The sequence below is a fragment of the Cygnus atratus genome, chromosome 25 (assembly GCF_013377495.2).
Source record: "Cygnus atratus isolate AKBS03 ecotype Queensland, Australia chromosome 25, CAtr_DNAZoo_HiC_assembly, whole genome shotgun sequence".
Classification (NCBI taxonomy): Eukaryota; Metazoa; Chordata; class Aves; order Anseriformes; family Anatidae; genus Cygnus; species Cygnus atratus.
The window spans coordinates 4,010,446-4,137,967 of NC_066386.1; the positions used below are offsets into that span (position 1 = coordinate 4,010,446).

At 44.4% G+C, this 127,522-nt stretch overlaps 10 protein-coding genes and 1 pseudogene across 12 annotated transcripts; 9 read left to right on the plus strand and 2 right to left on the minus strand.

Annotated features, from left to right (window-relative positions):
* Window positions 1-32,704: 32,704 nt before the first annotated feature.
* LOC118258928 (olfactory receptor 14C36-like) lies at window positions 32,705-33,670 on the minus strand. The gene has a single exon (XM_035568030.1). The coding sequence runs from the start codon at window positions 33,668-33,670 to the stop codon at window positions 32,705-32,707; it is 966 nt and encodes a 321-aa protein (XP_035423923.1).
* A 6,822-nt stretch (window positions 33,671-40,492) lies between these two features.
* LOC118258936 (olfactory receptor 14C36-like) lies at window positions 40,493-41,419 on the plus strand. Its single transcript, XM_035568037.1, has one exon. The coding sequence runs from the start codon at window positions 40,493-40,495 to the stop codon at window positions 41,417-41,419; it is 927 nt and encodes a 308-aa protein (XP_035423930.1).
* Window positions 41,420-51,858: 10,439 nt separating this feature from the next.
* Window positions 51,859-53,641, plus strand: LOC118258890 (olfactory receptor 4S2-like). The gene is made up of 2 exons (XM_035567994.1): window positions 51,859-52,754; window positions 53,608-53,641. The coding sequence occupies exons 1-2, from the start codon at window positions 51,859-51,861 to the stop codon at window positions 53,639-53,641; spliced, it is 930 nt and encodes a 309-aa protein (XP_035423887.1).
* An 8,195-nt stretch (window positions 53,642-61,836) lies between these two features.
* On the plus strand, window positions 61,837-62,772 carry LOC118258927 (olfactory receptor 1020-like). Its single transcript, XM_035568029.1, has one exon. It carries the CDS (start codon window positions 61,837-61,839, stop codon window positions 62,770-62,772), a length of 936 nt encoding a protein of 311 aa, XP_035423922.1.
* Window positions 62,773-70,460: 7,688 nt separating this feature from the next.
* Window positions 70,461-71,396, plus strand: LOC118258925 (olfactory receptor 6B1-like). Its single transcript, XM_035568028.1, has one exon. It carries the CDS (start codon window positions 70,461-70,463, stop codon window positions 71,394-71,396), a length of 936 nt encoding a protein of 311 aa, XP_035423921.1.
* A 3,002-nt stretch (window positions 71,397-74,398) lies between these two features.
* LOC118258924 (olfactory receptor 6P1-like) lies at window positions 74,399-82,384 on the plus strand (annotated as a pseudogene).
* Window positions 82,385-85,687: 3,303 nt separating this feature from the next.
* On the plus strand, window positions 85,688-90,126 carry LOC118258923 (olfactory receptor 6-like). Its single transcript, XM_035568027.1, has 2 exons — window positions 85,688-86,615; window positions 90,080-90,126. The coding sequence occupies exons 1-2, from the start codon at window positions 85,688-85,690 to the stop codon at window positions 90,124-90,126; spliced, it is 975 nt and encodes a 324-aa protein (XP_035423920.1).
* A 3,589-nt stretch (window positions 90,127-93,715) lies between these two features.
* Window positions 93,716-101,028, plus strand: SDR39U1 (short chain dehydrogenase/reductase family 39U member 1). 2 transcript variants are annotated; one of them, XM_035567966.1, is made up of 6 exons: window positions 93,716-93,815; window positions 94,703-94,809; window positions 95,147-95,229; window positions 95,893-96,014; window positions 96,609-96,752; window positions 96,952-101,028. In XM_035567966.1, exons 1-6 carry the CDS (start codon window positions 93,782-93,784, stop codon window positions 97,365-97,367), a joined length of 906 nt encoding a protein of 301 aa, XP_035423859.1. In that variant the 5' UTR covers window positions 93,716-93,781; the 3' UTR covers window positions 97,368-101,028. The 2 variants fall into 2 exon arrangements, with proteins under 2 accessions (XP_035423859.1, XP_035423860.1); XM_035567967.2 differs by lacking the exon at window positions 93,716-93,815 and adding an exon at window positions 94,287-94,487.
* On the minus strand, window positions 101,023-102,126 carry LOC118258859 (olfactory receptor 4N5-like). The gene has a single exon (XM_050715489.1). It carries the CDS (start codon window positions 101,983-101,985, stop codon window positions 101,023-101,025), a length of 963 nt encoding a protein of 320 aa, XP_050571446.1. The 5' UTR covers window positions 101,986-102,126.
* Window positions 102,127-111,312: 9,186 nt separating this feature from the next.
* LOC118258860 (olfactory receptor 4D1-like) lies at window positions 111,313-113,915 on the plus strand. 2 transcript variants are annotated; one of them, XM_035567963.1, is made up of 3 exons: window positions 111,313-111,526; window positions 112,558-112,769; window positions 112,879-113,915. In XM_035567963.1, exon 3 carries the CDS (start codon window positions 112,886-112,888, stop codon window positions 113,843-113,845), a length of 960 nt encoding a protein of 319 aa, XP_035423856.1. In that variant the 5' UTR covers window positions 111,313-111,526; window positions 112,558-112,769; window positions 112,879-112,885; the 3' UTR covers window positions 113,846-113,915. The 2 variants fall into 2 exon arrangements, with proteins under 2 accessions (XP_035423856.1, XP_050571447.1); XM_050715490.1 differs by having other exon boundaries at window positions 112,558-113,915.
* Window positions 113,916-123,820: 9,905 nt separating this feature from the next.
* LOC118258861 (olfactory receptor 10A7-like) lies at window positions 123,821-124,771 on the plus strand. The gene has a single exon (XM_035567964.1). It carries the CDS (start codon window positions 123,821-123,823, stop codon window positions 124,769-124,771), a length of 951 nt encoding a protein of 316 aa, XP_035423857.1.
* Window positions 124,772-127,522: the final 2,751 nt, after the last annotated feature.

Here is a 127,522-nt window from a genome sequence, read left to right on the forward strand (position 1 = left end):
TTCATTTTTATTGTGTGTGTCTTTGGGAACGTTGGCACATTTTTTTCCTTATAATAATGTCACAGGCAATCTCCTGATATTTGATGAAGCCCAGGTTTCCACATCCTCTGGTTCTCCAGCCATGGCTTGCATATGAATGAGGTGGATGATCTGAGAAGTGATGGGATAGCTATCTTGCCTACTAGTTGTGATAAAATGGTTTGGCCACATAGGTAAAAATCCTAATTCTATCAGACGTTTTTCTCCAGGAACATGATAACTGTGATCCTGTAGATTCTTGCTGCTTCACCTGGGGAAATATAAGAAAGGTTAGTCATGGGTGTTTCTTTTGGTCTGCTCTCCTGCTTTATGAAGACCATCAGGAGCATAGAGAGGACCAATGCTCAATTCCATAGAGTTTAAGAACTTGGCAGTTTGTTAACTATGTTCCTCGTGAATGTTTTACTCCATCAAGCAGGAGTTTGCCTTCATTAAGTAAAATTAACTGCTGACTGAGGGTCAACCAAAGTTTGTTAAAGAGGAAGGAAATCACAAAACTGGTCTGTAGAAAGGAATCCAGTTTGGATGGGGGATGTGTTTCCCTCTTTGACATATGCTTTTGAATGTCTTTGTGGTGGACATCGTGTGTGAATGGGAAGGCCGTGCATGGCAGCCCACTCCTACCTCCATGCACACGGAACATCACTGTAGCAACTGCAGCGATTGCTTCTGCAGAGCAGTTAATAACAGGGTAGAGCGGCCTTTGGAGAAGTGCATTGACATTTTCTGGCTGAAGAAGAATGAAGGAAGAATAGAATAGAATAGAATAGAATAGAATAGAATAGAATAGAATAGAATAGAATAGAATAGAATAATAGAATGAGAGGAAGAGATTGAAGAAAGAGGAGGGGATGGGAGGGGAGGGGAGGGGAGGGGAGGGGAGGGGAGAGGAGAGGAGAGGAGAGGAGAGGAGAGGAGAGGAGAGGAGAGGAGAGGAGAGGAGAGGAGAGGAGAGGAGAGGAGAGGAGAGGAGAGGAGAGGAGAGAAGGAAAAAGTGAATTACATGTTCCACTTCTCCTCCTTTCCCACCCCTCTGCAAAGCAGCAGACACCACTTGCAGAAGATTTCTGTTGCTCACAGTCTGACTCCCTACCTCCTCTGTGCACATCCCAGGATGTCTAGGATGGGACCACTTATGAAGCCGGGGGCATCTTTCACACCCAGTCTTCTGCACGGGGAGTTTTTGACCTTGGGTATCCAGGGGTACCCTCTGGCAGGAAGAACGTTCTCTGGGTCAGGCTCCATCTGCACTGATGCTGGGCTGCAGAAAAACCCAGTCCCCCTATTCACTGTGCTCAGCCCAGGCAGTGCAAGGTCACCAGTCTGCGTTGTGGTTTGGAGGTGCCCAGGGGGAGAGCAAGTCCTCCCTTGCCACATCCTCACCCCCAGCTGCTCGACACTGGGTATGCTGCCCTGAGAAAGGACACTGTCCCCTAACCTCTCCACGCTGCAGTTCCACGGGGCTGAATCTATCAGCAGAGCCTCGCAGAGGCATTAGCAGATATCTGCTACAGCTCGTTCCTCTCTCCCTGTCCATCTTCCCTACTTTTTGATGCTCACTGAGGCGATTACAGTCTCCAGGGTGCTGGGACATGCAGCTAGCAGCCTCAGAATCTAATTCCATTCTCCGATCAATCTTGCTGCTTGTGCTTTGTCAATTATCAAGAGAAGCAGCTCAGAAACCAGCTGTGATGGCAGCACAGAGAGCAGCAGGTTTAGATCTTCTGTGCAGGAAGGAAATGGGCAGCAGCTGGAGCTGCTTCTGTTTGTGTGCCAGCAGAAGGTGTGCTGGCATCACTATGACCTATGAGCAGAAGAAAACCGCGCTCAGCTCCACCAGACACAGTCCATCTTCCCCACGCGTGAGCTTCATCCACTTTACAGAACGGCAATCACACCCACTCCAGGCAGGGATGTGGTCTCCTGGGTCTTTTTCTAATTGTGATTTTGCTGCACCACAGGATGACTCAACACAAGTCTCCGCATTCCCATTAGCTTGAGCATATGCATTGGAATTAACTCATTTTTGCAAGTTTTGGCTCCAGCTTGGCACTTCAGTGCACTGGTCTGCTCAAAGCTACCTCCTGCTGGAAGGTGAGCCTAGCAAGGTGCAAGATGCAATTTTTGCCACATTCAAGGTTGGGAGCATGGCCATGAGAGGGAACAAGTTTCATTTGATTTCAAGGTTGGGAGCATGGCCATGAGAGGGAACAAGTTTCATTTGCTTTCAGGGCAGAGCTGTTCATATTGCTCAGGTTTATTGGGAGCCCCAGCATATTGGTCTGTGTTCAGGCTCCAGCTCCTGAACTTTCAGGACTAGTCTCCTAGTCTCCTTCTGTTCAAACAGGAAAAATAGGAAATGAAAGCTAGGAAACATGATCCAAAGGAACCAAACCTGGGAGGATAAGAAGCCCAGAGTGGATTTTTTTTTTTTTTTTTGTATAAAGCACCTGGAAATTTAGGTTGTTTAATAGCTGGGGCCTTCTAGGCAGTTGGGATGCATTCTCCAGCATTAAATGAGAGTCTTCCCTAAAGGTGAAGGGGCCAAAACAGGCACAGTGATGCCCAGAAATGGTCCTCAAGAAGTTCTGATCCAGGAGATATTTTTCCCAGGCTATTCCAAGGCAGGAGCTGTGGCTGCTTTGCAGCAAGCTGTCACTTCTGCCGCCCTCAAAACCTCTTGAATATTTTTCCCTCTGGAAAGCCACGGGGAGCAGGCTGGGTTCTTACAGAGTGCCTGGAGCACGCTGGAGGCTCGGTAGCTGATAAAGTTCCTTTAACCTAAAATTAGCCAAGGAGCAGCAGGCAGGGGGGTGGCAGGGAGAAGCTTGTCAGGACGTGGATGCAGTGGCTGCTCGGGCTGCTCACCCAGGCCTCCAGTGTGGTTATTCTCCATTCCTGGGATTTCTAGCACTGGTTAATCTTTCTTACATCTAATGCCAGCCCAGAAATGCACTGGCTCTCTCAGCATCACCTGCTCTGTCTCCTCAGCCTGGTCACAGGACTGGTAATTCATCATGTGGTGGTCTTGCCAAGAGGTATCCTCCCTCCCTCCTGCACAAGCAGTGCAGGTCAGGGTGTCCCCCACAGACTCGTTTTGCTCCTATGGACATGGCCATGGTCACAGGGACCCTCAGGGACCTCTCTGGGCTGCTGGGATGAGGAGCACGCTGCAGCCGAGGCTCTGCAAGAGGATGGGAGCCTGGTCCAGCCCCAGAGAGATGCTCTCAGGTCTTGGTGCCCTTAGAAACCCCATAACAAGAAATAAGAAATGCCTTAGCAAGATAAAATTTCTAAAAGAGCAGGGATGTGTCCTCGTCCTTGGCCAATTCATGTCCCAGTGGATTCTGCTGTGGCTGAATCCCCAGCTCCTGAGCAGTGCCATGTGCAAGGAGGTCAGAGCTAAACGCGTTGCTGATTTGTCACTGCCTCCTGGCAGAGATCAGACATTTGTTACCCTGTGTGGAGCACCTATAGGGAACATGCATCCCGCACACTCAGTGGATGGAGCGGTGGTGGTGATTTATGTCACGCTCCAAGCTGCTGAGCCAGTGCTGCAGCTTGCTGCACCCCATTCCTTTGTGAGCAGCATGCTTCTCCCCAGCAAATTCACACGTGTGCTCGATAAGCAGGATGTCCAGGACAACCTCCTGCCCTCCTGTAAGTAGATGTAGGTCACAGCGTAGCCTCTCTGAGGCACCTTCTTCCTTTTGACCAGGGAAGGATGAGCTGGCTTGTTGGAGTTTGCTCCCAGACACAGGTGCACAGGAGCGCAGTGGCTGCTGTGTTCCCGGACCGTGACCCCAAACCACTCTGCTTACCACCCACTATCCTCTAGGGGGGAGATGTCAAAGTCCAGGATTATTCCATCGGGTCCTGCAATGTGATATTTGTGAGCTTAATCCAGCAGATGTTTGTTTGAAGGGGTCTGTGTTTGCTTGTTTTTTCCTTAGCACCTGCATTTCAGAGCTGGGATTTCCCAGCAGTTTCACTTTCCCATTCCCGGTTTGGGCAGAGCACACAGGGGCAGTTGCCTCCAGCCTGGCTGCACTGAGTTGTGACGGTCCCCGGAGGGGTGTTGGGAAGGAGGGAAGCGGTGACAGCTGCAGAAATGCAGACCCCAGGCAGACGGGAACCTTTTCAGAAGTTAGCCTGAAAACTGGGTGAAAACAAACTGGAGGCCCAAAGGCCAATCCCCACATCACAAGAGGGATCTGGACCAGCATCACCCCATGCAATTTCCTCCACATCTGCTGTGGATCAGGGGCAGTGAGGGAAATCAGGCTTTTTTCCAGGATTTTTCATTCGTATGAGCAATCTGCTCGGCTCCATGGCTTTGGGCATATTAGGGCTCCTCTGTGCTTTCATTTCCCATATTGCAAACTAAGCTTAACTCCCAGCTTGTAAAGAACATTATAGAGGCAAAGCAGAGCCTCTATAACATATATAAATGCTTTTAACAGGGTGAATTGCAGAGCAGGATCCCAACGTGGTATTCAAGCAGGAATTTCACAGGGTGAATCCATCAGGAGATATGAGCATCAGGGGAGGGGTGAAATTCAGCTGGAGCCAGTGGAGATGTTACTAACCCAGAAGATGTGGCCAGGGAGGGCTGGTGGCTTTTCAGCCCCTTGGCTGCAAACACGAGCAGTCAACATCGAGCCCGGTGGGAAGAGCCGCGCCGAGTTTCAGAAAGCAGGGTACCCCCGAGGAAACGCTGGGACCGTCATGGCACAGTCTATAGATGCCACCTAGGGGACACAAGCAAGACCTGACTCCACTGCCTTCTGGTTTGCATGAGAACTGCAAACAAAACCACAGATGCCCCAAAATAAGGGGGAGCAGAAACAACCGGCAGTCTTCACCTGCCACTGCCCCAGTGCTTGGCTGGTGGATAAGAGCTATTTGCTGCTGCATGGGTCTTTTGGTGAATTTTCTGTATTTCAGGCTATACCTGCTGCTGAGCAGGTCTCATCAGGGTTCAGTTTTACCGTGGCTGGCAGGACTGGCCAATTCTATGATTCTATGGTGCCGTGATGGGGATGTCCTGCTGCAGTCAGAGGGTGAAGGAGCACTGAGAGACTGACAGGTAAATAGCCCCCCAGCTGCTGAGATGGAGCTCTGCCCTCTGTACACCTCCCTTTTTTTTTTAGCAAGGAAAGAAGAAAAACATGCACAAATGTAACTAATGCACACAGCCATTATGCTCATGCCAGGCTGAGGTATCACCATCAATCCAATCTTGTCTGTCCTGAAGTGACCCAGTAACTTTGCCAGCTTTTATAAGCTCAGGGGGTTGCAGAGGCAAATTGCTCCTTGGTGGCAGACATCAGGGTGGAGGTTTTTTCTCAGAGCAAAGGGAGGTTTTTTCTCAGAGCAAAGGTCCACTACCGCAAACCAAAAAACCTTTGGCTTGACCTCTGCCAGGGCCCTTGGATGCACAGAAAAATGTTAAAATGCTCAAATTCTTCCTGAGATTGTCCAGGTCAGAGAGATCTTGATGAGCTCTGTTGTTTGTTTTTTCCCAGCCTTTGATGTATTTCTGTCCCTTTGCTCACTGTTGCCATCATTTAGCATGTTCAGCTGGCCAGGGACCAGAAGTGCTTGGCTTAGTTTGGTGGAAAGAAGGAACCTGTGCATCTTGTCTGGGATCAGCCCTTCTTCCCTGTGACCCCATCAGATTCTGGGCTTGCTCTGGTCCCTTCAAATTAAAGTACATTTTACAAGAGCTTATTTGTGCCTTAGGTTTTATTCTAACACAAGATTTGTAGGGCTGCAGGTCCCATCAGGGGAAGCAAAACCCTGCTGATGTGCCCCAGGGTCTGGCCGTGGAATGCTGGGTCTCTGGCAGTGGCTCAGCTATGTTTCCATCCCTAAATCCAGTGTCTGCAAGCTGAGATCATCCCCAGCTACTTGTGGTCCTGTTTCCTAACAGTGGGGTGAGCCCAGAGCCTGGATCCCCATTTAGGGGTCTCTCTTTGAAGAGGCTTCATCCCAAACCCCAGGAAGACGGCAGTGAATTACAGATGATTTCTGTTCCTCAATGTCATTCCCATGGTCTCTATGCTGTGTTCATGCTGTTATGATGAAGATGCGTGGGGAGCTTGAGCCACAAAAATAATTGTCGAGAAACAAGTTTGTGTGATTAACCTTGTTATTCCAGCCAAAGGACCTGGATCAGCCCCCAGTCAGCTTAATGGCTGCACTGCGAATCTTACCCAGCCAATACATCTTCCATGTAATCATCGTGCTGTAGGATGAGGCAGGCTGATCTGTATCCATTTGCTTGCCATTTAACCAGACCCGTGATGGCAACTGGGATTATTTAATTCTAAATGAGTTGGTGGCTGGGAAATGATGTTCAGTGGGAAAAGGCCTAAGTGCATCCTGGTGTCAGGCTTGGGAGATTTTTTTAAGACACGGAAATATTTGGTAAAGCAAAACCACTTATTTCACCTTTGTCCTTTCTGTTCATTCATTCCAACTTTTATTTTTCTAGCTGGGGGAAGGTGGTCATCTCTCTGTGGAGGTCTCTGCACAGGGGCTGCTCACGTCAAGCTCCTTTCTTCCCACCCCATACAAGACATCGGCATTAAGTCAGATGAATGAAGGCTTCAGCAAGACAAAGGTAGAAGGGGAAGAAAGTCATCAGATATGGGGAAAAAATCAGTTCAAGGCATACATCAAAATCAGCAGGTGAAGGACCAGCCAGGCTGCTCTGCAGTCCTGCAAAGCAAGTCACAGCTATTTGCTGAGCTTTGTACAACACATAAAAAAAAATAATCTTAAAATCTTCCCAGAAAGTGAGATGTAGTTCAGCTGACGGAAGGGAATTATCCAGAGATACCCTGCTAATATGTTGTGACAAGCTACCTGCTGCAATGCATTAGGTCTCCACTTAAATGTGGTGGCACAGAGAGAGCATGAACGAGTGAGAGCTAGAGAGAGGTTCCCTGTGTTCAGCTGTGATGCCAAGAAACCTCACAGAAGGAATAAAACCAACCAGAGTCGCTGGCACTGACCCGTGGCCATGTTGACAAATACTTTGGATCGCCTGCTCTGGACTGGAGGGTTTCAAGCTTTGACGTTTTACTAATATTGGAGATGAAGGAAATCAGACTCTGGTCTGGGGGATGCTGGTGAGCTGCAGCACATCGTGAGCTCCTTGGTATAACCTGTAAGCCAATAAAGTTACATCCTACAAGGAAAAGAGCTGGTCCTAAAAAAGTAGAGTAATTAGATGTCTCTCTCTCTGCCTGTGTATATCTTGGTGTGGATGCACTTATTTCCCCAGCTCCTCTATTTCAATAATGGCTGTTCCCAGGGGATGTAAGTGTTGGTACCAGCAGGAGAAAAAAGGCTCACAAATTGCACAGTGTGATGCATTAACTGGAAAAAAAGCGGGCTTGTGCTCCACCATGATTTGTAGAGGTTTGCTGTTTGTATTTGTGAGGGTTTGAAGGACCACGGTGTGCTCAGAGAGAAGAGCAGCTCCTTGGAACCAACAGGGCGAGGAGTGGACATCCTTCATCCACCTGGACTGGACGGATTCTGCTGAAATAACTCAGAGGGCCCAAGGAATGACTGAAGGTGGCTCCAGTCACGACTATGATCACCTGCAAGCAGAGTCCAGCCCACCTCTGAAAGCAGAGATGGACAAGGCTGAGTTTGTCCTCTACTACTCCACAGTAGAAGCGCTGCTGGTGCAGGGAGCGAGGACCAGGCAGGTGCTCAACAGCATTTTCAGCATTTTCATCTCAGCCAGGCTGACAGCACAGCAGCCATGCAGAGGGAATTGCCGGAGGCAAAGAGCAAATCCAAAGGATCAGCTGGGAAACAGTGAGCGGTGCCAAGCTGCAGGCAGGGTGCCTGGTCCAGCAACAGTGCCTGGGGGAGGCAGATCCACAGAGAGCTCTGCCTGTCTGTGGCTCTGATAACTGCTCTGCTCCAGCGGGGACTGCCTGGAGGAACCTTTGCTAGATCAGAAAGCGGAATGTTTCTGCACCTAATTGCCTTGACAAAAACACGCAGTGCCAGAGGACATGAGACAGGTCCCAGGTGTGGGCAGAGTGAATGCCATCACCCGTGTCTTGGCTGCTGAGGCTGCCCCAGCCCCCCTGGCTCTGGGTAGCATTTTCAGCCAAGTAATTTCTGATGTCAGCGTATGCATGGTCAATCAGTTCTCACATGGTCTCTTTCCAATACTCTCATTATGTTTTTGAGTATGTGGGTTAGCTCAGTGCCAGAGCTGAGGCCAGTGTGTTCAAGCGTGTGGGGAGAGAAGCAAAGTCCTGTTCACTGCACTCTGCTGGCACCACCATCCATGGACTGGTCAGGCATCACCACTCTGATTTAGGATGCTCTCTGCTGAAAACAAGGGATCTTGTGAAAGCCAATGGAGCAGGTTCATAATCCAGCTCTCATTACAGGTGGAGTGGAAAGCTTTACTTTTATTCATAGCAGACCCCTACAAAGCGAAGGGTCGGGGTTTATTCACACTGAAGTTCTCCTCCAGCACCAGTATACTCACTTCTGGGCAAGGGTGAGCTGGTAAAACACTCAGCTGCTTAATAAGTCACTCCTGTAAGAAACTGGATAAAAGCATTAAGCTAGTGGTATCACAGTTTAAGTCATAAAGGAAGTCTGGGGGCTTCTAGAGCACATTTTGTCCTGTCCTAGGGCTGGAGCCTCAGACAAGGAAAAGGATGCCCGCAAGGGTATCCAAGGTAGTGTCTGGGGACACCCACACTGCCCCCTCCTCAGTTCAGACACAGCTGGATTTGGCTGCACCAGCTCAGTGCATGTCATGTCACTGGGGACCTGAGCAAGGAGGAGGTGGCCCCGATGTCCCCTGTGGAAGAGCCACCTCACCTGCAACCACCTGGTCCCCAGCCAAAGACAGCCCTGCAGGACCTTTGCCTCTGGCTGTCTTCTCCATCCAAAGAGTCAATGTTTCTCCTGCTGCCTTCGATTTCCTTTTTCTTTTCTTTCCTTATTATATTTCATCTTCACAATCTTTAGAAATTGTATTCAGAAGCATTTTGTATCTCCAACCCTCTCTTTTTCATAGCAGTCTGGTCATTTGCTATTCACACTTTGTGAAGATTTAATCTCATTGTCTCCTGACAACTTCCATTTTCACTTGCACGGGTATAGAGCTCCGGTGAGGCTCATGCTTCAGCTTGAGACATGTTTCTGAAAAGCTCTTTCAATTGGAGGCAGGTTCCTGGCTTTGCTGAAATTTGAAAAGTATTTGGATATGAAATAAAAAAGGCTTATTTTCAGGGAGAAGTGCCAAAGGGCTGCAACTCGTTAGAGCCAACTCCTGGAAGTTGGGAGCATGTGTGCTGGGGGAAGGAAGAAAGAAAAAGGTGTGCTGGGAAGTGGGAATAGAGAAAAAATGAAAAATTAGGGCGGAAAAAAGATAGAGATTTGTATTTCTCCTGCAAGGGATGGAAGGGAAGAAGGGGACTGCAGCACACGGCTCTCTCCCTGCTATCTCTATACAGGAGGGAAGAAAGACAAATTACAAGGTTGTCCTCCAAGCCTTCACCTGTGGTGGGCCTGGGGTGTGTCTGAAGACTCTCAAGGCTCTTGTGCTCTGCTGGCATGCAATAAAATAACTAATAACCTCTTCAAAATCCCATGCTTTTGCATGGGAGTGGATCCAGCCACATTGCAATCAGGGTGAACCCCATACGTTCCAGAGCAGCGGTGAAGGGCTGCTTCTCAGAGCTTCCAATTTATTATTCTTTTAAACAGCATCTTCCAAATCCGAGTTGATTGCAATAAACTGGAAAGGAACAGAAACAAAAATAACCCTGGTTGTGACATTCCTTGGAAGTCTCTTTGCCCCCACAAAGCTGCCAGCCGTAATTTGCTCTTCAGAGGGAGGCTCTGATCTCCTGTGCTCTAATGACTGCGTGCAGGGCCGCGTGGCTAATTGCTGCTTTTGTCTTCTCCACTTTTCATGTTCTTTTCCAAAGCGAACTAGGTTTGTAGAGCAGGCAGGAGCAGCTGCAAAGTTAAAAAAAAATAATAAAGGGAAAAATGGAAGTGCTAGAGGCAATCTCAGCACTGTCAAAGCCCCACTGGCCTACTTGTAGGAATTAATTATAAAATTCACAGGTATATGTGTATGTATGTGTCAGGCCTGGGATGAAGCAGAAGGGCACTGCTGAGCTGGATGAGCACATCTGGAAGTTTGACCATAAAAACACATGTTTTGGGCCATGCACACCAGAGCCAAGAACAAAGCACATCTTATTGCCACTGACCATGGCCTTACCCCCTCTTTTTTTTTCCAGCGGTGAAGGTAGGTCCCAGCCTGGGTTGTGTCCCCCAGTTCTCTGCCCATTCCCTTCACTCATCCCCCAAGTGCCCCCTCCTGCTTGCAGCACGTCCCCCCTCCCTCGTCTCCCAGCCCTGGGCTGCCACGGAGCTGTGCAGATGCAGGTCACTTCTGTCTTTCCTTGAGTCTCCCAGCTCCTGTTGAACATACAAAGGCTTTCAGATGTCATTTGCAGAATAGATAAACAGCTATTCTATGTTCTAGCCAGATCCTTCATAATGATTCCACAACCTCAGTGAAATCAATACAATTTTCTTCAGCTTTCCAAGCTGAGTGTCATTCAAATAATAAAAGTTCTTCCTTCTGCTTCTTCCAAAGTGTCAGGCTGAAGTCGGAACTGTGTCTCCTTCCCATGGGAATCTATTAAATCCTAATGTTACAAGCAACATTTTGTTAATAATGTTCCTACTTTCTCATTATGCTATATATGCATGGAGGAGCAAAAAGCCAGTGAAAACTTTTGTTAATGCAACAGAAATGTATCGTCTCTTCTCCTTTCTGAGAGTGCACCGTGTGTTGTATCTGTGAGAGCAGGATGCATGCAGTGCACGAAGGGGGATGGGGAGAGAAGCCACAAGCTTTCTCAGAGAGATTGTAATTGAAATTAAATTGGATTTGATGTACCATGATTAGCAATTCCAGAGTGACTGTGAGGGAGGCAAAGTGATAGTGTTCATGTGAAATGCCTCGATCAATCACTTGTCCACATTATTAAAGTCATTTGGAGGCATCATTCTTTGCCATGTACATGCCTGGCCCAAGAAACAGGGACGCTGAAGGCATCATTCATGGGTCAAGAAGCTAAGCAGGTGGGAAATGCCAGGCTGTGGAGTGTGCCTGTCCCTCGCCACGTGTGAGGACCTTTCCCTGAGTTGAAGGCCTCGGTGCATCTGTTGATGGGTCAAGACCTACCGAAGGGGTCACAAAAAGGAATAGGGGTGGATTTTGAAGCGGATTTTGAAAGGCTGTGCTAGCAGGAAGTTTAATTGTAGGTAAAGATATGGCATAGGCTGTAACTGTAGAAGCTCCTTTCCCCTGTGGCATCTCTGCCCAGCAGAGCACGCTGCGAGGTACCAGTGGAAGCGAAGGTACCAACATCACCAGGCCTGCTTGGACTCCGGGCCTCCTGACCAGGCCTGCCGGGGGCTTCAGCCAGCCCCGACAGTGCTCGTTGTCCTGATGTGTCCAGCTGCCGCCTACAGATGGCTGAAATTCTGCTGGAGCTGCAGAAGAGAACAACTTGGGAGTCTGCTGGGGCAGTTTAGCAGAGGCCCCTCTGTTAAGCTGTGCAGTTATATCCCGCAAGTCCCCTGAGCCATTTGGCCATGATGCCGCAGTTGTTTTCTGTGGTGACAGGGCCTAATTAAGCAGCTCCTGCCTCCTCCTCATCCTCTTCCTCCAGCCCAATCACATGTGAACCTCTTGGTTGTGCTGGAGGTGTAATTTCTGGGTCTGCTCTGCCAAGTGAGTGAGGAACTGATTGAAGCCTTGAGTTGCTCCCTTGTCTCACCCTTTCCCATGCTTCTGCAAGCACGAGGGCAGCAGAGGTGTCCCTGAAGTCTTTGCCTTATTGGTTTCCTGGACCAGTGGCAGGTTTCACCGAAGGAAGTTGTCTAAATGCAGAGCAACAGCATCTCTGTATTGGTTTATTATACAAATGAAGTTCCTTAGAGGCCAAAAGGTTTCTCACCACACTGAACTTCCAGCAATGCAACACTAAAACAATCATCTGGAATCCTGAGGGAACAGACTCTTAAATAATTCAGTCAGAGAGAAAAACGATTCCAGGATGTTTATGAGATGGATGAAGGGATTTTAATTAGTCAGCAAGCTTTCATTTAAACTGCACGGCACTCCAGAAGGGGGTATATTAGCTCCTTTGTGAAGGTTTGTGCTGCTGCTAGCGTGAATCTGATGAACTTTCTTTCACTGCAGGAGGGGCAATCTTTCCTTAGGAGTCCTCAGGATGAGGCAAGGTTGCTGGGTGGTCCCTGGTGTTCAGGGGCAGTGCTAGGGGAGTGATGGTTCCCCAAAACTGCGGGAGGCTGTTGCTGCCCGGGCTGTCCTGGTTGGAGGCTGCTGGAATTTCCCTATCACCATAGATGCCACTTGCAAAGAAGTGGAGTCAGTCCTGCCCAGAGAGGGTTTCCATTTCCAGCTATTTCCAATCTGGCCTACTTTTCCTTTTCATTAACGGATGAGAAAGGTGTAAAGTTGTGCTTGATTCATATCATCCTCCAGCACCAGGGACTTCACATTCCTTTGCTGCCTTTGGACCTGCAAACCCCTGTTCCTGTGCTGTGAGTCATCCCCCCCCATGCCTCGTACTCAGCACATTCTCCCACTCAGGCTGAGTCACTGACACTGCGCTGTATTCCCCACCAGGATGGCACTCACTCATCAGGAATTAACCTGGCATGGGCATTATTTGAGGGTAAATCTGGGGATAAAACAGTGCTTCAGATGAGAGGAAGCTAAAGACTCCTTCTGCTCTCTGCAGAGGCAGTTTCTCAGCAGTTTTTGGAGTAGTTGTGCACATCTATGTCCTGTCCCCGATACCTGGACCATTGCAGCTCAGGTCAAAGGCCTGATGTGTCCCACCAGAGCAAAAAATAAAAAGCAGACTTTTTGTGTTTAAATATTTTCAGTTTTCTGCAGAAATCCTAGATTTGGATAAAAAGCATGTATTGAGGACCCTGCCTTTCTCCTGGACAAACCCTAGCTCCAGGCTGCTCCAGCCATGGGCTCGTACACATAGCTGAACCCATGATTTCCAGCCTCTCTGCTGCTGCAGAGCCTGGACTGGACTGCAAAGTCACTATTCAATTTTCACATCATTTGCTCTTGAGCCTGATCATTTTCACTGGACATGGCCGGGCTGCTAGAAAGGCATCCAGATTCACTGTTGGAATGACAGAAGAATGGCTAGTGCCTTGTTGCATGCATTAGTCATGCTCGTTGCAGAAAAATCTTGTGCCTCATTTCCAATGCAAAGCTGCCTTGGTTCAGATCCTCACCACTGATTCCTTCTCTTCTATATTCAAGAGCGCTTGAGTAGCTTCTATTTTCTCTGCAGGGAGACACTTATTCCTTGTGATCAAATCATCTCTCAGTCTGTTCCCCCCCCCCCCCCCCCCCCCTTTTTTTTGAACAGCTAACCAGACGGAGCTCTTTAAATCTCCCACAGTATCGTATTTTCGCTGTCTCCACTCACACCTGACCCCTGCTCTCAGTCCCTTCTGATTTTTCACCTTCTCTTACAGATGGGAGATGCCAACAGCACCCGAGCTGCTCATGTTGGCTCTCTGGCAAAGCCAGGGTAGCACACATTTATTGGTAGACCATTTCTGGCTGTAATGCACGCATGCACTGCCTCTGGCCCTTTCAGCTAGACTGGTGTTCAGTGCTTATGTAGCCTGGTTCATTTTCTGCTAAGTTCCAGGATACAGCCTGCTGTGGGTAAACCTGGTTTGTCCTTCGATGCAGAGCTTTGTTTCTGGGGAGAGCTGAATGGAAGAAAGCTGTACAAATGCATGGATAAGAACAGGCTTGTTGTACGGGAGTGTTGTGATCTTGTTCTGTCTTCACTGCTTTGCTATTCACCAGTTTACAAAGCTTTGCACATGCCTTTATTGCATGGTGGTGATGAAATGGGAGGGAAGCATCTGGCAGCAGTTCTGCATCGCTCCCCCAGAAGCATCCCATCCAAAGGTGATTTCCCCGACAGCTCTTTATTCATGTGCTTCATTGACACTGGCAAGCCAGGCTCTGGCCCGAGAGGTGATACCTTTTCTTAGTCCAGCCAGGCAGACCAAGCCATCTTTGGGCTTAATATTAACCTTTTAATCAGTGCTAAGCCAACAGCCTTTCAGAAGTTGAAATCAATTGCACAAGAGCAGGTACTTTTATCAAACATAAGTGTAAGACTGAAAATTTACTTGACCAGAGACAGCCTCAAACAACCCATGGCAAGACATTCCCAGCCTTTTGTTCTCAATTAACTGAATCCCATGATCAACTTCCCCATTATTTTGCTCTTGAGTGACATCTGCTTTATGAATGTGTTGTGGTCTGTGACACCTTGCTTGTTCTCTCTGCACAATGCTCCATTAACTTCTGCAAGCTCCCCCATAAGGAGAAGGACTCATCACTCATTAACATTTAATATTAGCATGCTTGAGAGCTCCTTGGGCAGCTTTTGGAAGATTTCTGAATGAAAATTATCTGGGATTATCAGTTTGAAATTATATAAATATAGTTTTGGTCCTATTAGATGCTGGTTAACAATCTCCTTACTTCCTAATGGACTGGAAGGTATTTTATTTTTCTCATGTCATACAAGCATATTTTTCTGCTTCTTTACTAATATTAACAAAACAAAAACAAAACAAAAACAAAAACAAACAAAAAACACAATCACCCCCCCCACCCCTCCCCAAATATTATTGGAGATCTTTTCAAGACTGCCAGTATCTGTTCCTCAGAGATGTCGATGTACAGAGGAATGAAGCCTCATCAAAGAACAAGTCTGGAAACAACCCAGTTAATGTTCTTAGGGGAAAAAAATGACCACTGTTTTTGTAAGAGAGGAAGCTATTTCTTAAAAGACTTCAAAAGAAAAACCAAAGGCAACCTCTGACTTCTGTTCTGGAAATAATACAATTATACAAAGCACATTAAAGCCCCAAGTGATCATTTATAGCACATGATGTGAGAAACTGAAGCCTCCAGGAAAAGGTAAATGAAAAGGAAGAAAGAAGAAGAAGGAAGCAGAAGTGATGGAGTAAGTGTCCCACCGCTCACTCATTTCTGTTCAGAGACACTGCGCATCTCAGACACCTACCAGCAGCAAGCAGCTGTATCGGTGGATGGGGTGAGCATTCCTCACATCCAAGGCTGCCAAAATAATTCCTGTGCCCTGGGTTGTGGCTCTCACTTCATCTCTCAAACACTTTTCAGCCAACAATGCTGTTTGAAATATGAATCTGAGCTTCCCCAGACACCTCCAAGGCTTTCTCTCTGCCTTTGCTGTGAACTCGAGCCAAATTTAAGGGCTAAGGGAATGAGTACAGCAACACTGCTGGTGCTCCTGGGCATCTCAGTATCTCTCGGTGGGAGTGTTTTGCTGAGAGTCAGCAGAGCTGTGTGAACAGGAGCTTGGACTCCTGCACTGTAGTAGCTATGCAGCTGATTTACTGGCAAAAAACTTATTCTCTTTTCCTTCTACTGACAGTGTCTTCATGATCAACAAAACAGAGACTTGCAGGAGAGGGTACAAATACTTTTCCTCCTCCCTGGCCCTTCTGCTGTCTTTTTCTCCCCTCCACTGCCATTGCTGACATCCCATCCCTCTGCCCTCTTCGCCCTCCCCACCTCTCCAACCTGAGCCAGTGTTTCTGTAGCAAGCACTTGCCTTGAAGCCCAGTTCAAGGAAGGAGGGGTGCTGGATGTGAAAAACAGAGTGGGAGATAGGATGGAGCAGGGCACCTTGCACAGAGCATGGGTTCAGGTACACAGAAAGAGGGAGGGCAGAGACCTAAACCAAACACATACCTTGGCACAGGAACAAAACAGCTCCAAAATAAAATCGAATTTTACTCCCTCAAAAGTGAAGTTTAGTGGTTGGATGGCCCAGGTGTCCCCTTCCAGCTCTAGAAGTTCAGATTGATTTCCAGGTTTGAACAAAAAAGGACTTTTCTCTCCCTGTCCACTATCTGCAAATGCTGCCACAGGAAGCAAGGTGCTCCTTAGAAACCCTGGGTGAGGGGCACAGGAATACCCTAACCCTGGAGCTGTGAGCCCCCAGCCTCAACTATTGTTCTGTCATTGCTGTCTTTCTTGTAAGACTCCTCTGACACTTCAGACTGCAGCACTGGGAATAGACGATAAAATGAAATCCATGCTACTTCCTTTCACAATTCTCCATGGTCCCATCAAAAAAAAAAAAATATCTGGGATGGTGCTGGAAATCCAATTACTGTATAAAACATGGGTCTAGGATTAGTGCTTGCAGTTTAGTTTGAAATCTTTACTTTTCCAGGCTCAGAAAATCAAGTAGTAGCTTGAAAAGACATCCAGAGTCAATTATCCTTTCTAAAATATTGTGACTTAAATCAGTCACCTCAATTTGATGGAGCAGGTGGAGAGGGGAAGGATGAATCCTGATTTCTCATTTGGATGGGGGAAGGAAGGGTTCTCCTGTGTTTAAGAAAACCAAAAAGAGACAAGAAGGAGGTTGCATCATTGTGAGACGCTGAGCTCAGCCAATCTCCGAGTGATCTGCATACATGCAAAGTCCTCATTACATATTCCACAAACAACTTCCACTCCAATTCCAGACAGCCACCCACCAGCCATGGAGCAAGATGGTGTTGCGTGCATGACAAGCACCGAGTGCAGCGGCTCAGAAACTGGGGAGCACAAACCAAGAAGGCAACACTCCCTTCTGCTGGCATCTCACCTGAGGCACAGAGGAGATGAGAGCGAGGTCAGGGCACTGCTGGAAAGTAGGAATATGCACCCAGGGCCAGGGCAATAGGTTTTCCTGTGCCACATTTTGATGTTGGGAGAGTGCCAGTTGTAGAATTAGAGCATCTGGCAGAAAATAGAAGTATTTCAGCAAGAGCTCCAACCATTTTGGGTCAGGAATGCTGTCTTGGTGCCACATGGTTTCAATAGAGGTTGCCTAAAATAGACACCTTGAGCAGTTCAGCTGTCCAAACACTGATACCTATTGCTGAGTTGCTGCAAGCTATCTGGAGATCCCTGAGGCTGGAAGATATGACTTGGGACAGTGGGAATAATGGACCCATCAAAAGAGATGGCCAAAGGCTGAGGAACACCTTGTTGCATCCGACATGGGGCTAGACATCTCCATTTAGGCAACCACAAGCCCTTATAGCTGGTAAGCTGCCTTATTCCTTTTGCTCCATTCACTGTCCTGCAGCTGAAGCTGCAACACCAGCCCCATGGGCTGGCATAGCAGCAGCCACCCCGCGTCAGCTGCCAGTGTTGAACCTGCAGTGAACGCAGCCCCTAAGAAGGCTGCCAGAGAAGAAAACATCACCAGGAGCTTATAGGAGAAACAACTGGACAAAATCCCTCGGCTTGAGTCTGGGAGCCAGGAGGAGGATGACTCAGTCTTTCAAGTGCCTGAATTTGTGACACGAGCAAATGCAGCAAAACACGATGGGATTCAGGTCCTGTTCCTGAGTGTTCTCATATTTATTCCTATACGTGGAGGCAGGTCTGAATGCCACAGAGCTCTCCTGTTGAAAGCTGCTGAATGTGCTATGAAAGCGAGGGTGGGTTTTCAGGTGGAATAAATACTACTTCAACAGCAGCTCCTCATCAGGGCTGTCTTTGCCAGACTCATTGGGATGGGGGTACTTTCCTCCGCTGATGTATTGTTTAAGCCGTGGTGGTGGTGGCAGTCTGGCAGCTGGGGGAGGTGATAGAAATTGTGCAAATTAGCAAGGTGTGAGTGAGGAAAAGGCTGTTCTGGTAGGATTGTGCCTGAAACTGAGGTCTGGAGCAAAGGCCTGAGGTGGTCTGTGGTTGGAGAACAGATAGCACTTTTCATCTGATGAACTCCAAACATTTGGCAATGGTACTCCCCACTGCAGGAAAACACCTGTTGCCTCATCTCCTCTCCTAAATCAGGCATCTGCAAGTGAAAGAAATAGAAAAGAAACCCTGCTTGTCAGACCAGGACATTTTCTCATCATAAATATTTGCCCTTCTAAAGCAAAAAGAGGAAACCGTAAACATTTCAAGCATGGAGAGATTTGCCTGTACTGAGACGGCAGGTTACACGTGTGTGCCTAGGTGGTACTCAGGATTTGCATTTTATCAAGAAGTTCAAAAAGCAGCTTCCATAGGGCTGAGCTCCTGCCCACAGATCAGTGTTTGTGGATTTAAATACAATTAAAGTCTATTTGGCTGCTAAACTTTGCTGGGTTTTCTACTGTAGAGGGAGAATAACTTGTTGGGCTGTCAGAACAGCAGCCTTCAAACTGGGTTGGATCTGCACTGCATCTTCCCATGTCTTGGTTTGGAGCAGATCCTCATGCTGGACATTCAGTTCAGGCTGGGCTGGTACTTCCGTCTTAGGCATTCAAGATCTCTGGCTGGGATTCTCAGCAAACTTAGTGACAAAACCCAAACCAGGTAATTTTTCCTCTGGATTCTATCTCTGGTATTTCCCACTGGTGCCCCCCAGACTAATATCAGACTAGTTCTTTATGCTCCTCATGTCTTTCAGCATTAATCGAAACCTGAGCAAAAGATCAGAGGACGCATGTTAGCTCTTGTTTATTGAGATCTGAGAAAGAGCCTTTCATATCTTGGAGTGGGCCAAAGAAATAAAGCAAGGGCAATAAATATTTGTTCTTTGCCTGCAAAGGAATTTCCCTGTAAGCCTTCATGAGTTTCCAAAAATACCCTGATATGTTATTCCCTCCTTTCTCCTATTGATTCTCCAAGCTGTCACTGTGACAGACTGTGGAAAGTGCTCTGCAAACACCCCTCTCCACAGAGAAAGCTTTCAGCTGCTGTTTAATTTTGTGTTTAATTTTCATTTTCATACCTTCAATGTTTTTTTCAGTACCACTTCTTCAATTGGGGGGGGGTGGGGGGGGGGTGGGGGGGAGGATCATTTATTTAAAGCCTAAGTCACCACTGTCTGATTTTCTCATTATTGTGCCTTTCATAATTCCTCCCTCATATTACTCTTGAAGCAGTTTTCGACCTGAGGATTAGGTGCCGAAAGCTAGTAATGTGCTAGTTAGAAATTAATTGTCCTCCTTTGCAAAGAAAAATAAATAAATAAATGAAGACTTGCAGCTGTGCTACTGAAACACACACCTTACTAGTATCTGCCTGAAAGCCTGCTTGGTGAGGTAGATAGATGTTCTTGTGAGCTGCTTGTGTGGACTGTGGAGATAATTTGTTAGATGGATTTGCTCCGTACCTCTGTCTTCACACAATAGCAGAGCGTGTTTCCTATGCATCAGCCATCTGCAACTGGGTAAATATATTTATGAACCAATTTCAGTTCAGGCATTACTGGCAGACTACACCTTGTTTTTATCTTTTGGCTCTGAAAAGCTGCCTGATGCCTCAAAGTCTGAGAAATAGATATTATGAAGCGTTCCAGAGATGGTTCTGATCTGCGGTGCTTCACTTCAAGCCCAGAACAACAGCCTTTGAATACAAGAAGTGAGGAGCAGAGCAAAGAGGAGGGGTGAGACTGAGTGGTGGGGCTTGGCAATATGACATGGTGCTGATTTCTTGTCTGTGTGGCTGTAGCTGTTGAACGGAGCTGGAGAAACTCACAAGAAAATGAATAAATGAATGAATATCAGAGATGTCCTGGATGCTCCATTTAACAGCTTGTGTCCTGTGGACTTGATCCAATGTGTGCTACAAATGAGCTGGTTTTCATTCTGGGAATAGTTGCAGTCTCAGTTTGATAAATTAGCAGCTTTCCTCCTTTTCTTAAGTCATAGCAATCAACTATTTCTCCCCTCTTGACCCGCCCAGAAAAGAAATAGGGCAGGTCCATTTAACCCATCTTCATGACTGCACATGACAGGGTGCATGACTGCACCCTGGCTCTGCTGATGGGTGGTAACATCCTAATTCAGCCTAAGTCAGCCCTTGTGAAAGGCTATTCCCCTGCCTAAGCCTCAGCCCTTATTCTTCTGGAGATGGAATGAAAAGGCAGAGAGGAATGGCATGGGAAGAGGAACTAGTCAGCCTTTTTCTTTTCTACTCCCCCAAAATACATTTGATGCAGAGTTGCAGGGACTGAAGTTGTGTCAAGGTGGATGGGCAGGACCAGGAGAGCATCTGGCCATGAGATGCCCATGGGCATTCTTGTGGGAACCAAGCCACAAACTGAGGCTTTACCCTAGCATCTCTCTTTTTTTACTGCAGAACCACACTGAATGAAGATTTTGAGGGACAGAAAAAAAAAAAAAAAAGTAATTTTGGAGATGTCAAAATATTTTAACAGTCTCCCGAGGGAAGTAGTCACTGCACCAAGCCTGTTGGAGTTTAAGAAGTGTTTGGACTGTGCACTTAGTCACACAGTCTGAATTTCTGAGTAGACCTGTGTGGTGCTAGGAGTTGGACTTGATGATCCTTATGGGTCTCTTCCAACTCAGGATATTCTATGATTCTATGAATGCAGCTTATTTCTACAAGTGCGATAAAGGGAACAGAAGATTTTGAGGGACAGAAAAAAAAAAAGTAATTTTGGAGATGTCAAAATATTTTAACAGTTTTTGATTGACATGAAATATGTGTGTGTTGTCAGAATGGAAACTTCTCTTCTGTGTTCATTGCAAGACCATAAAATGTTGTCGCACCTTGATTTAAATGAGTAAGAACTATGAGATGGCAGGTCCAGAAAGGATATTAAAGAAGAGAAATGGCTTATTTCATGGGATTCAGGAATCATATGGATTGTAATAGAGGAATGTAACAAGGTGTTAAAGGAATTGTGCAATTGTAGGAGCCTTTTGGATCCTGCATCTTTTCAACAGGTTGGTCAAAGTGACCTCCAGATTAGCAGCTATCCAACTTATTTTACCTCCCACGATTGTGCAAGGCTTCAGGAATTGTGCCTCCGGTCTTCCTGAAGCTCATTTAGTATTTGCAGAGCAGCCTAAAGTGCTTATCCATGAACTAATGGCGAGAGCATCTGCTGAGATTTTCTGGGTGGGTTTCTTGCAGCAGATGCTGTCACGGAGTTGAGAAACGGTGGCAGCAAGACTGCAAGGAGATTGAGATGCCCTCCCTGCTGTCGTGCCTGTCTCTGAGAGTGGCTTTGAAATGTAATAACCAACAAATTACAATGCAGTGTCTTGGGCAGCATAGATGTGAAGTGCTGGCACTGGCTCATGTGCTCAGTCCTGGTGTCAGCCCAGGAGAGAGCCTTGGAGTGTTAGAGAAAAGAACCAGGAAAAATGTTGCTGCTAGCAGAGTATGCCTATTGCTTGCAAATAAAACCAGGCAGATGGCCTGCTGAATTTCAGTCCTTAATTAAAAGTTCTTTATTCTTTAAGCTAATTATAGAATAATCCCTGCTGTGGGAGGGGCTCCTTTGGCATGGAGAAGGTGGTAATGAACATTTCAGTACGCCTCCTTGTCGGCAGGCTCAGCCCTTCATCTGCTGCCTTGCAGCTAAAGATACCCTCAGTGTTAGTTCTGAAGTAGACCCCGCGAAGGGAAATTAAAGATACGAGGTTTCAGATAGCCCTGGTATGATGATAGAGGATCTCATTTCCATGTCTGTCACAGCACAGACAACCCAGGGAGCTCCCATGGGAATCTGTACCCCAGACTATGTTGTCACTATTAGTGAAAGTTCTGCTAAAGCAGATACATTTCTTACAAGTGTTCTCCCTGGGGTAAAACTAGTCTGTGGGTAGTATTTGACATGACTAGAAGAGGTTTCAGCCAGTGCTGTGGTTCTTTTCTTCAGGATTTGCACTTTAAACTAACTCCAGCCTCCCCATGTCTGATGGGGCTGGAAGTGCAACCTCACCACATGCCCCACTGCTTCCCCCACAAGATCTTGGCAATCCTCCGTGCATGCCATGCTGGGGAGAAAAGCTCAAAACACAGATGCTAAATTAACTGATAAAGGACCACTAGTGCAAGGTGGAAAAATTTAACAGCTTGAGCAACATCAAGCCCTTGTGGACACCAGGATCCCAGTGTGACAGAATTGCAGAACCACAGAATAGAGCTGCTTACTCAAATCCACATCCGGGAGGCTTTTGAAGAACTCCCAGGAGGAGACTCCACAACCTCTCTGGGCGGCCTATGCCAGCGCTGTCAGCTGCACAGTGAAGAAACGTTTCCTGGTGTTCAGAGAGTGTGCTCCAGTCTGTGCCCAGTGCCTCCTGTAAACTTCTTGTGACTTCACTGTCCCAATGAAATAGCTTCTGCCAGTGCTTCCTGTCTCCCAAACTCATCATCCATCACTTTGATGGCTCTGCTAAGCATTGAAATATACGGCAGCCTTTTGCCCTCCTTCTTCTTCTGTCTCCTGTGACCCTTTCTAGATTAAAAGACTGAGAAGTTTGTCCCATCCCCTCCTGACCTTTGCTGAACACTGATTCTCCTGGACAGCCTTTGTGATTTCCCCAGGACCCCAGGTTTATTGTCCTATCTCCAGCCTGGCTTTGCAATTAGAGAAAGAGAAAAAGCCTACAATGCTGTGCTCGACCCCAAGTGAGTGGCTTGGACTGGCCTTGCCTTATTGCAGCACAAGTGGGTCTTATCAGGGAGTGTCAGCAGCACTGTGCCTTTCAGGCAGGATTCAGGGAATGGAAATGCTGCTGATCTCTATCTGCCTGGCATTTCTCTCTCTTTCTCCTTCCAAATCAATGTGAGGGATCTTTTTCAGACCTTCTCCAGGTTAGAGGAGGTGGGGGTAGTGGCGGGGGGTGGATGGAAAAATACTCAGCAGATGAGAAAGTTTTTCAGGCAATTGTTCCTGCCTGTAGCTGCTATATATAGGTTTAATTAGAACATGAAAGACGCCTCAGGATTATGCCATGAGATTTGTTTCCTTAGCCTGTAACTAATGCCCTGTGGTTTCAATAACACTGCCTGGACTTCATTAGCCTCCAGGCAAATATCTACCTTCGGAAACTGCAGAATTATCCCTGGGCTGTCCTGGCTCAGAGCGCCACATGAGCTCAGGAGTGTCGGAGGCACTACTTTAAATGTTCTCTAATTATCTCAAGCCTAGATTATGGAGGAAGTGGTTTGGCACCTGTGAATTGATTTTTGGGAGAGAGCCCCTTGAAATGAGCTTCTTCACCTGACACTGGAAAGTTTTGTCTCTTGCTCCCCACAACCCTTCATGGTGGAGGCAGGTTAGCTCTTTCTCACCTGCCTGGAAAAAGCGCAAGCCATTTCTGATGAGTGTGTGGAGGGGATGCCAAATTATCCAGCTTCATTCTGGCTGCCTTGCTTGTTTTTCCCTTTTGTATTTGAATTATCCTGGAAAAGGGACGTGGCCACGCAGCTCACAGCTGCTGCTTGGAGGAGAGCTATTTAAGCCTGCCCAGGAGGGTTTCCAGTTCGCAGGATACGGCCATAGTGCACTTGTTGTGGTTCTGGAGACCTGAATGTGGCTGCTTCTGTGCAGAATGGCTAAATCCTTTTAAAGGAGCTAAATGTCACCAAGGCTTTCTGCTCTGTGTATCACCAGACTGAAGCCAAAGAGTGTGGTGCTTGCAGGGGATGCTTGGGGGCTGAGCTCCCTGCCCAGACCCAGACAGTGTGCACCATGTTGGCTCCCACGGGATGCGGTGGCATCCCTGGTCCTGCCAGAGCTGGCTGTGTGGCCTTGGAAATACTTCCTATCATCTGCTCCAGCACCATGGGTGTAGCTGGATGTTAGACCTAAAAGCAGGACAGTGTGGGGCTTAAAAACCATGGCTGGGTGATTATATGGGAAGCTCAAGGAAGATAAATACAACTCTCAGTGTCCAAGAAGACCTTCTAGAACTTAGGTCTTTCAAGCTAAAACTGAATTATACTATTTTTCCTTTTTTTTTTTTTTTTGTTTTCAAACTGAAAATGGATCAAAATACAAGCATCATGCAATTTTAGCAAGCCTTTCTGCAGTGCACATTTGGGAGACACAGTCAGGCTTTGCACATATTGCCAAGGAACTCTCAGAGTCTCAAGAATCGCTTTCCTACCTGAACCCTTTCTCAATTACTGTCATCAAAACAGCACTTCTGCAGCAAGCAGTGCAGGAGAAAGGCACAAGGCTCACCCGGGGCTGCTCCGTCCATCAGCAGAGATGCACTTAGAAAAGCTTTTTGTGGAGCAGACAAGTGCATACCCGCATTTCTTCTATTCCCCACCATTTTCTATTTACGCAAGTTAGCTGACAAAACTGCTGCAGCAGCTTTTTCTCCTGTCTCCTAGGATTATTAGTTTGTTTTTACTGCCATTATTATTAAGGGCACAAAAAGATTTATTTTCTGTAAAACAAACCATGTTATTGTCCAGACAGATTTAAAGGACTGGATTAGGAAGCGGCATTACAATACATTTTGTATGAAAATGAAATATCATGAGCAGTTTCTTGGCAGACCTAATGCCTTTCAGGGCTGTTCTTTGGGAACAGCAATTCCAGGCAGGGGCTCTGGAAAAAATACACTGGGGTGGTATAATGAGACACTGTATCAGAATGGATACACATGATCCAGGCAGATTAATATTTAACGAACACTGAAGTCTGCTATCCCCTAAACCATCGAGTGCCTGGGATTTGCAAAGTGGCTAATTTTAAAGTATTTTGTATGGAATTATTCATGCATTAAAAAGTACATGACTCTCTTGCAGTCTAAGTCACTGAAATGGAATTAAACTGAAAGAAATTTAGTCATCAAAACATCAGGTCGAGACGACAGCAGTGCAACGAGGGTATATTTTTCATTAAAGGACCCACTGAACACTGAAAAGACCAGGCTTTGAGCACACAGCCTTCTGTAGGGCAGTGATGGCCTGATCCCAACAGGTTCCTTGGGAACCCAAGGGGGAGTAGATCCCTTTTTTGGCTTTTTAAAGCAGGGAAGAACGAGCAGCAGTAGCAGGGCCAGCAAGAGCTATAGAGCTGGAAAATCACTTGCAGGGATGAAAACAGAACTATGGTACTGGAGCAGGAATAGAGCTGGGTTGAGACCAATGGCCTCACTGGAGTGATGGTTATGACACCACTGTCGTCATCTTTATTTTCATTTACATTTTGCATAGAAGGAATAATTAAAACCTACTTGTTGATGAAGTCTAATGAGACTTTACTTTGGCTTCCACAAGTGTTTTTTGGACCTCATTTCAGACAATTCTTCTGGCCTCTCTTCTAGTCTTTTCCCCAATAGTTTCTGATAAAAGAAGAATGTTCCAAAGAAAATGTTGTTTTCACTCAGAAAATTATTTTTTAATTAGAGAACGGAGTGGAAAAGTTTTCTTCCCTGGCATTTTCTCCATTTTGTTTAAAAGGTTTCCACTCTACCTTGATAGACAGCAGTTTGCTGAAGTCAGTTCACCTTCTTGGAAGTCATCGCTTGGCCTGAGCTTGTGTTTTGTGCAAAAAGTGCGAGGCATAGGTGAATGGTTCTTTGCCTCACAATCTATGAATGCATTAAGCTCATTGACTTAATGAGAGAAGATAAAATAAACCAAATTAAAAGTGTTTACAGCTATTTGAATGCTACTAATTATGCCAAAGAGCATTGCAGGAGAACAGGGAGAAAAAAGTATGGCAATAGATGAAAGGGAAGGGCAGAACAAGTTGAAGATTCATTTTCTTTTTGTGTGCCTGCACGGTTCAGTACAAACAATAATTATGATACTGGCTCATTAGGAAGATACAGTAGGTAAATACTGCAGTCAGGAATGGGAAAGTCACACCCTCTGTCTTAGCCGTGCTACTTGAAGCAAAATGACTTTTGTTAATAACAAAGGAGGAAAACAGGACGTTCATGCACATGTATCTGCAGCCTCTCTCTGGATCTGCATGGAAGCAGTTGGAGCATTCATTTTGTTATTTTTGGAAAAAAAATGCTCATTTCGAAATCAATTTATTTTAATTCATCCAGAAAAAAAGATAAATGGTGAGCCTGAAAATGAGGAGAAAATGTTTCACGTCAGCTCAAGGAAAATGCTTTAATCAGCCCACAGTAAGCAGTTTTTTTGTTCCTGTCTTGTGAACTGAACAAGGGTTTGGCACTGGACCTGCCCAAAGTGTATTTCTTCTTTCCTCATCTTTTTTTTATTTACCCCGAAAAGACCCATTAAATCCCTATTTGAATATTAAACATAATTAAAAGACTTTTCTACATTGTGAATTGTTGTCTCATCTGCATGCCCATCAACATCTGTGTAATAATGGGCACAATGTCTCAGAGGTAAGAATTAGCCTTTTCTTCCCCTTGTTTTTTTTAGGCTGTGGGGAAACAAACACAACAGGCGATACCCACACTGCCATGCTATAAAGTTTCCAATACAGTTTTGCTTCATTTTCAATCAAAAAGCCATTCCCTTCTTGCCAGCTGATTATATCTGCTCTTGAATGTGCTCTTTAAACCAAGCAATGCTATCTAGAGACAAAAACGTGGAGGGGTGTATTTTAAAAGACTTTAATTTATTAAACTCCAAGCCAGAAGAAAACTGGAAAAGTTAATAACTCAGAGTGTGATTAATCAGAAGTTTTTTTTCTTTTCTTTTCTTTTTTTCTTTTTTTTCATTTGGACAGCTGGAGGGATGGGGAAGTGGAAATACCCCACTTTCTAATGACAAGAAGGAAAGGTTAATGTGAGTGTTCACTGCCAGATTCTTTCATTGCCCTTGACAAAAGCTTTTGAATACACCACCAACCCCTCTTCCCCCAATAAAGGCTCTCTACCTCAGGGGACTCTTGCTCCCTGTGATTAACTTCCATGGACTTTGTGCATCACTATCAGGCTAATGGCCATTACTTACTTATTTACTTGATTTGATTTAAAATCTGTCTCTGGCTCCGGGTGACTACATTTCTGTTAGCAGCCGCATAAAGGGCTGGAAACAACACACACACACATTCAGTGTCTGCAACTTGGTGGATTTGGGGGGAAAGGTGCTTCAAGAAGATAAACACATGCATGAACACTGGAAATAAAAGTAATAAAGACTGAAAGTTGGAGACCTAAAAAAAGGAAAAGAAAAAGAAGAAGAACATGCAATATTTCCCTCCCTTGATGAGAAAAAAGATGGTCTAGGGACAACTGATAATCAATGTTTTTGGGAAAAATTGGGACAAAATGCACAAATGTTGGACCTTAATATTGCTGTGAACCAGCCAGGGAACAGTGAACCTGTGCAATTTGGTTGAGTGAGACATGTCCAAACTTGCCAGGTACGAAAAAGACAGCCTTCTTCTGCTTTCCAAAGGAGCTTCTTCTTAATTTATACTCGTGGCCAAAAGTCCACCACAGGTTCAGTTTTTCAGCTGAAAGTATGGATTTAAAGAAGCTAGAATGTGTCACAAAATGGACTGATTTTGTGAAGACAAATAAAGAAGTGAGAATTGAAGCATATTTTACTGCTTATACAAAATTCATGGAGGGAAACAAATGGCTGTGGCTGGAATGGACCCTGTGGACCATATCTAAGTAAAGATCATTGACTCTGCGCTTCTGCACTGTCCAAGCCAAAACACTAACCTTAACCCTAACCCTAAATATAAATATGACCCTCACCCAACACCTGGATGTGTTGGTGTGATGGAATGAGAATGGGCTTCAATGTGTGATGATCCAACATCACACACCATCTCTTCTGCCCTGAAAGACTGCTGTGACAGATGGAGCCCGAAGTCAGTCATGGACTATGGAAACTCAGTGGACATTCTATATACATAAATGAAAATGGTGATTAAGTTGAATGTATTGGAAAGGGTGTAACCTGAGCATGACATAAATGGTATGGAATAAGGGGTGGATATATGTCCTGGTTTCAGATAGGATAGAGTTAATTTTCCTCCTAGTAGCTGGTAGGGTGCTATGTTTTGGATTAGGATGAGAAGAGTGTTGGTAACATGCTGATATTTTAATTGTTGCAGAGCAGTGCTTACACTAAGCCAAGGACTTTTCAGCTTCTCGCTCTGTCCTGCCAGCGGGCAGGCTGTGGGTACAGCAGGAGCTGGGAGGGGACAGACCCAGGACAGCTGACCCAAACTGGCCAAAGGGGCATTCCATACCATCTGACATCATGCTGAATAATATATAGGGGTGGCTGGCTTGGGTGGGGGGACTGGCTGCTTGGGGATAGGCTGGGCATTGGTCAGCAGGTGGTGAGCAATTGCATTGTGCATCACTTGTTTTGCACACATTATTGTTAGTAGTACTATTATTATTATTATTTTTCTTTTCTTTTCTGTCCTAATAAACTGTCTTTATCTCAGCCCACAGGCTTCATTTTCCCGATTCTCTCCCCCATCCCAGAGAGGGAGGGGGGAAGGTGAGTGAACAGCTGTGTGGTGCTTAGCTGCCTCTGGGTTAAACCACAACAATGATTCAGGGAGTTCAAGCTTGCCCATCTTACAGCTGTCTGTCCAATCTTGTCCTTACCTAGCTCCTCAACTCTGTTTGCATCTAGCTGTCTAAAATATTTTATCTGAAAAATCTTTCTCACTTCTTATCAATCTAACTTCTACACTTATCCCTTGTGAAAAGTGAAGCTGTCTAGAGGCAGTCTGGACTTGGCACACAGCTGAGGTGTTTGTTCTATATTTCAGTGAATTGTATCATGGTTTACTGTTGTTTGCTTCAAAATAAGGAAAAACACTTCTGTGTCTCTGTGCAGCCTAAGGTGGGAGCTGGTGCAAGGGGGCAGTGACATCCAGCTGCTGATTTCAGTGGAGAATTCTGGTGTAAGGAAAACCAATGCAAGGCTCAGGTGGTCAGTGAGAGAAATGGCAGAGCTGGAAGGTGAGGAGCAAAGTTTTCTATACGGTGTCCAGCCTCAACAGACTGAGAGACTTAGGAGAAAACTTGGATCAACATCAATTGGGGAATGTTGCTATCACTATTTGCCTCAACTCAAGGGCAATGAAAAATATCTGTAAATACGAAAAATCCTTCTTTATAAAGGCCTCATTCAAGTCTTCCTTTTACTGCACTCCTTAAACTTGACTAATTAGCTGTAGAAGTTTTGAACAATTGAACTATATTGTCAAAATAGACATATCTTGTTAAGGCTTTCTTCATTTTAATGACCCCCATGGTGTATTTGGTGCTCAGGTACCTCAGGTAAAACAAGGAGATAGAAGAAATCTCTCAAGGACCTAAAGTCAGAGGCAAACACCAAAGTTTCCTGGAGCATTTAATTGGCCCCATGGAGGGCCTTTACTACCAAAGCCTCCCAAAGGACTTGTTAGAGAAGATTAACTGCAGGCCATGATTGCAGGTAGTCAGGGGCATTGTGCAGGTGGCTCTGATGCTGAGAAAAGCCTTGGTTTTGGTGAAGCAGAAAGGTCAAGCCCTGAGCTCAGCCCTGGGAAGAGAGGTCCAGTCCCTCACATATGGGGCAGTGGGATGTGGGCTGTGTGATGCTGAGTGCAGGACAAAGGTATGACAGCACAGCGCCTGTCTGCAGGGTGGCAAGAAGGCAGCAAGGCCTCAGTGTCATGAGGACAACGTGTCTCCTCACAGGCCTCAGTGGCAGAGACATCACCCATATCCAAGGGGACAAAGACCTCCATCTCACTGGGCCCTTCAGCCTTGGCAGGGCCCTCAGCCATCTCCACTGCAGGCTGTCCTGCACTGTCCCACACCTGCCCCTTTCCCTGCAGGCTGCAGACACTCCTCTCCCTTCTTCTTGCTCTCAACAGGGCATTTCCATGGATGTCTCTCCACCCTCACATGGGAGTTCTTTGAAACACATCAACATGCTCTGATGATGGACTTCATCTAGGTGACCACTGGCACCACAGTATTATCCTTTGAGGGACATTTCTTCCTCCTCAAGCTCACTGCACACCTTCCAAGTTGCATTTTCTGACAGCTGATCTTTTTCCTGTTCTTTCCTGCTAACAAGCAAAGTTTTGTCATCTCAGAAACCACTCCTCAAGCAGGACTCCCAACCCAACAGACTTCCTGTGGTCTCTCAGCTGACCAGACACAAGTTGCCTCACCATCATCTCTCAAGCCATAGGCTTGCTGCTCATTTCAAACTCCTTGGCTAGACACGACCAAGTCATGGGCCTCCTACTTTCTATTCCTATCCTCTTGCAGAAGGGACAGAACAACCCCATCTCCAGGCCTTCTTTCTGGATGGGGCCTACCAGGCACTTAAGCAGAGGAGATCCCACAGTCAACATGCCAACTGGGCACCTTCTGCTGGCCTCTCAGGGACGCTGGCAGATGAGAGCCTAAAAGTACACATCCCAGCCAGGAGACAAGGGCCGACCTGTCGGCTAGTTCACAATCCCTTTCCAATTCACTTTCTTGCTACTTGCTCTGGAGCTGATGCTCCAGAGACAGAAGTGACTTCACAGTCATCTTTACAACCATGTTCCTCCTGTGGGCCTATGAAAACCTCGAGGCACATTTGAGCTCATCATAGCATTCCCACCCATCTACTCCTTGTGGCCTACAAGCTGATCTCAATCACTCGTCACACATCACCTCACATTCATCTCTGAACGATGTATGAAGCTCAGCAACTTCATGATTCCTGCCAAGAGGGCCAACTTCGTAAGTTAGAGGTAGGAGAGGAGATGAAGGTCAGGGTTTTAGATCCCAGGAACCAGGATATTGGGCTTTAGTACTCCAGGTTAGAGCTTTCCCACATTAGGCATTACACAGGCATAGGTGGAGGGTTTGGTGATCAGCTTTGGGTGTCAGGTCAGTGTTTAGGGTATGGGCAAGTTTTGTGGGATAGGGTTTTGTTTAGGGATGGCCTGAGGGCTAGGGTTAAATAGAACATTTCTATCCTAGTGATAAAGGCAGAGATTAGGGTGAGTGAAAATTTAATAGGCTTACGGGTTTGAGCTTTGGCTTCAAGGGAAGGTTTGAGGTTAAGTGGGAGAGTAGTGAATTACAGTCAAGGTGAGGAGTAGCAGTTATGGGTTTAGAAACACAGTAAGTGCCTAACAGAAATGTTTTCAGAGTCAGTGTTACAGCAGAATCAACACTACCTGAACCCTCATACCTCTTCAAAATTGTTCATTTTTGCTTGCCAAGCCCCTCTTTCATCCCCCAAATCACATACCTCTCCTGTCCAGGCTTCTCCTGACCTCCCCATATCAGTCATCTTCTTAGGAGCAGCTTTATGATGGCTTTCATAATCTTAGAATATCTGTCTCATCTCTGTTGGCTACTCCATTCCTGAGACAGAAGTGCCGTTGTAGTCAGGAGGGAAAAGGGCGCAAAGTTCCACAGGAGCACCCTGCACAACATGACCAGCAGCTCTGCACCACCACAAAAGGGCACTTCCTTCTTACAAGTTTTGGTTCCAGAATGGCTCCTATGGATCCAGGGTAACTTTATGCAGCCTGTCATGCAGGCTTCCTCTCCCCCAGGGCATCTTGGAGGCCGTGGCCACCTCAGTGTAGAAAACAAAAAGCAGCCCTGAAGGATGAGTTTAGTCAAAAGTTGAAACCTCTGACCTGACAAACGTTATCTAAGAACTCTTCCTCTATGGGGCCTACCAGGTACTTAGAAAGAGTGGATCTCCCAGACTATTTGCAAACCATGTGCCTTCTGCTGGCCTATCAGGGACACTTGCAGTTGTGAGCCTAAAGGCATGGACCTCAACCAGGAGACAAGGGATGACCTGTCAGCTACTTCAGAAAAAAGTCAGTTCACAATTGACTTTACAGACCTTTTCTTAGGAGTGGATGATGAATTTCTGAGGCACCACTGACATTGTCATACCATACCTACAAAACACCCTGTATCTGGCCTTGGACAAGCAAAGGTAGAAGTGAGCTGGTTGTGTTTCTTCAAGCCCATGGCACTGCTGCTGGACTCCCAGCCTCTGTGACACACAAGAACCAGTTACGTGCCAGTCCTGTGAGGTGCTAGGGCAGGAGTGCCCTTACAGTCAATGTTCAAGCCCCATGCCTGTTGGTGGTCTCTCAGCTCCTGGTGCACAGTGAAGAAGATCACACTCACTTCCACAAGCCACGTGCCTCAAGCTGGCCTAGAAGACACTCAGGGGAAGCACCCTCCCAGCCCCAGCCTCAGCCCCAGCCCCAGCTGGCAGTGCTGCTCTGCAGAGTGAGGGGGCTGTGGTGCCCAGGGCACGGGGGCACTCTGCAGGGCCATGCTGGGCAGGCTGTGAGACAGACCCAGCTCATGGGGTCACTGCCATTGCCCCAGGGCTGCAATGAATCACTTGACAGACTCCTTGGCTGAGGCTGCTGCATGCCCTGGGGCTGCAGAGCTCTCCTCTGCCTGTTTACACCAGATTTAGCACATTAGCTCTGGTCAGTCCACCTTGGACAGGCTCACATTCTGGGGGCTCAGAACAGGTCTCACAGGAAGGACGTCAGACAAAAAAAGGCAGTGCAGGGCTTATTTATTTTGTTCAAATTCACAGAGAGCCTGGCTCCTCATGCACAGAGTTTCTGACCTATATTCAACAGGTACATACTGAAATGCAAATGGGGTGAATCATCTCATTTTAATTGGAAACATTAGCCGAATTAAAACAAAGAAAATCCTCTAATAAAAATACGCACAAAGACACACACAGAAAATAGAATATTGGCTATTCCTGTAATTATTGACATTATGAGTCATCTGCAGAAGCAGATTGGAAATTTGCTGCATCTGAAACACACCTAGTCATCAATTTCCATAAGGCATCCTTGAGCTCTTGATTTCTCATGCTGTAGATGAGGGGGTTCACTGCTGGAGGCACCACCGAGTACAGAACAGCTGCCATCAGGTCCAGAGATGGGGAAGAAATGGAAGGGCGCTTCAGGTAGGCAAACATGACAGTGCTGACAAACAGAGAGACCACAACCATGTGAGGGAGGCACATGGAAAAGGCTTTGTGTCGGCCTTGCTCAGAGGGCATCCTCAGCACAGCCCTGAAGACCTGCACGTAGGACAGCACAATGAAGACAAAACAACCAAATACTAACGAAACACTAACCACAAGTACTCCAGCTTCCCTGAGGTAGGAATCTGAGCATGAGAGCTTGAGGATCTGGGGAATTTCACAGAAGAACTGGTCCACAGCATTGCCTTGGCAGAGGGGCAGTGAAAATGTGTTGGCAGTGTGCAGGACAGCATGGACAAAGCCACTGCCCCAGGCAGCTGCTGCCATCTTGGCACAAGCTCTGCTGCCCACGAGGCTCCCGTAGTGCAGGGGCTTGCAGATGGCAACGTAGCGGTCGTAGGCCATGACAGTGAGAAGGGAATACTCTGCTCCAGCCAAGAAGAATACAAAGAGGACCTGGGCAGCACATCCTTCATAGGAGATGGTCCTGGTGTCCCAGAGGGTATTGGCCATGGCTTTGGGGAGAGTGGTGGAGATGCAGCCCAGGTCAAGGATGGCGAGGTTGAGGAGGAAGAAGTACATGGGGGTGTGGAGGCGGTGGTCGCAGGCTACGGCGGTGAGGATGAGGCCGTTGCCCAGGAGAGCAGCCAGGTAGATGCCCAGGAAGAGCCCGAAGTGCAGGAGCTGCAGTTCCCGTGTGTCTGCGAATGCCAGCAGGAGGAACTCGCTCACAGAGCTGCTGTTGGGCATTTGCTGATTCTGGATATGGACACTGCCAAAGGAGAAAAAAACATTCAAAGATAGGGTAGGTTTCTTGGAGCAAAACTCAATTCATTCTTTGTTAAAGATTTCATGTTACCTTTTTTTCCTACAAGTCCTTAGTGCATCGCCCTTGCTGTAGGCCTGCCTTGTGCTTGCTGATGTCCTATACACAGCAGCTGGCTCTGCCCAGAATTTCTTGACGGACCATATTTACTGCACAGCAGTGGTACATGTGGTACAGCGCTGTGATTTTGGAGGGAGGGCACCTGGGAAGGGGATCCCTGTGTTCAATGAGGGTATTTCATTGTGTGGATCACTGCCTGCAGCAGTTTCATCTTGGGGATGGCTGCACTCAGAGGTTGTGCTGAAAAATCATCTGGGCTGTGCTGGGAGAAGATGGCACCAGCTCCAAGTGCAGGTGGAAAAGACACTTTCAGCACAGCTGTGCAGAATGCAAGTAAGAAGACTTGAAAAGGATTCTGATTCAGAAGAGTAAGCAAGGCAACTTGGACAGTGCAAAGATATTATTTTTTTTTTTTTTCTGCAGGAGCTCTGGCAGCACAGGAGGCAGCTCCTGCCCTGGACAATATAGAGTTGAAGACTGAGGACAGAGATTCTCCCAGATTATCTGTGCCATGACACAAGCTGTGCTTGTGAGGGGTTATAGGAGACCAAGGGCTGCTGCAATGAAGGCACCTGTGCTTCAGGGGATGGCAGGGAGGGAGCAGCTCCCTTTCACTGCCTGTCCATGCCACTGCTGCCTGCAGCTGTGCCTGCCAGCAGCTGTTTCTCTGTCCCCACATCTCCTCCTGTACATGCTCACAGACCCCATCCCAACTGCTGTGTGTTCAGCTTTGCCCTGCAGACACCTCCCGGGGATAGGGACAGCTCTGGGGACATCTCCCTGTCTGCAAGTCCTAAAGAACATCCTGGCAATTCCCTGAGAAAAAAAAATGTAGATGCTGGCAAAGTGTGTAAGCAGAGACGAATGAAGGGACTTTCAAAGGTTCATCAGCAACTTATTTATACCTCAGAGTAATGCTGTAGGAGCCTCAGTCCCTTTAGAAATCTAGTCATTCCATTATCACACAGCCTGCTTTTTCATCACAGCAGGAAAATGCAGGCAGAGACTGCAGAAAGTGCCTTCACTTGCAGGCAGCCCCTGCCCTGCCCTTCCACTGCCCAAGCCCCTGGGGCAATGCCCTGGGGGTGCTGTGTAGCTGTGAGCAGCCTGCCCCAGGCAGCAGCCTCTGGGCAGCAGCAGGACCCTGCCCTGCCGCGGGGTTCCTTCCACCCACAGTTTCTCCCCGCAGCCCTTGGGCAGCTCCCCGGGCAGGCTGAGTGCTGAGCCTGGCAGGTGGCAGAGGCCCTGCCCCGGCACACAGCCCCTGGGGCACAGCAGGGATCCTGCTCTGCACCACAGCCCTGGGCACCCCTGCCTGTACCCCAGCTGCAGCCGGCCCTGTCAGAAGGCAACTCTGGGGTCCTGGCCTCTGGACATGGGGCAGGGAAGCCCTTCTCTACAGTATGTCCCCCTCCTCTGCACCAGAGACTTACACCATGAAAGTCATTCTTGTAAGTCCCACAAGCTGTGGGATGTGCTTAATTTAGGAGATCCCTGCAGGAACCACAGCTGCATTGCCCTGCACTCAGGGACTTACCATGCCAGGAGCTGTGAAGGTTCCTGCCTCAGTCAGGTCTCCTCTGCCCACTTACTGCAGGCTGCCTTACACCTCCCGTGTTTTCTGTCCCCCTTCAGCACTGCCCAGGAGTTCCCTCCCTCCTTCCCTCCCTCCCAGGAGCCTGGCCCAGCTCAGCAGCACAGGCCCAGCCCAAGGCATCACTTCCTTTGCTCTCCCCCCCCCCACAATGGGCTCCCTGGAGATGTCCCTGGGGCTCCCCAGGCGCCTCCTTGAAAGAGGCACTGACCTTCCCTCACTCAGCTGACAGCAACATTTCTTTCCAGCACTGTTCTGTGTGCTCTCAGAGGCAGAGTTGGGTGGGAGAACCACCTTGCCTTGTCCTGACATAAGGCAGCAGAGCTAGACCAGGACAGGCAGGGAGATCCTTTCCCCTTGCTGAGGGAAGGGATGCAGCCGAGGCAATCGAGGCATCTCTTTTGGGGTTTTGCAGTCCTGCGGCTGGAAGGGAACTCAGCCTCCTCCTATGCACACCACAAACCTGTCGGAGGTGGGGTTCCTCTTGCCTTGATTCAGGCGTGCACCAAACAGGCACCTGCATATGAGCTCCTTTTCTAACTCCTGTGCTAGGCAATGGAGGAGGTGGCCATGGGTGAGGTGTTCAGATGCAAACTCCTGACTCCATTTCAAGTGCCAGACACAGGCCAAGATACATGTGTGTATCTGCAATATGTAATGGAGCAATTTTTGGAGAAAGAGCAGCAACTGGAGTCACCATCTGGGAGGCTGATGGGGAAATCCTGTGACCAACTGAAATGGCAGCAAATGCCCACATGTAAGACACTTGATCCTTCTCTTACTCCTTGGGTTCAAGGCATTCCCTAGAGGTGTAGGGTGATCAAATGGGGTCATGTACCACAGGAACAGCCAAGCCTCTCTTTTTCTCTTCTCCATCTGTTCTATTTCCGACATGTCTGCTGATTTTATAATCAGAAGTTTTCTCATGGGCATCCACACATTGTGCAGCCTAATTCAGGGCAGCCGCTCCCTTTAACAGCCAGTTACAGGCCTGTAGTTCTACATGACATGACATGATTCTCCAAAATGATTTAAAGCAGCATTGAATCACACCATGAATGTCTTCCATCATGCAAGAGAGACCTTAACAGACTGAAGCCAGTTCAGTGGAGGCCACCAAGATGGTCGGGGCTGGAGGATGGGAACCCTGGCCTTGTTCAGCATGGGGAAGGGATGGCTTTGAGGGGAACACACAGTAGCTCTGCACTGCCTGTGCAGAGGTTTCCAAGAGGACAGATTCAGGATCATCACTGCCATGCAAGACATCAGTAGAGGCAGCGGGCTGAAACAAGAGACGTTCATGCTACATGTGTACAGAAACTTTTCCAACAAGAGAACAGCTCTGGAAGCTATGTCTCAGAAAATGTGAGCCAGCCCCACACCTGGAAATTTTCAAGAGCCATCTGCATAAGGCCTTGAGTAAGTTTCTGTGATCCTGCGTGGAGCGGGAGGTTGCCTATTGAGGTCCCTCCTAGCCTGGTGATGCTGTTGTGCCTTCTCTTCCAGATGGCTAGGTTCAGAAAAGCACTCAGGTTCTCTCTGACCACAGAGGAATCACACTAGGTGCAGGGGATCTTCCCTGGTACTGCAGACAGCCCTGATCTCATCCTTGGCTTGTCCCATCCTCTGCCTTTCTCTTCTCTGTCTCTTTCACCAGTTTCATACCTCTCAGAAAGAATGGTCTGCTCTAATACATTTCCTACTGCACAGTGGCTTTCCTTTTTGTACCCCCGTGTGGTGTTTATCAGATGGGCACTCTGATAGTGAATGGAGTAAGTCTTAATATGTCTGACCATGAAAATTAACATATAGGGCTCCTGTGTGAGAAGCACATGTTGTCTTCTTGCTTTCCAGTTAATAATCACCATGAAAGTAGTTTGGATTTTGATGTTTTGATGGAACAAACTGGCACCTGCCAGAAAGCATGCGATACTTCAGCTCCAATGCCAACACCTGTAGAAACTGGGAATTTACAGTACATGTACTCTGAACTGCCCCTGCACTCCCTGATTTGAAAATTACTGTTGTACCCCAGTGTCTGATTACTGTTGCACCTCAAAATGGAATTTCTGATTTAAGAGCAGAGTCAGAAAAATGGCACATTATATCTAGACCCCACTCCCCATACCATTCACCAGTCTGGAAGCCAGGTGGGAGATGGTGCCTGACAGTTGAGTATCAATACCTAAATGACAACTGACAACATGGAATTAACACATGATGGGTTTATCCATCTTATTACTGAAAAGAGGTTGGCCATATCCCTTTTTCTCCCACACTTCATAAACATTTATTTATATTTATAGGCATTTATTTTATTTATAAATATTAATAAGATCCCCTCTCAGTCTTCTTTTCTCAAGGCTGAACAGACCCAGGTCTCTCAGCCTTTCTTCAAAGGGGAGATGCTTCGGGCCCTGTATCATCTTTGTGGCTCTCCGCTGGACTCTTTCCAGGAGATCCCTGTCTTTATTTTTGTACTGGGGAGCCCAGAACTGGATACAGTACTCCAGGTGAGGCCTGACCAAGGCAGAAATACTGCTATCTTCTCAGAGACAGCACCATCAGGGTGAGCCATCTGCCTGCAGACATTAACAGCTGACAGACTGGAGCATCTATAAAAGGGAACCTTGAGAGACTCCAGGATTTTGCCTAGAGAAACATCTTGACAAGCAGAAGAGCCTAGACCTGCACCATCAGAAGAGTAACCTCCTACATCAGGGTGAACTGGGACCCTGCTGACTGAGCAGTGCCCAGGAGGAGGAGGGTCTGGGCACTACGAGGGATGCCATATGAGCAGTGGTGCCTGCTCACCAGGAACAAGGCCAGCTTCATAAAGAGCTGCCTTACGAGGAGCATGGCCACCAGGAAAATCTGCATTATCATACTCAGCTTAGATCTGGTGTGACACCACATGGACAAGGGTCAACAGCCAGAAGGGAAAGAAGTGCAAGTCTGGGAGTCCCTAGGACAGCAGTGTGGAGAGGAGCAAGGACTGTGGCAAGACTGAAAGTTCCAATAGAACCGAGGTCTTTGTGTCCATGGCTATTTCTGTTCTCTCTGCCTCTGAGGCCTATGAGAAGACAGATTATTGTTTAAGCACCAGGGCCTCAATGCCTCCTTGCCGCCACCCATGAACCAGGCAGGGGACAGACCATTCTGCTGCACTTGGCCATGGACATCCCCATCTCCTACGCCCTTCCCAGGGGCCAGGAGTCAAGGCCTGGCCCTTGTGTTTGGTGAAACACGAGCAGTAGTTTTTCTGTGCATCAGTGTCACTTTCACATTGCCTTTGTCTACTTGTCTTCACTACCTCCAATACTATGCTCTAACGAGCTCCAAGGGAGGCTATGTCAGTGCTGGCCCTCAGGGGGGCATGCCAGGAAAGTTGCATTTGACTTGGACTTCTTGAGAGATTTCTTCAATTTCCTCTTAGTGCCAGCATTTCATGGGCTCATCACCAAACCCACCAGAGGGGTCATTACAATGCCTTGGGCTGGGCCTCTGCTGTTGAGCTGGGCTGGGCTCCTGGGACAGAGAGAGCTCCTGGCAAGAGGAACATGGTGCAGAGAGACAGCTCTGTCCATGAGCAGCTCCTCCACACAGCGCAGAAGGGCTGGAGGTGTGCAAAAACAGAGGACAGTGTGAGGCAGGACAGTTCTGCAGACTCTTGACACTGTGAGTCTCTGGCTGCAAAGTAATGTAGATTCAGTTGCCAAAGGGTTCTTCTACAACTGGCACATCTGATGACTGATAGCATCTGTCAGGATGCCTCTCTCTGTTTCTCCAGCACAGAGTAGAAGATGTTTTAGAGAATGGCATTTATGACTGGATTTTTCAAGAGGAAGACCAAGACAGGGTCTACCTGAAGGGTAAGACTTTTTCTGGAGTCTGTGCTTTCAGATTTCTGCAGTGGAGGGGAGGCAGATTTCATGGTAATTGGTTGTTAGGATTGTACAGGAGACTGAGACTCCTAGAGCATTGCACTGAGAGATCAATATGATAGTGATGAACTTAAAGTCCCTTCAGCCACCACAGCTTAAAGACTGCAACATTATATTTGTGACCTTTCTCGGGGCTTACTGGAGATGATCTTTAAGCGCTGCAACCCCTGCGATGCCTATGGACAGTGCCCTGTCTTTGGGAGGTGTCTGCAGGCCAGACCTGAGCACACAGCATTTGCAATAAGCATGAGCTGCCTTCCCTGCAGCTGGAGCTGCAGCAGAGGAGGGGCTCCTGAGTGTCTGTATGTCCCTCCCTGGCCTTGCCTCCCATGGCAAGCATGGTGACATTCCTTCTGGCTTCTCCATCTGGACATACTGCTGCTATTCTTGTTTCCAGGCTGGCTAGGAATGGGGGATTCAGATGTATATGGAGTGAGCCCTTGGTGTGCTTGGCTGGAAGTGGAGTACAGGGACAGGGTGAGGGGGCTGGAGATGTGCACTTTGAGCCTTGATTCTTCTGATCTCAGCAGTGTCCAGGTGAACCTCTGAGTATAATTGTCCTGAAGCTCAAAGAGATGCCAGCACAGGGCAACTGAGACTAGGACTGACTGACAGCCTGGCTGTCCTCTCTACAGGACAATCTGCACTTAAGGGACTGTCCCTTTGCCTCTGATGATCCACAGGTTTTCACTTGGAGTGCAGCAGAAATGCCGAGGATTTCTGCCTTAGAAACACCCCTCAGATGCGGTGGGGCAGCTGGAACAAAACAATAACAACAAAAAATACAAAAAAGAAAGCCCCACAACCCTGCTCTGCAGTTGGGTGAACTGGGAGCAACAATGTGCACAATCTCCAGATATCAGGAGTGAATTGAATCTGGGATTACTCCATGTTCCTCTTCACCTCTTGCTGTAAGGCAGAACTGACTCCTGCATTGCCCACAGCAGAGCCCCCTGCTCCCAAGGACATTCTCAGGCAGCATTAATCAGAACTCTTGAAAGTGACCTGCCAAATGTCTGCCTGGAAGTGGGCAAGTGAGTTAGGGGGTTTTAATGAGAAATTAAAATAGTTTATTCTCAGATAACTCTGTGGTAAATTATCACCATCTTTCTATTCCTTGGGCAGGGCCCCATGCCCAGAACCAGCAAATGCCCAACAGCAGCTCTGTGAGCGAGTTCCTCCTGCTGGCATTCGCAGACACACGGGAGCTGCAGCTCCTGCACTTCGGGCTCTTCCTGGGCATCTACCTGGCTGCCCTCCTGGGCAATGGCCTCATCCTCACTGCCGTAGCCTGCGACCACCGCCTCCACACCCCCATGTACTTCTTCCTCCTCAACCTTGCCCTCCTCGACCTGGGATCCATCTCCACCACTCTCCCCAAAGCCATGGCCAATACCCTTTGGGACACCAGGACCATCTTCTACACAGGATGTGCTGCCCAGGTCTTCTTTTCAGTCTTCTTGGTTGGAGCAGAGTATTCCCTTCTCACTGTCATGGCCTATGACCGCTACATTGCCATCTGCAAGCCCCTGCACTACGGGAGCCTCGTGGGCAGCAGAGCTTGTGCCAAGATGGCAGCAGCTGCCTGGGGCAGTGGCTTTGTCCATGCTGTCCTGCACACTGCCAACACATTTTCACTGCCCCTCTGCCAAGGCAATGCTGTGGACCAGTTCTTCTGTGAAATTCCTCAGATCCTCAGTCTCTCCTGCTCAGATTCTTACCTCACAGAGATAGTGCTCATCATGTTTTCTGCCTGTTTAGGTGTTGGTTGTTTTGTTTTCATTGTGCTGTCCTACGTGCAGATCTTCAGGGCTGTGCTGAGGATGCCCTCTGAACATAGCCGGCACAAAGCGTTTTCCATGTGTCTCCCTCACCTGGCCGTAGTTTCCCTGTTTCTAAGCACCATCATGTTTGCCTACATAAAGCCCCCTTCCATTTCCTCCTCATTCCTAAATGTGATGGTGGCAGTTCTGTACTTGGTAGTGCCTCCAGCGGTGAACCCCCTCATCTACAGCATGAGGAACCAGGAGCTCAAGAATGCAGTGAGGAAACTCTTTGGATACCTGCTTCTTTAGCATCAACAGTGTGCCTATAATACTAATGGGACACCCAGGTTATTGGAAAAATCTCTTAATACAATATCTTGTAATTATTTTTTTTATTATCATTGTTTCCTAAAAAAATGTGATTTTGATTTTATGTTATTCTTAGCATCTTGCCTCTTAATTAATTTATTTACTTTTCCCAATCATCTCATGTATGTATAGGAGTGGCTTCTTGTGTAGATAAAGACAATAAAGAAGCCTTGAGAACTCAAATGGTCTCAGCTGCTGTTTCTTCCCCTTTCCTCTGCAGCTGGGGGAGAAGCCCCAGCATGCAGGAGTGGCTCAGGGCCAAGAGCCCAGCTACCACATGGAGGAGCAGCCCCAGTGGCCCTTTGGGCTGCCCCTCAATGCCTGGTAGGCTTTTTCCTGGCTGGAAGGGGACAATTTCCCAAACTGGGGCAAGCTGATGGGTACCACCATGGCCACTTGAAGGGACCTGCCTTTGAGTCTTTCAGCCTAAGTTTGCCACAGATGACCCAAGATGGTTCATGGATGTTCAGGTGTCTACAAAGAATCAGCCAGAGTTTCTTACATTCCAAATGACCATTTCGTCTATGGGTCAGTCCCAAGAACCCCCTCACTTCTCTTTGGAGGGGTTTCATGTGCTGGACTGGGCTGCAGTTACAGGGACAAAGACCTCTACTGCTGGCAGTAGAGGTGCCTTAGGAAATCCACTCAGCTCTGTCTGAATTTCCCAAAGGGCTCTGGTCTCCTTCAGGTCCTTTCTGACAGCTGCCAGACTCAGGAAAATACTCATATAACAGAGCTCTGCAGGTGTCACTGCTTGAGTGAAGAGAAGGTTCACTTAATAATGGAAGGTTCTCTTCACCTGCCAGGTGAAGAGAAGGTTTGTCCAGAGAGTGTCCTGCTTCAGTAGTCTGCTTTTACTACCTGCCCAGACCTCCTAAGAAGACACCATGGATCAACGTAAATGGGAGAATGTTGCTATCACTTTTTGCCTAATCTCAAGAGCTACGAAAAATATCTATAATCATGAAAAAATCCGTCTTTATCAAGTGCTCATAGCAGTCTTCCTCTTTAACTACATTTCTGAAACTTCACTAATTAGTTGTGCAAGTCTTGAAGACTTAAGGAAATTGCCAGAACAGACATGGCTTGTTAGGGCGTTCGGCATTTTAATGACCCCAATGGTGTATTTGGTGCTCAGGTACTGTGAGGAGACTGAAGAACCAGAAGGTAAAGACAGAGCAAATAACAAAGATTCTTGGAGCAATAAACTGGCCCAGCTGAGGGTCAAAACTGACAAAGTCTCCCAATGGACATATCTGACCAGATAATTGGAGACCATGATTTTAGATCGGCTAAGAGCATTTTGCAGATGGCTCTGATGCTGAGAAAAGCCTTGGCTTTTATGAAGCAGAAAGGCCAAGCCCTGAGCTCAGCCCTGGGAAGAGAGGTCCTGTCCCTCATCTATGCGGCAGTGGGATGTGGGCCGTGTGATGCTGAGTGCAGGACAAAGGTATGACACCACAGGGCCTGTCTGCGGGGTGGCAAGAAGGCAGCAAGGCCTCAGTGTCATGAGGACAATGTGTCTCCTCATAGGCCTCAGTGGCAGAGACATCACCCATATCCAAGGGGACAAATACCCTCATCTTGATGGACTCTCCAGCCTCTAGCTGTCTCTCTGCTCAATGGCCCTCTTCCCAGGAGCTTTATCTGTCCCAGGAGCCTGGCCCCATTTAGCAGCACAGCACCTGACCATAATATTACTTGCTCTGTCCCATTGGGCTCCCTTGAAGTGTCCCCAGGGCCTCAGGGCTGACAAACTCTCCTGGGGTATGGTGTTTGAAAGCAGACTGAAATTTTCACCAACTGCTCCTCTCTGAGCAGGAAAGACAGATTTTAGAAGCGTGGTTTAGAATTAAAGAATTATATAATCATTAAGGTTTGAAAAGACCTTGAAGATCATCTGCTTCAACCACCCCCCTACCACCAATATTATATACTAGATCATGTCCCTAAGCACCACAACCAAACTTCCCTTATACACCCCAGGGACGGTGAAGGTGAAGTGTACGGTAGATGAAAGTAGCGCACCTGTCAATAGAATGTGCCTAGCAAGCGACACGCAAGGCAGTAGCTTGCCAGGCGCTGAGCGATGGCCATCAAGTCATGTTAGCAGTGAAGGGGAAGCGTATGGTAGGCGAAAGCAGCGCAGTGGGATAGGCGCATTGGGGAGGTTGTGTTGGGTGTTGGCCTCCCCCTGCAGTGATGTGGGCATGGGTGGGTGTAGGGGGTTAGTGAGTGTAGCATAGTGAGGTGCAGAGTGTGTGCGAAAGCATGGAGGTGGTGGCGGTGGTGGAGGAAAAAAAAGGTGGTGGGGTGTGGGGTCTGTGGAAGGCGTGCAAGGCGTGGAGGGCGTGTCAGGGTCAGGCAGGTGTAAAAAGAGGGGGTTGAGGGACCAGGCATCTTGGTAGGGTGGGTGGAAAAAGGATGCTCGCGGAGCGTCCTGGGTCTGGGCTCAAACCCGCAACCTCAGCCTTTGCCCTGGGCCGGGTGAGAGGTAAGCATCACAACTGCAGTGCTACGGTTGGCCCCTGGTAAGGGGGGGCACCTGTCAGTTGATATACAACATAATCCCTGCCTCAGTCCTGTCCTTGTGGTTGATATACAACATACTCCGTGTGTTAGCTAAAACCTGCAAAACCAACATGCTTTCCCTTGTTCCCTGTCTGAAGTCCCCCCTTTTCTTTATCCTAAGCAAATTCTTTGCTTATAACACTCCTTCTTGATTCAAAGTTTTCATAAAATTCTTACCAGTTTTTATTTGGTGCTTGATTTGGTTACACTTCCAGGTTTCATATTCATCTAGTGCTTTTATACAGCACCAAAATGCACACTGTACTAATACACAGGTTAAGAATACTAGTAAAAGCAAGATCTATATTCCTATAAACAATTGCTTAAGCCAAGAAAAGTTGGGTAACCAAGAGGTCAATTTATTCTGTAATTCTCGAAAACCCCACAAGGTGTCATCTTGGACTACCTTATGTAAGGTATTGGTCTTTTCCCAAATATTTTTGAGATCAGTCTCAATTTGCCCTGCCTCATTTACATACATACAGCAACTAATATTTATTAATGTGCATACTCCCCCTTGGGAGGCTAATAAAAGGTCTAGTGCCTAAAACATTCTTATCGATTTGTTCTAGTTGCTTGCCCAAAACTATAATATGTTGTCATAAATATTGGTTTCCTACTTGTGTTAGATCTTCTCCTTTGTATGGCATTTGGTAAGGCATGCCATATGCTGGTTTTGGAGACACACACCATTTCCTGCCTAATGTCTGGTAGCTGTATGAGACTCCCATTTGCTCTAGTACCTGCCTCTACAGGCCAGGGGAATTTACACCCCCAGTCTGGTCCCTAATCTATTCACACCTGTGAAGCAGTAGCTAGTGTTACCATAAAAACTGGTCAAAGAAACTCTCTAAGACTCAATTTGGAGTTTTAGAAAGCGGGCATTCTTTGATTGTGTGCCAAATACACAGGGCATCAATTCACCTACTGTGTGTGCGGAATTGTTCAAGCTACAAGAGTTGCATACAATCAAAATGTATATATTCATTGGATTTCCTAGAAATAATCAACATATTCATACTATTTCCAATATCTCATTAAAATATTCAAAAGTCCCTGACACATGCACAATTGTTTCTACTGGTCTTTCGGGAGTCTCTGGTGGTTGTCAATAGTCTTCCTCACTATGTTTGCTGCTTGAACCAGTTCTTGTGCATGCTCAGACCATCACTTTCTTTTTTATCTTCTTGTTTTAATTTAGGCATGCATACTAAGCTAAGTCACTTACACATCCAAAGACATGGGCATACAATGATTTCCTAACCTATTCTTTTCAGACACATCCTCCAGGCCTAGGTTATGTTGCCCCCTGCCCTGTCTTGGGATACAGTTCTGTATGGTCTTATAGGTAAGGATGACTAATTAGTGAGTAAGGTAACACCAGAGATACAAAATTTCTAAACTTCCTCCTATCTAACTAAACATAGTAAAGGTTTGGCCTATCCGTTCATAAATCATTTTGGATTTGGCTCTATTATTCTGTCATGGAGAGAAACGTATGTCCTGATTCAATATCACTAGCCTCTAGACGTTGCAGCCATCTCGCATGCACATACCAACACTCACCCTAGTATCTGGTTTTTGGGACACACACTGTTCCCATCCCAGTGGTTGGTGGGGATAATCTTACTGAAATAAACATTCCGACATTCCATTCTGACATTCCATGCCCACTTATCAATTAGGATCATTGACTGGTTTGTTTCTCGTTACTGCTGTGGGGGCCCAGAGAGGACAGTCCTGGATGACCCACTTAGAGGTCACTGATGTTCAAAGTACCCTTGGGCTATATTAAGGTGACATAACACCAAACAATCTATTGAAAAAATTTATTGATGACAGAAACTATTCTGGCAGAAACTGATTAAACCTAGTTTTTAACTGGAGCTATTTAAACCTTGTTATTTAAAAAAAAAAAAAAAAAAAAAAAAAAAAGGCTGATCAGCCCATAACATACATTGAGAGAGAGAGAGAGAGAGTTAAAAAGGCAGAAGTAGAGGAAAGGCCCAGATAACCACCCTGGGTTCCAGCAACATCTCTGCTCCAGTTGTTGTGTCTGTGATGTTGGTGGGGGCACATGTGGCCCTCTGAGTTGTGTTATTTTTGAATTAGTCCCCACCTCCAGCTCTTGCTTCATACGCTAATTATTCCAAGACTGTGTCCCAAGACCTTCTTGAGAGAGTGTTGGTGTGGGGGGAGGGCGTTGCTGATGCCTTTCTCCCCCAGCTACAGAACCACTCGTGCCAAGGTGTCTCAGATGCTTACCCGAGAAAAGGAAATAGGCCCCAGAAAAGTGGTATCCCACCACCACAGGATCCTCTTTTCTGACAGTATCTTACCTTGTTAGCATTATAACACTTTTCTCTGACAAGTTGACAAGTGTTTTGAGGTTTGTTTTTTTTTTTTTTTTTTGGCTTTTCAGTCTCTTGCAACTGCCCTTGTCATTTGTTAATAAGGTATGTATCTCTCTGTGGTTTTGTTTATGTCTTCCTCCTTTTCTCATCATTCATTTTGTTTTATTGAAAAGACCCTTGACCGCATACTCTTAAAGGAACAGAAGATTTCTCCTTCCATATAACTTTAGAGTATTTACTGTATATCAGATCTTACTCTGGTTCTGGTCCAAATGAGCTGAATAGATCTGGCATTTGTCTTCAACCCTGTGATATGAAACATAAGATTATGTCAATGTAGGGCTAACAGACACAGTATTGTTACAGCAAGGCTGGTGGAAGTTGCAGTTCTTTCACATACAACTTCAGTCAGTTATGAATAACTGGTCTGGATAGGTTTGGATAACTCTTTTTTGGTAATAGCCAATATTCCAATATGATTTTGAAAAAACAAACAAACAACAACAACAAAAAAACCCACCACAAAACCACATTATTATGATTTAAACAAACATATGTATTCCTCCACCAAGATCCTTATATCAGAGCAGAATAGTTTTCTGATGTGTTGGGTTTAGTCATCAAAGCGCTCCCATGTATAGGAAGGATCCATTCACACACAAAAGCAACCCTGTAACAGATTATTCCTTGAAAAACAATAAACTTGCAGACCATGAGCAGTCAGGTGATGACTGAGCCAGCAAATAAAACTGTCTTAGTGGTCTTACTCATCTATACTGCCAGAAGGAAGTGTGTTTTTCCCCATTACACTCTAACCTGTATCTCCGCAACCTACCGACTGACCTAACAGTGTACAAAACAGTTTGTTCCTCAAACGTCTTTCACCTCTTTGTTCCTCAAACATTTGATCCGAGGATCCAACACTGGATCAAGCACAGCACAAAAAAATGAACACAATTGCAGTGGAAAGCACTCCACCTAGTGTGTGTGCTGAATTGTTCAAGCTACAGGGGTTATATACAACCAAAACATACATATTCATTTGATTTCCAGAAATAACTAACATATCCACACTTTTTCCCAGAACTCATTAAAGTATGTAAATATCCCTGACATAAGGAAATAGGCCCCAGGAAATTGGTATCCCGCCTCCACAGGATCCTCTTTTTTTTTTTTTTTTAATGCACTTTTTTTTTTCTACTGGTGGTCTTTTGGGTTCTTCCAATGTTATTCCATAGACAACTTAGGCATGCATACTAAGCTAAGTCATTTACATGTCCAAGGATGTATGAGCTTGGACCATGAGGACCATGGTTTGGGCCAGAAAGACCATGAGTTCCTCTACTAATCTTTTCAGACACATCCTCCAGGCCTGGTTCATCATTTACACATACAAAGTTTCTAAACTTCCTTCTGTCTAACTAAACCTAATAAAAGTTTGGCCTATCTGTTCATAAAATATTTCAGATTTGGCTCTATTATTCTATCATGGAGACAACCTTATGTCCTTCTGATTTGGTATCATTAGGTACTCCCCCAGAGGATGCTGCCTCTCTCCTTACTACTTAGAAATCTCTCTCTCTCTTTTTATTTTATTTATTTATTTATTTTATTGAGGAATTGCTTTTGTTTGTTTGTTTGTTTTGGGTGTATGTGTGTGTGTGTATGGAGTTATTTTAAATTTTTAAATTTAAATTTTAAGTTTTAAAAGCACTATTTTAGTGTTCACAATGCTAGAAAGCCAAAGCAGTGGACCTAATGGCCCTCTGCTCTCGGGGAAACCATAAGGTTATCAGCCTGGTTTAATGAAGGATTCTGGAGAGAGTTAACTGGATGAGTTTGCTTGTCCCATTTAATATTCGACTAATGCATCTGCTGTTATTTCTAGTGGAAAAATCCTGAAATTTCTCCATTTGATTATGATGGATCATAGTATAAAGCCACGGATCAATGGCTACTAATCTAAAATACATTTGCTTAAACTTTTCAGTTAAGACAGAATTCATTTCTCCTCCTTTGCCCCTTCCTTTCAGGCTTTTCCTTCACTACATCTCCATGACTCCCAGCTATATCCTCAAGAGATCTTCATGTGGTGGATTCCCTGGGAGAGGGTTTAAAGAGTGGTACTTCAACAGTTTTGTTCTCCACCCTTCTTGCTGCTGCTGGGTTATGAAAACATCATTCAGTGCACACAGGCCACATAATTGAGACAGACCATGAACACTGTTGTCACAAAAGCAGGAAATGTCAAGAAACACTTGTGATACAAGAAAGCAAGAAAATAAATTAGATGGGATTATGCAATATAAGATATTCTAAGCAATTTTTGGAAGCTTTTAAGATTCAATTCTATATTCTTTAAAGAGTCTGTGTTCTGACACATTCATACCAGGGACGGCAGACACTGAGGAGATAAAATTGTATAGCAGTTTCAGAAAAACTTAGATCTCTAAATACAGAGAAGGTAAGTTTTCCAGTTTGTGTTTTTTTTTTTCCCCCCTTCCCTTCCCTTCCCTTCCCTTCCCTTCCCTTCCCTTCCCTTCCCTTCCCTTCCCTTCCCTTCCCTTCCCTTCCCTTCCCTTCCCTTCCCTTCCCTTCCCTTCCCTTCCCTTCCCTTCCCTTCCCTTCCCTTCCCTTCCCTTCCCTTCCCTTCCCTTCCCTTCCCTTCCCTTCCCTTCCCTTCCCTTCCCTTCCCTTCCCTTCCCTTCCCTTCCCTTCCCTTCCCTTCCCTTCCCTTCCCTCAGTCAGATATATATTTTGTAAAAGGAATTTGGTGGTTCTGGCAGGGACCTTACCAAGAGGGATATGCAGTAAATCTGTATTGTTAACAGGTTGTATCTTCACTATCCTTTCAAAAAAACATACACCTTGTTTTTAGCTTAGGAATTTCCTATCTGCCGTTGTTCAAGAATTCAGTTTTCTTTGATCATTTATCTCTTGGTCATTCCTTTCTGAACAGCTGATTACCTACACATGACACAAGGACTAGTGTTGCTTGCTTCCAGTTCTGCTATTGCGTGGATTGAGCCCAGATATTTATTTTCCACTGGGTAACTGTACTGCCATAACGGTGTGGTTATTTAATCTCTTTATGTTATTTTCTGGAGAAATCCGGGCTATTGCTAAATGAAAGGAGGGATGGAAAGGATCAAAGGTTTCTATTAACAGGTAGAAATAGAAATTGATATCCTGTTGTTCTTATTGATCCTTTTTTTTCTTGGAGAGATATCAGAAGAAGAATATCTTTTACATAATGCAAGCACAGGAAAAGTCACTAACTTTCTCCACTCCCTTTCTAGACTTTACTTTGTGGGTTTGAGAGTAATCATGGGCTTTCTCCATTTCTGTTTCTGTTGTATGACTGATCAGTTTTTGCCTGCAGCAGAGTTTGTGATGTAAGTTTAAATTGTGACCAGAAAATTTCAAGTAGTTTTAAATTGTGACCAGATAATTTAAACTGACTGATTCATTCTACAAGTCTGCTTAGAGATGACTGACACAAACTAGGGGAACTGATTGCAATTTCACTGAGCAGAACTTGCAATAGTGATTTTTAACACCAATTGACAGGGAATATTTTGATACTAGAATGAACCCAAGCATCTGGTGATTCTTTTCTAAGAGTGCCTATTTTTAGTTAATTTCTGTGGAGAGTTTAATCTAGTTGTTCCCAGACTCCTTTGAAAAATGGGACACTGATCGTCAGGGTTTGAAAGATTGAAATGTTAAGGACTACATATCTTTTTAAGATGAGATTACTTATTTGCCAGTGACATGTACTGCTCTGATAGCCATAGCAGGAATGGGCAGAGCCAAAGAAGCCTGATGTCCATGCTGGAATATGACCACATCTGGAAAGAGCAACTGTACAGATGTAAAATGCTTAGGAGTAAGGAGTTCAGCCATAGTATAAAAAAGGGTATGGCACTGTGGATGCATCTGAACTATTTTCAGGGGAAAAAAATGAGTATCCTCTAAAGTTAACTTTACCATTCTCTAATGTTAACTTTACCATAGTAATATAAATTTACTTAAGTTCCTCATGGCAAATGTTCTGTAAAGAGCAGTATTTTGGCCATTGTGCCTTTAGTGAGACTTAGACTGACCACCTGCTAGATCAGTTTCACTAAGTGGAAGTTAACCCTTGAGAACACTCCCCAAAGCATATCAAAAATCAGTGCTATGTGAAATATGAACTGTGCTGGGGCAGAAGCTATCATAAGATTATTTTGTTTTTCTTCCCTCTGAAACAGAGATGAGATGTAAAGCAATGCTAAACACTAAATTATCAGTGAATTTCTTTGCTTTTTTCTCCATGATATGCAACTTCCCCAGAACTCACTTTTCAGCCCATTAAATTATAAATTTATATTTCAAAATATATATACACAATAGTGTTTTTTTTTTTTTTCCTCTGTGTGGTTTCATTCCCCCAATAAATAATGCAAAGATCATTATTACTTATAAAATAAATCAACATCCAAAAGCATATTTCTGGCTATTTTTCTATCATTGTTATCTTGGACTTTGTCTACACTGAGTGTAAACATGTTGCATGATCTGCCCTGTAGCACTCTGGTGTTATCCTTAGTCCATGGAAGAACACCAGTGTTGGGGAATTTTTATTGTACCCCTTGAGGTAAATTAAACACACATTTTGGCTCATTTATAAAAAGATTTAGTGAACAATGCATTGGATAGAGTCCTACCATCATAAGTGGTACTACAAGGAGTCTGCAAATATGTGGCACAACTCTACCCCTATAGAATCATAGAATTAGTAAGGTTAGAAAAGATCTCCAAGATCATCTGGTTCAACCACCCCCCTACCATCAATATCACCCATGAAAACATGTTCCTAATATCTCCCCTTATATATGCTTGCCCCAGCATCAGTCCTGGGAGCATCTGCATTAGTCCCCTTAGCCCAGTGAGCGGTTCATCTCCCAGCACCAGTTCTGTTGCCCAAAGGTGGCATTTGAGTTCTCTCATTCTAAGACAACTCTGCATCTCTTTTTTAGCTCTTCAGCAGGGGAAACTTCACTCCTTTACAAGAAGTCATTCTTTTCCTGACATTCCTGCTTCCAGCCAATTTTTAACCTTTTCTGTAGTCAGGCTTTCTTGCCCTCCATGTCAGATCATTCCTTGGTCACAAATTAAAATCGCTGAGCAGTAACAATCTGAATTTCCCTTTCACCAGCCATAGAGCCAGTTCTTCAAAATCCTGAAGTCACAGATATGTCTGAATTTGTATGTGTGTAGAATTAAACATCTACTAAAATAATATGTAAATTAATTAGTTTGTAAGCTTAATAATAATCCTATATATTTCTTAGTCTGTATATGATTCTGATACGAAGTCATTATTAATAATGAAAAAAGTGAAGAATAACACGTCCTTTTCTTTCCAGGTGTATAGGCTGTATATTGTATATTGCCAATCAAATGATTAACATGGAGAATGCAAGCAGCGTGAAGGAATTCATTCTTCTTGGACTCTCAGAAAATCAAGTAATTCAGAAAACATGTTTTGTTGTGTTTTTATTCTTCTATATGATTATCATGTCAGGAAATCTGCTCATTGTTGTCACTGTAATGAGCAGTCAACATCTGAAATCGCCCATGTATTTCTTCCTTTCCTACCTATCCTTTGTAGATATCTGTTACTCTTCTGTCACAGCTCCCAAAATGATTGCTGACTTTCTCATTGAAAATAAAACCATCTCCTTTGTGGGTTGCATAGCACAGCTGTTCGGGGTACATTTCTTTGGCTGCACCGAGATCTTCATCCTCACAGTGATGGCCTATGATCGTTATACTGCTATCTGCAGACCTCTCCACTACACCACTCTCATGACCAGGCGTGCTTGTGACCGGATGTTGATCTGCTCATGGGTGGGAGGCTTTGTGCATTCCATGGTGCAAACGCTCCTAACCTCTTTTCTACCCTTTTGCGGCCCCAACAAAATCGACCACTTCTTCTGTGATGTCCACCCCCTACTACAACTGGCTTGTACTGACACCTATGCTGTGGGCATCATTGTTGTTGCCAACAGCGGAATGATAGCTCTGAGCTGTTTCTTCATCCTGGTCGTGTCCTACATTGTCATCCTGGTTTCCTTGAAAAGACAAACATCCGAAGGGCGACACAAGGCCCTCTCTACTTGTGGGTCCCACATCACTGTAGTGATTCTGTTCTTCGGGCCATGCACGTTCTCCTACATACGCCCATCCAGCAATCTGTCAGAGGACAAGAGTGTGGCAGTGTTTTACACTGTCATCACACCCATGCTGAACCCACTCATCTATACACTCAGAAATGAGGAAGTGAAGAGTGCCATAAAAAAACTGTGGAGTAAAGAATCAGGACATGAAAAGGGAGAGGTGTAGAACAGTAACTTTTCAAAAGTGTCAGAGATCAAGTATCGCTCATGATAGTTCTTCTGAAAATTTCCCAAGAACTCCCTCTGAAAGACAAGCTGTCTTTTAGCTCCTATTGTAATTAGGAAGATCTGAAGGTGTATCTTCTGATTTGAAGAACAATATAAACTGTAACAAGAAAGGATCCCCTTTCTATTCTCTTTGACTGTCACAGACCCAGGCCTAGGGTTCCTGAGCACTACCGAAACACTAGTGAATAAATAAATACTATCAAAAGTATCAAAAATGTCATCTAGACCATTACTTGGAGTTCTCCCATATGTAAACTTTCAGATAAACTTCATCTGCTCTGTAACCCTGCTAAGAGAAGACTATCCTTACCTGCTGCTGGAAGCAATAACATCAAAGTAGGCCCCTTTCTGCTAGCTGTAAATTCCTTTTTCTGAGAACAACATTCTGCTATTTTGAATCCATACATTAGCAAATAAAAAACTGGTATTAGGTGCTAGTTATGTTATTTGCTGATGCAGGTAACAAGAGGGGAATCTTCTCCTTTCCAATTTGAAGGCATCAAGTCCTTTTTGCAGTATTTCAGCTGTCATTGACACCACCCTGTGGTGGTTTTACCTTGAGAGGGCAGCTGAACACCAAACTGCTTTCTTGCTCCCTCTCCTCAGAAGAAGAGGAGAAGAAGAAATTATGCTGGAAAGAAAAAAAAAAAAGGCTAGGCTAGGCTCGTAGGTTGAGGTAAGGATAATTTAATTAAAGGAAAAAGGAAGAGGAAAAAAGCAAGCAAAGGCCGTGCTGAAGCACAGAGAGTAGAAAAAAAAAATTGCTCTCTACTTCCCATCAATGAGCAAAGTTTGGCCACGACCCGGAAACCAGGGCCACAATACGCATAGAGGTAATTTGGGAAGACAGATGTCTGTAGTGGGTATACATGACAAGGTTTTGGTAGCGAAGGGCTGCAGTGGTGGCTTCTGTGAGAAGAATCCTGAACCTGCCACATATTAGGTAAGGGCCAGTTTCAACCAGCTCCAAAGGGACCTGCCACTGCCCAGAGCTGAGCCAGTAAGTGATGTTGATTGTGTCTCTGTGATAGCATATTCAAGAAAGGGAAAAACCTGCCATGCAACAGCATCTGGGAGAGTGAGGAGTGAGAAACAGACCTGCAAGCACCAAGGTCAGTGAAGAAGGAGGGGAAGGAGGTGCTCCAGGCACTGGAGCTGAAGTTCCCCTGTTGCCTGTGGAAAGGACCATGGTGGAGCAGGCTGTCCCCCTGCAGCCCATAGTGTATCACGGTGGAGCAGGTTTCCACTCTGCAGCCTGTGGAGAACCCCTGCTAGAGCAGATTCTGGGCCAGACCTGTGGCCCATGGAGAGGAGCCCACGCAGGAGCAGGTGATCTGTCAAGAGCTGCTGCCCATGGGGGACCCAGGTTGGAGCAGTGTGCTCCTGACGGATGGACCCTGTGGTACGGACCCATATTTGGAATGGTTGTTTAAGACCTGCTGCCTGTGGGAAGCCCACACAGGATCAGTTCGTGAAGGATGGCATCCTGTGGGAAGGACCCCACATTGGAGCAGGGGAAGAGAGGGACTGAGAAGGAGCAGCGGAGGCCAAGTACTATAGACTGACCGCAAACCCCATTCCCCTGTTCCCCTGTGCCACTCAGGGGGAGGAGGTGGAAAAGGGTGGATGGTTTTTTTGTTTTTTTGTTTTTTTTAAAATTAATTAATTAATGTATTTATTTATTTTTATTTCTCACTTCTCTAGCTTGTTAATAATAGGTAATAAATTTCTTTAATTTCCCTACGTTGAGTCTGTTTTGCCAATCACGGTAATTGTTGAATGATCTTCCTGTCCTTATCTCAACCCTTGAGCCCTTTTCGTTGTATTTTCTCCCCCTTTCCCTTTGAGGAGGGGGAGTGAGAAAGTGGTTGTGGTGGAGCTTGGTTGCCCACCTGAATAAAACCACTACAACATCTTCAGAGCCCCTCCTCCCCCCTCCCACTCACCTTACCCTTTCCCACCTTTTTTTGCTGAGTGTGACCTCATACGGTATGGAATATCCCTTTGGTTGGTTTATGTCAGCTGCCCTGCCTATGTCCCCTCCTCACCTCTTGCCCACCCCCAGCCTGCTGGCTCTTGGGGAGTTTTGGAGGAAGTCCTGTTGCTGTGCCAGCCTTGCTCAGCAACAAACAAAACGCTGGTGTGATACCAATGCTGTTCTAGCTACAAGTGCAGAGCACAACAATATATGGGCCACTGCATGGAAAGTTAATTCCATCCCATGGAATTAAAACTGCAAAAACCCATGGATGTAGAAAAGGAGAGTTTAATAATAAGAAACAAAAGAAAACAACAAACAAACAACAAAACAACAACAGAAACAAAAACAAACAAGATTTGTTTAGTTTTTAGTTGTTTACCAAACTGAACAATGCCCAGCCAGTCCCTGAGCAATGTCAGGCCCCCTCAGCCACCTCCACCTAGTTTTATTGTTGAGTATGAGATCATATGGTATGGAATATTCTTTTGGTCAGTTCGAGTCAGCTGTCCTGGTTCTGTCCCCTCCCAGTTTCTCGTGCATCCTCAGCCTCCTTGCTGGCAGGGCAGTATGAGAAGCTAAAAAGTCCTTGACTGAGTATAAGAACTGCTCTGCAACAAATAAAACTTCATTATGTTATCAGCAATATTCTCATCCTAAATCCAAAACACAGCACCAAACCAGCTACTAGAGAAAATTAATTTCCAGAGGAAACCAGGACAATCACCCTTCAGTGACTATCCCAAAAGTCATCCAAAGTACAATTTTTAACTCCTCACTGGTGATTTTTGACAAAGAAGTCTTCATATACTTCTGGGATGTTGTTATTCCTGATAGTGCTGTGTTTCTCTTGTATGATATACTTTAAATCTTTCTGCCTCAGCTTGTGAAAGAGAGTTGTTCCTGCAGATGCTCTTGAAAGTTATTTTTTTTTGCAGAATGAGAAATGGGAATAGACACTCAGGCCATCCATTTCAGCCTCTGGGTTTCAGAATTGGCATAGATGTGGAATGCTGTCATGACATCTAAGTAGCAACTTGCATCTGAGACATGGCCATGAGACCACGTAAAGTGGTCAGAGAAGGGCATCCGGAGCAGCAATAACAAGCCAACTCTTGGAGACTTGCTGTGTAGGTTTTTTGTTATTGTCCCTTTGCATTGTTCAAGCTTGACTGTGAAATCCTACCTTTGAAAACAGGCATTTCTTTTGAGTGACTTTTGTTAGGCTGATTTTATGAAAAAGAACAATCTCATTCACAAATTTTTTAGACTTTGTTTAAGTTGGTGTATTAGTTGCTTCCCCCCACACCCCTCCAGTTATATGCTCTTTCCAGGAGGATTTATCAAAAGGATGTTGTCAGTGTTACAGAGTACTCAGGAGCTGGTAACAGCACTTCCCATATGTTCAGTACCACATTCTCACATTGTCCCCCAAGCTTTTCACATACCCCAAAATGGTCTTAACACACACACACTTTGCTCATCCCCACATTGCTTTCCCTCTGCACGTGAAGAGGCATGGATACAGAGATGGAGACACAAAACAGCATTTTCCTGCTGCCCGGGTTGGGGAATAGCTGGTTGGTGAGGCAGATTGCTGAGGGGAAAGAACTGAGTGACCTGTGACTATTGAACAGGATTCAGAAGCCAAGACTCACCAGTATAATAGACAAGGTTGTGTCTTTTCTCTCTTCATATACAAATTGTGCATTATTGACACCCATTTACCACATGGATATGCCACAAAAGTGAATTCATGGGGGTTTGTGAGTAGAGAGGTACCAGTGGTACATTTATTACCCCAGTGTCACTACATACGTATACCTGACAGCTTCCATTCTCAATATGGTATTTGAGTGAGGTATACAAAACCCAGCTAACACATCATTTGTGCAAATTAATTCATCTATGTACTGCCAGAAAGGTGCTCCAAGAAAACTTGTGATAGGTCTTTCTGTGGCTGAGCTTATTCAGGTCTATCACAATCATAGGGATAATAAGGAGGGCTGCTGCTTTTCCTTAGAGGTTTAAAAAGGAAAGTTATTGATGAGCAGGGACCTTCCTCAGGCCATAGCTGAAGTGTTGAGATTTGAGTTAGAGCTACACTGTTCCTTTGGGTCAGCTTCTTGTTTCCAAATCAACAACCTAGCGTAAAAGTGGGTCAATAGGGGACCTTATTATTAGTCTTCTTTTTCAGAAGAGGCAAAGGTGATAACTAGGATTCTTGAGGATATTTATGCCATCCTTCTCAAATAAATTGAGATTGCTGTTACACGCTTTGATCATATGCCCTGACATATCTAATCCTTGGATATCAGCCATTATTCCTTGAGGGTAACATTGGCTTTAAACGGAGACTGTCTCAAAAAGACATGAAAGGAAATGTACTTGATATTTAACATACCAGTGATCAATATGTATGTGTAATGATAAAGTTCTGTTTCTATTTTCCTGGTAGGTGTTTTTGTTTGTTTGTTTGTTTGTTTTTTCCCTGTGCTTTAGGTCCTGTCACCCAGAGAACTACAGGTCAGTCAGTCTCACCTCTGTGCTCAGCAAGATCATAAAGTAGATCCTACTGGAAACTATGCTAAGGTATATTGAAATTAAGGAGGTGATTGGTGACAGCCAACATGGCTTCACTAAGGGCAGATCGTGCCTGACAAATCTGGTGGCCTTCTCTGATGGGTTACAGCATTGGTGGGTAGGGAGAGAGCAATTGACATCATCTACCTGGACTTGTGCACAGCATTTGACACTGTCCTCCATGACAGACTAGTCTCTAAATTGGAGAGACACGGTTTTGATGGATGGATCACTCAGTGGGTAAGGAATTGGCTGGATGGTCACACTCAAAGAGTTGTGGTCAATGTCTCAATGTCCAAGAGGAGGTCAGTAATGAGTGGTGTTCCTCAGGGGTCAGTATTAGGACTGGCACTATTTAACATCGTTATTGGTGACATCGACAGTGAGATTGAGTGCACCCTCAGCAAGTTTGCTGACAAGACCAAGCTATGTGGTGCGGTCAACACGGTAGAGGGAAGGGATGCCATCCAGAGGGACCTGGGCAACCTTGAGAGGTGGGCCCGTGCAAACCTCATGAGGTTCAACAAGGCCAAGTGCAAGGTCCTGCATCTTGGCCAGAGCAATCCTAAGCACAAATACAGGTTGGGTGGAGAATGGACTGAAAGAAACCGTGATGAGAAGGACCTAAGGGTGCTGGCTGACAAGAAGCTTGACATGAGCTGGCAATGTGCACTTGTAGCACAAAAAGCCAACCATATCCTGGGCTGCATCAAAAGAAGAATGGCCAGAAGGTGGGTGGTGGGTGATTCTCTGACTCTACTCTGTTCTCATGAGACCCCACCTGCAGTACTGTGTTCAGATCCACTCAGTCCAGTAAATCTGGTTGTCCCTTTCCTCTTACCTATTGTCCTATTACCGTTTGATAGGCATAGGCTGGACCCCAGCACAGTGCAGCAAGCTGGAGTTCTCTGGCATTTCCAGGATCAGGGCACATGTCTTTCAAGCATTCTATCTGTTTTCCAGGATTTCGCATTTGTTCAGGGGTGAAGTTCAAAATCATCAGAAGAGACAACCATGACAGGTACCTAGCCATATCCTCCCACACACCTCGCTGCCCACCACCACCCTGTTTTGGGGTAGATTCCAGCATGGCATTCTTAAATAATTGTTTAATCTTAGGAAAAAAAAAAAAAAAGCAAAAAAGCATTCTTGAGATCTAGCAATAGGAGTATTTTGGTTATACATACATGCTAGAAAAACTCAAAAGATTCTTTAATTACCCCACAGGGAAAGAAGGATGTACCATACCTGATATCATCTACAAACTGACTTCCCCTCTTCCCCCTACCTTTCCCCTTTCCCTTTTCCCACCTTTTATTGCTGAGTGTGTCATGATATAGTATGTATATCATGTATAGTATAGTATATAGTATGTATATCATGTAGAGTAAAGTAGAGTAGAGTAGAGTACAGTACAGTATAGTAGAGTATATAGTAATATCTCTTTGGTCAGTTTAGGTCAATTGCCCTGGTGACGTCCCCTCTTCACCTTTGCCCACCCCTAGCCTACTGGCTTTCGGGGGAGTCAGAGAGAGTCTTGTTGCTGTGCCAACATTGCTCCACAACAGACAAAACATTGTTGTGATATGAGGGCTGTTCTAGCTCCAAGTGAAGAGCACAGCACTATATGGGCCGCTATAGGGAAAGTTAACTCCATCTCAGCCAGACCCAGTAAGGAATCATATGGGAAAGGAAATCAAGAAGGACAGGAAAGGACAAGGGAACTGCTTGAGAGAGTCCAGCACAGAGCCACAAGGATGATTAAGGGAGTGGAGCATCTCCCTTATGAGGAAAGGCTGAGGGAGCTGGGTCTCTTTAGCTTGGAGAAGAGGAGACTGAGGGGTGACCTTATTAATGTTTATAAATATGCAAAGGGTGAGTGTCAGGAGGACAGAGCCAGGCTCTTCTCAGTGACATCTAATGATAGGACAAGGGGCAATGGGTGCAAGCTGGAATATAGGAAGCTTAAAATATGAGAAGAAACTTTTTCATGGTGAGGGTGACAGAACACTGGAACAGGCTGCCCAGGGTGGGTTGTGGAGTCTCCTTCTCTGGAGCCATTCAAAACCCGCCTGGATGCATTCCTTTGTGACCTGATCTAGGTGTTCCTGTTCCAGTAGGGGGATTGGACTAGATGATCTTTCAAGGTCCCTTCCAATCCCCAACATTCTGTGATTCTGAAAAAAAAAAAAAAAGAAAAAAAAAATGGAAAGAAAATTATTTTCCTTAAAACTGAGGTGAATAACGTGCATATGTCTAATTGCAGGAAAGGTGGCTCCACGGGGAGCCCAAAGAACATTTTAATGGTCCCGTTGTGCCTTGTCTACGTTGTCTTGGATTCAGAGACTCTGTGGCCAACCAGAAATTCAACAACCAAACAGAGCACAAGTATATGAATGTGCACGTAAGCTGCTAAAATACCTCCTTTTTGATAAGGAACAAGAGATTTTCCTCTCCTGCAGGTACACTTTCTCTCTGTATTTGTACAGATACAGTATAATTTCCATTCTAGTTTGAGAGAATATAAATCCCATAGTGTCAGGAGCCAATAAAGACTGTGAATCTTGCATTCAAATCTGCATTAGCTGAATGTTAACCTCTTTCCTTTTTCTTTTACAGGACAGTCCACTGACATGAGAAGAAACACCAGTACGCCCAAGCATGCTAAAGTGTGTATGGTAAGGTAAGAACAGGCTTGGAAATTAGAGTTTTGTGATGAACACAAATGCCTAAACATATTTTATACTTCTTTATTTTATTTTATTTTTGGTGGGTTGATTCCCCTTATAGCATAGCAATATGGGTATTCATGAAAATAATCTCTGTTTTTATTTATTTATTTATTTTTTCAAATTGTGGGAGCTGAGTTTACTAGCTTTCTTAGCAGTAGCTTTCTCATTTTGATGAGTTTCTCTTTGACATGCTTGCCATGAGAGCACACTCTTTAATTCAAGACAACAATTTGGGGGCAGGGGGCAAGATAGAGCAAATCATTTTCATTTTAATTGCAATGGGAAAATTTAGGTTAATCTCATGTAGAATACTAACTATCATATACTTTTTGCGAAGAAAGGCTGAGAGAGCAGAGGATGTTCAGCCTGAAGAAGAGAAGACTGTGGGGTAACCTTATTGCAGCTTTTCAGTGCTTCAATGGGGCTTATAAAAAGATGAGAGAACTCTTTGCTCAGGCAGACAATGAGAGGACAAAGGGAAATGGTTTTGAACCAGAAGAGGGGAGATTTAGATTAGATGTTAGGAGGAATAGCCCCACTCAGAGGGTGATGAGACGCTGGAACAAGTTACCCAGAGAGGTTGTGGATGGAGGTGTTCAAGACCAGGTTGGATGGGCAACTCTGGGCAACCTGATCTAGTGGGTGGCATTCCTGCCATGGCAAGGGGATGGGAACTGGATGATCTTTAAGATCTCTTCCAAGCCAAGCCGTTCTATGATATGATTCTATAAAGAAGCAAAGTTAGTAGGGAACATGGGCAATCTATTGGAGAGTTTAAAGAACAAATCAGACAAATATTTTCATAAGTTACATCAACAGAGTTCATTCTTCCTTGGAAAAGTGAAATGGACAAGATCAGTTCTTCCAAGGTCTCTTCAAAATTTTTTATTTCTGAGCATATAAGGCTTATTTCTAGCCTTCAGAAACAGAATGTACTCAAGAAGTCAACTGATTATAATTCTCATGTTATTCTTGATTTTTTGAAAATAATAGCAGAGCGGAAGTTCTGCTCCCTTTCAAGCTGAAATGCCATTAATATTTATAGGTGAGCTATTCCAAATCCCTAGCTTTGGCTTTCTGCTTACCATAGTTGACCTGAAATATAATTTTGAAATAGTCATAAGGTACATATGTCTGACCCCATTTCTTTTCTTTGATAGATTTTCCTAGCTTAGCATGTGTTTGACTTATATTATATATTATATATTATATTATATATATTATAAAAGCTATTTATATATAACTTTGTACATCGTTATGTACAAAGTTAATTATCCAGATGGGAAAAATGAGCATTTCAAGAGTGTCCTGCAAATCATGTTTGAGTAGACATCTAAATTATATGAGGTGAAACAAATATTATGGGGTTAATGTTAGCTGTGCAGGTTACTCATTTACACATTAAACTAAGCATTTGGGGAGGAAGGGGTAGTGAGATCTGCAGTAGTAAGTGTGATTTGTTAACTTGTGCTCATTCAGAGTACACAGAAATAATACAAGGCTTTGAAATGCAGGAAATGACAATGAGATAATTTGAGTTCTGAACTTAAAAAACGTAAATAGGATGATTGGCAAAATTATATCTTTATCCTACATCAGCCTGACTCTAGCCAGTTTGATGTATTGATGGGCATTTGCCTTTTTTTTTTTTTTTCAACATAACTCTGTTTTTTCCTACCAATGATAGATGGCAGAAGGGAATCACACCGTGGTGACTAAGTTTATCTTATTGGGATTCACCAACAACCTGAAGTTACAGGTCCTTCTCTTCACAGTGTTTCTACTTATCTATCTGTTGACCCTAGTGGGAAATCTGGGGCTGATCGTGCTCATCCAAATCAACTCCAAGCTCCACACCCCCATGTACTTCTTCATCAGCAACCTTTCTTTCTTAGATGTCAGCTACTCCACCATCATTATACCCAGCACACTCATGACCCTTGTGGCTGAGACAAAAGTCATGTCATACACAACATGCACAGCTCAGCTCTTCCTGTTCTGCATCGCAGTGACAGGTGAGTGCTACCTCCTGGCGGTGATGGCATATGACCGATTTATAGCCATCTGCAACCCCTTGCTCTACCCTGTCATTATGTCTAGGAGGTTCTGTATCCTCCTTGTGTGTGGGTCCTACTTCATGAGTTGTGTGAATGCAACCATTCAGACTTTATTTATATTCCACCTGTCCTTCTGCAATTCCACCATCGATCATTTCTTCTGTGATGTGCCCCCCATCCTGAAGCTCTCCTGCTCTGATACTTACATCACTGACCTGGTCCATTTCACCTGTGCTACTGTGCTTATCATCTCAACGATCCTCCTTATTCTCATCTCCTATATCTGCATTGGGGTTACAATCTACAAGTTGAAATCTGCCAAAGGCAGATGCAAAGCCTTCTCCACATGTGCTTCCCATCTGACTGTTGTTGCCATCTTCTATGGGACAGGCTCCTTCATGTACTTACGACCCAGTTCAAAATACTCTATGGAGTATGACAAGATCATCTCTGTGTTTTATACACTGGCAATACCCATGCTGAACCCTATAATTTACAGCTTGAGGAACAAGGAGGTCAAAGAAGCCCTTCGAAGGACAGTAACAAGTCTGTATTGCTCTCTGTGAGTACTACAGAGATTCAGGAGTCCAAGCGGGAGTGAGAGAACCTGAGAACTGTCAAAACAGAATAATTAAATATGAAATAGTTTGGTTCCTGCCTGACAAAGAGAAAGGAAAAGGGAATAGTATCTTAGACATTTTGTTGCCATATCTGCATGATGTGAGAGAGTAGGCAGGTCCCCTTTGCCATTGCAGGGCTTCTTATTTGCTCCGTCCTTCCCCCCTGCCCCGCCCTCCCCCCCCCCCCCCACCCCAGAGGGATGTGTCACTGAGTAGTCTGAAGGAACTAACTTTTCAGATGGTGACAGTCACTATCTCAATAGCAGTAGGCTCTGTAACATAGTAGTGCCCTACATCTGATCTCATGTTGTGACCTCTGCAACTACAGACAGTGTAAGACAAGTCTACTGGGTATATTCGTAGGCATTTTTATTCTCTGCTCCCCACCCCCCACCCCCATTTGGAAGACAAAGATAATAGAATAGATCTCTCAGCAAACTTGCTAAGGATGCATTCAACTCCTGCATTCTGATCATTGATAACAATGTTGAACAGGACAGACCCTAGAATTGAGCCCTGAGGAACACTGTTAATGACTGCCCACCAGCCAGATGTAGCCCCCATTCACTATGACCCTTTGAGGTCATAGTGAATGGTCATCTACTGATGAGCCAGTTCATTATCCAGTGTAGCCTGAACCTCTTCCACTCACATTTGGACAACTTGTCCAGAAGGATCCTGTGAGGAATGGTATTTAAGGCCTTACTAAAACCCAGAAATATTATATCCATTTTCTTCCCTTCACTCACACAGAGAGTGACCTTATCATACAAGGAGACTGAGTTATTAAGGCAGGACTTTCCCTTCATAAATCCATGTTGACTATGCCTGGTAATTGCTTTGTTCATTAACTGCCTTTCCGTATACCCCATCAGAATCTTCTCAATTTATTTTCTAGGTACTGAGGTTGGACTGACAAGTCTGTAGTTTTCTAGGTCTTCTCTCATGCCCTTTCTGTAAATGGGTGTAACATTGACTACCTTCCAGTCAGCAGGAACCACCCCAACACTAGTCAACACTATTCAGCACCCTCAAGGGGAAGAGAAGGTCTCCGGATCTCATCCCACCTCCAAAACAGGCTCTGTAGGTAATCCGACTCTGGATACAGACATTGTGGCTAAATCAGAGAGCCAGCCATTGATGCTCAGTTGTCCCTGTAGTCAAAAAGAAACATAGAATCACAGAATCATAGAATGGTTTGGGTTAGAAGGGACCATAAAGATCATCTAATTCCAACCCCCTGCAACAGGCAGAGACACATTCCACTAGACCAGGTTGCTCAAAGTCCCATACAATCTGCCCTTTGATTGTATCTGTGCCCTGTGGTGTGACTATTTGACACAAGTGCTAAGGAGAGGGAGACTGCGCAACCTGATTCCTTATTATATTGGCAAAGATCTGAATCCTGGAAAATTAGTGACTAAAAGACAATGGCCATGCAATCCTATAAACAGTGATCCCAAACAAGAACTCTTTGAGCTCCCAGGGTCCGCAGCAGGTTGCACCCTTGATCTGGGCTGCTTGTCAGGGTATCCCTGAGGGGATGTACATCTCAGGGCTGACTCTTTGACGAACAAGCTCATCTGCCAACAAAGGAGTAGTGTGAATAATTCACACTAGCAGGTATTTTGGAAGCACATGACTTCCATTCCCCTTACCCCTGGTCTTGGGTGAACCTTGCCATTCATGAATCTTTAAATAAATTGCTGTTTCTATTGTAGCAAATTTCTTTAGATCATTCTGTTAATTGACTAATACTTAGATACTGATTAAGTGCTGTTAAAATCATATAGTTTTGTTATCTGCTATAAAGGTATAGAATAAATCCTTAATTGCTGCTACATTAGAGTTGCATAAATTTAATTCTGTGATACTCATGTATGGTGGCAAATGCCCTTTGGGGATGGTTACAGCAATGGAAGTAGAGCAACTGTCAGTGCTGAGGCAAACCCATCTGGGCTGCCACATTGTGGCAAAACATTGCTGCCCAGGTAGAAAAGCTGGTTGCAGAAGTATGCCATCTAAATGCTAGTATACCCAAGAGTAGTGTCACTGAAGAACACCAAAACAACCAGCAGGTGAATCAGGCTGCTAAGATTGAAGAAGCTCAGGTGGATCTGTCCTGGACCCTGAAACGCAAGTCCTATGACAACATGGAATCCCAGAAAGAAGTTAATCAGACAACAGGACTGATTTCTGAATCAGCCTTACAGACGCCTAGGCCAAAGAGCATGCCCTTGAGTAGTATGTCCCACCCTCTCATGAGTGGTGTTCCCCAGGGGTCTGTATTGGGGCCCATTCTCTTTAATATCTTTATTGATGATTTGGATGAGGGAATTGAGTGCATCCTCAGTAAGTCTGCAGATGACAACAAGTTGAGGGGGAAGTATCATTCTGCCAGAGGGTAGGAAGGCTCTGCAGAGGGACCTGGACGGGATGGGTCAATAGGCAGAGGCCAATGGGATGAGGTTCAGCATGGCTTAGTGACAGGTCCTACACTTTGGCCACAACAACCCCAAGCAACGCTACAGGCTTGGGGGAGAGTGGCTTAAAAGCTGTGCAGTGGAAAAGGGGTGTTGCTCAATGCTCACCTGAACACGAGCCAGCAGTGTGCCCAGGTGGCCAAGAAGGCTTGTATCAGGAATAGTGTAGCCAGCAGGACCAGGGAGGTGATTGTTCCCCTGTACTTTGCTCTGATGACGCCGCACCTTGAGTACTGTGATCAGTTTTGGGCCCCATAGTACAGAAAGGACATTGAAGCCCTGGAACATGTTCAAAGAAGGGCTACTAAACTGGTGTAAAGGGTCTGAAGCACAAGTCCCATGCAGAGCGGCTGAGGGAACTGGGGTTGTTTAATCTGGAGAAGAGGAGGCTCAGGGGGAGACCTTATTGCTGTCTACGACTCCTGAAAGGAACTTGTGGGGAGCTGGGGGTCAGCCTCTTCTCATAGGTAACTAGTGATAGGACTACAGGGAATGGCCTCAAGTTGAGCCAGGGGAGGTTTAGGTTAGAAATTAGGAGACATTTCTTCTCAGAAAGAGTGGTCAGGCATTGGAACGTGTTGTCCAGGGAAGTGGTGGCATCACTGTCCTTGGGGGTGCTCAAGGAAAGGCTGGACCTGGTACTGAGGGGCATGGTTTAGTGGGTGACATTGGTAGTAGGGTGATGGTTGGATGAGATGATCTGGAAGGCCTTTTCCAACCTTAATGATTCTGTGACCCTATGATTCTATGCACCAACCTCTGCAATAATAGAACAATACAATGGACTATTAAAGACTACACTGAGAGCAGTTGGATCTGGGGCATTAGGATACACATATAGCTAAAACCATCTGGTTAGTTAACACTAGGGGATCTGCCAATTAAGCTGGCCCTGCCCAATCAAAACTCTTCTCTACTATAGAAGGGGAAGTTGTGTAAATCTAATTCTGTGACACCTTGTTGTTTTGGATTCCAAGATACCCCAGAGTACCCTTTGGTGTTTGGCTAGGATAGAGTTAATTTTCTTCCTAGTAGCTGGTATGGTGTTGTGTTTTGGATTTTTGATGAAACTAATGGTGATAACACACCGATGTTTGCATTATTCATCACTTGTTCTGTTTATTCTTTTTTTTTGTTATTGCATTTTGCCTTGCCTTGCCCTGCCCTGCCTTGGCCTGCCTTGCCTTACCTTGCCTTGCCTTGCCATTTCTTTCCTTTCCTTTCTGTTCCATTCCTTTTTTTTTTTTCTTTATTTTTATTAAACTGCCCTCATCTCAACCCACACCTTCTTTCACACTTCTTTTCAATTTTCTCCCCCATCCCACTGAGGGGGTGGAGGAGTGAGCGAACAGCTATATGGCGTTTAGCTGTCTGCTGGAATAAAACACAATTGGGCAGGATATTGACCTGAGGACAATCCCTCAGGGAGCCTGTGTCAGAAGTCTATGCCCTGGCTAAGGTTTGGGCTTTTCATGCCTTGTATCCTCCTAAGCCAGGTCCGTAGGAGGGTGTGAGGACACACATTGGATGAGTTGATGCAGAATGCTGTTAGGTTTATCCCATCAAAGGAGAAAATATTCTGTAAATGTTATGTCTTCACTAGCCATAGTTGCTGTTGTTGGGAGAAGTAATGAATCTGCTCAGCAGACAAAGCTGTGGTGGCTTTACCTTGCTAGGCATCTGAACTCCACCACAACTGCTCTCTCACTCCCATTCCTTAGAAGAAGAGGGGAAGAAGAAAGTATGCTGGAAAAAAAAATAATAAAAAAATCTCAGGAGTTGAGATAAGGATAATTTAATTAAATGGAAAAGGAAGAGGGGAAAAACAAACAAACAAACAAAAAACAAGCAAACGCCACATGGAAGTACAGAGAGAGAGGAAAGAAATTACTCTCTACTTCCCATCAATAAGCTGTGCTTGGCCATGTTCCTGAAGTCAGGCCTCAATACATGTAGCCGTTGTTTGGAAGGACAGACATTTTCATAATGAGAGCCCCCCCTCTCCTTCCCCTTTCCCATCTTTTATTGCTGAGTGTGACATCATATGGTCATCCCTTTGGTTGGTTTATGTCAGCTGCCCTGGGGACGTCCCCTCACCACCTCTTGCCCACTTCCAGCTTGCTGGCTCTTGGGGGAGGTGGGGGTTGGAGCAAGTCCTGATGCTGTGCCAGTATTGCTCAGCAATAGACAAAACACTGGTGTGATACCAATGCTGTTCTAGCTACAAGTGCAGAGCACAGCACTGTATGGGCTGCTGCAGGGAAAGTTAGTGCCATCCCAGCCAGACTCAGTATAAAAGCTCAGCTCCATCAAGCCTTCCAATACTATATTTTCATCTTCTTTCTTGGGCCGGTCCTGACAATTAGCTTTCTTTTCAGCCTTCAGCTGATGCACTGTAGGTGTTCTTGCTACTTCAGGTTGTTGGACAGGTGAATACTGGCCCTGCATTTGATTAACTGAATCGATGTCCAGATTCCACTCACTTTTTTATCTAATTCGTCTTTGCCATAAGGAAAGTTTGGGTGGTCAGTGCCTACAAATATTTTTTAGGTGTCTGACTGAATGACACTCTTAAATATTGTTGTTTTTATCTGCAAACTGAATCACCTAATTTTTCAATAGCTACAGTAAAGCCAATTAGTTCCAGCCATCCATGTTTGTCTACACAATCACTTCAGTTCTATGCATCTGGAAAACACTGAAGGTAGGGTTGTCAAATTTTCATCTCTGGGAGTTTGTGTCTGCTAGGAATCAGACTGCAAGTAAATGTAAGCCTAGGTAAGCAGGAGTTTTGTTTTGAGTAACAGCTAAAGTTCAAACTTACCATAAACAAGTTCTTTTAGAGATCAAAATTCTTAGTTTAACTGAAAGATTTCAAAATGTGGAGAAATAAAAGTAAGAAAGGAACAGTGAATCACCCCAGAAAGACTAACTAAGTTATTTGGTGGATATAAATCTGTATCAACACATAGATTTCTTCTTTTGTCAATTCAAGGATGTTTGTTTGGTCCATTTAATGTACTCATATGCCCTCATGCAGACCCCCAGGACATGCAATTTTGTATTGGGTTTACACGGCAAAAGTTTGTTAGCAGGAAGGCTGCAGTGGTGGCCTTTGTCAGAAGAGTCCAGAATTTCCCCGTGATAGGTAAAAGCCAGCTCCAGACAGCTCCAAAAGGGGCCCACCACTGGCTACAGCTGAGCCAATGAGTGACATTGGTTGCACCTCTGAGAGCACTTCAAGAAACATAAAAAAACCCGCTGTGCAATAGCAGCTAGAGGAGAGAGGACTGAGAACCCACCCTGCAGACACTAAGGGCAGTGAAAAAGGAGGAGGAGGTTCTTGGACACTGGAGCAGAATTTCCCGTGGCCTGGGGAGAGGCCCATGGTAGAGCAGGTTATCTCCCTGCAGCCCATGGTGTGCCACAACAAAGCAGAGTATTCTGGAGATAATTATTGAAGATAATTAGAGATAATAAGCTTCTACACCCTCCATTACTTTAATTGGTAAAAGACTTTACTAGCTCAGCCCTTTTTGCTGCAAGGGAAGCTTTCCCATAAAAGAAGAAAAAAAAAAGAGGGAGAGAAAGAGAAGAAAAACAACCAACCAACAAAAAAAAAATCACTGACTCCTTTAAAGGACAACCCTTCAGGTAGTTCAGAAAAACTCTATCTGATACCTCTGCTTGTTGCAAGAGTTTAATGGCCAAATGCATACTTGGGAATCCTGAATTGGTAAGCAAGTCTTAATGCTTTCTTGTAGTAACAGATAACACAAGAAATCACAGATCCATTCTGGTGTAAGTTATTGATCTGAATGCTTCAAAAACAATTTATTCTTTGTTATGCCATGCACTTCATGTAAACCGACAGTCGTATGATAAGCGAAAATACCTGTAAATTAAGAGTAATAGCAAAATGTATTGTCTTTTCGCTGGATTTTCCCTCTTAATGAAAGTGCAAGATTTTGAAACTGCTGAATGCGAGTACTCCTTGTCTCCAGTTCTGTTTGTCATCCCTTAATCAAAGGACTGTACATATTCAGGTAGGTAATGAAAGAAAATAGCTAAAGAGTATGTTTCTGTTCTCAGTACGTAAGTACATCTCTTGTGTTGACATCTTTCTTTCTTAGCTATCCACAAACTTGCTTGTATTAATGAGCTGTAAATTCTGAAAGCAAGTAGATTGGGATGAGGTATGTTTGTGAGTTAATTATATGCTCGTTTCCCTTAAAAGCAGTAAGAACAAACCTTATCTCCTCTATTTTAAATCATCTACAGCTCTACTGTAAACAGTGGCATCTACTTAAAGGTTAATCAAGGGTCACTGAAATCTCTATGAAGAGAAATAGGCATTTCTAGAGTGCAAATACATTATATGTTTTAGCATAAGTTATATCTGAAGACTGTTATACTCTAGGTTATAAATGCTCAAGTAATACCTATTATCCAGATATCCATTGATTATAAATGGAATCTAGAGCAAAACAGTTCATAGAAACATGTAATATCTACTTTAAGTTATTGAAATTAAAACATCCATTAGATAGATGTCTAGAGCTAAGACGAAGAGATCTAAGTGGAAGAGAGAATTACTCTTCTCTTTCTAAGATGTGTTTCAGTTAGATGAATTGTGGGCTGAAGGAGCCAGTCTTGCCATTCATGGCAAATCTCTTTTGACTTGCTTAAACATAAACTACTAAAATCTGTAATATTTTCAAAATGATCTGTTCAATTTATATTATTTTTCTTAAACATTTTTGTCTGCATACTATCTGAGCTTTTGTGGTGCTTTTTTTCAGCAACGTGTTAGCCTTTTTTTTTTTTTTTTTTCATTCTCTGTCCTACAGGAAAATAGTGAACTTTAAGAAGGTCTTCTGGTGCTTTTTTGTTCATTTTTGGTTTATTTTGCTTTTTCCAGTGTTGCTATTAAAAGCGAGATAACAAGTCAAGGGAAACAATGACAGGTGTAACTCTCACTTCATTCTGGTCAGAAATTTTGGTTCTACTTTGTGAAAAACAGTTTCCATGGGAAACAGTTTACTAAATGACCTAATTCTTCACACAGTCTTACTTTTGTGGAACTCTTAACATTTTTCTATTTCTTCTGTTTTGATATCTGCAGGGATAGCTGTGTGCACCCAATATGGTATGAAGAACCAAACCGCTATCAATGAGTTCATTCTTCTGGGATTTTCCTATGGGGTGCAGGTCCAGACCTTACTTTATCTGGTCTTTCTTGTCACCTATATGGTGACAATCACTGAGAATGCAATCATCATCTTTGTGGTGAAAAGGAACCATCATCTACAGAAGCCCATGTATTATTTCTTGGGGAACTTGTCCTTCCTGGAGATTTGGTATGTCTCAGTAACGTTGCCCAAGCTTTTGTTTGGGTTCTGGTCACAGAACAAGACCATCTCATTCTCCAGCTGCATGACCCAGTTATACTTCTTTATCTCCCTCATGTGCACTGAATGCGTCCTCCTGGCTGTAATGGCCTATGACCGCTACTTGGCTGTCTGTCATCCTCTGCGCTACCCAGCCATCATGACCCACAAGTTGTGCTTTCAGCTGTCAATTCTCTCATGGACAGGAGGCTTTTCTATTTCCTTGGTCAAGGTATCTTTTATTTCACACCTCACATTCTGTGGCCCACAAGTCATAAACCACTTCTTTTGTGACATTTCTCCAGTCTTGAACCTTTCGTGCACTGACATGTCCCTTGCAGAAACAGTGGACTTTGCACTGGCTTTGGTGATCCTTCTGGTACCTCTCCTGACCATTATTTTCTCCTACTGCTGTATCTTGTCAACCATTTTGAGTATGCCTTCAACCCAGGGAAGGAGAAAAGCCTTTTCCACTTGCACATCCCATTTCACTGTTGTCATCATCTTCTTTTCAGCCACTCTCTTCATGTATGCCAGGCCCAGAAGGATCCATCCATTCAGCCTCAACAAGCTAGTGTCCATCTTTTACGCTGTATTCACTCCAGCACTAAACCCTCTAATCTATTGTCTCAGGAACAAGGAAGTGAAAGAGGTTCTGAGAAAGATCATAGTCACAAGCTGCTCTGCACATTGCTAAGTGCCTAGGATAAGGATACTGATGAGCAAGGACACTACTGAGAAGCTTCCTTCTTGAAATGCATTTGAGTAGGACCACTACAACTTACTTCTTCATTGTTGCCTCAGTCATCAACGACTTGTTGCACTGAAGTCTGGTAAGGAAGAATTTGTATCATTGTTTCTATGTGGAAATGTCTCCTTCCTATTTGTGAGGATGCTTCCATGAATAAACTCACCTGGCTGTAAATTATTGTGCTACAATAATAATGTAATGATTCCTACCACGCTCTTGGTAACAGATAATTTTCTTTTAGAAAACCTAATAATAAGATTTATTGTTTTCAAAACCATGTAGGAAGGTTGGATATCAATGAAAATCAGTTAGCCAAATCCCTATGGACAGAGTTACAGAGAGCTAAGTACATGTCAAAGAAATTGTCTGACTTTCTTATATTATCACAATCTTGCTGTATACAGCAAATGTCACCCTTGCTGTATGTATACTATTTGTGTTAGCCATACCTTCACATGACCTCATGTTTGGCATATAGTAAACCTGACTGGAAGACAATTGTACATTGAGGAGTTAGTAATCCATGTAATTTTTAACCTGAGCTGGCACAAGTTTGTGCCATGCTGCACATACAGCTCAGTCTTCAGGCCTGTATTGTGATGTGTGCATCCATTGGCAACAGGAAAAACTTTGCCATTTGATTTTTAACAGTAGAGCCTGCAGTACCTGTGACCATGCCACTCATATCCTTGCCTTTATCTAAAAGTGCAGCAAGAAATTCTCATGTGAACATCCATTCCGTTTGATGGTTGAAACGGTAGAAGAAAACAATTCTATTCAAGAAAATACTATACTGGTTCAACTGGCCAAAAGATATCATATTTCGGCACAAGGGGTATGCGCAGCATGCTGTAACCTGATTGGAGGTCTGTTTGATGCTATACAATTCAGGATTTCCAGCACCTGAAAAAAGGATGTAAGATTATTAGGAAGAAATGCTTCACTGTAAGGGTGGTGAGGCACTGGAACAGATTTCCCAGAGAAGTTGTGGATGCCCCATCCATGGAAGTATTCAAGACCAGGTTGGATGGGGCCTTGGCCAACCTGATCTAGTGGGTGGCATCCCTGCCCATGGCAGGTGGGTTGGAACTAGATGACCTTTATGGTCCCTTCCAACCCAAGCCATTCTATGATTATTAGTACCCTTTTCTTTTTCTTTATACTGGTAGCACCTAAAAATTACATTTTGAGCAATACTTTACAAAATCTGAGCTCCTTTCTTACCGGTTTCATAATAAGCCAGCAACTCCTGCTGCAAAACACAGGGCTTGAGGCAATTACATTCTTACCACTGCTAGGAGGGCCATTTAACTCATATGTACCAGAACTAGTATGAGATCCAGGGTACAGTCACAGAATTAGGTCTTCACTGTCACTAAGAATGATACACACAAAAAAAAAGTAAAAATGGCAGGTGTTCCCAGCATCTGAAGTGACTTGATTATCTATACTATACTATTTCTTTACAGTGCTAGCTCCAATAAATGACATTTAAAGGAATATGTTATAGAGTCTGAGTGCTTTTTTCATGAGGATCATAAAGACCCAGCACTTTTTTTCTGGTATAAAACACCTAGTAAGGAGAGCTTTATACTAGGAATGATGCAGGTGGGAGAAGATGACCTAAAACAATGTGAGGAAGTAGTGGATTGGTTCGGCAGACAAAGCATGCAGAGGGATGTGAACAAAAGGAAGATCATAATGAACAAAGTCAGTTTGAAAGAAGTCCAGTTCAAGCATAGGCACATGAATGAAGAAGTGTCTATGGGGAGGAATTATGGGGAAATGGGCACTCATATTGGCATTCATACCTTTTCTATGAAAGCAGCATGAGTGAATGTCTGTACATTAACGTATGCAGCAGAAGAAACAAGGACGAGCTAGAGTTGTGTGTAGTTGCATAGCTACAATCTCACTGTGATTATGGAGACATGAGGTGAACAGATTGCACAACTGGAACACTGCTATGAAAGGATATAGGCACTTTAGGAAGGACGTGATAGGAGGGGGAGGAGGGGCAGGGAGCTGCAGGAATGCATGAAACTCTGCCTTGGGATGGATGATGAATCAGCTAATGGGTCAGGTATATGAGGGGATGTTGTTATGTTGACTTTAGTGAGGCTTTTGACATTTTATCTCATAACATCCCCATAGGCAAAATTAGGAAGTAGAGGCTAGATAAATAGACTTAGTTGAACTGACAGCTGTCTGAACTGTCAGGCTCAGAAGATTGTGATCCTCTGTGATCACATGAAGTGCAGCTGGAACCCAGTCACTAGTGGAGTACCTCAGGAGTCCCACTCAATTGTGGGTCCAACGCTACTGAACTTCTTCACCGATGACGAGGAAAATAGGACATCAGCAAACTTGCTGAGGGCGCACTCTCAGGCATGACTCTTAAGATGACCATTGTCCAGGTCATTGATGAATAAGTTGAAGAACTAATCCTAGTTGGTGTGTTCAAAAATCAGGTGGCACTTGGAGAATGACTGTGGATTATAGAGGATTGAATGAAGTCACCCCTCCCTCCAACTCAGAGTTACAGTGCCAGACATGGTTACTCTCATAGAGAAAATTAGCCAAAAAATTGCAGCCCTAGAAGGTGGTGATAGATCTTGCTAATGCTTTCTTTTCAATAGATGTTCCTTTAGAAAGCCAGGATCAGTTTGCCTTTACCTGGCAACAAAAGCTCTATACATTTCATTTTCTGCCTCAGGTATATACATAGTCCCTCTATTAGCCACTAAATGATAGCAGCTGACTAGCAGTATGGTCAGGTACCATCACTATTTATCATTATACTGATGATCTACAGATTATGGCAGAGTCACAACAAAAAATCGAAGTAGCTATTGAATCACTGAAACCACACCTACAAGACCAAGGCTGGGCAATTAATCCAAAGAAAATACAAGGCCCTACTGTGCAATTTCTAGAAATTGTCTGGCATGGACAGACTAAAGAAATACCAGAAAAGGTACAGCAAACAGTCCAGAAATTCCCTGTACCAACTGCATTGAAACAACTGCAGACTTTCCCGGGACTTTTAGGGTATTGGAGAACCTTTATTCCACATCTGGCAATATAAATGCACCCTCTGCAAAAATTGACTAGAAAAAAAGCTGCTTGGCAATGGACCAAACAACAACAAGAAGCCTTTGATGCCTGCAAAAATGCTCTGAGCACATACAGTTATGTACTCCAAGGCAGTGATGCACTTTTCAATTGGAAATAACATTCTAAATGATATAGTTTCATGGAGATTATGGCAAATGACCAGGCTGAAAAGTCAGAAAGAACCTATAGGATTTGGGTCCAAAGCTCTGCCATGCATTACACCCTGACAGAAAAACAAATCTTAGAGGTAGTTTTGGCAGTGCAATAAACTGAAAGAATTGCAGACCAAGACAGTGTAACTGTACACCCACCCTTACCTATTCATGAATGGGTTACAGGTAATTCTTTTAGGGCCCACGCAGGGATAGACCAGGCAGCCACACATTGGAAACATTATTTACAGCAATGATTCCAGCCGGGAAAACCACATGTAACTACTCCACACACCATGCTCCTAGGAACTGTGTCCTTCAACTGTGTGCCCACACTATGGGAAGCTCCACCCCCCACACCTCCCACCCCACATATCTCCCCAAATCTCCTGTGGGTGAAGCACACCCTTATGATGAGTTAACAGGAGAGCACAAAAAAGATGCCTGGTTCACCGATGGGAGTGCAACATACACTTCAACTGGTTGAAGACAACGGAGAGCAGTTGTGTATGCTCCAGTTTCAGGGATTATATTGCAGCAAACAGGTGTACAGGCATCTCATCAGTGAGCTGAATTGATTGCAGCATCCCTGGCTATCCTTGAAGGGAAGGCACATTCTTTATACACTGACAGCTGGGTTGTATACAAAAGCCTCACAATGTGGTTACTGTGATGGGCCCAAGAAAATTGGCATATACAGAAATACCCTGTATGAGGGCAAATATATGACAACAAATTTGGCAAAATATCCGTTAAGTATCTCTTAAAAGTAAAGTATGTCTCAGCCCACCAAAAAGACGATTCTTCTGAGTCACAAAACAACAGGGAAGTAGACGATACGACCTCTGCCAAGGTACATGCTCAAGCTATAAGTGCAGATATAGCTTGCAGACATTGATCAGCTCATACTGCCAGTGCATGGGACATTGCTCACAATCAACCCCCTTTACCATTACATATATAAAAGGCACGTGCACATAATTGTGCTGTTTGTGGACAGCTAACAGTTGTGTACAACTAACAGTTGTGCTGTTGTACACAGCTAACCGCTGACTTCGGTGCTGGGGAAGCTCATGGAGCAGATTATCTTGAGTGTCATCATGCGGCACTTGCAGGGCAAGCAGGAGATCAGGCCCAGTCAGCATGGGTTTATGAAAGGCAGGTCCTGCTTGACGAACCTGATCTCTTTCTGTGACAAAGTGACACATGTAGTGGACAAGGGAAAGGCAGTGGATGTGGTCTACCTTGACTTCAGTAAGGCTTTTGACACCGTTTCCCACAGCATTCTCCTGAAGAAACTGGCTGTTTGTGGCTTGGACTGGTGTACGCTTCGTTGGGTTAAAAACTGGCTGGGTAGCCAGGCCCAAAGAGTTGTGGTGAATGGATTTAAATCCAGCTGGAGGCTAGTCACCAGTGGTGTCCCCCAGGGCTCAGTATTAGGGCTAGTTCTCTTCAATATATTTATCAATGATATGGATGAGAGGATCACCCTCAGTAAGTTTGCAGATGACACCAAGTTAGATGCACGTGTTGATCTGCCCAAAGGTAGGAAGGCTCTGCAGGAAGATCTGGATAGGCTGGACTGATGGTCTGAGGCCAACTGTATGAAGTTCAACACGGCCAAGTGCCAGGTCCTGCACTTGGGGCACAACAACCCCAAAGCAGCGCTACAGGCTGGGAGATGAGTGGCTGGAAAGCTGCCTGGCAGAGAAGGACCTGGGAGTATTGGTTGATAGTTGGCTGAATATGAGCCAGCAGTATGCTAAGGTGGCCAAGAAGGCCAACAGCATCCTGGCTTGTATCAGAAATAGTGTGGCCAGCAGGACTAGGGAAATGATTTTCCCCCTGTACTCGGCTCTGGTGAGGCCGCACCTCGAGTACTGTGTTCAGTTTTGGGCCCCTCACTACAAGAAGGACATCAAGGTGCTGGAGTGTGTCCAGAGAAGGGCAACGAAGCTGGTGAGGGGTCTGGAGAACAAGTCTCACAAGGAGGGGCTGAGGGAGCTGGGGTTGTTTAGACTGGAGAAGAGGAGGCTCAGGGGCGACCTTAGTGCTCTCTACAGGTACCTTAAAGGAGGCTGTAGCGAGGTGGGGATTGGTCTATTCTCCCACGTGCCTGGCGACAGGACAAGGAGGAATGGGCTCAAGTTGCGCCAGGGTAGATTTAGGTTGTATATTAGGAAAAATTTCTTTACTGAAAGGGTTGTTAGGCATTGGAATAGGCTGCTCAGGGAAGTGGTTGAGTCACCATCCCTGGAGGTCTTTAAAAGATGTTTAGATGTAGAGCTTAGTGATATGGTTTAGTGGAGGACTTGTTAGTGTTAGGTCAGAGGTTGGACTAGGTGATCTTGGAGGTCTCTTCCAACTTAAATGATTCTGTGATTCTTTGATTCTGTGATTAATATAATATAATACAATATAACATAACATAATACAATACAATATAATTTTGTAATATAATTTTATAATATATTTTTATAATAGATAATAATATACTGTTTTTTTCTTTCCTTTGGTTAACAACAGAGATGAAAAAAGAAAAGGCAAGCACTCAAGAATTTGTCCTTCAGGGAATATCCGTTGTTCTCAGAGAACTTCAGGTCCTACTTGCAATTGCCTTCATTGCTTTCTATATACTGACACTACAACAGATTATGGTCAATCTGTATTAACTACTCCCTCTATACCCCTGTATATTTCTTCATGAACAATCTCGCCTTTCTGGAGATGTGGTATATTACAGTTACCGTGCCTAAAATGTTTTACAGCTTATTGACAGGTTGCAAGATCATTTCTTTTGTGGGACGCATGGCTCAGGTCTATTTTTCATAGCAATGGCCCGTACCAAGTGTTTGCTTCTAGCTGTCATGGCTTACAATCACTTTGTGGCTGTTTGCGGCCCATTTCTCTATCCACCCATCATGGCCAATGACATTTGCTTCTTTGCTTCTTCTTCGCAGCTGGGTCTAGGGTGGGTAGTTTTACCAGTTGCACGCTCAAGGTAGTCTTCATCTCATGTCATCAACCATTTTTTCTGTGACTTCTCACATCTGCTCAACCTTTGCCTGCAGGGATTCGCCACCACTTCGCCACCACTTGCTGAGGCGACCGGCTCCGGGGCAGACGCGTGCTGCAGCGGAGCGCGGGATCGGGACAGGCAGGGCTATTTTTCGGGCATCGAGCCTACGTGAGGGAGCCGCCAGGCACCGGCAGCCCCCGTGAGGGAGGCTGACGAGGCGTAGGCGGAGCCAGCAGCGTCAGCGACAGCTCCTCCCCCCGGCCGTTCAAAGGCAGCCCTTAGGGAGCGCGAGCGACCAGGAGCGCGGCGAACAGGGCCGGCAAACAGGGAGTGACGCGGCAGTTAGCGCAGGCAGGGCGGGCAGGCAGGGCGGTGCGCTCACACCCGCTCATAGGGACACCTCCTCTAACGGCACTCTCCCGTCAGCTGGGCTGCAATGGTCTCCACCAGGCACGGTGCTTTCTCTAGGAAGTCAGTACACACCCAGACCGACTGCCCGTCCAAACATGCGGCAGTTCAGGTCTCCGGGTGCGGGGAGTGTCTGAGCCTCTTGCTGCCATCGGCGGGAGGCAGAGGGACTGCTTGCGTGAGGTGCGAGCAGGTGGACGACCTGGTCCGCATGGTGGCGGAACTCAAGGAGGAGGTGCAGAGGTTGAGGGATATCAGGGAGTGCGAGCGGGAGATAGACTGGTGGAGTGACTCCCTGCAGGACCGGAGGGAGAGGGACCGGGGTGAGACGCCCCAAAGGGGGGTGGACCCCCTGCCCTGTTGCCATCGGGCAGAGGGAGGGGACCCGCGAGTTGAGGAGGAATGGAGACGGGTCCCCTCTCGACCTCGCAGGAGATGCCCTCCCCTTCCGGCGCTGCCTTCCCAGGTGCCCTTGAACAATAGGTTTGAGGCCCTGGAGCTTGAGAGACCGGTGGGTGAGGACGATGTAGGAAGCCTGCCCAGGAGGATGCCTGAGGTGAGGAAGTTGACTCCATGCCTCAGGACTGCCTCCACCAAGAAAGAAAGAAGGGTGATTGTTGTGGGCGACTCCCTACTCAGGGGAACGGAGGGCCCTATTTGTCGGCCTGACCCCACGCATAGGGAAGTCTGCTGCCTCCCTGGGGCCAGGGTCAGAGACGTTACCAGGAAGCTTCCAAACCTGGTTCGCCCCTCTGACTACTACCCTCTTTTGATAGTCCAGGCTGGCAGTGATGATCTTGAAAAGAGAAGCCTCAAGGCTATCAAACAGGACTATAGGGGGCTGGGACGATTGGTGGAGGGAGCGGGAGTGCAGGTGGTGTTTTCGTCTATCCCTACGGGGGAAGGGAGAGGCACGGAGAGGACATGGAAAGCTCACGTGGTTAATAGGTGGCTCAGAGACTGGTGCCGGCACAGAAATTTTGGTTTTTTTCACCATGGGGAGCTTTACTCGGCACCCGGCCTGATGGCCTCAGACGGGTCCCTATCTCCAAGGGGAAAACGGATCCTAGGCCAGGAGCTGGCGGGGCTCATAGAGAGAGCTTTAAACTAGGCGAGAAGGGGGACGGGGCTCAAACAAGGCTTGTTGGAGCCGTGCCGGGGGAAACAATGGCTAGGCTGGGGAAGAAGGCGATGGCCCAGCTGAAGTGCATCTACACTAATGCACGCAGCATGGGTAACAAACAGGAGGAGCTGGAAGCCATTGTGCAGCAGGAAGGCTACGACTTGGTTGCCATCACGGAGACGTGGTGGGACCGCTCCCACGACTGGAGTGCTGCAATGCCTGGCTATCGGCTCTTCAGGAGGGACAGGCAGCACAGAGGGGGTGGTGGCGTGGCTCTCTACATTAGAGAATCTTTTGATGTTGTGGAACTCCAGGCTGGGAATGATAAGGTTGAATCCCTGTGGGTTAGGATCCGCGGGAAGACCGGCAAGGCTAGCGTCCTGGTCGGGGTCTGTTATAGACCGCCGAACCAGGATGAGGAGACGGATGAGGAGTTTTATAGGCAACTGACAGAAGTTGCAAAATCGTCGGCGCTTGTCCTCGTGGGGGACTTCAACTTCCCGGATATATCCTGGAAACACAACACGGCACGGAGAAAGCAGTCTAGGAGGTTTCTGGAGAGCGTGGGAGATAGCTTCCTGACGCAGCTGGTCAGTGAACCCACCAGGGGTGGTGCCCCGCTAGACCTTCTCTTCACAAACAGAGAAGGACTGGTGGGAGATGTGGTGGTCGGAAACTGTCTTGGACAGAGTGACCACGAAATGGTAGAGTTCTCTATTCTTGGCGAGGCCAGGAAGGGGACCAGTAAAACTGCTGTCTTGGACTTCCGGAGGGCTGACTTTGAGCTGCTCAGGACGCTGGTTGGCCGAGTCCCTTGGGAGGTGGTTCTGAAGGGCAGAGGAGTCCAGGAAGGCTGGGCGCTCCTCAAGAAGGAAATCTTAACGGCACAGGAGCGGTCCGTCCCCACGTGCCCAAAGACGAGCCGACGTGGAAGAAGACCGGCCTGGCTCAACAGAGAGTTGCGGCTTGTGCTTAGCAGAAAAAAGAGGGTTTATAATCTTTGGAAAAAAGGGCGGGCCGCTGAGGAGGACTACAAGGATGTAGCGAGGCTGTGCAGGGAGAAAATTAGAAAGGCCAAAGCTCATCTGGAGCTCAACCTGGCTACTGCCGTTAAAGACAACAAAAAATCCTTTTACAAATATATCAATGCGAAACGGAGGACTAAGGAGAATCTCCATCCTTTACTGGATGCGAGGGGAAACCTAGTTACTAAGGATGAAGAAAAGGCTGAGGTGCTTAATGCCGCCTTTGCCTCAGTCTTTAGCGGCAATACCGGTTGTTCTCTGGATACCCAGTGCCCTGAGCTGGCGGAAGGGGATGGGGAGCAGGATGTGGCCTTTGCTATTCATGAGGAAATGGTTGGCGACCTGCTAAGGAGCTTGGATGTGCGCAAGTCGATGGGGCCGGATGGGATGCACCCGAGGGTACTGAAAGAACTGGCGGAGGAGCTGGCCGAGCCGCTTTCCATCATTTATCGGCAGTCCTGGCTATCGGGGGAGGTCCCAGTTGACTGGCGGCTAGCCAATGTGACGCCCATCTATAAGAAGGGCCGGAGGGCAGACCCGGGTAACTATAGGCCTGTCAGATTGACCTCAGTGCCAGGAAAGCTCATGGAGCAGATTATCTTGAGGGTCATCACGCGGCACTTGCAGGGCGCGCAGGCGATCAGGCCCAGTCAGCATGGGTTTATGAAAGGCAGGTCCTGCTTGACGAACCTGATCTCCTTCTATGACAAAGTGACGCGCTTGGTGGATGAGGGAAGGGCTGTGGATGTGGTTTACCTTGACCTCAGTAAGGCTTTTGACACCGTTCCCCACAACATTCTCCTCAAGAAACTGGCTGCTCGGGGCTTGGACTGGCGTACGCTTCGCTGGGTTAGAAACTGGCTGGATAGCCGGGCCCAGAGAGTTGTGGTGAATGGAGTCAAATCTGGTTGGAGGCTGGTCACAAGTGGTGTCCCCCAGGGCTCGGTACTGGGGCCGGTCCTCTTTAATATCTTTATCGATGATCTGGATGAGGGCGTCCAGTGCACCCTCAGTAAGTTTGCAGATGACACCAAGCTAAGTGCGTGTGTCGATCTGCTTGAGGGCAGGAAGGCTCTGCAGGAGGATCTGGATAGGCTGGAGCGATGGGCTGAGGTCAACTGTATGAAGTTCAACAAGGCCAAGTGCCGGGTCCTGCACCTGGGGCGCAACAACCCCAAGCAGAGCTACAGGCTGGGAGATGAGTGGTTGGAAAGCTGCCTGGCCGAGAAGGACCTGGGAGTATTGGTTGATAGTCGGCTGAATATGAGCCAGCAGTGTGCTCAGGTGGCCAAGAAGGCCAACAGCATCCTGGCCTGTATAAGAAGCAGTGTGGCCAGCAGGTCTAGGGAGGTGATTGTCCCCCTGTACTCGGCTCTGGTGAGGCTGCACCTTGAGTACTGTGTTCAGTTTTGGGCCCCTCGCTACAGGAAGGACATGGACGTGCTCGAGCGAGTCCAGAGAAGGGCGACCAAGCTGGTGAGGGGTCTGGAGAACAAGTCTTACGAGGAGCGGCTGAGGGAGCTGGGCTTGTTCAGCCTGGAGAAGAGGAGGCTCAGGGGCGACCTTATCGCTCTCTACAGTTACCTTAAAGGAAGCTGTAGTGAGGTGGGGGTTGGTCTGTTCTCCCACGTGCCTGGTGACAGGACGAGGGGGAATGGGCGAAAGTTGCGACAGGGGAGTTTTAGGTTGGATGTTAGGAAGTACTTCTTTACCGAAAGGGTTATTAAGCATTGGAACGGGCTGCCCAGGGAGGTGGTGGAGTCGCCATCCCTGGAGGTCTTTAAAAGACGTTTAGATGTAGAGCTTAGTGATATGGTTTAGTGGAGTACTTAGTGTTAGGTCGGAGGTTGGACTCGATGATCTTGAGGTCTCTTCCAACCTAGAAATCTGTGTCTGTGTCCGTGTCTGATATGTCAATTGCAGTGACAGTGGATTTCATCCTGGCATTGGTTATAATTCTCCTACCATTGCTTGTGGTAGTGGCCTCTTACTTCTGCATAGCAACAACTATGTGTATCCCAAAATCTCAGGGGCAGTGGAAAACTATCTCAACCTATGCTTCCTACCTGGTAGTTTCACATTCCATGTGAAATAAATTCCATTTTATTTGACCTTGCCTTATATAATGCAATTGGTATTCAAGTATCCCCAGTAAGACCAGAATTCTCAAATTGCTTCCATAATTCTTTCTTATAATCAAGTGAAATTAATCTAAAAGTAATAAACAATGTCAGACTCTGTTCTGGGTTCTATGTTTATCATTATTTGTTTCAGAGGAGGTAATTCTGATGTCATTTGCATAACCCTGCTCCATTTCAGTCCACTCCACACAATAGAAAAAAAATCACGATGAAACTAAAAACTTTTTTTTTAAGAAGACTAGCTAATTTTCACTTTAATCTTCATCGTTGTCTGTCATGGTTTTGCCTGGGAGAGAGTTAATTTTCATGTAGAAGCTCACACAATGCTGTGTTTTGGATTTTTTTGATGAAATTAGTGGTGATAAAGCACCAATGTTTTTAGTTGTTGCAGAGCAGTGCTTACACAAAGTCAAGGATGTTTCTACTTCTTATGCTGCCATGCCAGCAAGAAGACTGGGGGTGCACAAGAAGCTGGGAGGGGACACAACCAGGACAGCTCACCCAAACTGGCCAAAGGGATATTCCATACCATATGATGTCATACTCAGCGATAAAATTGAGGGGTGAATTGGCAAGGGGGATGCCTTTGTCTGGGGACTGGCTGGACATCGTTTGTGTGATGGTGAGCAATTGTGTTCTGCATCACTTGTTTTGCTATTCTTTTAGTTGCTTTATTTTTTCCTTTAACATAAAACTGTCCTTATCTCAACCCATGACTTCTTGCACTTTTCTTTCCATTATTCCCCCCCATCCCACTGCAGAGTAGGGGGAGTGAGCAAAAGGCTGTATGTTGTCTAGCTGCCTGCTGGTTTAAACTACAACAGATATATGTCTTTAAGTTCAATGACAAATACTACTGCCAGGCTGGGGAAGAGAAGAAATTATTTGTTTCTTTGATTGGTCCCTTTGGAAGAACAAACCAAATGCACAAATAAAGTCTTCAGGAAAGTGAAGAAATCATAAATGGATATCAGAGCACATTCTCTCTGAACTTCTCAGCTTCTTTTTGAACATCAAGCAACACATTCAACGTTGGTAGAAGGATTCAAATTTGTAAGTGAAATTGTAGTATTTGCTATTTAAATATTTCTTACTGTAAACAAAAATAACACTTTGTGTCTCTCATGTATTATATTGGTTAAGGAAGCTGGTAAAAAATATGACAAAATGCATACATATTTAACTAAATATTTTTAGTGAGAAGCCACAAAATAAATCTTATTTCTCATAGAACACGTGAGTTTTCATGCAAAGAAAAAAAATAACACACACGTGATATCTTTCCACTGAAGATACCTTTTGTCCATCTTCCCTTCCCTTCCCTTCCCTTCCCTTCCCTTCCCTTCCCTTCCCTTCCCTTCCCTTCCCTTCCCTTCCCTTCCCTTCCCTTCCCTTCCCTTCCCTTCCCTTCCCTTCCCTTCCCTTCCCTTCCCTTCCCTTCCCTTCCCTTCCCTTCCCTCCTCTTCCCTTCCCTTCCCTTGATCCATTCAAATAACTTTGAGAAAAAGGACTGCTGTTACAAAAAGACACTATGACGACCTCTATATTTAGGCACTTAAGATCTAAACACGTTATGAATGTTAATGTAATAGATCACAAGAGTTCTGAGAACTTTTTCAAGAAATTCTTCAAGGTATAATCTATATGATTTGCTTTTAATAACAAAAATATGTGCTTTGAAGCCTTTAGAATTTAGACATCTAAGTTTGTGAAAGCAAACATTGGCTCTCTTAATAAAGAAAAACAAGAAAAAAACTCAATGTTTTTCATTCAGATACATATGTTTTCTGAATTTCACTTTTCTTGTTTCTTTTTCTCCCCAATAATCAGACAGCAGTGATGTTATTCAGCTCTCAGCATAAGAGTTCTTAATTTTGGGGTCTACATGTAGGCGTCCTCATGTGAGATAGGAGTTAAAATTCAATTGTCAAAGTGTAGCTGTCTAATACCCCTTGACATATGCTAGATGATAACCTCCAATTAATGATGGGCATGTAACAACTCATGGGGTGTATATTGGGTAGCTTAGGCTATCTTGAATAATATACTAAGTAACTATTTAGATAACTTAGTCTGTATGTGTCAAAACTTCTATTGTAGGAGCATGTCAGTGTTCAAGAAGTGTTTGGACAATACTCTTAGGCATATGGTTTAACTCTTAGGTTGCTCTGTGTGGAGTCATGAGTTGGACTAGATGACCCTATTGGGTCCCTTCCAACTGAGGATATTCTATGGTTCTATGTTAGTTAACAGACTTACATCAGTAAAGACAAGAAAGTCAAGATACCAATTTAACTTAACAAAATAGATTTGAATAAATTGTCCACCATTGAGATGCTCAGAAATGTTCTGCTCAGCTCCCAGGTGCCATTTCACCAGGTCAGAGGTCCTCTTTAGGTTCTGTGTTATGTCTAGCTCAAATTAATTGATAATTACAGTACCACATTGCATCTCAGCTGATACACACATTTGGAAATCTCAGATATCTTGAAGTTTCTTAAGTGGTATTACATAGCTATATATATCCAACTGAATCTTGTCCTTGGGGAAAGAGGACCCCAAAACTCAGTAGTTATTCAGGTTTGTACACTTTCTATACAAGAACTGGAATATATTATACAAAATGGGAACATGCTTGCAAATTTTTCAAAATTCTTTGAAAATGTGACACAATATATAAAATTTTCAAAGTGGGTTGTAGATTAAGACCACAGTTTCTGAATGTGTGGTCTACAGAGCAGAAAATCTTTATTTATGATAGCTATTTTAATTTCATTATAGTTACAGCTTAAGTTCTGACTTTTATGAAAATTTCCACTTTACAAAGTAATAATGCATTCATAGTGACTACGTAGATGCTGCTAATGATGTTGATAACTGTGATTTTCACAAGTACCTATGGGGATTGATTTTCTGGCAACTCTGTTCACAAATCCACAGATTAGTGCACTGTAAAATTTAGAAAAGGACAAGACAGAGTAACAGATAATTCTCTCTAGAAGGTCAAATAGGAGTTAGGCATTATGTAGCTCAGAGAATTCATAATCTTCCTGAGTTACTGTTATTTTCTTCTAACTAGCATGTCTTTGACTACCTTAATGATTAACGGTACTAGTAAGTATAGCACTATCAACACTAATGCAGTGTGAAAGAAATGTAAAACAAATGTAAAATGAGAGAGAGATACAGAGAGACAAGTGTATTATATTCACTAATAGTAAGTCTTTGATGTCATTGTCTTTACAGAGGTAGATGAGAGACATGGAAGTTGGCAATCACACCACGGTCAAAGAGTTCATTCTTCTTGGATTTCCCATTGCTCCTCACTTGAAGATTCTCTTCTTTGCAATATTTCTCATTGCATATATCTTAGTTTTAGCAGAAAATGTTATCATCATTCTGGCTGTCTGGACAAACTATAACCTCCACTGCCCCATGTATTTCTTTCTAATTAACTTGTCCTTCCTGGAAATCTGGTATGTGACAGTCACACTTCCCAAGACAATGCTGAGCTTTGTGTCAGAGGCGAAGGAAATCTCCTTCATGGGATGCATGACACAGTTGTATTTCTTCCTCAGCCTGGGGAACACTGAGTGCCTCCTCCTAGCAGTCATGGCATATGACCGCTATGTCGCCATTTGTAAGCCTTTCCATTACTCCACCATTATGAGACACATTGTATGTGTCTACCTTACTGTGGGATCCTGGTTGACTGGTTTCTTAATTTCTGGATGTAAAGTATTTTTTATCTCTCAGTTAACTTACTGTGGACCCAATATAATTAACCATTTCTTCTGTGATGTTTCGCCTCTCTTGAACTTAGCCTGCACAAATATGGAAAGAGCTGTTCTTATGGATTTTGTGGCTGCCTTATTTATTCTCCTGATGCCTCTCTCCATAGTAATGCTATCCTATGCCTATATTGTCTTCACTGTTCTTCACATTTCATCTGTACAAGGTTGCCAAAAAGCCTTTTCCACCTGTGCCTCCCACCTTATAGTGGTCATTGTCTTCTATGCAACAAGCATTTTCATCTATGTGAGGCCCAAAACACTTGCAGTTCATGACTCACACAAAATTGTGTCTGCTTTCTATTCTATTGTTGTTCCTCTCTTCAACCCCATAATTTACAGCCTAAGGAACCAGGAAATCAAGGATGCTGTCAAAAGGACTTTCTTCAGCAAAACAGTTTCCTTGCAGAAGCATCAGCAGGTTTAAAGAGAGATTGGAAAGATAATAAAACCATATAAAAACAATGGATTTTATAATTAAATCAAGTTATGAAAAACTCTGGTTTGTACTTCAGAAGGTGAAGCAAGCTAGTCCAAAAATGTTTTTTTCTTTAAATTTTGGAATTGCAGGGAACTGAATGACACACAGTCGTACTCATGGTCTTATGTCACTATGAACGTCCCCGTAGGTCCTTTTAAGGAGAATTAATAGTAACAGTCAAAGGTAAATGTGGTGTTAAGGTCAGGGGAAGACTCCTGCTTTTGCAATCCATTCTCCTATATAATCAATTCTTGTGATTTAACCTGTCATGCAGCTAAGCACCACACATCCATTCACTTACTCCCCTGTAGTAGTGGGACAGGGGAAAGAATAAGAAAAAGTAAAAGTGTTAGAACTCATGGGTTGCAATAAGAACAGTTTAATAAGAAAAAAAAAGAAAAAAAAAACACAGAGAAAAGAGTAAACAAAAAAAGTGCTGCACAACACAATTACTCGCCACCAGCTAATTGATGCCCAGCCAATCCCCAAGTAATGGGAGCTCCTCACTGGCCACCTTCCCCAAGTTTTATTGTTCAGCATGATGTCATAATGTATGGAATACCACTTTGGCCAGTTTGGGTCTGCTGTCCTGGTTCCGTTCCCTCCCAGCTTCTGGTGCACCCCCAGTCTCCCAGCTCCTCTCCACCTGGCCAGGATGAGAAGCTGAAAAGTCCTTGGCTTAGTGTAAGCATTGCTCTACAACTAAAATATCAGTGTGTTATCAGCTTTATTTTTCTGCTAAGTCCAAAACACAGTACCATAACAGCTACAAGGAAGAAAATTAATCCTATCCCAGCCAAAACCAGGACAATATCTACCTCTTATTCCATGTGCGTCATGCTCACGTCCCACACTTTCCAATGCATTCCAATTAATCACCACCACACTTCTTGTCTTTTGACTTATAAACACAGATATCATACCCTTAGTCTATAAGCCTTCCCACTAAAATGTCCATTGAGTTCATTTAGTTTATAATTTTGGGCTCCACCTGTCTTAATGGGGCATTTCTGAGGGCAAGAGAGATGGTGTATGGTGTTGGATAGTTGCATGCTGAGGTCAGCTCTGATTCCATTTCTGCTTCACTTTGCTTGGCTCCATCAAAATATTTTCTTCATTAGTTTGGGTGATTCTTACTGTAATAACATTGACATGACATATAGCAGCCATAGCAATGATGGCATCATATAATGAACAGCATCATATAGCAACTAACATCTTACAATTAAAATCATTGGCTATTCTTTGATAAAATCAAATCCCCTCAAGATACACATCAGACTTCCCAAACCCTATGCATTTTCCACCAAGTACTCCCAGGTCTTCAGCAAAAGTAATCCCACAGATGTGTTTGCCTTTGCCTGAGGCAGCAATAACCCAGACTGTCCTCCCCAGCATGTTTTTTTTACATGCTCTTCAGGAACTTTATCCCCTTTTACAGTGCACACAGGTTTCAATTGGGAGGACCATATCAATTAGCAAATAATTGAGTATTAACTAACCAAGCGGCTTTTGCTAAATCTGTATCTCTGTGCTTGAATATTCCATCATCCATTGCTCTCAGTCTTTAGAAGTCCATCATATCTTGGAAGTCCATCAGTCTTCCCAGAGGCTGGTGCATGACAGGGAATGTTATACACCTACTCAATGCCATGTTCTTTGTCCCAGGTGTCTACGAGGTTGTTTCAGAAATGAGTCCTGTTTTCTGATTCAGTTCTTTCTGGAGTGTCACTTTGCCATAAATCTTTCTTTTCAAGGCCCAAGATGGTGTTTCCGATAGTGGCATGAAGCACTGAGTATGTTTCAAACCTTCTGGTGGTAGCTTGCACCACTGTAAGCACATGGTGCTTGCCTTGGCAGGTTTGTGGGAGTGTGATATAACCAACCTGCCAGGCCTCCCTGTATTTGTATTTCAACCATTTCCACACTATCAGAGAGGCTTTAACTGCTTGGCATGCTTGATTGCAGTGCATGTTTCACATTCATGGATAATCTGAGCAATAGTGTCCATGCTCAAGTCCACCCCTCGATCCTGAGCCCATCTATATGTTGCATTTCTTCCTTGATGGCTTGAGATGCCATTGTCCCACCAAGGTACTAAGGTACCTTTCACTGCCATTCCAAATTTACCTGAACCACTTCAATTCTAGCAGCCTGATCCACCTGCTGGTTGTTTTGGTGTTCTCCAGTGGCACAACTATGGGTATGTGAGCATCTATGTGCCTGTACTGGGTTTATGTGGCAAAGGTTTGGTAGCATGGGGCTGCATGGGTGGCCTCTGTGAGAAAAGTCCAGAAGCTGCACCATGTTAGATAATGGCTATTTTTGTTTCAGTAGAAGGATGTTTCTTGTTGCTCGCAGAATAGAAGAAATTGGTCTACCTTCTGCCCTCCCTTCTCGGAGCAAAGACCCACCCACTGTAAGCAAAGAACAGGTTCGAAACCACCTGATGAAACTAAACAAGTACAAGTCTATGGGGCCTGATACATGCATCCCAGGGTCCTGAAGGAATTGGCTTATGCAGTTGCCAAGCCTGTTTCCATCATATTTGAAAAGTACTGACTTTTCAAATCAGGTGAAGTTGATGGTGACTGGAGAAAGGGAAACATCACTCCCATTTTTAAAGAGGGTAGAAAGGAGGACCCGAGGAACTACAGACCACTGAGCCTCACCTCTGAGTCCTGGCAAGATCATAGGACAGATCCTCCTGGAAGCAATGTCAAGGAACGTGAAAGACAACGAGGTGATCCCAGACAGCCAGCATGACTTCACCAAAGGCAGATCTTGCCTAACCAATCTGGTGGCCTCCTATGATGGAGCGATGGTGTCAGTGGACAAAGGAAGGGCGATGGATATCATCTACCTGGACTTGAGCAAAGCCTTTGATATGGTCCCTCACCACATTCTTCTTTCTGAATTGGAGAGGTATGGATTTGAAGGATGGACTGTTAGGTGGATAAAGAATTGGTAGGCTGGTTGCAGCCAAAGTGTTGTGGTCAATGGTTCTATGTCTGGGTGGAGGCCAGTCACAAGTGGTGTCCCTCAGGGGTTGGTCTAGGGACCGGTGCTCTTCAACATCTTTATCAAACGACATAGACGATGGAATCAAGTGCACCCTCAGCAAGTCTGCAGATGACACCAAGCTGAGTAGTGCAGTCGATACAATAGAGGGAAGGGATGCCATCCAGAGGGACCTGGACAGGCTGGAGAAGTGGGCCCTTGAGGTTCAACAAGGCCAAGTGCAAGGTGTTGCACTTGGGCTGGGGCAATCCCAGGTATTTATATAGACTGGGTGAAGAAGAACTCGAGAGCAGCCCTGCAGAGAAGGACTTGGGGGTCCTGATGGATGAGAAGCTGGACATGAGCTAGCAGTGCACGCTTGCAGCCTGGAAGGCCAACTATGTCCTGGGCTGCATTAAAAAAGGGGTGGCCAGCAGGGAGAAGGAGGTGATTGTCCCCCTCTACTCTGCTCTTGTGAGAACCCACCTGGAATACTGCGTGCAGGCCTGGGGCCCCCAGCACAAGAAGGTTGTGGAGCTCTTGGAACAGGTCCAGAGGAGGGTCACTAAGAGGATCAGAGGGCTGGAGCACCTCTCCTATGCAAAAAGGTTGAGGGAACTGGGCTTGTTTAGAGTGGAGAAGAGAAGGCTCCAGGGACACCTCATTGCGGCCTTCCAGTACTTGAAGGGAGCGTATAAACAGGAGGGGGAACACCTGTTTATATGTGTTGATAGTGATAGGACAAGGGGGAATGGTTTTAAACTAAGACAGGGGAGATTTAGGTTAAAAATTAGGAGAAAGTTTTTCACTCAGAGGGTGGTGAGGCACTGGAACAGGTTGCCCAGAGAGGTTGTGGATGCCCCAACTCTGGAGGCATTCAAGGCCAGGCTGGATGAGGCTCTGGGCAGCCTGCTCTAGTAGTTGGCAACCCTGCCCAGAGCAGGGGGGCTGAAGCTAGATGATCTTTAAGGTCCTTTTCAACCCAGGCCATTCTATGATTCTATGATAAAAGAAGGGAGATTTAGATTAGACGCTAGGACAAAATTCTTCACTCAGAGGGTAGTGAGGCATTGGAACAGGTTGCCCAGAGAGGTTGTGGATTCCCTGTCCCTGGAGGTGTTCAAGACCAGGCTGGACGAGCCCCTTTGGAACCTGATCTAATGGGTAGCATCCCTGCCAGAGGCATACATTTAAGTTAAAAAAAAAAAAAAAAGTTTTCTGCTGATGCACCTTCTCTCCTTTGCCTGTAAAGCTTTTCTAGGCAGCTAGCTCAGTTTGTAACAACTATATTGTAAATGTCTAATGTCAACACACCTGAATGTAATCCTAAACCTCTTGTAGACAAAAACGGTGAGATTTATCACCCAAATGTAGATTCTACAATACATATATCTAATTCTGAGCCAGTAACTCTTTAGAACAGATGATGGCAGTATTAGCCAATTTTTATTAAATGCTTACAGAACACACTTTAAACGCATCTCTGCTTGTTTGATACCAAGTTTCAAATGTTAAATTGCTTCAACAACTGATTGAAAATTTCCTTTAAAAACTTAGCCACTGAAATTTTATTTTTCAATAAATATATCTTCTTTCTGAAAAATAAGAGGCAAAACCCAACATACGGGCTTCATGAATTCTTATTATTTTTATTATTTATTATTTTTTTCACAACAAAAGGAAGGGCAAAAGGTAGAAGAATAAGAAAATGGTTAGATTGTTGTTTTCTTTCTAGCTCTCGGCTAGGTGTTATTTTTTTGGAGCTGTTGTTTGTTTTTCCAGATTGATATATTTGAATTTGGGTTACAGAGTCATGCTTGGGCAGTATCATTTTTCAGCTAACTTTCCTTCAAAAATATTATTATTTTTCATTAGCTTTATGTCATTTTTCAGTAAAGGATTATGTATACATTTAATGGAATCTGGGAATATTTTGCATTTGAGTTTCGTGGTTCTTGAATCCAAAAAGGTTTAAAGTTTTGGTTGCCTAAAATACTGAACATATTAATTAAAACACATAACCTTGTTACCCTTTATTTTTTAAGCTGCTGCTAAAGCATAAGGGATTTGGATTTACTCTCCTTTTTCTCTTTCTGTTTCTTTTTCTCTTTTTTTTTTTTTCCTTTCATGAGGGAAAATTTTTCAGACATTGTAGATAAAGTCTTGATTAAAGAAAAGTATTTTTGGCATAGAGAAACATAATTTCCCAACCCTATGAAATCTCTGGTCAGTACCTATCCACTATTTCTGTGAGTCATCACAAGTCTGTGGTACCAGCTGAATATTTTTCACTCTTTGCTTTTGCAAGGCCTTTCTTCTAACACAGAAACACATTCACACAGTGACAACAGGAAGGGAACAAAGAACTTCAGCTTTCTGGTGGGTTGGTAATGAGCTTGGGAAATGAAGTATACAAATGGTTGGGCACACCGAGTCCCTCAAGACAAAGAGAGAAATGGCCAGGGGCTACAGTGCAGGACCTCTGGAATGAAACTGAACAGCAAGAGGAAGTGTAGAGCAGAAGGACTCTGACTTTAGCTCTGAGTTGTGACATGCAGCCCTCACAGACACAGGGGACACAGTGAGAACTAGAGCACTGTCAGTCATCCAAGTAGAAATGTTACCCTCCCATATTTACTACAGATTTATTTTATTTTATTTTATTTTATTTTATTTTATTTTATTGCCAGATGCCTGTCCAGGCCACAAATCAGATGAGTTCATAATGATGTCATTGCAGCAGTTTCAGATGTTCTCCTGTCACTCACTGATCCAAGGTTGTTCACATCCTGTTCACGTTGTCCTGTTTGTCATGGCTCACCACTTCCAGCTACTGCATGCATATGTATTGCTTATACAAAGCAAAGCTATGATACCCCACCTCAGCTAGACAAATACATTGTAGTGAAGCATGCTGAAATTTAGGCCATATATTCAAGTGATCAAGGTGAGGTAATACTTAGCAAGTCGCAATGCCAGGCAGAGTGTACCTGCAGCAGGTACCTGTTTCTTGTTGGGTAAATCCAGTTTCATGCCTGGATCATAAAAAGTTTGGAAATGGGCTTGTTTCCAGCCCAAGAGGCTCCCTGTCTGTAACACAGCTGTCCCAGGGAAGCTGGGAACAGGGCAATTGCAGGCACAGAACACCACTACTCAGTGGCATACATTGTAGGTTCCATTTACCAAGTTGATGTCTGTGGCAGTAGATCGCAATTTCTATTCACAAACACATGCATCTGGGCAGAGCTCTGACATGAGTCAAGGCTTCTGGTCCGAGATCCCTGCTCAGGAGAGCAAGACACTCACTGCAGCTGTTGGAGGTGACAAGACCTGGCTGGCAAGCAGCTCTTTGCACGCAGCAGTTCCACCTTGAAGGCATGATGTCGATATGATTTAGTAGCTTAGTGGGTAGTATTGGTGATAGGAGAACGGTTGGACTAGATGATCTTGTAGGTCCCTTCCAACCTTGTGTTTCTATGATTTTATGTCAGTCCTGTCGACAGTGCCGGTAGTTGGTGAGTGAATTCCCCCCCGGGTTATTGTTTTCACTCTTTACTGCTTTCTAATGCAGACATTCAACATAAGCTCCCAACCGTTTCACTGGCCACATCACCCCAAGGCCAAACTCAGAGTTTCTCCATCTCCAAAGCCAATTCGCTGTTGTTACCCAGATTCCTTTCTTACCTCTCCATGCAACACCCGTAATTTCTGCCTCATTCACTGTTTAAGTTAATAGGTGGCCACACTCTCATTTCATCGCATTATTCCCATAGGCGTCACCTGTATCATGCTAACCCGCGTTCCACTAGCTTTGGGTTGGGGTGGCCGCACATTCCCGAACGCCCGCCGGGCTCACGGCAGCCGTTTCTCCGTCGCCATCTTCCCACCACAGGACCCGTCACCCCCGGCGCGTGCCTGCCATTCTTGCTCCCGTTCCCGCCTAAACACCTCCCGTCAGCGCCCGGAGCACGCTGGCCCTTTAAGGATCCGCCAGCGGGGTGGAGAACTGTACGCGCTGGGACACCGCGGGCGGGAGGGTGACCGACTGCACTCGCCGGGAGGGAGCGGTTGCGCATGCGCAGCTGGGCAGCCATGCGGGTGCTGGTGGGTGAGTGCGGGGCGGGGGCTTCCGGCGGGCCGTTGGTTCTGGGCGCTGCGTAGGGAGTTGTGTGTGAGGGGTGCGGCTGGTGCTGAGCGGGGGTCCCCGGGGAGCCGTAGGGCGCAGGGGTGGCTGCAGGAGCTCTGAGGGAGTTGTGGTTTGGAAATGGGGGTGGCCTGGGCCTGGATTCACAGAATCACAGGATCATTTAGGTCGGAAGAGACCTCCAAGATCACCCAGTCCAACCTCTGACCTAACACTAACAAGTCCTCCACTAAACCATATCACTAAGCTCTACATCTAAACGTCTTTTAAAGACCTCCAGGGATGGTGACTCAACCACTTCGCTGAGCAGCCTATTCCAATGCCTAACAACCCTTTCAGTAAAGAAATTTTTCCTAATATACAACCTAAATCTACCCTGGCGCAACTTGAGCCCATTCCCCCTCGTCCTGTCACTGGGCACGTGGGAGAATAGACCAATCCCCACCTCGCTACAGCCTCCTTTAAGGTACCTGTAGAGAGCACTAAGGTCACCCCTGAGCCTCCTCTTCTGCAGGCTGAACAACCCCAGCTCCCTCAGCCGCTCCTTGTGAGGCTTGTTCTCGAGACCCCTCGTGAGCTTCATTGCCCTTTTCTAGACACACTTGAGCACCTCGATGTCCTGCGTGATTCAGCATGGTGCGTGTAGCAGTTGGGGTCCAGGCACCGTGAGGGGATAGGATGCAGTGCATGGAGCCAGGGTATGGGGAGTGGTGGAGGCCTGCAGTAGGAGGGCTGGGGAGAGGGTGATCAGGGCCCAGTGGTGTACCCTGGGAGCATGGCCATGGTAACAGGAACTCCTGTGCTAGCTTTGCGAGCTGTTTCTGGTCTCTAATATCCTGTCTTTTTCACAGGTGGTGGGACTGGATTTGTGGGCAGAGCTCTGACCCATTTGCTTCAGAGCCATGGTCATGAGGTGACCCATGTCTCTCGACAAGCGGGCAAGGATCGCATCAGCTGGGTACGAAATAAGAGTGATTACAGAAGGAAGACCATTTCAAGGCTGAGGAACAAGCCTACCTGGCGCGGCATGCAGGGAATTTGTAGTGGGCAAACTGTTTCCCACTGATGTACCCTGCAGCTCCTAGGTGCTGTACTGGTTGTGGTCAGTTGGGGTGGGTACTGCTGCAGCTCCAAAGAGCAAAATGTTCTCCATTCATGCTTGTGCAACAGGCAGTGTTTTACAAGGGTCAGGAAGGAAGTGGCTGGGTGTCTTGGGAGCTCATCCTGCTTTGTTGTTGGGAAGGCTTGAGAAGAGGGTAGGCTGGGTGTGTGATGTCTCTGTTACCCCTTCCTAGGAAGAGTTGTCCCGCCTTGGATTGCCCCAGTGCGATGCAGTGGTGAACTTGGCTGGTGAGAATGTCCTCAACCCTTTCCGCAGGTAACTTGATCTCCCATAGTGTTGCGGGGACAAGGTGAAGGCAAGACAGCCCAATGTTGTCAGAAAATGTGGAATGGGTCTGGCAAGGGAGTAGGGTGTCCAGAAAGGACAACCTGGGTTCCCTGGCTGTTGACTTCTGGGTCTTCAGGTATCCAGAACATTTCTGTAGGCCTGTTAAGTCCCCGGAGAATTTTGAAAGACAGATTTCCTTCTGGACTGACAGGGGGAGGCCAGGCAAAGTAGTTGCATACATCCAAAAAGGCACCAGATGCCTATGCTTAGATAATACTTAATAATATGCCTAGATAAAATCAGAACCAAAATGGACTGTGGAAGTTGTTCTTGTATTGCTGAGGGTGTTTTTGGAAATGCCTCTTCCAGGTGTTTGAGGAGAATTCACACAGCTTTGGTGCCCACATTTTCTGATGTGTTTGCCCTAAGGGCATCCAAAACCTACAGCCTTTTTTGGGAAATGGTGAGCTGCGTTCTCCCACAGTTACCATATGTTTAAGTAGTAATATTCTATGTCCTCCTCCTACTCTGGGGTGGGGGGAATTTATGTGACATCTCCTGTGCTTGTGAGGTGACCGTGGGGGCTCCCCCTGGGGCTATTGTTTCCTGGCATATCCTGATGGGAAGTATGAGTGGCTCTCCTTTTTCCAGATGGGGTGATGCTTTCTGCAAGGAAGTTATCAGCAGCCGAGTTGAAACCACCAAGACCTTGGCCAAAGCCATTGCTGATGCTGACCAGCCACCCAGTGCTTGGGTCGTCGTCACCGGCGTAGGTATTGGTTGGGCCCAGCGTGCCTCATGCTGATGAGGAGAGGTGTACCTCCAGACAGAAGCATGTTTCTGGGGAAAATATGTCTTGCCTTGAAATGCCAGCTTTATTGCCATCAGCATCACTGTGTTTAGGCAAGGCTTGGTCAGCTTTTTTTGTACTGGAGAGAAATTTTGGTCCTCATGCTTTCATTTGGTGGCATTAGGACAGGACCTTTTCCCTGTGAAAGCCTTAAGGCATCTGTAGAACCAAGTTATCTAAGCAAGGACTCAGCTGAATCCCCCCATACCTCTCCAGCTTTGCATTTCTGCTTCCTACAGGCTTTGAAGCTGCTGCGGGTTAGCATTTACTACAGGCAGGAAGCTCCTTTCTATGCAGCCAGCTCAGTGCCTTGTTTGCTGGTGCATTTGATTCATGGATTGCCATCTTTACTGGAATACTAGCACATCCTGTTGAACCTGCAGAGTGCATTTGTAGTTCAAAACCTTGTGCTGTTCATATGAGGATGTCCCTGGAGACAGGGATAAGGGTTGGGGAGAAGAGGGACAGCTGATGTTGGGATTCAACCCCAACCTGCTTTTTGCTGTTATACTCCTAGGCTATTACCGCCCTAGCCCCACAGCTGAGTATACTGAGGATAGCCCTGGGGGGAATTTTGACTTCTTCTCACGCCTGGTGAGCTCCTGGGAAGCTGCAGCTCTCATCCCAGAGGGTCCAACTCGTGGTGTTCTGGTGAGATCTGGTAAGATGGGACATCGTGCGTGTCTGGAGTGGCTCTGCTTTGGAGCTGGGGCATGAGGGGAAGGGGTGGGAGAAGTGCATCGGATTACGTTATCTCTTCTTGTTGGAGTGCGGTCTCAGGTCCAGCCCTCTAAGGATTGTCTCCTGGCTGTAGGTCTGGGGCTGGGGAGGGTCCCTGTCTCACTCTGTTCTTTCCACAGGTGTAGTGCTGGGCCGAGGTGGTGGCGCAATCTCTCAGATGCTCTGGCCATTCTGGCTAGGACTGGGAGGCCCCATAGGGTCTGGGCACCAGCCATTCCCGTGGATCCACATTCAGGACCTGGCTGGGATCATATGTCATGCCCTGGAGAATGAGTGCCTGCAAGGGGTCTTTAATGGTGTCTCCCCATCTTCTCCTGCCACCTCCAACAGCACCTTCACTCAGGAGTTTGCTGCAGCCCTGGGACGCCCAGCCCTACTGCCAGTGCCTGCCTGGGCCGTGCGAGCTGTCTTTGGGGTCGAGCGGGCTGTTATGTTGTTGGAGGGCCAGAAAGTAGTACCAAAGCGCACCCTGGAGAGCGGCTACCATTTCATCTTTCCTGACCTTTCTGCAGCTTTGAAGGACATTGTGGCTTGAGTATTCCTTGTTCAGGCTGTTTAGGGCCTTTTTTTTGTGGTTCCCTGGCTCATACACCTTCCCTTGGGTGAAAGAGGGTGTCTTTTCCTGTTCTGTCTTCTTTTGTGCATCTCCAGTTTAGGAGACATCCTTCCTATTTCCAACTGCAATCTCCACCTGCTTTTGGTGAAGGGCACAGACCTCTTTAAGGATTGTGACTGCCGAATCTGCCATCTCTCTTCCACAGCATGTATGTGAGCTGCTCACAGAGCACCTTGGGGGAAGGATGTCTCTGCCCCCTGCAAAAGAGGTATGGCAGCAGGGAAGATCTTCAGGTGTTGTAATTCTTCTCCATGTTACTGGAAGCCCTTCTTCCTGTTTTTCCCAATGTCTTTCACCATATGGTCTCAAGAGACTTAGTTATGCTCTTCTGTTTTGCTCGTCTCAATCTCATAGGAAATTGTAATTAATTAATTGTAAGCTTGTAATTAAGCTTGGGGGGGATCCATCTGAGGGGGCACAGAGAGCGATGGATATGGGTGACTTGGAGACCTTGCCTTCTCCTTTTTTTCTGGTAGATTTGTGCTAGAGCAAAGGTGTCAGAACCTCCAGCAGACTCGGCCTGAGCATCGTGCCCCTACAGGTGGATTTGCAGGATTCCATAGTACACAAGGGCTTTCATTCATAAGTTTTTCTGCTTTATGACAAGTTACTACAAATCACTGCTAGCAAGGATACATGCGTTTAATAACACAAATATATTTATCAAGCTATTATGAATTATTATCAGGAAAACAAGTGTGTGTGTATTTGTATGTGTTTATATATAAAAAGTCAATAGCAGCAGTCAGTAATAAAGCAGTGAGGATATATACTAATATTACAGGTTATTACAAACAATGCTAGTGAAATAGCAAATATACTCATTATTGATTACTTATAGGCACATACATATATTCAAAAGATAACCAATACCACTAGCTAACAAACCAATCCCACAAGTGGGGATCAAGCTGTCTTCAAAGTGGTCTAACTAGGAAGACCAACCTCAGAAAGGGGTCAGTAAAGAAAGCTGACCTTAGAAAAGTCAATTTTCAACTTGACAATTTTCTTTTGCCAAATGGTATGCAGAAGATAGTTAAATAAGGGGATAAACAGCAACAACAAAATAAATCGTACTTTACAGGCAACTATATTTGGTTATTTAGAGCATACTACAGATGGTGTTACATAAGAACTGAGAACACTATGACCTGTACAAACACATGGAGGAGAAGGAAGTGATCAGGAGTAGTCATGGGTTCACCAAGGAGACATCACACTTGACTAACCCAATAGCCTTCTATGATGGGATGACTAGCTGGGTGGATGAGGGGAGAGCAGTGGATGATGTCTACATTGATATCAGTAAGGCTTTTGACACTCTCCCATAACATATTCGTAGGCAAGCTCAGGAAGTATGGGGTGAATGAGTGGACAGTGAGGTACACTGGCTGGATGGAAGAGCTCATAGGGTTGTGATTAGTGACACTGAGTCTAGTTGGAGGCCTGTAGCTAGTGGTGTCCTCCAGGGGTCCGTATCAAGTCCAGTCCTGTTCAATTTATTCGTCAATGACCTGGTTGATGGAATGGAGTGCACCTCAGCGAGTTTGCTGACAACACAAAGCTCAGAGGAGTGGCTGATATCCCAGAGGGCTGTGCTGCCATTCAGAGGGTCCTTGACAGGCTGGAGCATTGGTTGGTAAGGAACATCATGAAGTTCAGCAAGGGCAAGTTCAGGGTCCTGCACCTATGGAGGAATAACCCAAAGCACCAGTACAGGCTGGGAGCTGACCTGCTAGAAAACAGGACTGCAGAGAAGGATCTGGGAGTCCTGGTGGACAGCAAGTTAACTATGAGCCAGCAATGTGCCCTTGTGGCCAAGAAGGCCAACAGTATCCTGGGGTGCATTAGGAAGAGCGTTGCTAGCAGGTCGAGGGAGGTGATCCTCCTGCTCTACTCAGCCCTGGTGAGGCTTTACCTGGAGTACTGCATCCAGTTATGGGCTCCCCAGTTAAAGAGGGACATGGAGCTCCTGGAGCAAGTCCAGCAGAAGGCTACAAAGATGATGAGGGGAGTGGAGCACCTCTAATATGAGGAGAGGCTGAGAGAGCTGGGCCTCTTTAGCTTGGAGAAGACTGAGAGTGGGTCTTATGAGTACAAATACCTGAAGGGAGGGTGTCAAGAGCATGGGGCCAGACTCTTTTCAGTGGTGCCCAGCAACAGGACAAGAGACAACAGGCACAAGTTGAAACACAGAAAGTTCCAGCTTAATATGAGGAAACATTTTTTTACTGTGAGGGTGACAGACCACTGGAACAGGCTGCCCAGAGAGGTTGTGGACTCTCCTTTGGATATATTCAAAACCTGTCTGGATGCCATCCTATGCAATGTGCTCTAGGTGATCCTGCTTGGCAGGGGGGTTGAACCAGATGATCTCAAGAGGTCCCTCCCAACCTCAGACATTCTGTGATTCTGTACGGTGCAGTGCCTTCTTGGATATTATTGCAGACTTTGTGGATGGAGCTATATTTAGCATATTCTGCATCTACATTGTCTATGGAATATATACTTCAGTAAGAAAACCATGTTCTCCGAAATCCTGATTTTTCAACAAAAGGAATTATTTTTTCTCAACAAGGAATTATTTGGCCAATTCTACTTTAGAGACAAAACAAGAGGTAAATTACAGGGCAAGTAAGGGCCAAGACAGAAAAAATCTAAGGCACAGTTTATTTCAACTCAAAGTAGAAATTAAAAATGTGTTAGCTGAATTTCTCCCTAGAAATGCCTTTTGCAGGAATCCTTAGGAATCCATAGGATTCTATGTTGCAGATGTCTATAACTGTATAGATAAACAATACAATAAATGTGTGTTGAGGTACTGGGACAGGTTGCCCTGAAAAGTTGTGGATTTCCCATCCCTGGAAGTGTTCAAGGCCAGGTTGGATGGGGCTTTGAGCAACTTGGTCTAGAGGGTGGCATCCCTGCCCATGGAAGAGGGTTTGGAGTTAGATGATCTTTAAGGTCTCTTCCAATCTGAACATATGATTCTATGCCTCCCGTAAGACCATGACCACATTGCCTTTGATTTTTACTTAACAATTTCAGATTGCAGTGGACTGCCTGTGCTGTTATGAGAAGCAAAAGCTTGACTACAAACTAGGTGATCCAGCAGTTTACACATTGTGCCTTTGTGGGGAAGCAATCAACTCATTTAAAAGGCAGCCATGGAAGAGGGGAGGCAGTCATGCCTCCAGGGAGGCAGCATCAACATTCAAGTTCAACTATAAACTGAAATCTTGAATTAACATGCTTGCAACCATTGTGACTCTCTGCATCAGAACCAGAAGTCCATTAATAATTCTAGAAAGTCTCAACACCTACCAGATTATTTCTCAAAAAAAAAAAAATTTTTAACAGTAACTTCATAGTACAACTGATACGATTCCTTTACACAGCTTGGTTCTCCTCTAAATTATTTCATACAGTAATTAGTATCACCCTATGGCTTTTGGATGGAAGAAAATTACTTAAAGATTACTGATTATATATTATGCTCTTACGTAATGTACAACATGGAGTTGTTCCTAAGAGAACTGTATTAACAAACAAAACAACAACAGTTTTATTTACTTTAAAATACTTGTTTGTTTGTTTGTTTTATTTTTCCACACGTAAATATGTATTTGCTGACCAACTTCCACACTGAGCTTCTGATCTCCTTGTTACACAGGGTATAGATCATGGGATTAGTCAGTGGGAAGATGACTGTATGGAAAAGAGCAACAACCTTTTCCATTGGGACAGCTTGGAAGGGTAAGACATAGATATACATAGCTGGGCCACACATGACAAAAACCACAATGATGTGGGAAACACAGGTGGAAACAATTTTTCTCTTTGCCTTGGAGGACTGTGTCTGGAGCTTCAGCAGCAGGACAGTGTAGGAGATGAGGAGAAGTGCAAAGCACATGACAATGACAACTCCATTGTTGAGAAACATCAAAAGTTCCACTATGTGAGTATTAGCACAGGCCAATTTAACCAGTTGATGGACATCACAGAAGAAGTTGTCCAGGATGTTGGGGCCACAAAAGGGGAGAGCAATGGTGAGAGCAAATAGAGTGATGCCGTGGATGAAGCCCCCTGCCCATGAAGCTCCAACCAGGACATAGCATACTGTCCTGTTCACAAGCCTGGTGTGGTGAAAAGGTTTGCAAATGGCTACATAACGGTCATAGGCCATGGCCATGAGCAGGAAAGCTTCAGCTGCTCCCAGGAAGTGGAGGAAGAAAAGCTGCGCCATACAAGCATTGTAGCAGATTGTCTTATGGTGTGAGAAAAAGTCAGCCAACATTTTAGGTGGGGTCACACAACAATAACAGATGTCCAAGAATGCCAAATTGGCCAGGAAAAAATACATGGGTGTTCCCAGTTGGGACTCCCCTTGAATTGTGAGAATGATAAGGATGTTGCCTGGGAGAATTATCATATAGAACAGCAGGAAGAAGAAGAAGAGAATCATCTGGACTTTGTGGGTTTGAGAAAATCCTAACAGAACAAACTCTTTAACTACCGTGTTGTTCTCATACTCCATTTTGACTCTGTAAAACCCTGAAAAACAGCAATCACAGAAAAATAAACAAATACCAGTGTAAATATACTAAAATATTTAAGCAAATTCAGGTATACTTAGACTGCCTAATATGCACACCCTTTGACCATTGTCTAGTTTTAAGGAACTCCTTATAGTGAAATACTTGAAAGCTAGTGATTTAGATTTCCAATAACTTGGGCATTGTACTGGAAATATAAACTGAAAACATCCACATGTCGTCAGGTGTTCCACATTTTCTCTACACCCTGTGAAGGGGCACCAGGATTAAGTGTAAATCATAAAGTATCAGTCCAGTCTCCTATAGTAGGCTAACTTTTGTGGTTTACAATGTAACTGTCTATCTGAGCTACTCCTGTATACACCCTCTCCAAATGACAAAAGTAGGCCCTTCCAGGGTACTATACAATTCATTCTAATATAGACAGTCAAACAAGTCTAGATGAATTGCACTCTACTTACTCAATAAACCTAACAATAACATCCACGGATTATGAAAGGAAACTAAGTATAGATCACTCATATCTGAAGTGTATTATGACTGAACAATTTAAATTACTTTACAGTCGATATCAGAACAACCAGCCCAAGGAATAGCAAATTCCATCATAAATTTTCTCAATTCAAGCATTTTTTAAAAGAATACATTTTCCTCAATTGTCTTTCAAGGGTGCTGAGATCACATACTGACTTCCACCTTTCCTCAAAGAAATCCCTCAGCAGTGTCTAATTTTCCAATGAAATCGTCAGAGCATTGGAACCATGAAGAAAATTCCATTATCTAAATATCTCTCTGAAATTAAGCCACCAAGAATTGACTTGAAGACAGATTTTGAAAACAAATTGAGATTTTCCTTGGAATGTATCAAGTCATTTCAATTTCCATGCATTTGAATGAAATTGTGGATTTTAACTCCTCCCTCACAAAGACAAGCATTTAAAAAAAAAAAAAAAAGGAAAGAAAACAAAAGAGTCAAATTTAGTTAAATAGAAAGACTTGTAGAATAAGTTCTGCCATTCCTTCCAATTCCAATTCTGTTTCTTCTGAGTCAGAAGAAAGTTACATGAGATTTTGTCTCCCTTTCTTTTTTAATACCTTTCTTTCATTTTGCTGCAAAGATGGTATGTTTGTATGCTTGACTATGTCTGCCTGTTACTGCATTCATAGTTTGCAATAGAACAAACCATACTGAAAATGCTGTGATGGAAAAAGATGCTCAGATCTGTAAGCATCATTTAGTTTTAGAACAGTTGTAGTTAATTCCCTTATTGAGACCAGTGAGAAATGAAATTGGTCTTGACAGTGGAAACTGAAAATAGAAAAAAGTGAGACGAAGAGAAAGTGGCAAAAAGTAGTCAAACTTTAAAATAAAATAAAGAAATAAAGGAAAATAAGGAAGGAATAAAGAGAGAAAAATACCCTTTAAGACACTTTTTGATGTTTCTGTCAAATATCAAAATTTCTCACCATTCCTGGAAATAAACAAACAAACAAAACATTATTGACATTTTGTGTTATCTTTATTTCCTTCTTTATTACATGGACAGTTGAAAGGCTCATTGTGCTAGATGTGTGTGTAAATAGGTCCATATTGTCCAATATTTAATTTCTCAGCTACCTGCAAATCCATACCGACAGGCATCTGGAGCTAAGTGTCTCTGCCTCACTTAAAATTTCCTCTCATTGATCTGGTCGGCTCTAGAACTAATCTAACAACCCTTCCCATCCCATCACGTCAGCAAGATTCCTGAAGGAATCTATCGCTCCACACTGCTGTCCTTTATCTGACCCTACACACCCATCCAATACAGTAACACTCTCCTTTCACCTCTACTTGGCTATAGATACTTCTGTGGTTGCACTTGACTTTCATGACTTCACATCTCTACTACCTAGGTTGCTCAGCCCTAACTGGTAAAGAAGCAATTGAAGCTACATCCTCTTTGCTGTTTCCTGCCATGCCATGTCAGAAGGGTGGTAAATATTTCCCAATTTTTCTACCTACTTCCCTGATGACCCAAGTCTTGACACAAACCTTCTTGTGTCAAGATTCTCTCCACTCTTCAGCTGCAGATTGCAGTTCACCCAGTTTCCATTCCACTGTGAAAAAGAGTGGCTACTCTGAACTCAAGTTTATTCCTCCTTCTGCCTTCTTCCTATTTCCCCTGCTGCATTTGAGTCTTCACTACTGGAAAGAAACTTGCCAAGAAAGACATGTAATACCTTCTTTTGTCTTTTCATTTCATTAAGTCATCTGCTTCAAAAAGAAACTGTTTACAGGAGCCCAAGGAATCACAATCTGAGTGTGATGACTTATTCTGATATTTTCTACAGCAAAGCCACCTTTTTAGAGTTAGTTACTTACTGCATAATTTATGATGCTGGTGTGTACATATCTACATCTGAAGATGTCAACATAACAAACATAACAACCACAGGGACACAGTATAAGGTAAAAGATACAATTCTCCTTAGCAAGTGTAGGGATAGAACACAGGTTCATAAACACAATTCTCTTGTGCCATTGTATGTGCTCTGCTTTACAGTTTCAGATCTAAAATGATGGGTCCTGCGTCTCAGCTATGGCAGACCTGGTAGAGATGTCTGAGATATCCCAGACCTTAACCTGACAGCACTGAATGCTATGTTCAACTGTTTGAATTCTGCTCTACATGTCTACCTCAGACTTTTAGTTGCATTTTTTTCTTTGGACAGATTAAAATTATATTTAATCCCTGAATTTATTCCCTGGTTCTGACTGGCATTCTTGAACCTGTGTCTGTGCAACTACTGTTCTCACCCTTCTTGTCATCCACCGTTCAAGGTAGAACGTCCTTCCTCCTCAGGCAAGGTGAGCAGTCAACATCTCAAGCCCTGTATTGGGAGGAAAACAGTATTGCCTGTAATTCTTTTCTTCCTTATTGGTTGTGAGAGTTCATTGATTTGGGGTTATTCTTACTGACATCAGTTTTATCAGCATTCCCTGAATCATGTGTGAATGCAAGACAGCTAAGACCTGAACTCCCCTAATCCTTCCATCTCTTATATACTGTTTTCCCAAGTGCTTCCCAGGTACCAACAGCTCTCCAGCTACCAAACTCTTAGCTTCACTCCAAGCCGTGATGTTATTTCTGAAGCAATCCCAGCTTTAAAATCCTACAAAAGCTAAAATACATAAAAGCTTCAATACATATCTCACTTTCAGGATCTCTGTTGGTAGTCCATCATCTTCGCTTGAAGTTTTCTTTCTTTTCCTCTCCCCCACACCCCTGTGTTTAGCACTGCTGTGCATGCACCAGAGGTTCAATTCTGTTAAATTCCATGCCCATTCTCAGTGATTTTTTCCCTGTCTGCTTGTCAGCACTAGCACAGCAGACTGCAACCAGATTGCCTATGACCTTAGCTGCTTCACTCACCACCTGCCGATAAAGGATGAACGGTGCATGCCAGAGGATGAAGAAGTTTTTGTTTCTTTGCATCCTCTGTATGTTACTTTCTTTGTCTCCTTAACAGACAACTGGGGCTGCAGGTGGTTTCTTGTTCCAAGTGTGGAGGTTACATAATTATAGAAAGCAGCTGTGCTTCCAGAGTGCTAACTGAGATGCCCAGGGGTCTTAATAAAAGCCCTAAGGTATATGATTATTTAAGAGCAGGAATGAGTGATAGTCCTCTGGCTTGACCAAGCTTGGTAGCCTCTTTGTGATGTCATGAATACGGGTTCAAAGTAAGCAGCAAACCTCTTGAGAGATTGTTTGGGTGGCAAATGGGTCCCTCAGTGCCTCTCAGAGAGGAATCTCCAATTACCAAGAGCTAAACTTGGTGAGGGATGCAAAGAATAATACGAAGGGGTTCTGCAGGTATACTGGCCACAAAAGAAAGACTAAGGACATTTGCCTCTGACAAATGAAGACAGAGATCTGGTAATGACAGATGTGGAGAAGGCAGAGGCACTTAACAATTTCTTTGCCTCAGTCTTTACTAGTGGTCAGGCTTCCATATCTCCCGAATCTCTAGGCAGGGGCTGGGGGAACAGAGTCCCTCCCACTCTAAGCAAAGAACAAGCTTGGGACCTCCAGATACAACTTAACAACTACAAATCTATGGGCCCTGATGACATGTATCCCAGGGTCCTGAGGGAATTGGCTGATGTAGTTGCCAAGCCTGTCTCCATCATATTTGAAAAATCAAGGCACTCAGGCCAAAGTACCCGGTGACTGGAAAAAGGGAAATATCACTCTCATTTTTAAAAAGGGCATAAAGGAAGAACTGGGGAACTACAGACCAGTAATTCCTCTCCTCTCCTACTTTTGTAGCCCGTTCTCTGGACATGCTCCAGGGTCTTGATGTCCTTCTTGTAGTGAGGAGCCCAAAACTGAACACCACTCAAGGTGCGGCCTCACCAAAGCAGAATACAGTTCACGTCCCTGGTCTTGCTGGCACAAGCCTGATCCAAGCCAGGGTGCCAGTGGCCTTCTTGGCCACCTGGGCACACTGCTGGCTCATGGTCAGGCAAGCATCAGTCAGCACACTCAGATCCTTTTCCTCTGCACATCTTTTGAGCCACTCTGCCCCAAGCGTGTAGCGTTGCATGAGCTTGTTGTGGCCAAAGCGCAGGAACCGGCTCTAAGCCATGTTGCACCTCATCCAATTGGCCCCTGCCCATTGATCCAACCTGTTCAGGTCCCTCTGCAGGGCCTTCCTGCCCTTCAGCAGATTGACATTTCCCCCCAGCTTGGTGTTGTCTGCAAACTTACTTGGGGTGCACTCAATTCCCTCTTCCAAATCATCAATAAAGATATTAAAGTTATAATCTGGGTGACTCTTACTGTAGTACTGCTGATGTGGCACATAGCAACCATAGTAATGATGACATATTGTATTATATAGCAATTAACATAATACAATTCAAATCATTGGTTTTTCTCAACCGAAATTAAATCCCTTTGAGGAAAATATGGGGCTTCCCCATGCTTACGCATTACCACCAAGCGCACCCAGGTACTTGAGCAAAAGCAATCCAACAGGTGGGTTTGCCTTTACCTGAGGCAGGAATAACCCAGACTGTATTCCCCAGTAAGTTTTTTATACAAGGGATATTATCTCCTTCTACAGTGCAGAAGAGTTTTGATTGTGCGAGGACAGCTTGGTTGGCAGATACCCTAGTGTTGAGTAACCAGGTGGCCTTTCCAAGTGTCCATGGTCAGGCCCACTCCTCAAGCAGCCTATCCACCTGCTGGTTTGTATATCCCTGACTCCAAAACTCTAAGGGCTGACTTTGAGTCTCCCTTGGTATTTTCTGAAAGATGCCGCAGATGGGGCCATTCTTCCCCAGCTGCAGTGTAGAGCACGTTTTTTAGATTTTTGTCCTGCCTGGACTGACCCAAGGGCTACAGCATGATGAATATCCTGATTAATTTGTTCTAAGGCTTGTCGTTGTTCAGGGCCCCATTTGAAATTGTTCTTCTTCTGGGTCACTTGATAGAGACGACATACAATCGGACTGTAGTTTGGAATATGTATTCTCCAAAAACACACAATGTCAAAGAACGTTTTTCTTAGGCCAAAAAAGCCTAAGAAAGCTGTTTCCTTTTTGCTAGTTGGTGGAGACATAGCTGTTATTTTGTTGATCATATCCACTGGGATCTGACAATATCCAATTTGCCATTTATTCCTAAAAACTGGATCTCCTTTGCAGGTCCCTTGACATCACTTTGGTTTATAGCAAAACTAGGTTTCAGAAGGACTTGGATTATTTACGTCCCTTTCTCAAATACTTCTTCTGCTGTATCGTTCCACTTGATGATGTCATCAAAGTATTGCAGGTGCTCTGGAGCTTCCCCCTGTTCCAGCACAGTCTGGATCAATCCATGGCAAATGGTGGGGCTGTATTTCCACCCTGGGGCAGTCGATTCCAGGTGTACTGGACACCACTCCAAGTGAAAGCCAAGTGTTGCCTGCACTCTGCTGCCAAAGGGATTGAGAAAAATGTATTAGCAATATCAGCTGTTCTTCAACCCTCTTCAATCCCACAACAGAAGGGTCTTCTGAGAGACTGGGCAGGGCAGACAGCTGTTTAATTTCCTCTGTCTCCAAGGCAGCTATGCCAAAATCCCACTAGTACCCTTTTGCATCCTTAAAATGCCATACCATGAGGTAGTCTAAGACAGAGTCTCCACACTTGTCACAGTGGAGTGCTTTTGCTACTCATTTCCTGTTAGACTCACCTTGGCCTCCAATCCAACCAGCTGTCCCTGTCACTCCAGTAATAAAGATGGGTTCTGTCCCTTTCTAGCTTGATGGCATTAAGGTACACTGTGTATTAGTGTCCACTAGAGCCTAATACTTCTGTGGGTCTGATGTGCCAAGCCTTTGAATCCACGCAGTCCAATAAACCTTATTGTTCCTTTCCTCTGCCTGGCTGGAAGCAGGGCCCTTCCAATCAATCCTGGTCATTGTGTTGAAATTCATTACTCACTTCATGTAAATGTGGATCAAAAGTCCCTTCATTGAAGCCAGGAGTAAACTCAACTCATCTACTCTGGAGATCTGCTCACTGGATACTGGAGCAGTCATTTTCTTAGCAGCCCCTTTTTCAGTCCCTTTTTCCATTGTTTTTCCTTGTAATTCATATACCTATGCATTAGTATTGAGGTAGATTTTCCATCCCACTTCTTCATGTCCTCTCTGTGGTTGCGCAGGTAAAAACCACAGGATGGCACATGGTGTGTACCCACTATGTCCTCTCTTGGGCAGAGGAACACTTACTCCTAATAGCTGAGACACTGTTTCATATAGATGATGAATAGGGCATAACTCTTTGATTTGGTGGACCTCTTGGGAAAGTTTCTTCATAGCTGAGACACATGCCCATAGAGCGGAAGAGAGCCTTTCTTCATATTGCTAAAGTTGGACAGACAATGCATCTACCTTGTGTTACTCTCCATCTTTCCAGGTTATTACTGCCAATGAGATGGCATACAACGATGGTGCATTCTGTACAAACTTCCACCACATGGGCCATGTGCATCTGACTTCATGTGGATCTTTGTATTTGTGTTTATTGTCTAGGTCAATAAAGGTCTATAAATCACCTCCAGCACAGCTAATTGTCTCAGGTACTGGATGCCTTTCTCCATGGTCGTCCATGGGTGAAATAAAACATCTTCCTTGAAGGGATACCTTTCCAAAACAAAATGTGATACTGTATTCATTATAAATATTATATAACATATCACAAATACAGTGCATTTATTTACTTCAGATAGTGTGCTGTGTTTGTCTTTGTGTGTATGCACATAGAGAGGTGAACCTTCAAGCATGCATATATATACCTTAAGGCTAGGGAAGAGCCAACAAAATGCCTTTGCAACTTCTGTTTCTTCTTTATTCTTATACAAGTGCTGTCTCAGCACAAGTTCTGTCTCTGTTACAGCTAATCATGAACTCTGAATGAAACTAATGATTAAAGATCATTCCTGATATACACCTAAAGAACCAGATATGTGCATGTCTCAGTTCATTAGAGGCCTGAGAATATCTGTTGGGCAGCAGTACTTGATGAAAAAAAAGTTTCTGTTTGTGCGAGCTATTCATTTGGGGTTTCTTTCATGCACATGTGGCATATAGAAACAGGGAGCAGGAGAGGTGAATTCAGGGAACATGGTATATTGATGGTAGAGTTTGATGGGCTTTATAAATTTTTTTTTATAAATAATGTTTATTCTAAATGGATGAATGATTTTGAATGTCTGTTTCCTCTTGGAGCTCAATCTGAATCATCTTTAAAAGAGGCAAAATTAAAATCTGTAGCCATTTGAAAGGCATGGTCCCTTGAAGTGATTCACGCTGGTCACTGTAGTGTTACTGTATTAAAGTAAATAATCTTTTTACAAAACAAAACAAAAAGTCACTTCAGGTCTTACCTTGCCTGTTTTGGAAATAAAATTAAAATTTTGAATTTTCTAACTCTTTTCATGGAGGTAAAAGCAGATCAGCTCTCAGAAGCAAAGTTAGTTGAAGCTTAAATGAAGTTTCCTTAACTTTGTTTCTCCAGTGTTTTAATTATGAAGCGATAAGGCTTCCAATGTTGCACAGGGAAGTTAATTTCCCTGGGCACATCTAAACAGAAAACAATTGCTAAATATAATTAACCATTTTGCCATTAGCTAGTTGTTGCGAAGATTCTGAAGTCAGGCAAACAATGTATCCTGAAATGGCTTACGTTACCTTTCTCTTTAAAAAGCAAACTAAAAAATCAACATTTTGTAGGCCAGCAGTCAGCAGAGTTTGCATTTTATTCTGTGAATGTTCCTCATCCAAATTTTTTTTATTTTTTTTTATTTTTATTTTTTAACTTTTGGTCCTCTATCACTGAAGTTTATGATTCTATAAACCATATTTTCACATGATTAAGAGTATGTATTTTCTATTGAGTTGTTAGTCATTGTTTACTGAAAAATCTCATTTCCCCCCACCCTTTTACTGTTAGTTAACTGACAGCTGCAATGTGTACTGCTTCCTAAAAGAGACAGCCTTCAAAGACCAGCATAACCACATGGGCACTGAAGAATTCTTCTGCTTGGTCCCAGTAAGGAAACTCTCCGTTGAATGTTTTAGGATTAGGCTTTTGGGATTAAGCTCTATTTGCAATCAGCTTTCAAGCCCTTCCTACATTTGGTGGTTTGGAGGAAATTTTCTTCATGCATGGAAATTTCACTAATACATGGGAAGGTGCATGTACGCAACCTTGGAATATAAGCAATTAATGTAGCATGGTACAAAGTGAGATCTTCTAGAAAGGGAAAGTGACATTCATTTTAAAAATCTGATTTCAGTCACTCATACTCATCCTTAGAGTGGTTTTACTCACTTCTGCTTCTACACACCCATAACCATTAAGATGCTTTTGTCCAAATGGTCTGGTCACCAGGGAGAGACCCCAGTGAGTTGACTTAAGTGAGAATTCTGTACTGGAGTGGGATCTCAGCTCATAGAATCATAGAATGGTTTGGATTGGAAGGGACGTTAAAGATCATCTATTTCCAACACCTGGGCAGGGATGCCACCCACTAGATCAGTTTGCTCAAAGCCCCATCCAACCTGGCCTTGAACACTTCCAGGGGTGGAGCATCCACAGCTTCTCTGGGCAACCTGTTCCAGCTTTCTTTCCAACTTTCTTTCCAGCTTTCTTTCCAGCTTTCTTTCCAGCTTTCCAGCTTTCTTGTAGGTCCCCTTGAGGTGCTGGAAGGCCAGAGCCTTCTCTTCTAGACTGAACGACCCCAGCTTTCTCAGCCTGTCTTCATAGGAGAGCTTCTCCAGCACATTGGTCATCCACATGGCCCTCCTCTGGACTTTCCTCTGGACGTTTATGTGGTGTCAACCTTACTACCAATAGAAAACAGAAAATGGATGAACTCTCCTCAGAACTGCACCAGTCTTCAGAAAATCCTAAAAAGAATGGAATTGAAGCAAGAGTAATCCCAAATGAGTAATCACAAGAGGCATTGAAGGCAAATTTTACAGGTAACTTAGTTGGCAAAGTGAAAATATTTCCTAAGGTGGCAAAAGTTTAAAAAAATCAAGGCAGTGAAGTAACAATAGAAACAACCCTTTCCATTCATGTACACTAGGCAAAGAATAGCTTGTCTCCTAGACTAGACCTGGAGAAACATGAGCACCAGCTCCCTTACTCCTTCTCTGATAAATGGATGTTACTCCCCTTTTGAAATTGTATCAGCAGCTGTGGTGATTCATCTGACCAGTCTTGGACAACTCTGATGAGATAAATTCTCCTTGTAAATATCTAGCTTCTCCCACTGATTACAGATAGGATATGGATGACACGTGTAGACTTAGTCAATTGAATTTCAGGCAGCTATGTTTAAGTGAGATCAATCCTATCATCCTATCTGTCTACATTATGCTACCTAGCAGATCTCATTGCCTGGGGAAAAAAAAAAATGTGAATAATCTTATTTGCTTGCTTGCATGCTTGCATGCTTGCGCACTCCTAATTAAAGTGTCTAAATGCTTAAATTTATGTGGAATACACCCCCTTCACTCTTGCCTTAAATCAGCCAATCACAAACTCAATTATGACAGTATTACTAAGCAACTACCTGTTGCAGTGCTGCAACCATTGACAAGCCCTTAGCTGAAATTATTCAGAAACTCATTGGAGATAGACGTTAAGATTGTATAGTTTAAGAAGAAAGCAATCCTTACTGAACTTGATTTCATTTACTTTGGGGTAAGCACCTAAAAGATCTTTTTAAAATTGTCCTGTGAAAAGAATTGTTTCTTTGTGTTTAGCGTGAAATCAGTGTAGACAACTAGCTAAGACGAATCTTGTACATTGCAACTATCAAAATTTGGATAGACTGAAGAAACACTTCTGTTTTTCCAAAAGGTACAAGTAACACTGAGAACACGTACCTTGCAGATTCTACAATATTTTTAAAGCCCTTGAAGATAAACTATTTTTTTATTTTTGTGTATAAGATGTCACATGAAAGTGAACTGTTATCTGCAACAATCTTTTTACCCACTGGCAGGAAGTTTAAGCATCCACAAAACTGCACAAGGAATAACAGACATCTCTAGAATACAACTGGCTCTTGTGTATCTGAAGAATCCATACCTCACATCATCTTTGCTGATTTCAAAGCTAGCTATCCCAAGAAGTTTCCCATCACAGCTCTTCATCATCCATACCACAGACAAGGAATCAGGCCACTTTTGGAGAAGAAACTCCAGAATCTGCTAGGTATGCCATTTGAGGCAGAACAATAGAATATCTAATAGACTACTCTGAGTAACAGTATTTATGAATAACTACTTCACCTAATCTTATCTCTGTTGGTTGCATCCTATAGGGTAGTAATGGAGCTGGAGAATTCCACCACTGCTGTGAAAAATTTTTTCTTTTTTGGTTTTACTGAAAATGCCATGTTACGGTATGTACTTTTTGCAACTTTCCTCATAATCTACATAATGACTTGGCTTGGAAATGTCACCATCATCACCACAGTAATCATAGATCAAGAGCTTCACAAGCCTATGTACTTTTTTCTAGGAAATTTAGCCTTCATAGATCTCAGTGAATCCTCAGTGACTCTGCCCAAGATGCTATGGGACTTCCTGTCTGAGTATAAGTCCATTAGTTTTGGAGGATGCATTGCACAGATTTTTTTCTTCCATTTCACAGGAGGTACTGTGGTTGTCATCCTCACAGTGATGACTCTGGACCGGTATGTGGCTGTTCACAAACCTTTGCGGTACTTAAACATCATGAATCACAATGTTTGCCTTGGCCTGGTCACAGGAGCGTGGATAGGGGGATTTGTTCATTCTATTGTGCAGGTAGCACTGATCATTCAGTTGCCATTCTGTGGACCAAATTTACTAGACAATTTCTACTGTGATTTCCCACAGGTAATCAAACTAGCCTGTACAGATATCTATGAGGTTGAGGTGCTCATGGTGTCCAACAGTGGACTGCTTATGATCCTCATATTTATTGTCCTGATTGTGTCACATGTTGTCATCTTGGTCAAAATCAGGGCACATATCACAGAAGGGAAGCACAAAGCCTTCTCCACCTGTGGAGCCCAGGTTGCAGTGGTGAGCATCCATTTTGTACCCTGCATCTTCATCTATGCATGGCCATTCAAAACATTTGTGGCGGACAAAGCCATGTCGTCTCTTTATACTATCATCACCCCAATGCTGAATCCCATAATCTACACATTAAGGAACACAGAGATGAAGAATGCCATCAAGAAATTTCTCAACAACATCTTTTTCAGAATGAGAAATTCACAACTGTCATTCGTTTCTTAAATGATTATCTTTTACAGAGAAATGTAAAAACAAGGCAAATAATGTCAACTTAATAACTGATTTTGTTTTAGAAAAAGAATCATAGAATCATAAAAAGAAATTTAAATAACAACTATTAACACAAGACTAAGATGACAATGCTGTCTCTGAAGGTAATAACTGCTTGGAAATCAAAGTGGTTGCAGACTAATAAAACAATGAACCTGTATGAAAACAGAAAATCAACAGCAATAATTAAACCAATAAAAACATCCCTTGTCCATTATAGTAGTTCCTTTTACTAAGGGTGCAGTTGTTTTCTAAGTTTCTAATTTTTAAAAAAAAATCTAGGGAATTTATATATGGTTGTTCCAGATTTATTTTTTGTTTGTTTCTGTTTTTGTTTTCATGTGGAATATTTGTGATCAGGTGAAAAAATGCAGAACATAAGACTTGACAATAAGTATGGAAATATTTTTGATTGTTTTTGAAAGCAGACTAGAAGTATATATTATATTTCAAAATTTTCAAAATGTCCAAACTTTCTTTTAAGAAATATTCTTTGTTCTGATTAATACATTTCATGAAATACTGGTAATTTATCATTATCACAATAAAATAGTAGTCCAGGATATCAAGCAGTGGTGAACAGAGAACAAAGCTATTGCATAAGAATGAGAAAGTTTTACTCATTTAATATACAGGTATTTACCTCAATTTAATTTAGTTTAGTTTAGTTTAGTTTATGCAAATGTGTTCCATTACAAAAGAGACAAAGGTTCATCACAGACATTCAGATTTTAGGATTCTTCACTGAGTACTTGGAGACCTGGACAGCCAATGTGCTGTGGTTTAACCCAGCCAGCAGCTAAGTACCACACAGATAAAATTCATGGGTTGAGATAAAGACAGTTTAATAGGAAAGAAAATGGGGGAGGGGAGAAAGAATACAAAAAACAAGTGATACACAACACAATTTCTCACTAACACCCAACTCATGCCAAACCTGTCCCCAAATAATGGTAGCCCCCTTGGTCAACTCCCCGCAGTTTTATTGTTCAGTGTCATATGGCATGGAACACACCTCTGCTCAGTTTGGGTCAGCTGTCCTGGCTGCGTCCCCTCACAATTTCTGGTGGATCTTAAGCTTCCTCACTACCAGGGCAGTATGAGAAGCTGAGAAGTCGTTGGCTTAGGGTAAGAACTGCTTAGCAACCACTAAAACACCAGTGTGTTATCAGCATTATTTTCGTCCTACATCCAAAACACGGCACCATAGCAGCCACTATGAAGAAAATCAACTCTATGCTAGCCAAAACCAGGACAATATCCACCTCTTATTCTATACCATTTATGTCATGGTCAGGTCTCACAGTTTCCAAAACATTCTCATTAATCATTACCGCCTTTCCAGCCTTTTGATATATGCACACAGATATCCCTTGGTCTATGGACTACCCCTCTATGGTTCAGCCCTCTATGCAAGGGCTATTGCTTTCATGACTTTGGGCTCCATCAGACATAATGGTCTTTCAGGGTAGAAGAGGTGGTGTGTGGTGTTAAATTTTTGCATGCAGAGGCCAGCTCTGGTGTAACACTGCTATACTTGTCCAGTTGTATCATCGTTGCACTTTGGTTCCATCAAAATTCATTCTTCTTTGGTTTGCTCTTGCCTGAGGCAGGAATAACCCAGACTGTCTTTGCTGGCATGTAGTTTGTTGTTGTTTGTTTGTTTGCTTGTTTTGTTTTTATGTGCATTACAGGGACTTTATCCCATTCTACATTAAATAAAAGTTTTGACTGCAGGGCCAGATCACTTGGCAGATTTCCTAGTATTGACTGAGCAGGTGGCTTTTTCCAAATGCATATTCCAATGTCTGAATGTCCCAGCACCCATTGTTCTTAGTGTAGTCTTTAACAGTTCATTGTATTGTTCCATTTTCCCAGAGGCTTGTGCATGATAGGGGATGTGATATACCCACTCAATGCCATACTATTTGACACTGGTGTCTTTAAGGTTGTTTCAGAAATGAGTTCTGATGTCTTACTTCTTTCTGTGGTAACACGTCACTGTAAAACTTGCCTTTCAAGGCTCAGGATAGTGCTTTGGAGCAGTGGCATAGGGTACAGGATATATTTTCAGACATCTGGTTGTCACTTCTACCATTGTAAGCATGTGGTATCTGTCTTGGTGGATTTGTGGCAGTGTGATATAAGCAATCTGCCAGGCTTCCCAATACTGATATTTTGGCCATCAACCCCCATACCAGAGAGGCTTTAAGTTGGCTTGCAGCACATTTCATATTCATGGGTAACTTATGCTATACTGTATAAGTCCATACCTCAGTCACAAACTCATCTAAATTTTATAGCTCTTCCACAATGGCCAGAGGTGCCATGGGCCCACTTGAGCTATAAATAACTGCCCTTTACATTACCAGTCTAGACCATATAATCATAGAATCATAGAATGGCTTGGGTTGGAAATGACCTTAAAGATCATCTAGTTCCAACCCCCCTGCCATGGGCAGGGATGTCACCCACTAGATCAGGTTGCTCATGTAACCAGAGTCGGGCCACTGAAACAAAACAACCAGCAGATGGATCAGGCTGCGAGAACTGAAGTAGCTCAGGTGGATCAGATGGATCAGTGGGATTGACTGCACCCTCAGCAAGTTTGCAGATGACACCAAGCTGAGTGGTGCAGTTGATACAACAGAAGAAAGAGATGCCATCCAAAAGGACCAGGATAAGCTTGAGAATTGGGCGCACATGAACGTAATGATGTTCAACAAGTCAAAGTACAAGGTGCTGCACCTGGGTTGGGGCAATCCCAGACATGAGTATGGACTGGGAGAAGAACTCATTGAGAGCAGCCCTTCAGAGAACGACTTGGGGGTTCTGGTGGATGAAAAGCTTCCCATGAGCCAGCAGTGTGTGCTTGCAGCCCAGAAAGCCAACTGCATCCTGGGCTGCATCCTGCAGAGGAGTGGCCAGCAGGTCAGGGGAGGTGATTGTCCCCCTCTATTCTGCCCTTGTGAGTCCCCACTTGGAGTACTGTATCCAGGTCTGGGCCCCCCAGAACAAGAAGGATGTTGATTTGTCAAAACAGATACAGAGGAGGGCAACAAAGAGCTGGGGCTGTTCAGCCTACAGAAGAGAAAGCTCCGGGGTGAACTTATTGCAGCTTTTCAATACTTAAAGGGGGCTTATAAAAAGGATGGAGAGCAACTTTTTGCTCAGATAATCATAGAATGATTAAGGTTGGAAAAGACCACCAAGATCATCTGGTCCAACCATCCCCCTACCACCAATATCACCCATTATGTACCACATCCAACCTTTCCTTAAACACCCCCGGGGCGGTGACTCCACCACCTCCCTGGGCAACCCGTTCCAATGCCTGACTGCTCTTTCTGAGAAGAAATGTCTCCTAATTTCCAACCTAAACATCCCCTGGTGCAACTTGAGGCCATTCCCTCTTGTTCTATCACTAGTTATCTGCGAGAAGAGGCTGACCCCCAGCTCCCCACAACTTCCTTTCAAGTAGTTGTAGAGAGCACTGAGGTCTCCCCTAAGCCTCCTCTTATAATGACAGGACAATGGGGAATGGTTTTAAACTGAAAGAGGGGAGATTTAGATTAGAAGTTAGCAGGAAATTCTTCACTCAGAGGGTGGTGAGGCACTGGAACAGGTTGTCCAGAGGGGTTGTGGAGGTGTTCAAGACCAGGTCGGATGAGGCACTTTGGAACCTGATCTAGTGTGTGGCATCCCTGCCCATGGCAGGGGGGGGTTAGAACTAGATGCTTTTAAGGTGCCTTCCAATCCAAGCTGTTCTATAATTCTATGATTAAAATTTCTTGCTACTTTAAAGAAAGAAAATATTTACTAAATGGAGACTATTATGAAGAAAAGTTTGTCAGATGGACAAGGGCAAATGGATGGAAAACGGCAAATCTTAAACAGGTGGAACAAGTAAAAGCTATGAAGATGTAATCAGTGGAGAATTTACTACATCCATTTACTCTACTGTATGAAAAAAAAGCCATTTTCAGGTAAACTAGTTTATTTTCATTGTGTTTTGGTTCAGAAACTGCTACAATATTGTTTTCACATTGATATTATACCAGACTGTGGGCAATCGTGGCTCTTTTTAATAAAAACACCTAACAAGAAGAGATTAAAGGCAATATTTTTTTCCTCAACTATTATTTGACTCCTCTGTGTTTCAAGAAAATCGCACCACATAAATTGTGAGTACTACTGATTAAAAACCAAGGCTAACTGAACTGGACAAAATTCACAGTAAGGAAAATAATATAATTCCATATTTCAACAGGCCAGGGACAATTCTTGGCCTCTATTAACTAACACTTGTTAAAGTAATTATTTTAAATTTTCTGGGTAGTGGATTCTGCTCTTCAGTCTTAATGGCTGCCGTTGCTAGACATGAAAATTTAGAATTATTAAATTGGAGTTACTAATCCTAGTTTATGTTAAGATTCAGGGTAGAGAATTAGGCCCTTTTGGAGGGAGAATGGCAATGGATAAGAACACCAGTTTTAACTAAATATTCATGCAATTTTTTTTGTTTTATACTTCAGGAGAAATTGTTCTTGGACACATCTTTCTCTCCTTTGATTATTAAGTGAGTTTCTAGATCATTAACTTAGAAACAGGCAACCACAGCGTAGCACAAAGAAGTAGGTAAGGTGTATCTGATTGCTGGAAAGAGCAGTTAGGTAGTATATATATGGGAAGTGACTAGACTGTCTATGTTTAGGTGCATAGCAAGATTTTGCAAATCCTGTCTAGCTATAAGTTCCCATTTCAGAAGGGCTTGAATATGCCCTACGTATTGCACTGTATGTGCTAGCCCTGTGCAGATGCCTTAGACATCATATGATACGGATCTAAATGTCTAGACATCTGAAAACTCTCATGGTCAAACTGAATACTTCGTCCACAGGCTGTAAAATGAGTCAGTAACTATAATATATAAACTTCTGGATATCAAAAGTGAAGCAAGATGAATACTGCTTTCAGATTAAAGCAAGAAATAAACTCATTGTTTACTACCCTTAGAGTGAATATTTTTCTCATCTACTTCTAGAAATTCGAAATTGATCTAAATTTATACTAGACTAAACTATCTAGACTTTCACTTCCGTTAATTGAAATACCTTTTGAGAACAATTTCTCACTAAATGTGAGAAATCACTTAGATTTTTGACTTAGTATAGGATGAAGAGACATTTGAATGTGCTTATCTTTCTCTGCTGAATACAGAAATGTACTGCACAGTCATAGAATCATAGAATCATAGAATCATGGAATCATAGAATCATAGAATCATAGAATGGTTTGGGTTGGAAGGGACCTTAAAGATCATCTAGTTCTAACCCCCCGACTGTGGACCAGGAAACCTCCCACAAGATCAGGTTGCTCAAAGCCCCATCCAACCTGGCCTTGAATACTTCCATGGATGGGAACATCCACAGCTTCTCTGGGCAACCTGTTCCAGTGCCTCACCACTCTCAGAGTAAAGAATTTTTTCCTTATATCTAATCTAAACCTACCCTCTTCTACTTTAAAGCCATTACTTTTCATGATTTCAAGAGACCTGACTAGAGCAGGAACAGACAGCTAGATTTGCTAGACAGCAATTGTGGAAAAAGCATAGGCGGTGAATGGATATTTTGTGAAAGCCTAGAGACATGGATATAGGAAGCATAACTTGGTGGAACGCTCATATCTCAGGACCTGAAAATAGTTAAGGAACAAAGAGGAAGTGAGAACAGACTGTGCAGTTGCGGAATATCAGAGAAAGACTGAGACAAGTACTGTAGCTAATAGATTCAGAGGCAAAACTGTGTGATCACAAACATTGGCCCTATACTTCCATACTTAGAGATAAGATAAGCAGGTATCTAGGATAAACTAGAAGTGTGCCAGGGCTGTTTTGAACTGACTTGTTTAGCTGCAGCACCACCTTTTTGGAACACTGCTTGCTAGGGGAACAGTTATCATGTGCCTGGGTGTGCCCTGAAGATTATATAATCGTAGCTCAGTGGTAGAAGTCAGCACCTCTCACAGCCCTAGAAGGTGATCTGCCCCATCACACTGTCTTAGAGATGAATGTTGTAATTGAAGAGACTGTTCTTCTTCATTGGATGTTGAAAGGGGCATGATGATTAGTCCATATATTGACATTAGCATCACAGGTGTTTGGATTAATGTACTTATTGACTGTCTTTTTTTTTCCTAAACACACCCATTGAATTTCATTTTAGATTCTCTAGGGTATCCCCCTTCAGTCTCCAGCTGCAGCTCTAGAAAGGTGCTGTTTTCCCTTAGTTTTTAGACATATCTATTTGTCCTGTACTTGTGTCTCAATCCTAGGACATCCAAATGACACTAAATGCGTAATCACAGGTATATGAGTCCTACTGAAGTTAATACTGTACACAATGTACAGAAGTTAATTCCAGAGATTCATCTTTCTAAACACAGTAAGTCCATCTAAAACTGGAAATGAAGATTGTGCCCATGATAGAGGGCATTGAAGTGTGTCAAATAGAATCATACAGAAATTCCTGTTGCTGTATTCTTCTAGGTGCTCTCATGGTTTTTCTCTCCTCATTATTTTGCTAACGGGCTGAAGTAATATATTGATCAGTTTGGCATCTTCAGTCATCATGATTATTTCTGCCAGTGATTTGAACTTTCATGTGGAACATAACACCGTATAAATGTGACAGAAGGGAAGGGAAGGGAAGGGAAGGGAAGGGAAGGGAAGGGAAGGGAAGGGAAGGGAAGGGAAGGGAAGGGAAGGGAAGGGAAGGGAAGGGAAGGGAAGGGAAGGGAAGGGAAGGGAAGGGAAGGGAAGGGAAGGGAAGGGAGGAGAGGGGAGGGGAGGGGAGGGGAGGGGAGGGGAGGGGAAGGGAGGGGAAGGGAAGGGAAGGGAAGGGAAGGGAAGGGAAGGGAAGGGAAGGGAAGGGAAGGGAAGGGAAGGGAAGGGAAGGGAAGGGAAGGGAAGGGAAGGGAAGGGAAGGGAAGGGAAGGGAAGGGAAGGGAAGGGAAGGGAAGGGAAGGGAAGGGAAGGGAAGGGAAGGGAAGGGAAGGGAAGGGAAGGGAAGGGGAGGGAGGGGAGGGGAGGGGAAGGGAAGGGAAGGGAAGGGAAGGGAAGGGAAGGGAAGGGAAGGGAAGGGAAGGGAAGGGAAGGGAAGGGAAGGGAAGGGAAGGGAAGGGAAGGGAAGGGAAGGGAAGGGAAGGGAAGGGAAGGGAAGGGAAGGGAAGGGAAGGGAAGGGAAGGGAAGGGAAGGGAAGGGAAGGGAAGGGAAGGGAAGGGAAGGGAAGGGAAGGGAAGGGAAGGGAAGGGAAGGGGAGGGAGGGGAGGGGAGGGGAAGGGAAGGGAAGGGAAGGGGAGGGAAGGGAAGGGAAGGGAAGGGAAGGGAAGGGAAGGGAAGGGAAGGGAAGGGAAGGGAAGGGAAGGGAAGGGAAGGGAAGGGAAGGGAAGGGAAGGGAAGGGAAGGGAAGGGAAGGGAAGGGAAGGGAAGGGAAGGGAAGGGAAGGGAAGGATTCAAAGTTAAAAAGTAGGTAAGACTGAAGATTCAAAATAATTAGCTAGAAATGAATGAAATCTCAGCTACTGCCCCTAAAAGCATCCTGTCCAAACAGACAAAGACAGCAGACTAGATCAGTGGTTAAGGTAGGGCTAAAACAAAGTTTACTCTCCCATAGTTCTATCACTTGAATCACACATCTTTTGATGTTTTCAGCTATTTTTCACACCCTCTTGATTAATAATGATCATCAACTGTTTCAGGATGCACAATTCATAGCATTAAACATGTAAAACATGATATGCTTGTCTGAAGAAGTCACTCTGATCCCCCCTTACAGACAAGTAAGAGAAGTTTGCCACTCAAAATAGCATTTAATCTACTATTAGGAGTATGGAATTAGCTTGCTCCCTCCCATTGTCTACAGAGGGAGCCTCAAGTTCAGATCAACCAACTTCTACAGTTCCAAAGTCATCTGAAATAGATCCCACCCAAAAGGGAAGTAGGGATTTCAAGAGAGTCTACTTAAACTCGGAGTAAATGATGACTCAGAGGTAGTTCAAATGTTCTCTTGGCCAAGAAACAAACCAAACCAAACCAAACCAAACAAACAAAAATGTAAGCTTTGTGAAGGGACACTACAATGTAAGCTGGCTGTAGGCATCATCGGTCCAGCACTGCCTGTAATGTAAGAAAAAAAAAAAGGAAATTCTTCTAGTGAAAATCACTTAACCTGTTTTGGAGACACTGGATGGCAGAACTGCTGAAGGTAAGACACTTACTTCAAAATGCCTATTATTATTATACAAAGCAAATCCAAGGAAGTACTAAGATCAAAACTTGTAAATCCTCATAGTTACTAAAAAAGCAGTACACAAAGTAAGAGTTGTTCTTCACAGGTGTTTTTCATTAGGTAATAAAACCTATCAGTAAAGCAATGACTGCTATGAGTTTAATTAACTTTAATTAAAAGCTAAACCAAGGCAATAGGTTAAAACTTTGTACCAAGGCAATAGGTTAAAACTTTGTAAATGATCAAAGAGCTTAGGTAGATTCTACTTCAGCTACTTGGACCTCAAAAGTTAAGAAAAGTATTGTAAATATGTGCCCTTACAGTCTAAGGGTAACTTTTAATGTTCTTCTCTATTATGAGTAGGCTATATCAAGATCTCTCTCAAAACTGGAACTTCAGTAACGTCCTATTCTTTCATTTCTATACCAATAGAAGCAATGAAAACCACAAAGATTCCCTTCAAATACATTAGATTTTAAAATGCCTGAAGAAGTTAAGAGTTCCCTTATTTTATATATAAATTAAAATCATCTGTGGCTCCCACTTCCACAACTTTGACTTCCTTGTTCATGTTAGAAAACCCACAGACAAAAGGGCAGCAAAAGGGTAAGATACAGCAGACAGAGAAACTGGATTAAGGGTTTACAAATGGTGGCTGAATCATGACAGGGTTGTGAGCATTGCTCTTGTTTTGATAATGCATTCTTCTCTTTTGTTGTGGTCTCTTGACCAGGTCCCTATATGTATTGTGGAAAATGTACTTCTGCACCACTCTCCCCATATAAGGATACACTTCTGCCACCAAAGAACATTTTGTGCCTTGAGATTCACTAGTGTAGTCCAGTGTTGGGTTCCCCCCTAGGTAACAGAACTTGAGCCTGGAGAATGCAGAATTAATGACCATTTGTTCTGCTGTGGCAGTCTAATTTCTTCTCTCTCTTTCTCTCAGTTTACCCTTCTGGGCAGTAACAAAACATGAAGCTGCAACAGTTGGCACAGTGCTGCATAGTGCTCCATCTGCAACACACACATAGAGGCACTCGTCAGGATAATGAATCAATGTGACTAATGAGGCAGACAGCACTGAACTTCACTCTTTATGCCTTATTGGTGTTCTCTATGGGTATCTTTCCCTCTTATTATCCCTTCTTTCATTAACAGACTATAGACAAAGGCTACGTGGTTTGGCCTTTTTTTTAATTATTATTATTATTTTTTTCTTTCTTTCTTTCTTTGGTTTGTCAGTGTTTTCGTTGTCAGCTGGGCTTTGTCTTTAGTGCAGGGAACTCCTATGGAACCATTTGGGACCACTAACCTGACATTTGGGGGAACACATGTTCTTGGCAATTAACCCTACACCCACAATGGAGCAAACCCTTAAATACCAACTGCTAATAGTTGTATGTTTTGGTCACTCTCCCACACTATGAAACTTAGTGAGCACCAGTGTTACACTCTTAAAGCACACACAGCAATTGCCTTCTTTGTTCAGCAAAGCCATCTCCAGAGTGGTAACCCTCAATCCAATGCCTCCCCAGGGATTCCCAAGAGGCTCCTTGCTTCAATAACTGGCTGAAATGCTCTGATCTCATTGCAGTGACTACTCCTCTGACACCCAGTCCATTTGATTCCTCCCAGATGAAGCCAACAGAAAGACCAGAACTAGGAAACCATACTCTTCTGACAGAATTTGTCCTCTCTGGATTGTCCAACCACCCAGAACTGCAGAACTTGCTGTTCTTCACATTCTGCTTGATTTACACCTTCACCATCACTGGAAATCTTCTCTTCTTCATTGCCACAGTGCATCCCAACCTCCACATGCCCATGTACTTCTTCCTACGGGTCTTATCCTTCCTGGATGTTTCTACTGCATCTATTGTTGTTCCCAAGATGTTAGTAAACTTCCTGTCAGAGGAGAGGAGAATTTCCTACGTGGGCTGTGCCACACAACTCTACTTTGTGATTTTCTTAGGAGCTACCGAATGCTACCTGTTGGCAGCCATGGCCTATGACCGCTATGTGGCCATATGCAACCCCCTTAGATATGCAATCATCATGAACAGCAGAGCTTGTTTTTCCCTAGTCCTGCTGTCATGTGCTAGTGGTACTGTTGTGTCTGTGGTGCAGACAGTTTGGGTGTTCACATTGCCATTTTGTGGGCCCAACAAGATTAACTACTTCTTCTGTGATATTCCCCCACTCATTATGCTCTCCTGCACTGACACCTCCTTCTATGAGGAGCAGATAATTACAGCCACAGTGCTGGTCATCTTTACACCATTTTGTCTCATCCTGGTATCCTATGCCTGCATCATTGCCAGCATTCTGAAGATTTCCTCTGCAGAGGGAAGATGCAAGACTTTCTCCACCTGTTTTTCACACCTTATTGTTGTAACACTATATTATGGTAGTGGGACCTTGATTTACTTACGGCCCAAGTCCAGTAATTCACAAGACACTAAGAAAATCATAGCTCTCTTTTACACAGCCATAATTCCTACATTAAACCCCTTGATTTACAGCCTGAGGAACAAAGAAGTGAAAGGAGCACTAGTCAAAATTATAGCTGAGCTGAGGAAGATATAAACTTATGCTGCTTGAAAGGAATCTTTCTTCTCCTCTGCATATTTGTACTGCCTGTTTCTTTTATGCTTTACTGTTTTTAAATGTCCTGACAACTTGAAACACTAGGAAATTGGATGTATCTCAAAGTGTACTTGGAAAGTTTTTGTTTCTTCTGTCCAGTATGAGTGTATATGAAACTTCCTAATTCAGTGTTCATAATACATCACCTTGTATCAGATGCTAGAGATGAAGATTTTTCTCTCTTTCTATTTTTTTGAATTTTATGCCTTGCTTTATAGAAGAAATATTCATTATTTCATAGATAAACAAAAATTCTCCACTTCCCACATGCTCCCAACATCTTTTAATAGATCATAGAATCATTCAGGTTGGAAAAGACCTCTAAGATCATCTAGTCCAACCTTTAACTTAGTACTAAAGTCCACCACTAAACCATGCTACTGTTTTATATCTACATGTTTCTTGAAGACCTTCAGGGATGGTGACTCAACCACTTCCCTGGGCAGCCTATTCCAATGATGCACAACCCTTGAAGTAGTTAAGTTTCTCCTAATATCCAATGTAAACCTTCCCTGGCACAACTTGAGGTCATTTCCCCTCATCTTACCACTTGGTGCTTGGGAGATGAGCGTCTCATTATTTGACAGGGGAGGAAAGGGAAGAGAAGAAGAAAAACCCATACTTGTTTCCAGAAAAGAAAAGAAAAGAGAAAAGAAAAGAGAAAAGAAAAGAGAAAAGAGAAAAGAGAAGAGAAAGGAGAAAAGAGAAAAGAGAAGAGAAGAGAAGAGAAGAGAAGAGAAGAGAAGAGAAGAGAAGAGAAGAAAAGAAAAGAAAAGAAAAGAAAAGAAAAGAAAAGAAAAGAAAAGAAAAAAGAAAAGAAAAATACAGTAAAGTCACTGTAGCAGAGACTGCAATGTGTCTTAGACAATTATCTTGCTACCCAGGCCATACTGTCATTTATATTTTGCATCTCTCTGCTACTTGTTCTTTATGCCATGAATAATAGCTTTTGGCAAAGTGACTGAGAGGCTTATACAAGTAATTGCAGATAAGCGATTCAAGGACATTAGAGTATTCATTCAGGAGGAGGGAAGAAAACAGTCCTTGCTTTCTCAGAGGGAGAAGGAAACTGGAATCAGTCTCGTTCATGGTCAATGAATGCTCTAAGTCTGTAAGTGACGACTGTATGTGCCATTTTACCAGGTAAATCAGGGTATCTTGGCCAGATTTCCCATCATTCTTCTGCCTCATATTTTCATACAGCACACAAAGTTTCTCTTTGAACAAACTCCAGAAACCAAGACACATCATTTAGTCTTCCAAGAGTAAGTAATGTGTAGTTTCCAAGAGCAAAATGTATTGTTTGATTGATTTACCTAAGCACAAAAAGTACCACAATGGGAAAGAAGAAACCTCTGTTGTGATTCATTTCCTCTGAGCTTTGTGTGTTGCCTTGTAGGGACAAATATTAGAGACAAGCATGATTGCAGGTTTATAAGCTGCCACGTTTAGCAGTACAGATATTGTTGATCACCTGGTCCCAGCTAAGGGTTTTAAACTGACCCTAACTCATGGGACTTCATGGGGAAGCTGATGTGTCAGAGCTGATGTGTGGAGACATTACAGACTGTCACTCTGTGGTGGCAGCTGCCAGAAACTCCAACAAGTGGAATAGAACCTTACATGCTCCTCCCAGGTGGGTCACAGCTTTGAGTTGTTATATTACCTTATATACACCTTATCAGCTTATTCTACCAATATCTGGCCCAGCAATAATCTTAGGATCTTGTCATGGTCCTCCTCTTGGGTCACTTTTTTCAGGTATATTTAGCCAGTGTTGAGAGTCTGCTAGCAAAAATATGTTGTTCAAAAGAATAAAACAATTGTTTACTGTTTAATGCATACAAAAGATAACTGGCATGTACCAAGCTCTAAGGCTAAGCATTTGTGTGTTTTTCACTTCTGATAAGGCACCCAAACAGCCTGTGATGGCCAAGCAGGAATCTGTCAGGAGAGGAAGTAGAAGTCCCATGAATCCTGCTGGCAGCTGCAAAGGTGTCTGAGTCATCAAGAGATGTGTGGGACTGCAATGCTTACTTGCATTTAAACGGAGAATTACTGAAGTTGGAAGGAAGCTCTTAAGATCTCTAGTCCAACTCACTCACTCAAAGCAGGTCAACTACAGCAGTGTGCTGAAGGTCTTGCCCAGTTCAGTTCTGAACATCTCCAATGATGGAGACACCACAGCATCTCTAGGAAACCTGTTCCATTTTTTGACCACCTCTAAATTTAGAATGTTTTTCTTACATGTAATCAGAATTTCTTGTATTTTACTTTGTTCCCATTGCCTTTCATCCTGTCACTGGATGCCAATGAGTAGAGTATAGCTCCATCTGCTATGACTCATATTCTTTACTTATTTTTCATTCAGTTGTATGCACTCAGCATAGTCCAAATACTCCTGATCATGGATGAGGTTCATACATTGCACCCGCAAGCCCAGCAGCAGAACTTCTCTATGGTGCATCTAGTGGGGAATTAAAATCTCTTTCCCACAGCTCAGAAACAGAAAGCCTACAGAAAGTATGCTACAAGCACCATCTTAAAATGATGGACCCTGTCTGTCACTTCCAGTGCTCACTTACTATTTCCTTGGCAGCAAGAATCCACTGTTGCAGGATGGGAGCAACTTAGTGCACTTTGGTGACTCCAGCTCTCAACTAAAATAGTCTTTGCATTGGGGAACAAGGA

Bases quoted from the DNA above. Each gene is read 5' to 3' on its own strand.
- LOC118258861 (XM_035567964.1), top strand. From the start codon at position 123,821: ATGAAGCCAACAGAAAGACCAGAACTAGGAAACCATACTCTTCTGACA.
- LOC118258928 (XM_035568030.1), bottom strand. From the start codon at position 33,670: ATGCCCAACAGCAGCTCTGTGAGCGAGTTCCTCCTGCTGGCATTCGCA.
- LOC118258925 (XM_035568028.1), top strand. From the start codon at position 70,461: ATGAAGAACCAAACCGCTATCAATGAGTTCATTCTTCTGGGATTTTCC.
- LOC118258859 (XM_050715489.1), bottom strand. From the start codon at position 101,985: ATGGAGTATGAGAACAACACGGTAGTTAAAGAGTTTGTTCTGTTAGGA.
- LOC118258923 (XM_035568027.1), top strand. From the start codon at position 85,688: ATGAGAGACATGGAAGTTGGCAATCACACCACGGTCAAAGAGTTCATT. The intron at 86,616-90,079 runs GCAAAACAGTTT...ATGAGCTAGCAG, and splicing joins TGTCAAAAGGACTTTCTTCA to TGCACGCTTGCAGCCTGGAA.
- LOC118258860 (XM_050715490.1), top strand. From the start codon at position 112,886: ATGGAGCTGGAGAATTCCACCACTGCTGTGAAAAATTTTTTCTTTTTT.
- LOC118258936 (XM_035568037.1), top strand. From the start codon at position 40,493: ATGCCCAACAGCAGCTCTGTGAGCGAGTTCCTCCTGCTGGCATTCGCA.
- LOC118258890 (XM_035567994.1), top strand. From the start codon at position 51,859: ATGGAGAATGCAAGCAGCGTGAAGGAATTCATTCTTCTTGGACTCTCA. The intron at 52,755-53,607 runs GTGGAGTAAAGA...CACAGAGAGTAG, and splicing joins AAGAGTGCCATAAAAAAACT to AAAAAAAAAATTGCTCTCTA.
- LOC118258927 (XM_035568029.1), top strand. From the start codon at position 61,837: ATGGCAGAAGGGAATCACACCGTGGTGACTAAGTTTATCTTATTGGGA.
- SDR39U1 (XM_035567966.1), top strand. From the start codon at position 93,782: ATGCGCAGCTGGGCAGCCATGCGGGTGCTGGTGG. The intron at 95,230-95,892 runs GTAACTTGATCT...TCCTTTTTCCAG, and splicing joins GTCCTCAACCCTTTCCGCAG to ATGGGGTGATGCTTTCTGCA. The intron at 96,015-96,608 runs GTATTGGTTGGG...TTATACTCCTAG, and splicing joins GGTCGTCGTCACCGGCGTAG to GCTATTACCGCCCTAGCCCC.